Genomic DNA, 137,701 nt, shown 5'->3' on the forward strand with positions numbered 1-137,701 from the left:
TGGCAGCTAATTAGCCTGGGCTGCTAGTTCCTTCTGATGAGCTTGGCTTCTAGATCTTGTGTTCACCATAACTGCGGATTTTTAATTTCGTAAGAATGAATTGTCATTCCCACAAATGGCGCAAAACTGTTGGTAGAGTTTTAGATATGGTAGACCCAAGGGTAGATCGGTAATATTGAGCTGGTACTTTCTTTCAAAAAAAACGCGACAAAAGGCACCGTTCGAAGACCAATAAATTGGTTCTTCTACCCATTCTCATGAATATTGACTATATAGGCCTCAAGATCTGCAATCCGACGGTCTCACAACTCCAGCTGTCAATCTTTCCAGGCTATTTGATAGTCCTTTACTTCAATATCGACCATCAACTTCGCCACTTGATTGGAGCGATCCGCTAGGCACTGTTCCCATGCCTCCAGCAGCAAGTTTGGCGGCCTCGACCTTAGAAGCATGAGGAATACAAGAATAGAATCACTCAGCTTGTGAACAGGATGAGAAAACGGCATCCTCAAGAGGCGGACGGATGGCAAAAGCAGCAAACAACTCCGTTTCCACCAAACTCCCAGACAAAGAAGCAGAAGTCATGAAGAAAGAAATCAAAGCAAGAGAAAAATCAAAGTTAGTTGAGTGAAAATGCTCCACACCAAAGGGGATATTTATAGTACAAAAGCACTTGCAAAACGATAAGTCACTCTTAAATGTGAGAAGACGTCCCATGCAAAGCCGCCAGGAAAGTCAAACCGGTGCAGGCTGAAAATAAGAGCGACAATGCTCCACGTGTCCCACTGTCGAAAAATGTGAAAAGCAATAATGGCCACAGAAACCTAAAATGTCGAATGCCAAAAGACACATAAGGAACTAAATGACCAAGGTTCAAAAAATTACTTTTCAATCCTCAGTCATGGAGGGTAGTACAACTGACCATAGACCACATAATAAGGAAATCAAATGAAAGCATTCAAAAGCATTCGGAAATACCAAAGTTCAAAGCAATTCAAAAAATATAGAAAAATAGAAAACGAGAAAACAATCCTAATACAGACAAATTGGCACAAGGAAAAATAACAAAGTTCTAAGTCTTGGGAGCTACTCCAACAACATCAACATCATTGTCATCATCTATGATAATCTTGGGACCAAGAGGCTCGGGGGGTAAGTTCGCTTCTGGTCGAAACCCGTGCACATTGACCTCCGGAGCATCCGGAATTAGATTTTCGCCAGTATCAACCAACTCACCAATAGCACTAGCCGCGATGGACAAAAAGTCAAAGTTCATCGTCGTTGGATCAGTATCGAATCGCTCTCGGTTGATAGTCAAGTACCTGCAGTTCTCAAAACCCTAGTGAAAATTCCCTTGTCCTTTCGGAGCCAAGGAATGAAAGACAGTTATGCAAGATAACAAGTCACCTTAGCCATCCAATAAAGGTACTCTTGGCGGAACCGACTACACCTATCCCAAGAAGCCTTCAAGTCTGCTTCAACCTGCTCGCGAGCATCCTCCGAATGGGACAGCTGACCCTCAAGCATCTCAGAAAGCTTTCGAAAACCTTCTTCGGAAGTACGAGCCTGGTGAAGCTCTTCAACAACTTTAAAATGCTCCGCAGTGGCCTGATGAACATTGGCGGCCACTTCCTTGGCATGATCCACAAGCTCCTGATTCTTCCGAGTCACAGCATCTAGAAGCTCCTGAAGATGCATGTTAGTAGTCTCCAACTCAAAATGTTTCTGATTGCTTTAAAGAAGCTCTTGATATTTTGCTGCTAGCAAAAGACGTAAATTCTCCACTTCAGAATAGGGAATCAAACCTAGAATCGCCTGTGAGCTGGAAGCCTTCTGACGATTGCTCAGCTTTGGAACCAACTCTCGGAGCTCAACTCTCTTGTCGGCATATTTCCGCATACCCTCTTGCAACTCTTTATACTAGCTAACAATGAGAAGAGAAGACTGCACAAACAAGGTCCTGCCAGATATAGCAAAAAAAAAAGAAAGAATTAAAAAAAAAAAAAAAAAAAGGGGACAAGCACTACTTACCAAGTAATGATGGTGGACTAGTTTGTCCACAAGCATCTCCGGAGTAAGCCGACCTTCCCCTCAACTATAGTCAGCCGGCAGTATCTTGGTAATTGCAGTCAAAGGATGCCCACTCAAACCCTTGGCCAACAATCTGATTAAGGGCGAGTTTCTTCCATAATGCCCTCTCCATGACTGTCCTCGATATACGGGTTCTTGGTTGAAAGACTCAACCGGAGGATTCGGAGGATTAGTCTCGGGAGAAGGGACGTCCTAAGTTTCACTCTGAACAGTAGCTGGTTCCCCCGACTCTCGAGGTCGAACACACAGAGGAGTAACCTGCTAAGTTTCTATCTCCTTCGAAGGACACAAGTCAGGGATATTAGTCTCAAGGATGATATCATCAAACACGCCACCAAATGAGCGGGGGTCCCCAGAGGTCATTGAAGCAAAATCGGACCTGATCGAGGATTCCAGGCTCAACAGCTTTAAGGACTTGTGTGATGTCCCACATCACCTGGGTATGGAGATGATGATGTGCTTAAATGTATACTACACCCTTAATGACAACAACGCATTTTAAAGCCGTGATGGTCATGATCCCATCAGAACTCCACAGTTAAGCGTGCTTCTGCTGGAGTAGTACCAAGATGGGTGACCTCCTGGGAAGTCTAGTTTGGGGGAGCCAAATGCGGACAATATTGTCATTGGGGTGGGGTGTTACAACTTGTCGACTCTTGCCTTCTTGGAAGGTTCCCCCAGTGGAGTCTTACCTTTATCAACCTTCCTCTTTGGTGCAGGGGCATTAGACTTCGCAAAAGGAACAGATGAGACAGCATCCCGGGTTCCAAAAGCAGAACCAGAGCCTCCAAGAGCGAAAATCTTGACCCCACTCAATTTATCCGAAGACTGAACGACTCTCTACGCTCGGGTTTTCTTAGCTAGGGGACAAGCTGGAGATTTTTGACCCGCCTTCTCAGAAAGGAGAACCGGTTTCTTAGGATTCCCTTGTTGATCCCAAAGAACCTTACAAATAGGAATTTGATAACCTAAGTGCTCTCTGAGAGCGTACTCGGTAACAATGTTGTTGAAAACCATCCAGGCTTTGTTCTCGAGCAGCTAAGAAAATTCCAATACACCTAACCCCATTGGTCCGAGACCAATTTAGGACACCCATTCCCTGTCAAAAAGAAAAAGATAAAAAATGTGTGCCAAACAGAAGAAGAAAAGAGGAATCAAAGGTACTCACAACCTTCTTGAGAAGCTCCCCACTCTTGCGGAACAGTGTGCTTCAAAGGCAAAGCTCCTGATGCAGACACTTCCTAAGCCCCGGAAACATAGAAGAACTGTTCCACCCAATGTTTGTTGTTGGAATGAGTCTTGCCAGGCTCAATAAATTGGTTCTTCCTATAGACGGCACCAAACATATTGGTACAGTTTCCAGTATGGTGGACCCAAGGGTAGATCGGTAATATTGAGCTGGTACTTTCTTTCTTTCCTGCAAAATAACAACACTCGTTAAGAGGATGCATTGGGTAGTGGACGGGGCGTTCCTCCTCCAATGCTTAAGTTAGTGTCTGTATAAACTCAGTATAGAGCTTAGTTGAGTATGAATTATTATCTATACCTGTTGTTTATGAGCCTTTTATAGTTAGGTCTCACGAGGATGGTGATGATGACTAGTTAGAAGATCCGGGATCTGGGTGTAACGGATGGAGGAGTTAATATTCTGGTTCTTTGACTGTTATAGTTGATGAGAAACTATTCTTACTATTGATATCATTCCGAGAGTGGTGCACAGCGGTTACTGTGGTTGGCGTGATCCAAAGAATAGTGCATAACCGTTAATGATATTTAAGTGTGTGTCGTAACTACCCTGATGATTAAGCCATAATCAAGTTGTTAACACGTTCGGTGCATATCTTGCCCATAGTTGTCCTATCCATGTGGTGCTTATGTTGTTGATTCAATAAATGATGCAAACCGAGTGAACATGGTCTTCCGAGAGCGTTAGCTTGTTAAAGCGATGTTGTTTCCGTGCTTCCGAATTTGGGTACTTCCTAGTAGGCCCATATGAATGCACTAGGCTTTTACCTTGATCGACAGGCTATGGACTTTGCTGTCGGATAATAGGCCCAATGACCTTAGTGTAGATTTTGGTAAGAAAAAGTTTAATATTGTTTTAAGTGAGTTTGGAGATTTATTAAGAAAACAATCACATGCCCCCTCCATCTGAAAATTGCCCTCACTCTTTCATTTTTGGTTCATCCCTTGATGTTTTTCAATGGTTACAAGTCAAGGACTAAAGGCTTTATATCAAAAACCATCTCAGCAAATAGGACAAGAAGAGATTACATAAACTTATTCCATTGATATTGGTGGAGACAACTGATTGCTTCTAGAACAATCATACTATACAACACATTGCCCCTCCAAACTCTCAAAAGAAAAAGGAAAAGGAGACGCAACTTAGACATAGATTAATTTATTTAGTAGGAAATATCTTGCCTAACTAAATTTAATTTCTATGTCCCCTCCGATTCGCCCTTCTTGGTGTTGGTTTCCCAATTGCAAAAGTCTTCATAAGCCAATCATGCTTCTTTTTTATCATAATTTTCCAAAGAACAAGTCCAATCATGAATCCACATCCATATCCCATCGCAACTACTTTCCAGCTAAATTCAAATAGACTATGAACTTTGATTCCCTTCAAAGGTTAAAGGTGGAAGAGGTGCATCCTAAGAATTTCCACATTTCTTTGACAAAGGGCTTCCATATAATTCAGGATTATTACCGAATGAACTGTTAGGAAATTTGTCAAATTGATTCCCTTGTGGTAATAGGTCTTGTGAGATGATTATGGGAAACGTTAAAGGATTCAAGGAAAGTCAGTTGCGTGAGTTGCAAAGGAATCACACCAACTAGCTTGTTTTGAGAGAGGTCCAATGATTCTAGCTCCATTGACTTCCCCGAGCAAGATGATATATGACCTTTAAGAAAGTTGTTAGAAAGGTTGAGCACTTTAAGTCCTTTCAGATGCCCCACGACTTCTGGAATTTCTCCTTTGAATCTGTTGCTCGAGCGATCAATAGCCATAAAGAAAACTAGGATTCTTCCATATTGTATCTCCACACCTTTGTTGATAAATGTCATTGAGTAGACATCAGTCTAATACCAATTTGATTGCATGTACATTAAACTATTTACATCAACCTTTCACATGGCTTTCCAATTATGGAAGTATTGAGAGGGCAACTCACCAATTTTGGAAGTATTGGCTTTCCAATGATGCGTAAGTTTGGAAAATCAAAACTACTATTAGGATTTCCCATTGCGCCATAGATTCCATTAGATCGCAAAATGAGAGCCCTCAACTCTGGAAGAATGCCCAACCAAGAAGGGAAAGTATCATTCATCCGATTATGTCCCAGATTAAGAGATTCAAGCATGGTACAATTGGGCAATGATCTTGGTACACACCCCTGTAATTGATTTTGGCTAAAAGCAATCATCCCCAATTTGTTACCTTCTGCGAATATTTCGGAAATAGTTCTATGGAAGTTATTGTTGTGTAGATTTAGAACTGATAGAGAATTAGTCAAGTTGCCTAAACATTGTGGAAGCAAGCCACTCAAGCTATTGCTTGACAAATCAAGAATAATAATTGAACTAAGAATAATAACGCAAGGAGTGTTACGGCTTCTTTGTTCACTGAAGACAAAAATCAAAGTAAAGCCAATAGAAAACAAAGAAAAAAGCACTCACGAGAAAACAAAGAAAGAAGGCAATGCCTTTAAAGAAAGCTAGTGTTCAAATAGGTTTGAGTTTATGCAAAATTGACAACCCCAATAAGCGAATCCGATCCACACTTGTAACAGAATTCTTGTTGAATTCAGGTTACACAAGGACACTGAGCGGAGGACCCAAATGGGATTCGGCCCGGTCACTACAAATGCTTCTTCTTTTCTTTTCTTTTCTTTTTTTTTGACATGTCTGCAAGGGGGAAGAGAGATTTGAATTATATAGTGACATCTACTTCATAAGACGTCTCATGTGCTTCTCATATGTTGAAAAAATGTTTTGGATGCTACTTTTTTCTTATTATTATAATTTCTTTACAAACTTATATGATAGATCCGTAAATGACATATTATGTTACATTAATAAAATAATTAAGTAACAAAATTTAACAAGCAATGGTGACTCTAAGTGGTTTTGGTGGGGAGGCTCTATGTGTGTGGGTTGGGTGGTGATGGTGATGTTGCATCAATTCAAAATTTTGAAGGAGGGGATGTTCATATTTTGGAAGAGTTGGGATAATTTGACTTTCCACCGCCATGAGGTGTTTCTCTTGGGGGTTAGGCTACCACTTAGGCTGGCCGGAGGTATCTACCCCACCATCTTGGCCACTCGACTTTGTGTTTGGCATGAGGTCTTTGTCTCAAGGAACTAAAATTTAACGAAAAATTGTCAATCCCCACTGATAGAGCCAACAGTTGACACAATGACTGTCAAGGTTGTAATCGAGCAAAGTCAAGCTGAATATTGAATGTTTAAGCTTTGTTCATTTAATTTTATTTTGAACACGAGTCGAACTTGAACTTATCATCGAACTAGCTAATTTGTTCAAATGTGCTCATTTATTTTTTGAGCAAATTCAAGCTAGTTCATGAACTACTTAGTTAACTTATTCATTCCCTATATAAAGTAAATATCATAATTGTTTTATTATTATTATTATTAAATCTATATTAATTATTGTTAAGATTTTTTCATTTTAGTTAATTAAAGAAATTAACTTGAATCTTAAGTAAATCAATATCGAGTTTATATATATGTTTTATAGTATGTATATAAATTCCTTATGTGTGCAAGAACAGGCACATACATATTTACACTCATGTACACACAAAGATACATGTATCTATATCAAGATTCACAATAACAATAATTGAAGCTATATCTATTATATTAAGAAGAGAAACTCTCTTTACTTAAGATATTAAAACTACAAAATTAAAATAATACTATAAAAAAATAATAAAAATGAAGTTATGCATGTTTATACAAGTATATGAGTCTAGTAGAGTTTATACAAGTAGAGCTCGTTTAGTATAGCCTAATTTTGTGTTCACACATAACTCATTTATTAAACAAACAAAATTTGAGTCAAGTTTATGCGAGCGGATTGCCGAACGAACTTGTTCATTTATTGCTCTAGTGAATGGAGGCTTTTAATGATTAATGAGCAGAGTGTTGACTAAGAATTAGGCTCCTCTCCATTTCATTTGAACTGAAGAATATCCAATTAGTGAAGAGGTATTTTTGTCTACTTAAAAAGTAAAAAGACAAAAATTCCACTATAACTAACTAGAGAGGATTTTGTTCCGTTGGCTGAAGGGAAGAATAAGCATACGTGAGAAAGTTGCCTCTCCATTTATTGGCTACTGCTCCCGCCTATTTCTGGTTGGAGATTATGGGCTCCCGCCCATTTGTTGGTGGCCACCATGATAGATTCTTCCCAAGAATATTGGCAAGGTTACTCAGTGTAATCTCAGGTGGTATGTGACTTGGAATTTGGGTGATTTGGTACACTACACCTATGGGTGAAAAGACGGTTAGTAAAATTCACTAATCGTCTAGGCGATTAACCAGCAGTTAGTAGTTAATAACTCTAATAACAGCTAACCGCTTTTTAAAAGTTTTTTTTTTAAAAAAAAAAGAACAACAAAGCAACAAAACGGCGTTGTTTCTATAATAATACAATAATACCCTACTACATCGCCATCGTTTCTAGATTTTTTTTACATTTTTATATATATATTTAAACACAAAAACGACGTTATTTCATATATATATATATATATGCGGTTAACGATTTTTTCAAACCGCCTTCAAAAGCGGTTAACAGTTAATACAGTTAGTACGGTTAACGGTCAGTTAATAACCACCTGCATTTTCACTCCTAACTACACCTTATGACATTCCATGAGTTCACACTTTGGTTAAGGCATGACTCACATTGGGCTTCCAATCATGGGCCTCTCGTCGGCCTCATGTGATAAGGTGAGAAACTTAGGGCCCATTTGGTTTGCAAAATGGAATGGCTATTCCTATGAAAGAGTCATTTTTTTGTTTGGTAAGAGCATATTCCTAAGAATAGTTATTTCCGTAAGAATCACTAATCCCTTACACACAAGAATAACTATTCCTCTAAAAAATGAGAGGAATAACTATTCCTGAAAGAATTGACAACTTTTTACAAAAAAAAAAAAAAAAAAAAAAAAAAAAAAACCAAATTTTTTCAAAATGTTTATTTTAACCCTAAAATTTGAATTGGAGAAAACCTAGAATTGCTGACAACCCCATTGCCACCCACTGGCAGGACTTGGAACCCCAAGGTGCTCTGGGGATGGTGCGACCACTCCCAGTGGATTTGGAGTTGACCTTGAGGCTCATTAGGGGTAGCCTAGCCACCGCCGATGGCAACAGGGGAGGCCGCAGCCACGGCACTACGTTTAGGGGGTTGGTTGCGGCTTCCCCCGTCGCCATCGAGAGTGTCCTTGGCCACCCCCAAATCCACTGAGAGTGGTCGTGACCACTTCTAGGGTGCTCCGGGGGTCCGCCCCAAGGTGCTCCTGGGGTGGTGCGACCATCCCCAGGTCCTGCCAAGGGTTTTTCGGCCACTCCAATGGGGTTGCCAGCCACCCATACAATTCTAGGTTTTCCTCTTTTTCTTCTTCTTAAAAAAGGGTGGGGTTTTTGGTAATTTGGGGTTAACTCCAATTAGAATACATATGTTATTACCAAACTAAGGAATAATAATAACTATCCCATTGTCCCTAAGAGGTAGCTCAATCAGTTAGGACCACGTCTTATGAAGCGAAAGTCACTAGTTCAAATTCCCCTCTCCCTCTTGTGCAGGCATGTCCAAAAAAAAAAAAAGAATAATTATTTCATTCCACTTTTCTCTATTCCTAGTAATAGCTATTCCTTTTTCTAACAGAATACTCAATCTGCAAACCAAACGAGCCCTTACTCTCCTCATTAACCCCCTCTTTAGTCTCTTCATTCTCATAATCTCAGTAATGTGAAAGCCCGCCCGCCTCCTTCCCTTAACTAAACTCCACAACACTCCCTTCTTCCACTCAAATTCTTCTTCTCATTCCAAACTCTGAATTTTTATTTTTTTCTCTCTCCGACACACCAGGTTCAGTGAGACAAGAAAGCTGCAAGCTTCGTTTGCAAAGACAAGTATTTGAGTAACTGGAATTCTAAAAAGCAGAAAAAAATTAAAATTAAACCAAGATGAAACGCATCCTTAAATATCACAAGGAAATAAAATTCTAAAGAAAAATAATAATAATAATAATAATAATCACCTGACCCATTAAATTGAATCTGAGGGCACTGGTTGAAACCTCTGGCTGGGCTATACTACCAAAAATCATCTGCAGCGGCTAGTGCAGCAGTGCTCTGTTCAATGCATAATAATAATAATAATGATCACCTGACCCATTAAATTGAATCTGAGGGCACTGGTTGAAACCTCTGGCTGGGCTATACTACCAAAAAATCATCTGCAGCGGCTAGTGCAGCAGTGCTCTGTTCAATGCATATATGAACACACTCGACAGCAACTCTTAAGCCCTCAACAGCTGCTGAGGAGGCTAAAACATGCCTAACCAACCTTGACATCTAACCCTTCATCTCCCTACACACTTGCTCCAATTCTACTACCCTCCATTGCATCCGCTGTAGGTTTAGTGTCATATTTTGATTCTCTTTTGAGAAACTTCTAGGGCCACTGCCAGTGCAAAAACCATCGGGAACTGCTTCTGGTCAGACTCCCCATTAACCGAGCTTCTTTGCTGGTATTTCAGACTGTTAAGATATGAGCACTAGAACCGCGATCCCGGGAGGGATTCTAGGCTTCTTTGTGAGCTCTTTACACACTTCAAGGCTGAGCTTCTCATAGTTAAGGCATCTACGTAGTCTTGATCGTTCCTCAGATGGAAGGCTGCAGTGAGACTGTGGAGAGTAAGGTGTTGAAGGAGTCGTCAGTGGAAAGTAAGGCTGATCCTTAGAGAAGAAAAACAACATTGTAACAGGTAAAATAAAATTTTAGAAAAAGGTTTAGGACCCTTTTTCCAAACAACAATGTAAATTCAACCTTCTAAGCGTCCAACTAACTAGATAATAAAATTTTAAATGTTAGCTGCTAACTAGCTGGAAAGATCAAAACAAAAACCTTTACACTGGTGCACTCTACAATGCCTAGTTGAAGAATCACAATTCAATTTAAAAAAAAAAAAAAAAAAAAAAATGGAATTCAAGATTTTAAGCCGCCAAGTTTGGTATCCACTCAAATGCTCAAATGTTCTTCCCTAGGCAAGCTCTGAACAGTATCTGACCATCTTCCTGGTGAATGATCACTACTGTTGGATGACACTTGAGCCTCTGCCCTTGCATCTCTGATCATCTTTAAAATCTCTCTCATTGTAGGTCGGTTCTCTGGTGCAAGTGAGACACAAGTCATTGCAATGTTCAAGAGAGCCTGAAGTTTCTCCTCAGATGTCTCATTACTGGAAGCGGGCTCATCCCCAGACTCGGTCTCTTCTTCACGGACTGACCGGACCCACCTAGGAATATCTGAACCATGTTCTTGAACAAGGTCCTGGAAGGGTGTTTTGCCAGTTAGAAGTTCCAACAGAAGTACACCGAAGCTGTAGACATCCGCTTGTTGGGTAGACGGCACCCGAATGTCACGGCATTCAGGCGCTCTATAGAAAAGAGAAATTGCACTGGTTTCTTCAAATGCGTCAGGATCCCGGAATGAAGCAAGACCATAATCCGTAAGGCACGACTCAAAGTCCGAGCCTAACAACACGTTTGAGGATTTCAAGTTTCCATGGGTTAAGCCAGGGTTCTGGTGGATATAAAGTAGACCAGTTGCCAGGTCCTCAGCTATTTTAAGGCACGATGTCCAATGAAGAGGCTTTCCACCACCTGAAGTTCTTGATCCTGTAACAGTAGTCACAAATGTTAATACATGAAACAAGGCCATTCTTAATACGGCTTTTTTATATGCATTAGACGAATCAACAGGATGTTCCATTTTTACATCTGTATCTAGTTGAAGCCACTTCATTACATAGAGTTCCCATTTTGCAACATCAGCAGTAATTAATTTGTTATCAACAAATGATCCATGAATTCAATGTGAAACCGAGCAGGTTCTACCTCAAGACAAAACATAACCCTTTTTATTGGTGCATTTTTCACATGAAATAATGAAATCGGTTAAGTTTTTATCACATCTCCTAGTACTGCATAGAGTCCTTCCTAAGATGTAGTAAGGATATATTATTCTAATCCTTCCAGGACCTAATATCTCATGATTATGATGCGAACCAACAAGTAACAAAACATAGAAAATGATAAATTGGCTACTTAGAGGGAGCCGTGACTTTCAATGGCTACTTCGAGTGAGCCGAGAACTCCCAAATACAGAGACTGTATTATCATACTAATATTCAACTCACATCTCATTCATCAGCAAATGCCATTAAATAATACAAATAGTTCTAAGGTGATAGATGTCTATAATGAATACAACATTATCACTTAACTCCCAAGTATCCTAATAATATACCACTACTCACCGTCTCAGGTAGAGAGGGCTCTTATTGATAACTCCTACCGTTATCTATAGTTCTCTAGATAATATCTCTAATTATTAGGATCGTATCAGATTAACAAGTCAAACTTCCGTGCAGGCATGAAACAGAAATCTAGTATCTTTCGAATCAACAATTTCAGAACTCGTACCAGGGGAAGGCATGACATGAAAATGTGATAAGGTGGTGACAAACTAAATTCAAGGAAAACTTTCTGAACCCAATCTTAAATTGTTACACAACCATGTGACGCTGCATCAGTAGTTTTCTGTTTGTCAAGATAATTCTAAACTCCACATTCCTCGCTTAGAGGCGTTTTCTTTCACTTCAACATTTTATGTAAGCTAAGGAAATATCTTTATTTTTCTTTAAAGTATTTTTGTAAACATCACTGCCTTCTTGGAACTTTTGTTTTTTCAATTGATAAGTTAGAAATTAAGGTAAATGGCACCTATTTTCATTTGGGGAATTGTTAGAGACTTAACTCCTATTTTCAAAAATGACACCTTGCCCTCTACCTCTGCTATTTTTATTTGTATTTTCTGATTTTCTTTGTCATCTAACCAATCTAGTTAGTAACCTTTACTGTGATTACTTTGAAGTTAACTTAATTTGATTACAAACATTTTTAAACATTTTATCACAATCTGTAATGGCACATGAGTGTAGAAAGAGTGATCTATCTCTTATATATATCACAAATTCCAAGGGTGAAGTGTTATTTCTTGAAATAAGAGGCAGGTCCCTGACATTTTCTCCAAACCCGAAGAGAGATTGATATAATTCACCCTAGAAATTAATTTAAAAGGTGCTAAGGGACACACCCACGCAATAGGAAGTATACAATTGAAAAAGACAAAAGGGAAAAATACACTTTATCCCATAAAGTATCCACGCATTTGCGTTTTAACGCCCAATGTTTAAAAATTGACGAAACACTCCAACAATGTATATGACATTTGCAAAAAATACTATCCATCTATCTAGACGAAAACCAAGTCACGTGTGTTACACGTGACTTTTTTCAACCAAAACTTTCGAAAATGTCCTCGGGGAGTAAAGTGTAAACATAAATGACTTTGGTGAGGTAAAGTGTAAAAAAAAAACAAAATAAAAATAAATAAAAAGCTTATGTAAAAAATATAAATAAAAAAATTTTAAAAATAATAATAATAATAATAATAAAATGAAATAAAAAAACCAAAAACGAAACTAAACAAACCAAAAAAAAAAAAAAAAACTAAACCTAAAACTTAAAACAAAGCTTTTATATACAAACTAAATAAAATAAAATAAAAAACTCTCAATTCGTACTTAGGATTTGGGTTGAAGAATGTTCAAGAAAATCAAGTACAAGAAGGTCCATTTGCAAACTCGTCCACTAATGTCCAAACGAAATGCTCAGACAATGAGTTTCATCTGCAAGGTTTTCTCTTGATGTCTAGATGGTTCCCATTCAGATAGTATAGTCTACTAGTCTGTTCACTCATGCCCAGACAAATTGGAGAAACAAAAGTTTCACCTGTTAGGTTGTCCGCACATTTTTAGACGAATTTATCAGAAAAATTTTCATTTGCTATATCGCTCGTTGAGTTTGGACATGATGCTGAATAAGACGTGAAACCCTAAAGTTGTCTGGAAGCCTCATTAACATTTTCGGACGCCACCACAAAAAAACTTAAACCAACTTTAAGTTTCAAGGCCAATTTTCACAAGTCTATAAAAGGACTTCAAAGGCACATTTTTCAAAGGGCTAATCATTTTTCTTCCATGTTGATATAAAGTGCTTCCATACACTATGAGCACTTTATATCTAACTCATATAAATCACCTTCTAATTCTTATAACATGTACATTATTTTGGTATGCCCAACCAAAATGCTCTAACGAGAGATTGAGAATAAGCTTATCCATAAAATCTATCTTAAGGGAAAATTTCTTATCATTTTTAAGAAAAATGACTTGGATTCCTTCTTGAGAAAAGCTTTCTCACAATGCTACATGTGATTACCCAACACACCAGGAATATTAACTGCAGTAAAGGTCTCATCTATAGATGTATCAAAGTAATCTTCATTTTACATCTGAGTACACAATCTCTCAGAATTTAGAAACAATATCATAAGAAGTCTTTAGGAGTTATTGTCTTTTTTATTGACAGTATTTTGTGGAAATGCACTCCTTAGTCCATTCAATGCATAACACCTACAAATCAACATGAAGCCTCTACCTTTGCTTGATCAAGGTAGATCATCAAGATTCGATGTGTAACTATCTTTCGCAAATGGAAAGTCAAATTCCATTACCAACTGCGAACTACTCAAAGTTTAAGACTACAAGGTTTATAGACTAAGACCTTGTGTGATAACCCCGTTACTCATAGACCATATTCAATATAATTCAAGGACCTTTCACATGCACAACACATATACTTGTAATAAGCATGCAAAATACTATATGTCATATGCTCAAATAATTTAATTAGTGAATAACAACTTATATTCATAACAAACTTTGGGCTACTTGCGATTTTGGCTTCTTGTGGATACTAAGGTCACGTTGACTTGCGATTTGGCTTCTTTTGAAACCAAGGCTAAGTTGGTGATGCATTTTTCATTTTTCTATTTTAATCCAAGGTCGTGCTAGTGACTTGTTATTTCCAAACCATTGGTGGGGACATCCATAGAGAACTAATAGCAGCTGCGTCAATTCTACCACCACTTTTTTTCCTTCCACAATATGAATCCCGCTATCCCAAGCTAAATGCAATACTGCACCTTGCTTCTTCAACAGAAGTCCTTCTACTAACAGCCCCATCCAGGCCACAATCCTCACCATTCATGCGGTGTCCCACCAGTCAACACCAACATAGGGTGGTTCAAGAAAAAAACCACTGCTTACGTGGATTTTTCTCGAACCTAACGTCCAATCACAATGAAATTTTCGCACAATCGACAAGAAGAAGAGATGGACGAATGAGTGACCAATCTAGAACAAGTTGTGTGGTCTTTAACTAAGGGTCACAATCAAGTGATGGCCTGATTGGCAGAAATTTTTGAGTTTTCCACCCTACGGAAGTTCAGACGTGAAGAAGGTGAGACCTAGCGGGGGAAAAATCTGAGGGAGAAAACTCTCATGCCAACACTAGAGAATGGCCACCACCTTTCACTCAAAGACATGTCAAACCGGAATTTCCCGGGTTCAATTGAGCAGAGGACCCAACCGTTTGGGCTTGCCAAGCTGAACAATTATTTAGGTTCCACGGGACTAGAGTGGAAGAGAAGCATCACTAGCTTCTTTTCTTTTTTTGACATGTCCACACAAGAGGAGGAGGAGGGGGGGGGGGGGAGGAGGGGGGGGGGGGATATTCGAACTAGTGACCTCCGCTTCATGAGGCGTGGTCCCTAACCGATTGAGCTACCTCTTAGAAACATCACTAGCTTCTTTTCACCTAGACGAGAAGTTCAGTTATGGTACCAAATTTTACTGCAAGAAAGGCATGAGATAGTAACATAGTAGGGATCAGATAATCCTCAAGTCACTAATAAGGATAATACTGGTGACAAATCAGATAACCACCAACTCTAAAATCCTATACTCCCACTCAAATTTATTTTCTCTAATACCAATTGTTGGGGTTGTAGTGAAACAAAACAGAAGAAAATAATTAAGAACTAAGAACAAATACACCCTAGAACACAAGAAGTTAGGTACTTCACCCAAATTTCGGGCTTCGTATTCAAGGTTGTTGCAGTTTTCACCATGAAGGAGAAAAGAATATCACCATGAAGGAGAAAAGAATACAGGTTAAATTCAGGAGGTAAGAATATGATGATTTTATATGTGCCGCTCTATTCACCTATTACTTGGACTATATTCCTGCAAGTCAAATATCAAAATTTCCTTCTCTATAAAATTGTTGCAACCTTCCTTGAGCTTAAGTGCCTGTAGCACCCAAAGGTTGAGCAAGAATCAATGTTACAAGTTACAATCCTTTCCAAACTAAGAAGATATCCCTGATTTACCTGTCACGTTAAGTAGTCATAATAGGTATGTATTTCCATAAGAGTCGGTTGATTGATGACTCGGCCCTAATTTTCCTTAGGGACGTTGTAATAGCTCCTCTATTTAAAGGTTGTTATGTTATGAAATAAGTAGAGAAGAATTAAACTAAATCAGGGCTTACATTGTGAGGTTTAAGTTCCCTCTAAGAACCTAATTTATCCCGTTACAAACTTAGATTGGTAACATTCTATCTACTTCTTGCTCAAGCAGCCAAGCGACATTTCTGTGTTTGTCCATATCTCTTGCAAAATCCACATTGATCAGGCTCTACAAGCCCATCATAGAATCCTCATAACAAAGTTCAGAGAATGCTAGCAGCATAAACAAACTGTGGAAATGAGTTGAGATCTGATTAATTTTATTCCTATTAACTACTATTTTTTTAATTTACTTAGAAATTTGAATAAGAATTCAGATAAGTATTGAATTTACAGTAGATCACGTCCAATTAGAGCATTATTAGCAGCCTCACCAACACTATTTTTTAACTAGTTTAGTGAGCCAATTTAGTGAAAATGCTCTAAATGCTTCCCTAGCTGCCTCACTATTCTAGTAAAAAAAATTTACTGAGTGAACAATACTCACTATTAATAAAAAAAATAAAAAATGATAAAAATCTTTTTTTTTTTTCCTCCTCCCTTTTCACTCACTAAGAGAAAAAGCATATATTGAATAGAAAATAAACCTTGGTTGAGGTGAATGATAATTAGAGACGAAATTGTCTAATTTATAGTGAAAGCATTATGTCTTATTTTCAAAAATATGATTGCTAGAAAAAAATAAAAATAAAATAAACAAAAACAAAAAAAAAAATTTAAAAATATAACGGTTAAGAAAAGACAAAAATTTAAAAATATGACCATTAAAGATAGAACAAATATTTATAAATATGACTATTAGGGTAAGAAAAAAAATTAAAAAATATGACCCTTAGGAAAATATAAAATTTTAAAATATAACCATTAGAATAAGACAAATATTCAAAAATATGACCAATATGACCAATAGAAGAATACAAATATTCAAAAATATAAATGTTCAAGAAAAAATAAAAAATCTTTAAAAAATAATATTTAAATATAATAATAAAATACAATAGCTTCTTTTTTTTTTTTTTTTTTTTGGGGTAACAAAAAGACAATAGTTAAAATGAAGAAGTTGCCCGGTGCTTTAAAAAATTTAATAGATAATATATATATGAATTAGATATTTTAGTGAGTAAATTTGATTGGGCTCGTTTTCCCGTCCGAATCTGACCATCAAGTATGTCACAATATTGAGTGAGAAAGTGAAGAAGGAATTATCTGGACTTTGCAGAGCAAGTGGGAAATGACAACCCTAGAGTGTAGAGGTGAGTTGTCAATTGTCCCATAAATTTTTTTTTTAGAAAAAAAAAAAAAAAAGAAAGAGAGAGAGAGAGAGAGAGTCGTCAATTACTGCAATTAGGTTAACCAATTGACAGCGAAAGGAACAGATAGTGTCGGTATTCACCTAAATCTCAACAACAGTGACTGATTGAGGCCTAACATGAGGGGGCCCATACGACCAAAAAGATTCCACTTTTCAGATCCTTTCAAACGCATCATTATGGTATTCAAATTAATAATAATTGTGTTATTAATCACGAGGGAAGTGAATCCCACACGTGCGACAGCAGTGTGACCAGCCCACACGTGTGACGGCCCGACCTTTTCAACAGTTTTTCCCGTGGGGGGTGGGTAACCCACCTAGACACCTCCATGAACACCCTTTTAAAAGGCAAAACAAATTAATGTTTCCTTACACGCGCTTCAAACGGATAGGGAGATGGTGTACTATAAATGCATGCATTTCTTTTTTTTTTTTTAGAAACACAAATAAAAATATGGACCCATACATTGGGAGACCATAATTACATAATAATAAATAGGCTCTATTATTATAGGCTACCAGATGACAAAAAAAAAAAAAGATGCAGGTGAAATAAAAGAGGCAGGTGGAGGGAGCGATGTGCCCCCATTGCCCTTGCTTTAAGCTCAACAAGTAGAATAATTGTAACAAATCATTAATTAAACTTATTAACTTCAGGTGCTATAGCATGTTGATGATGTATTTAAGGTATGATTAGTGTGCTGGACCACCTAAAAATGAGTTTAATATTAAAAAACTCGTTTAAAATAATAAAATAATAAAAAATCTATAATTTTGTTACCACACATGTAAACAGTTTTCAGAAACTCTATATCAAAAACTCTATTAAACTCTAGTCGTCCAAAGTCCAAACCAAATCTAACCCAAACTGACCCACGCCACGTCAAGTAGTTTATGGTCAAAACATTTTTTTCTTTCATTAATGAACGATTTATTATAATTAATGACGAAAAAGTAATAAAAATAAAAATAAAAAAGGGAGGGGAGGGGGACGTACCGTGAATGAGAGAGAAGAGACTGCCATTGGGGAAGTAATCGTAGACGAGCAGGCGCTCCTCCTTGGCCTGGAAATATGCCCGGAGTGGGACCAGGTTAGGGTGGGAGAGGGTCCCAAGCACGTGCATGTGTCTCCTGAACTCCTCCAGCGTCGGATACCTTGCGTCCTTCAGCCTCTTCACCGTCACTATATACCCGGACTCCATTACAGCCTTGTACGTGCTCCCAATGCTACCCCTCCCCAGCGTCTCCGCCGACGCCTTCAACAAGTCCTCTAGCCCGTAGCTCATTTGCTGATCCCCTGCTCCGCAGAACACCAAGCTCCCCAGTCCCTCCCCTTCCCACGAAAACCCCCCCGGTTTCGCGCCGTTATTACCTCCCCTGCCACCCCCCGTCCCGGTACTCGCTCCTGCCCCGTCCTCCCTCACTGTCGGCGCTTCCACTACTCTCTTGTTCCTCGACGCATCCTCCTTCAGCCTCCTGCGCTTCCTGCAACCCATCCATAGCAGGAGCACGCAGACCAACAGCGCCACAGACCCTCCCAGGCTCCCTGCGATTATCTTCGTCAATTTCGCGCGGTTCGAAGAGGACGACGGCGGCGGCTTGGAGAACGGATAACTGTGAGGGCTCATTTCCGGTGGAAACCCAGACCCCGCCCCGGGCGTTCCGCAGGGATTATCCACCTGTTCACCGCACAGATTCAAATTCCCCGAAAACGACGACGCATTGAACCGGACCAGAGCCGGGGTCACCGGGATCTCTCCGGACAGCTGGTTATTGGACACGTTGAAGAATCGGAGACCGGTTTGGTTGAGAGGAGGGATGGTGCCTCTCAGCCTGTTGTCCTGCAAATGGAGCACGTACAGTCGCGTAAGCCTGACAAGAGAGACCGGAATCTGGCCGGAGATCTGGTTCCCGGAGAGGTCGACGACTTTGAGGCGGTGGAGGGTGGAGAGGGAGGCGGGAAAGTCACCGGAGAAGTTGTTGTCGTTGAGGAAGAGGGATTTGAGATTGAGAAGCCCGGAGAGGTCGGGGATTTGAGCGGAGAGAGAGTTGCCCTTGAAGCTGAGCACCCGGAGTTGGTCGAGCTGGTTGAGGACCTTGTGATCCAAAACTCCGGTCAAGTTGAGGTGCTCCAACACCAGCTTTGTCACCCTCCCCTTCATGCACTCTTTCACCCCTTTCCACTTGCACACACCGCCGCCGGCCCTCCATGGCAGCGAGTCCGACACGTCGATGCCGGATTTCAGCGTGAGGAGCGCTTCGGCGTCCCCCGATCTCACGGCACAGGGAAGCGAGAGCAGCGCGAGAAGCAACCACAAGAAGCGTCTTGAAACGGGGGGCTCCATGAGGACAGTAAAGTAATCAATGCAATGCAATGCTTATGCTGGAATCTTCAAAACAGATTCTTCAAATTCAAACCCTCCTTTTTCTTTTTCACTCTCAAGCACTTTTCAAGCCCCGCGCAGATCTGCTCCCACCATCAATAACGTCAACTCCAAAGACCAAACAAGGCGCCAAGGAGTCATTTTCAAGGCTTTTTCCCTTTTCTTTTATTCCCGATCTAAATGCGGCGAAGGCCACAACTGGGAACATAACTTTGGGAGGAACAGGAGACCCAGTAAAAAGTAAAGGAAGCTCAACTCTGCCCAACACAGCATTTAAGGTGGCGAGAGGAGCTCAGCTTTGGGAACTTACCGCATGGAGACAGCGGAGTGGGCATCGTTTCTCGCCAAACTCACCGACATTTACAGCGTATCCTTCACGTGAACTCATCTCAGAAGTTGCAGGCGAGATTTATAACCATTCTTTTCTCCTCTCCATGATTTCTATATTCTTTAAATGCAGCCATTATTGAAACAGAAAAACAAATCAAATTTTTTAAAAAAATAAAAAAGAAAGCAAGCAAACAAAACTGTTGTTACTCCTTATTTTAACAGTCGAACTTTCTTGGGTTGCTCAAACGGAACCTTTGTTTGAGCACCTTCCTTCCTTCCCAACTTCAAAGGCAATGCCGCGCACGGGATCCAGCACTGGCCCCCAACTGCAATTTCACCTTTCAGAAATCTCCCTCCAATGCATGAAATTAGAGAAGACCCAGGTGTTGAATTTGCAAACAACTTCAAATCTCCAAGCGAATCACATGGATTTCGAAGAAAGATCACAGTTTTCTTGGGAGTACAGCGGAGGTAAAAGAAGCATCAGTAAAAGAAGAAACTTCCGGGGGAGAGAGAAAGAAAGACGCTTATAATGAAATTCGATCAAGATTAAACAGTGTCGATGGATCCATTACCCATATGTGCTCAGCATTGTACTAATAATGCAAGAGAGAGAGAGAGAGAGAGAGTCGAGAGAGCAGAAAAGAACATGCACATCTCACTTTCGCTCAGAGGAAATCGGTGAACTAATTGAAGGCGAAAGGGATCAGTAATAAATGGGTCTTTCCTAGCGAGAGCCAGAAGAAAACAACCTGACACGTGTCGCCTTTTCAAGGCACTTATACGTGGCGGAAAAAGTGGTGCCATCCCATGTATGTACTAGTGTAGCTCACGTTATTTTATTTATTATTTTTTTTTTTTCAATTTTTTTTTTTTTTTTTTTTGTGGTAAGTATTGAGCTCACGCTATTATTAAAGAGCGAGGATCAAACTCATGCCAACTGCCCTACCAAATACTTGAATTAAGTTCTGGGCCACGAAAATCCTTCGTATCCATATATATACTTTCATAGATCATCACGGTCGCCGACTCACCCACACCAACCACAATGTCGGAAATTTAGTTTCTGAATTCCAGTCAATTTAATTGATAAAAAAAATTTATTTGTCATGAGTTTTTATTTAAATAGAAATAAAAAGTAATTTATATAATATAAATGTGAAATGATTTGAATTTCTTGTGAGAAAAAAAAAAAGTTTTTTTTTTTTTTTTTTGAGAGAAGTGAAAATAAAGTGGGAGTTATTTGTCAAACACACTCATGGTGTTGTTGATTGAGAAACAAATTGTCTATGTTGAGAATAATGATGTTAGATGTATATTGAATCACACTTAATATTGTATAGAAGGGGCTTATATAAAGAGGTCAATAATACAAACACGTGTATGCATAAATCATGTGGGACAAACACTACATATAATCTAACAGCCCCCCTCAAACTCAAGGTAGAGTGCGAGATACCAACTTGAGTTAGGAAACAAGATCGTGAAATCGCCTTGGAGGATGTGACTTAATAAAGAGATTAGTGAACTGATCATGGGATGTGACAAAATGAAGCTGTAACGAGCCTTGAAAAAGATGATGACGAACAAAATTACAATCAATCTCAATATGTTTGGTTCATTTATTAAATACATCATTATGAGCAATCTGAATAGTACTCATTATGGGAGAGATCTTACTTGGGTGGATTGGCGAAGGTCAAGTGGTGGAGTGTAAGCAAGATCCTCAGATGGAACATAATCTGAGGACGCAAGCGGAGCAACGTCAAGAGCATCAAATGAGTTTTGCTTGAGCGAGAGAGGCTCTGGCAAGATATCAACGGTGAGAGTAGGAGAAAGAGGAGTCTCAAGGAGTGTGGTAAAAGGAGGAAAAGATGCAATGCTGAATTTGCTGGCTTCATGGAATAATCAATGCTCCCAAAAGACTACATGATAGGATATGCGAAGACAGCAAGACACATGATCACCGACAGCCCTTTTGTTCCACTCCATACCCAAGAAAATAACACAACTAAGAACGAGGGTCGAGTTTGTTGTGAACATAAGGTTGGAATAAAACAAAACAGGCAGAACCAAAAAAGCGAAGATGGTGATATGAGGGGACAATGCCAAACAACCTCTCGTGATGAGTGCAATTATCGAGGATGGGGATAGCAACCTGTTGAACGTGTAAATAGTCGTGAGAGTGGCTTCACCCCAAAAAGGGGTAAGGACAAAAGAGGAAAGAAAGAGAGCACGAACAATATCTAGAATGTGCCTAAGTTTACGTTCAACTCTACCATTTTGTTATGAGGTGCCTAGACACAACAAGTGTGGAACAGTGCCATAGTGTTTTAGGATGGCATGAAAATCATGTTGAGTATATTCTAAAGAATTACTAGAACAAAAAGATTTGATGCACTTTGAAAATTGGGCTTCAACCATTTTGGAAATGTTGTAATAAATATCTAATAATTCAAAACGAGATTTCATTAAAAACATCCAGGTGTAACAGGAAAAGTCATCAACAAAAATGACAAAATAACTTGAGCCACTCATACAAGTAACAAAAGAAAGTCCCCAAACATCAAAATAAATTAAATCAAAAGAAGCAATCCCGTTAGACTCATTATTATTAAACGGCAAAGCTAGTTGTTTCCCAAGTTGACACAAAATACAATCAAAAGAACCATTCGACACTGATCCTAACAACCCCTTTGAAGCTAATAGTTGTACCCGAGACGCAGATACAAGATGCGAATGTCAAAGTGCAAGAGATGGTGATGACGCAAAGGCAACAGTAGAGACACTAGAGGTGGGGAGGTGTAAGGATGAGAGTTCAAACATGCAGCCAACTCTACGTCTGATCCCAAGGGCCTGGCTCTTATAAGGATCCTGCATATGCGCAACAGAGAAGTCAAAGACAAGTCTATATCAAAGTTCACACAGTTGTCCAACAGAAATGAGATTAAAGGATAATTCAAGCACATGAAAAACTTCAAGAACATAAAGGGAATGTGTATTGACAGTGCCTATATTTTTAAGAGTCATAGTTTAGCCATCAGCTATGCAAATTAATGAGGAATGGGGTGGAGGTGTATATGTGGTAAAAGAAGTGGGGTAAGGTGTCATGTAATTGCAACAAGCGGTCAAAAAGCCAAGAGGAAGATTTACCTGGGAAGATTGAGAGGACAACAGAAGATGCATTGCTAGAACGAGATAGGACCTAATTGACTATTGCCTCAAAGTCAACTGCATATAAGGTGAGAGTGGATCTTGATGACTCGCTAGAGGTAGCAACTAAAGAGAAAGTTCCTAGAAATTAATCAATTGAAGATGAATCACTCTCAGTATGGGCAACTGCTGCAGTAGGTGCATTATATTTTTCCTTACGTTAACACTTGTCAATAGCGTGTCCTCAACGTTGACAATAGTGAATGTAATTGTTGTTGCACAGCTTAGGAGGTGGTCGAGGAGTACCTGACTTGTTAGAGGGCTCTGCCTGAAAGGATGAAGAACCAAGTGATGGAGAAGCCAACACTGTTGACTGTGCTGAGAGTGCAAAGTCTACATTCTAGTCTCTTTGTGGACAAGTTCAAAGATGGCTTTGTCCACAGTGGGAAGGGAGAGCGATATAAAAGTTTCACACGAACATGCTCGAAATCATCATGCAGGGCCATTAGAAATTGATGGAGGCGATGTTGATCCGTACATTTAGCATACATTTGAGCATTGGTAGGATCCTTCCAAATAGGATCAAAAAGATCAATTTTTGTCCCATAAAAATTGCATGCAAGTAAGAAAAAAATTTATACTCTGACCAGGGTTCTTGCTTTAGATGAAAAAGCTCAAACAAAAGTTGGTACTCTCAAGCACCAGCAATAATGGAATAGAGAGAAGCAAGCATATCCCAAGCACCCTTAGCTTCATCAAAACTGCCAAATAGAGCGGAAATAGATGGAATAGTGGTGTTATGGAATCACATAAAAACCTGATGATTATTGCTATCTTAATCAATGAGACACGTGATGAAAGTGTCATCAGTTTCACTAGAACTTTTAATAGGCTTTCTGACAGCCTCAGTCACATAAAGCCAAAGCTTGTGACCTTTGAGAAAACTACGCGTAGATTGGCACCAAACAGTGTAGTTTGTGCCATCCAATACTGAACATGATGAAGAATCTCATTTTGTGCGATCTAGAGATGTCAAATGTAAAAATAGACCACAAATGTGAAATGAGGATAAGAAAATAAAAATAATAATAAAAAATAAAAAGTAGGAAAAACCTAGTCAACTTTGGCAGTAGTCAAAGTCAGCGGTCAATGGTCAAAGTCAACCTTGGTAAGTGGTCAAAGTCAATAGTCAACCCTAGTAAGTCAAGAGCTGACTAAGTGATGACATGGCACTTTTGCTAACATGGCAGTAGAGATGATGTGGCAGTAGGATTGACATAGCACTCTTGCTAGCGTGGCGATAGGGATTATGTGGCAATAGTGATGCCATGGCGCTAGGCCTGGATGCCACATGTCAACAGGATGCGTGTGTTAAAGAGGCAAAACTTGCAAGCAGGGCGTGGCAGCGCGTCCAACATCTGATGGAGGCGTGTTCGGCGGCTCTGGACTTGTTAGCGATGGATATGTGGTTTACAGCTAATATCGAGGCAATTTGACCACCGTGTAGGTGAGAGGCAACATGAGCAGATTCTTTGAGAGGTGCATGGCAGCCAGCAATTGAACCATCCAACCGCGCTTTGTTTCGCATATGTCTCTTATATTTACTAAGTGTCCTTTCCATTGGATACATCCTCCCCCAAGCTCAGCCTTTTGAGGTAAATGAACCACTAGATGGACCATAATATCAAAAAATGTAGGTAGAAATATTTGTTCCAATTTGCATAGAATCACGACAATGTCGGCCTTCATTTGCTTCAAGATATATACTTTCAATGTCTATGCACACAACTGCTTAAAAAAAGTACTCAACTCAGTCCATTTTGTTTGTATTTCAAGCATTAAATGTTCACATATTTCAACAAGAAGTAAGCATTGTAAGAAGACATGATACTCGTGGCTTTTCATTCCCAAAAGCTACTAGGAAGCTTGTTCACACACCTACTAATGTTAGACGCATACCTGTCTAAAAATTTCACACATTTCAGCCAATCACATAACCATTTTTTTTCATTTCTTGTCAAAGTGTACGTCATAAGTGGCATCATGGTGGTTGGATCATTTGTCTACTAGTGCAATTCTTTACGTATACCCATTTCACATAAATATTTTCGTGCATTGACTGTGTCCTTTACCTTCCCATCAATATTCATCAATGTACCCAAGACACTATTACATATGTTCTTCTCAATGTGCATGACATCTAAATTGTGCCGTAGTTTCAATGTTGACTAGTAAGGCAACTAAAAAAAAAAAAAAATACTCTTCTTCGTCCAATTCAACACTTGTGCGCTTTCTCTTTGGCTTACTTTCATTTCCAAACTGCACACCTTTAACATATATTAGTTGTTGTAACAGTTGATCTCTAGACATTTCTTTAGGTTCCAATTTACACTAATCTATACCATCGAACGATTATCTGTTTTTTGGTGCCACACATGGCTTCGAGGAAGCCACCTCCAATGACCCATGTAACACTATTTAGACCCATACTTCAACCACTTGAACATTGTATCTTTGTTACATATCGGACACACAAAATTTTCCTTCGTAGACCACCCAGACAAGTTTACATACATGAAAAAATTGTTTATAGTCCATAGTAATGCCGCATGCAACTAAAATGTCTCATTCATCAAAGCATCGTAAGTGCTTACACCTTCATTCCATAATTCATGCAAATCATCAACCAACGGCCACAAATACATATCAATTTCGTTTCCGAGTGTCATGGGCCCAAGGATAAGTAAGGACAAATCATATTTGCAGCCTTCATACACCTCCACGAAGGTAATTTGTACGACGTTACTACTATTGGCCATATGATACACGTTTTACTCATATTACCAAATTGGTTAAAACCATCACTTTCCAAACCATGTCGCACATTGCAGGAAGCACGGGCAAAACATTCATGTTCATTAAACCCTTTCCACACAATACCATCGGTTGGGTGTCCTAAAGTATTGTCATCATCTTTTCGTCCATATTTGTGCCACCTCATTTGTTTGGCTATATCTGTTGATATGAACAATCGTTACAACCTCGATTTTATTGAAAAATACTGTAAGACCTTTTGAAGAATTTTCTTGCCACTACCCTTAACACAACTCCATCTTGGAGTGTCGCATTTTGGGCATTTTACTTTATCAGCATGTTCCTTCCAGAAAAGCACACAGTCATTCCTGTATGCATGTATCGACTCATAACCAAAACTCAAATCTCAAATAAACCGCTTTGCTTCTCTGTATGAGCGTGCCAATGTCTCTCCATCAGGAAGGACCCCCTCTATCAAGTTAAGCATAATATTGAATGCCTTGTTACTGATATTGCAAATTGCCTTATATGAAGCATCTTCAAAATAAGAGCAATTTTTGATAATTTCTTACAGCCTAGATAAAAGTTCACACATGTCATCTTCCTATACTCAAACAAAAATGGGTTCTTTTTATCAAATTAAAAAATAAAATACACACCATAGCTTAAAGAGGAAACTCATCGAAAATCCCATACCCAAAACCAATCTGCTAACAATCTTTTTCTTTGATACTGGATCCTAGAGCCTAAAGCCTTTAACAACAGATTCCAAACCAAGACAAATACATTTTCTTGACTTTGAATCTAATTTAGACCGTTCTCCACTTTGCATATGAACGTACATCGGACAACGAAATATTCTCAACATAGAATAATCAACTGGTTTACCTAACCATACTTCCTCCGGAACCTTGAAGTCAATTCCTGCAGATGGAGATGGATTGGTAATGAAGCATGGATAAATGCCTCAGCCCAGAAACTCTTTGGCAATCTTACATTCAACCTCATACATCTTGCCTTTTCTAGCAGTGTTCTATTCATCATTTCGGCAACTCTGTTTTGTTGTGGAGTCCCTCTAACTGTGAAGTGACGAGTAATGCCTTATGTTTTGTAGAATTTCAAAAATACAATTTTTTTGTACTCTAATCCATTGTTGGATCTTAGATACTTCACTTTTCTTCCAGACTAATTTTTCACTTGCGCCTTCCACTACTCGAAGATGGTGAAAAGCATTGACTTGTGCCTCATAAAATAAACTTAAACCTTTCTTGAAAACTCATCGATAAAATTGACAAAATAATGTACACATCTGTTTTATGGCACCGCCACTGGTCCCTAAACATCTGAGTGAACATAGCCGAGAACACCTTTACTTGTATGAGACTCCACCTTAAAGCTGACTCTCCATTGCTTCTCATGGATACAGTACTTGTAGAAACACAATTTACATGACTTCACGCATTTCAACATATTCCTCTTGTGAAGCTCAAACATACTGCGCTCACCTAATGACCAAGTCTCATATGCCACAAAACTGTATTGTCATTATCTAGTTCTGTAGAGGTGGATGTTGTAACTCTACCTATAACTGTGTCCCCGAGTAACTTAAGAAATTACCAATTTTCTTACCATTCATTATCACCATAGCACATTTAGTTATTTTCATAACTCCATCTTTGGCTAAATAACCATACCCCAAAGAATCCAATGTGCCTAATGAGATCAAATTTTTTTTAAGATTTGGAACATATCTCACATTGGTGTGTATCCTGACAATCCCATCAAACATCCTAACTTTTATGGTACATAGTCCAATAGCCTTATACCTAGCATCATTGCCCATTAGCACTGTATCCGCATTACAAGATTTAAATGTGTCGAACCACTACCTATTCGGACACACATGATATGAACAAGCAGAATCCAAAATCCAAGAGTCTATGAGAGAATCTATACCTGAGGAAACTAAAAGAACATATGTGCTAACCTCATTATCATCAAACTAGCCATTAGCTACATTAACTGAATCTCCTGAACCTTTCCGATTTCTCTTATTTTCCAGGTCTTGTTTCATTAGCCTGCAAAATTTTTGGGGAAACTTCAGAAAACCCCCCTGAAGTTCCAGCCGATTTGAAATACCCCCCTTGAATTTTCAAAACTCTCATTTAAGCCCCATGAACTTCCATTTTCTCTCACTTTGGACCCCTTTAACATTAAACTACGTCGTTTTGAATGTTTTATACCCATTTTACCCTTCCCCAAAACTACATCGTTTTGTGTCCTAAAATTACCCAGCCTAAAACGACGTCGTTTTAGGCATTAATTTTTATTTTTTTTTAAAAAAAAAAGAAGAAAAAAGTAAAAAAAAAAAAAAGAAGCCACCCCCTTGGCCAAAATGGGGTGGTCGAACCACCCCATTTTTGGCCAAGGGGGTGGTAGAGCCACCCCTGGCCGGTCTGGGGGTGGCCGGACCACCCCCTTGGCCATGGGGGTGGTCCGGCCACCCCCAAAAGGGTAAAGTAAAAAAAAAAAAAAAAAAAAAAAAAAAAAAAAAACGGGCGCGGGGGGGGGGGGGGGGGTGCATATGGGGTGGCCGGACCACCCCCAAGGGGCTGGGGTGGTTTCGGCCACCCCATACCGGTGGTCCGGCCACCCCCAAAAACACCCCATCCCCCTTTCTTTTTTTTTTTTTGGCCAAGGGGGTGGCCGGACCACACCCTTGGCCATGGGGGTGGTTCGACCACCCCCAGATTGGCCAGGGGGTGGCTACAGCCACCCCCTTGGCCAAAAATGGGGTGGTCCGGCCACCCCATTTTGGCCAAGGGGTGGCTGAAGCCACCCCGTTTTTTTTTTTTTTTTAATTTTAATTTTTTTTAATATATATATTTTACATTTTTTTTTAATTTTTTTAAAAAAAAATTATGCTTAAAACGACGTCGTTTTGGGCTGGATATGTGTTGTGATTTTAGGACACAAAACGACATAGTTTTGGGGAAGGGTAAAATGGGTATAAAACATCCAAAACGACGTAGTTTAATGTTAAAGGGGTCCAAAGTGAGAGAAAACCAAAGTTCAGGGGGTCTAAGTGAGAGCTTTGGAAATTCAGGGGGGGTTTTTCAAATCGGCTGGAACTTCAGGGGGGTTTTCTGAAGTTTCCCCAAAATTTTTTGTAGTGCCATTTCTTGTGACAATAATAGCACTCCGCATCTTTTGCATCTGACCGAGATTCTTCATCCTATGCTGATTGTGACTTAAACCGATACTACTTGCTTCTGTCATTCCTCCCCTTAAACGTATCTCTTCCACACTTTGGCTCAAACCGTGTCGCAAGCCCATTTGCCTAATCATTGACAGGTTCCTTCGCGTCTCATGTCAAAAGAGAGATTTCGTCACCTCTTCAAACGCTAGAGTCTCTTTTCCATACAACAATGTCGTAACCAGGTGATCATAAGGAGGAGGAAGCAATGCCAACAAAAGTATCTGTAACGACCCCGATGGGCAAGTCAATTAACTAGTAATTGATCCCATGGTTTGTCTCTATAACGACCCCGATGGGCAAATCAAGTAATTAGTAATTGATCCCATGGTTCGTCTCCCAACCTTATCCCTCGCGGGACAAGACTCAGGGATTTCAACCTTTCTCGTCGAAACGAGAAAATCTCAACGGAAGACTTTCGAAAACTATAGAAATAGAGAGCAGTAAATTTAACATCCACACAACATGCACCAAAGTAAATATAAAACTTCATAATATATAGATAACCATGAAATATACCGGTCATCAGACCATCATCAAAATAAGAATTACAACCCAACATAACATCATAACATTGTTCTAACAAAAGATCATACAGATGAAACACTAAGCTAAAGAAGAACTAAAAAGATAGACTTCAACCATACTGAGTCCATGTCCTTAAAAATGACCCAAATTAGATTTTGCGCAATGACCCGAATTAGATTCTGCGCAACCATACGGTTTAACTAGGATAGTTAAACTGTGCAGATATTCGTAATGATATGGAAAAACATAAATAAAAAGGGGGATGAGTCTAAGACTTAGTGAATATTAACACAAATAATGTCCATGCTAGTTTAGTGATGAACTCTAATTTTTAGTAAAGCAATAGTTTCATCATGAAAGTTTTACATGGGTGTGATATAGATATATAATACATGCATATGATATAGAGTGACAGTCAAAGTTCAACAGTATGGTCTACTCGAGATATTACCCTTTCCCAGCAGGATTGGCGCTGTCCCGAGTGACCTGTAATACAACACCGGTGCCCTAGATATTGTATGCTACTGTACATAACACTGGCGACACGACCGAGTCTGACCTCGAGTGGCCCACACCACTAATGATATTCGTCTTGTAATGATCGCCTGTTAAGAGTACGTCGGCCATAAAACAACCATTGGATCCAAGCCCCATATAACACTCACATATTTGACCATAAAGTTAACATATGTAGTAAGTCCATGGCCGTTATCCCGCACGTACCGGTGTACCATGCCTTACGATGCAAAATTATCTTTTCTGTATTTTACATGCATGCTTTTACAAGTCTCACTTTCTTAACATATTTAGCACAACGTTTTTCTCAAAAATGCTAGAGTTCATGTGTAGCACATATAAATTGTGAGAGTTGCAAACATGCATGTTCTTGGTACACAAAATAGTCGTGCAGTGCATGGAAAAACAACGAGCATTATGTGAGTTAAAACTGACCTGAGTCATATAACATCTCCGAGTATTTAGGTCGATCGATATAGGTGCCATAATCCTATAGAGAAAAGCAACTCCATCTTAGTCAATTATTTCATTTTTCAAAATGGAAATAGGCATACTGTCCAAAGTATAACTTTGAAGAAAAGAGTCATACACAATCATTCAAACAAATGCGGATAACGACTCCGCATGTCTTGCTCTGCCTCCCATGATGCTTCCTCGACACCATGGTTACACCACAGTACCTTAATGATAGGGATCGTTTAGGTGCGTAGCACTTGCTCCCTTTTATCCATGATCTTCGCTGGTTCTACGACGTAGGTCAATCCCTCCTGGATTCCTAGCAGCTTGTATTCCACAATCGCATCAGGATTAGCGATGTACTTCCTCAACATCGACACGTGGAAAACGTCATGCATTCCGACCAAATCTAGGGGTAAGGTGACTCTATACGCCAATCTCCTAATCCACTAGGTGATCTCAAATGGTCCAATAAATCGAGGACTGCGCTTCCCCTTCTTTCCAAATCGCATCACTCCCCTCATGGGTGATATCTTGAGGAATACATGATCCCCATGTCAAATTCCAACAGTCGTCTCCGATTATCAGCATAACTCATCTACCGACTCTGAGTTGTACTCATCCTTTCCCTGATGATGAGTATCTTGTCATGAGTGTCCTGAATCAACTCCAGTCCCAACGTCTGCCTCTCACAAATGTTATCCCAATACAAGGACGATTGACACTTACGTCCATAAAGTGCTTCGTAAGGTGGCATTCCAATAGTTGCCTGGTAGCTGTTGTTGTAGGCAAACTCGATCAAAGGTAGGTACTGGACCCAACTACCTTTGAAATCCAACACGCAAGCTCGCAACATGTCTTCCAAAATCTAGTTAGTCTGCTCCAACTGCCTATATGTTTATGGATGGAAGGCGGTACTAAACTTCAACTCTATCCCCATCTCTTTCTGTAGACTTTGTCAAAACCTTGAAGTAAAGTGAGAATCTCTATCCAAAACAATCGCCAATGGCACTCCATGCAAACAGACTATATTTTGAACATATAGTCTGACCAACTTATCCATCGGATCTTCAACCTTCATGGGAATGAAGTGAGCACTCTTTGTAAGACGATCGACTACTATCGAAATGGAATCTTCTCCAGTGGGTGCTATGGGTAACCCCAAAATAAAATTCGTAGCAATCTCATCCCACTTCCACTTCGGTACAAGCAAGGGCTTGAGCTTTCCTGCCGGTCTCTGATGCTCTGCTTTCTCTTGTTGACAGGTTGAGCACTACTCCACAAACCTTGCAATATCTCGCTTCATATTGTTCCACCAATATGATCCCTTCCTGTCCCGGTACAACTTAGTACTATCAGGATGTACAGTGTACGAGGAATGATGAGCCTCACTCATTATCTTCTTCCTCAATCCTTCGCTCTCCAGTACACACACTTGCGTAAAATGGGTGAGCAACCCATCATCCTTGAGACAAAACTCCCTTGCCTCTCCTTCTTCAAGCAACTGCTTGATCTTGGCCCACTCAGGGTCCTCCAATTGAGCGGCTTTGATCCTTGCGACAAATTCTGACTGAACCATCAAGTTAGCCAAGTGTACAGGTGCACCTTCATCTACTACTTCCAATCCCATCCCAGCGAACTCCTTAATCAACTGGGGTTGAGAAATCCCAAGAGCGGCAAGCTCCATCGTTGATTTCCTGCTCAATGCATCTGCCACTACGTTAGCCTTGCTAGGATAATAATTGATGACACAATCATAATCCTTGATCAGCTCCAACCACCTTCTCTGCCTCATGTTAAGCTCCTTCTGGGTAAAGAAGTACTTCAAGCTCTTGTGGTACATGTAGATCTCACACTTCTCGCCATACAAGTAGTGTCTCCAAATCTTTAGAGAAAACACGACTGCCGCCAACTCCAAGTCGTGTGTAGGATAGTTCTACTCATAAGTCTTGATGTGCAAAATATCTACCTAAATTAATAGGTAAATAATTGTATGTTTTACCTGCAACTCTGCAAGTGCACAAGGTCAACATAGTAGTATATGTGCAAGTACAGGATCATTCCCATGAGGATCGCTGAATTTTTGTTTAAAAATAAATTCCTTAAGTGAAATAAAGATTGATTGTCTAAGTGATGATAATAAAAGGTAAGGCTTTGATATCCACCACTAATTATATTTAGCTAATATAACAATATGCCAATGTTTTGATCATATTATGCATATCTAATGTTTGTCAACCTAAGGGCATGGCGTATACTCCTAAGGCTATAGATTTTCCTAAGCAGAGAGTTAGGCATGGCGTATACTCTAACTCTTTTCTTTTCTAAGGGATTTAGCATGATGTATACTAAGTTGTTCAAGAGGAAAGCATATGTTCTATGGAAATTGACAAACACATGAGGCCTAGGGCATGGCATATATTTCGGGTTCCCCATGTTGATTACCCCAGAATTGTGATGTGGATTCTTTTGTTACTTATGTTAAACCCAGGACTCGGTTATCCAAATTGATTTAACTAACTAGTCCATACCACATGCATATGTTGATCAGGCACACACATATGAGGAATTCATGTAAGTAGGCATTAATCAAGTTAAATAGCACAACAAGATCATCACAAGGGCGCTAATATTGAAATATTAACTAAACATAACTAGGGCTTCAATCTAGCCCTACTAATTAAATTAGCTACACATAAAATTGATGTTAAACATCTTCATAAAGAAAAGAAAAGAAAGGAAAAGAATAAACCCGGGACTTGAACTTGAAGAGCTCCTCTTCTTCTCCTTACAAAGCATATTTATTCTAGAGGCTTAAGGGTCTATTTATAGGCTTTAGAAGTCCTTAACAAAGTAGTAGACCTAGGGATTTTGTAGGGTTTCAAAACCTAATTCAATTGGGAGTTGGAAAACCCTAATATGGAAAGAATGACAATCTGGCCGCCACTTGATATGTCTCCTGCGCACGGGTACGATCAATCGTAACCCGTGTGCGCTCGATCGCAAGTCTGCGATCGATCCTCTTCTGGCATGCACTCGATCGCTTCTAGCCAGAATTGTGCTTTGTCTTCTCGGGTACTGCGCTCGATCGTAGGTACCCTGTGATCAATCACAGAATGAGAGAGCTCCCAATTTTCCATCTTCTTTCTTTTGAGCCCAAATCATCTAGATTTATTTCATTTTCTTCCAAAAGCCTACAAAAGTATGAAAAACACAAAAATGAATTAAAATGACCTAATTAACCAAAACCAAAGGATTAAAACATGCAAATTAAGGGCTGAAAATATGAATATTTTAGCACTTATCACACTCCCAAACTTACATATTGCTAGTCCCTTAGTAATACAAAACTTAAAGCAAGAATGGAAAAACAGAAAACAAAAGATAAATCCATCTTTCATGAGATGTACGATTGCATTTAGCGTATGCAACAAGCTTTTTAAACCCCTAGGAATTCCCTAGTGGACGAGTGAAGTCTCGTAAGGGTTTTCCATAAATGTTACCCACAACATCATGCACAGTTCATGTTATTTCAAAAATTAAAGCATCACTTCAAGATTATGATTCTCATTCATAAGCAAGCTTAAAAAGATGAACTCTATCTTCACATTGAATTGGAATCTCAAAATTCGATTACTTACAAAGGATATACTAAATCATCACAAGTTTGAAATTTGTGTATAGTGAATTAGTACAAAATTATGAGGCTTCCAAATCTTTCCAATATGTAATGTCTCCTGATCTCAGAATTCACTAAAACTCCTATTAGAATGACACAATGGCATATTTCTTTTTCTCTCTCTTTTTTTTTTTTTGGTCAGGTTGTGCAATGTTGGTTCCCTTAAGCTTTCTAATTGACCCTTGTAGTGAGTGTTAAGTCAATGGCTCCCAAACCAGGTGGTTTTAGGGCTTTAGGTGTAAAGACACACCTAAGGACCTACTAACTCAAGTCAAAAAGGCTACAAAACCAACTAACCATGACATTGATCAATTCAACAATTTTCACCTTTTGACGTGAACACTCAATGCTTTGACGCAAGAGGTCCAGTTACTCAATGAAAAGTCATCAATGATCATTTATTTCATACTCTTTTTTTTTTCATTACTATATATGCCATAGTGTTATCTAATAAGTCATCCAATTTCATCCAAGATGCAAAAACACACATATCAGACCTCATGCCATACCTCACAGATTATGTGCTAATGTGCTTGTGTGATCAGATCAAACATGTGATTTTTCAACTATCCTCAACAAGTAATCAAACTAACAGATTCACTCATCATATCATGTGTTCAAAATTTTAAGCTCATTGATGAATTCAAGCCACAATTCTTTCTAGATCAACTTAAAATTTTATAGCAAACATGAACATGCATAAACTTTTTTTTTTTTTTTTCATTGACATAAACAAACAAACAAACAAAACAATTAACTTGAAATTGGGACAAAGTGTGTGTGAACATGTATGCCCATACCCCCAAACTTAAATGACACATTGTCCCCAATGTGTCTAAGTAAAAGAAAGAATGTACCCAGGAGATGGTCGATATGATCTTGGAAAGCATGGCTCATAGCACACCCCCAAACTTGAGTGAAGCATACTTGTTCCTGCAAAATAAGAAAACACACAAACAACTAAAGATAAATAAAAAGATTAACTTAAAACACACTAAACAAAACAAAATAAAAAGATAACTATGGGATGCTGCCCAAGTGCGCTCGATCGCACTTGCGCAAGGCTGTGAATGTGTGGGTGATGTGCGCTCGAGCGCACACAAGGTGCGTTCGATCGCACTAACAGAATGTACAACAACCAAAAGTCGGTTACTCCCATCGATTGTACTCAGAGTGCGCTCCATCGCAGTAACATAATGCAATGAAACCACAAGTGGAGACCTGCACTCGATCGCACACAGGTTGCGATCAATCGCAGTAACAGAATGTGAAAACATCACAAAAAAACTTGAAACACTAAAACACCAACGTAAAAAAAAACACAAAGGAAAACAAAAACAAAATATAAGTCAAATAAAATAAAATAAAACAAACAACAAAACAAAAAGGAAATGTTATGGGGGTGCCTCCCATGAGCGCTAAGTTTAACATCTTCAGCCAAACTGTGGCACTTTAAACTTGAAGCACGAGTCTTTTCTTCTCTTGCACCAAAGGGAATGAATCTTTTCTGCTGCAAGGTGATTCTGAGTGTTTCTAGATTGGGGAAGACCACTTTGAGTTTTCTCAAATAGTTGCTCATCCGGTGGGGAATCATGAACTGGAATAAAGTAAGAAGAAAACTCAGGGAGCTTCTCTATCTTGATGTCCTCAATTTGCTCATGTGGTAGCTCTAACAGACTTCTCTCTTGGCCTCTTAGTGTTTCAGGAATAAGAGCTGATGTTGAAGAAATCTCAGTGCTCTCTTCTTTTTCCTGATGTGGCTCCTGTGGAATTTCGGTTTGTTCCTCTTTCCCCTCTTCCACTTGATTTTCAGTCACCTCTTCACTCCTCAATGTGACCGCTTGCTCATGTTAGTAGGTGCACTCTTCCTCCACGTATTGTTCATTGGGGTGTTCCATCAACTGCCTTTGACATTCTTCTTCTTGGTACTGGTAAGGCCTATTGATGCGGAATGTACTCAGCTCCTTGGCAAATTGTTCCATTTGTACTTCCAGTCTTTGAATGGCTTGATCACGCCTTGTATTGATTTGTTCTTGCGCAATCACAAATTGCTATTGTGAAGTCACCAATTGTTGTACAAGATCCTTTAGGTCATCCTTCTCTGGCTTTTGAGCTGGTTGGATTGCTTGTTGTGGAGCTGATTGAGAGGAATATGCATGATCATAGAATTGCTGATATGAGGGATGTTACGGTCTAGGAGATTGTTGAGCATGAATTCTGGGAGCTTGAGCTTGCCATGAGAGATTTGACTATTGACTCCATGTTGGGTTACAGGAATCAAAATAGCTATCTTTCCCCAGTCTAGAGATCGATGTGTTCTTATGCCCAAAAATTTTGTTAGAAATTTGTCTTATTGAAGGACATTCTCTAATATGGTGATAAGGGTCGTGGCATAAAGAACATGGTCCATGGGGCATCGGAATGCCTCCCCACATATGTGAAAATAAAAGAAGTTAAAATTAAAAGGAAAATAAAAAGAATTAAAAATAAAAACTTACTAATTTGCAGACTCGACTGACCCTACATGAAACAAAAGAAAAAAAATCAAATCTATAATTATCGCAGTACTGTGCTGCTCTCTGGATGTGCAATCAATTGCACCGTGAGGTGCGCTCGATCGTACTGGTACGCTCGATCGTACTGGTGTGCTCGATCGCCCTGGTTGGGCGATCAATCGCACCTCTAGAGGCACAGACACTGCGGAAAAGACTATAAAAACAGAAAAATTTAAAACAAAAATAAACTAAGGAAAATAATTTCAAACAAAATCAAACAATCCCCGGCAACAGCGCCAAAAACTTGATGTGCAAAATATCTACCTAAATTAATAGGTAAATAATTGTACATTTTACCTACAAGTGCACAAGGTCAACATAGTAGTATATGATGCAAGTACAAGATCATTCCCACAAGGATTGCTGAATTTTTGTTTAAAAATAAATTCCTTACGTAAAACAAAGATTGATTGTCTAAGTGATGATAATAAAAGGTAGGGCTTTGATATCCACCACTAATTATATTTAGCTAATATAGCAATATGTCAATGTTTTGATCATGTTATGCATATCTATGTTTGTCAACCTAAGGGCATGGTGTATACTCCTAAGGCTATAGATTTCCCTAAGCAGCAAGTTAAGCATGGCGTATACTCTAACTCTTTTATTTTCTAAGGGATTTAGCATGATGTATACTAAGTTGTTCCTTAGAAAAGCATATGTTTTATGGAAATCGACAAACACATGAGGCCTAGGGCATGGCATATACTCCCGGTTCCCTATGTTGATTAACCCAAGAATCGCGGTGTGGATTCTTTTGTTACTTATGTTAAACCCAGGACTCAATCATCCAAATTTATTTAACTAACTAGTCCATACCACATGCATATGTTGATCAGGCACATACATATGAGGAATTCATGTAAGTAGGCATTAATCAAGTTAAATAGCACAACAAGATCATCACAAGGACTCCAATATTGAAATATTAACTAAACATAACTAGGGCTTCAATCTAGCCCTACTAATTAAATTAGCTACACATAAAATTGATGTTAAACATCTTCATAAAGAAAAGAAAAGAAAGGAAAAAAATAAACCCGAGACTTGAACTTGAACAGCTCGTCTTCTTCTCCTTACAAAGCATATCTATTCTAGAGGCTTAAGGGTCTATTTATAGGCTTTAGAAGTCCTTGACAAAGTAGTAAACCTAAGGATTTCGTAGGGTTTCAAAACCTATTACAATTGGGAGTTGGAAAACCCTAATATGGAAAGAATGACAATCTGGCCGCCACTTGATATGTCTCCTGCGCACGGGTGTTATTGATCGCAACCTGTGTGCGCTCGATCACAGGTGCGATCAATCCTCTTCTGGCATGCGCTCGATCGCTCTGGCCTGAATTGTGCTTTGTCTTCTTGGGTACTGCGCTCAATCGCAGGTACCCTGTGGTCAATCGCATTGTCGAAGAGCTCCTAATTTTCCATCTTCTTTCTTTTGAGCCCAAATCATGTAGCTTTACTTCATTATCTTCCGAAAGCCTACAAAAGTATGAAAAACCCAAAAAGGAATTAAAATAACCTAATTAACCAAAACCAAAAGATTAAAACATGCAAGTTAAGGGCTGAAAATATGAATATTTTAGCACTTATCAAGTCTTCAGCGAACGTGAAGCGTAGGCTATAACATTGCCATTCTGCATAAGCACGCTCCCTAAACCCTTCTTAGAGGCCTCGCTATACACTAAGAAATTGCCAGATCCCGTAGATAATGCCAACACGAGTAGTTATTAGGCGCTGCTTCAACTCTTGAAAACACTTCTCACACTCGTACGTCCAAACATTGCGAGCGTTCTTCTTAGCCAGAGCAGTAAGTGATGCCTATAGCTTTGAGAAACCCCTAATAAAGCATCGGTAGTAACTAGCGAGTCCTAAGAGACTTCGAATCTTGAACACGCTGATTGGCCTAGTCCACTCCACTACTACCTTTACCTTCTCCGGGTCAACCGCTACACCCTCTTCAAAAATCACGTGTACAAGGAAAGACACGCTATCCAGCCAAAACTCGCACTTCTTGAGTTTAGCATAGAGCTGCTCCCATTGAAGCCTTTCCAATGCTTTCCGTAGATGCTCCTTGTGCTCCTCCGGCGTCTTCGAGTATATCAGAATGTTGTCCATAAAGACCACAGTGAACTGATCCAGGTAGTCATGAAAGACTCTATTCATCGTGTCCATGAAGACAGCTGGTGCATTAGTTAGTCCGAAAGACATAACTAAGCACTCGTAATGTCCATAACGAGTTCTGAAGGCCATCTTTGGAATGTCCTCGTCCTTCACCCTCACTTAGTAATAGCCTGAGCGCAAATTGATCTTAGAAAACACACGCGCTCCTTCCAACTAATCCAACAGATCGTCAATCCTCGGTAAAGGATATTTGTTCTTGATCATCACCTTGTTCAACTCGCAGTAGTCAATGCACATCCTCATTGACCCGTCCTTCTTCACGAACAACACCAGCGCTCCCCACGGTGATGAACTAGGGCGGATAAATCTTTTATCCAAAAGCTCTTGGAGCTGTTCCTTTAGCTCTTTCAATTCTGACGGGGCTATCCTATACGGTGCCTTCGATATAAGATTAGTGCCTAGCATGCACTAAATCCCAAACTCCACCTCCCTCTGTGGTGGCAACCTAGAATAGTTTGTTGAAAAGACATCTGGATAATCTCGCACCAAAGAAATGTCTTGCATGTCTTTGATGTCCTTCTTCTCTTCCTTAACTGGGGCAACGACGAACGCCAAAAATGCATGTCCTCCTCCGAGAATAAGCTTCCTGGCCTGAACGGCCAAAATCGTCGGAGGTAAAGACCTCACTTGCGATCCAATGTACCTTACTTCTCCTTCTCCCCACAGCCTAAGCATAACTTGCTTCCGAGCGCAGTCGATAATCACCAAATGCTTCGCCAACCAATCCACTCCGAGAATAACGTTGTAACTAATCATAGGGAGAACAACTAAGTTTGCGAGAAGTACTCTTCCATAGATACTAACAGGGCATCCGCAAACTACACGCTTACAGACCACAGTTGCAAAAACTTTGCGACATACTCAATCACCAACATTCCTCCCTAAACCAACTCCAGAAACTCTCGTGCCTTCGCCTCCTACACGACTTGGGGAAAGAAATGACGATTGAACTCGTGCTAAGAGATGTCCCAAGTAATGGCAGTCTCTGATCCCAAATCGGTGGCAAGCACTACCTTCTTGTCTTGCCACTAGCGCTTGGCCTCCCCCGTTAGCTTATAAGCAGTATATGCCACATTCTACTCATTAGTACACCCAATTATAGCTAACAACTCCTCCACATCATTTAGCCAATTCCCAGCGCTGATGTGATTGCCTCTTCCATCGAAACTCTCTGAGTGATGACTACAGAAGTCCTTCAAAGAGCATCCAGTCCCTTCAACCGGCCACTTTGCAACCCTATCGCGATCTAAGACTAACACTAGCTGGCCAATGAAGTCCATCACTTGATTGCCAGGGGGTGCTGCTTCGTAGACTGGGAAGTCCATAGGCTCGGGGTGAACATTCCCTTCAGGGCTTCCAAGTTCTAGCGTGTTAGGTCCAGTTGCATGGTTCCTTCGAGGTGGCATTCTCTTCAACGAAAGGTAGAGTTAGAACCGACTCGTCTAGAACCGAGCAACCAAATCTAGAGGCTAAGCTCTAACAGCCCATCTAACCTAAACTCTGGTGTGATCATGGCCTAAGTTCTCTTTTCCTTTATCCTATAGTCTTTCAGAGCACAAGACTCTAATACTATTTGTAATGACCCCAATGGAAAAATCAATTAACTAGTAATTGATCCCATGGCTCGTCTCCCAGCCCTATGCCTCGTGGGACAAGACTCAGGGATTTCAACATTTCCCATCGAAACGAGAAAATCTCAGCTTAAAACTTTCGAAAACTATAGGAAATAGAGAACAGTAAATTTAACATCCACAGAACATGTACTAGAGTAAATATAAAGCCTCATAATATATAGATAACCATCAAATGTACAAGTCATCAGACCGTCATTAAAATAGGAATTACAACCCAACATAACATCATTCTAACAAAAGATCATACAGATCAAACACTAAGCTTAAGAAGAACTAAAGAGATTAAGATCTCTATCATATCAGCACGGGCGGTTTTTCCATCATCCCACATAGTCATCAACCATACCGGGTGCATGTCCTTAAAAATGACACGAATCAGATCCTGCGCAATCACCCAAGTCTGCTCTGTCGACATCCTCTTCTAGAATAGCTAAACCGCACAGATATTCGTAATGATAGGGGAAACCATAAATAAAACGGGGCTTAAGTCTAAGACTTAATGAATATTAATGCAAACAATGTCCATGCCAGTTCAGTGATGAACTCTAATTTTTAGTAAAGCAATAGTTCTATCATGACAGTTTTACATGGGTGTGATATATATATATATAATACATGCATATGATATAGAGTGACAGTCAAAGTTCAACAGTATGGTCTACTCGAGATATTACTAATTCCCAAGAGGGTTGGCGCTGTCCCGAGGGACCTATAGTACAGCACCGGTGCCCTTAATATTGTATGCTATCATACATAACACTAGCGACATGACTAAGTCCGACCTAGGGTGGCCTACACTGCTAATGATGTCCATTGAGGCTACACCGGCCATAAAACAACCATTGGATCCAAGGCCATATAACACACACACATTTGACCATAAAGTTAACATATATAGTAAGCTCATGGCCGTTATCCCGCACGTACCGGTGTACCATGTCATACGATGCAAAATTATCTTATTAGTATTTTACATGCATGTTTTTACAAGTCTCACTTTTTTAACATATTCAGCACAACGTTTTTCTTAAAAATGCTAGAGTTCATGTGCAGCAAGTATAAATTGTGAGAGTTGCAAACATGCATGTTTTTGGTACACAAAATAGTCGTGCAGTGCATGGAAAATAACAAGAAGCATTATGTGAGTTAAAACTCACCTGGGTTGTATAACGTCTCCGAGTATTCCAAATGATCCAAGATTCCCAAATCTGTGGAAAACCTTCTATTAGTCCTATTTCTATCAAAACAACTCTAAAACAAGAAAATAGGAGCTATCGAACCGCTGGTTAAAATAATGTCCCATGTCACACTCTAGACCGTACGTCGGGGCTCGGGACATTATGCCTGCTGTATTACTTCGGACTGTACGTCCGATCGCAAGATCATATGTTCGCTTCGAGGTTTTCAAGGAGAACCTCATTTTGTCCACTCCTATTCTCCAAAACCAAATTCTAAAGCTATCAATGGGCTTCCTAAGGTTTCCTAACTCAAAATGAAACCTCCATGCAAACACGATCATGCTAAGTCAAAACAAGGCTATTCTAAACAAGATTTAAAGCATAACTAAAGCTAAAGCTACAGCTAACAACACAAGACAACATTAGGGCAGCATAATAATGTAAAAACCGGCTAGGTAAAGCGACGTTACCTCTGTGAAGCAAAACTTCAAGAATCTCCTCATCGTTGGCACCAAAACTCACAAAACCTCACAACACGCACACAATGATGGATTTTCGCAGCTTAGGGGCATGAGAGAACGTGAGAATTCATGAGGGGTAGGGGGTATTTATAGCTAAGGGGCTCTACCAACTCTCTAGGAAAGCAGCGGACGTCCTCCAACCCTAGCGTACGCCCGGTACTATTTACACAACGGTCCAAAGGCTGCCTCGTACGTCAAGGTATTATCCAAAGGGTATTCCAAAAAGTAGCGTACATCTGGGTACTACTTGCAGAGCGTACGTACGGTGGTCCCCCTCGCGTACATCTGCACTACAAACAGGAGCATACATCTGCTAACCTTAGGGTACGTCCAGTCCAAAAGTCCAAATTATCCTTCTAGTATCCTTAGTGACCCAAAGCCCAAATTAACCCTCTAACTAAGCTACCTAAGCTTAGTTAATTATTTGGGTCACTACAATCTCCCAGCCCTATCCCTCACGGGACAAGACTCAGGGATTTCAACCTCTCATAGACTAGAGACCTCAGCAGAAGACTTTCTACACTATAGGAATAAAGAGCATTACATACACAACCACACATTCATATACCAGAGTAAACAAAATACCTCATAATATAAAGATAATCATCAAATGTACCGGTCATCAGACCATCCTCAAATAAGGTTACAACCCATAATATAATTGTCTTAACAAAAGAATAACAGATCAAATCCTAAGTTGAAGCAAAACTAACAAGATAACAATCTCGATCATGTCTACTTAGGTGGTTCCTCCATCAGTCCACATAGAATGTAACCAAATTGGATCCAAGTCCTCAAAAATTACTCGAATCAAATCCTGCTCAATCACCCACGTCTGCTCCAAGGGCATCTTCCTCTAAGCTAGCTAAACCGTGCAATTATTCGTAATGGAGGGGGGAAAAACATAAAATAAAGGGGTAATTCTAAAGATTTAGTAAATGTTAATGCATATAATGCCCATGCTAGTTTTTGTAATGAACTCTGGTTTTTATAAAGTATGCAACAATTTCATCATGATAATTTCCCATAGACTTGATATAGATATATGGTATATGCATATGATATAAGGTAACATTTGTAATTCAATAGTATGGTTTACCAGAGATATTACCCCTTCTCAGCAGGGCTAGTGCTGTCCCGAGGGACCTGTAATATAATGCCAATGCCCCAGCCATTGTACACTACCGTACATAACACTAGCGGCACGACCGAGTCTGACCTTGGGTGGGCCACACCGCTAATGAGGACCGCCCATTAAGGTTGTGTGGGCCATGAAACAACCATTGGATTCAAGGCCCATATAACACACACCGTTGACCATAAAGTTAACATGTATAGTAAGCCCATGGCCATTATACTGCACGTACCGATGTACCATGTCATACAATGCAGTTTATCTTGTTTGTATTTTACATGCATGCTTTCTTTACAAGTCTCACTTTGTTAACATATTTAGCACAAAGTTTTTCTCAAAAATGCTAGAGTTCATGTGCAACAAGTGTAAATCGTGAGAATTGCAAATATGCATGTTTTGGTACACAAAATAGACGTACAATCATGAAAAATAACAGCGAGCATTATGTGAGTTAAAAACTCACCTCGGTCGATTAAATCCTCCGAGAACTCCTTCAACAAGTTTAGGTCCTCCAAATATGTGGAAAACCTTCTATTAATCCTAGGTCTGACCAAAATAGCATTCCTTGTAACGCTTCTCAACGTATGTCCTGGCTCGATGTCATACGTCCACCCAGAACGTTTCAAGTAGAACCTTATTTTGTGCCTTCGTCCTCCTATCCTCTCACATCGATTTCTAAGGCTACCAAAAAGTCTCCTATGACTACCTATCTCAAAACAATGTCCCCATGCAATAGAAAACATCATGGAATGCTAAACCCAACTCTAAACATCATCGAAGGTATAATATGTCTAAGTTTCAAACCAACGTCTAAGCTACTCTAGAAAGCATTAAAAGAGTATAACGACTTAAAAAGAAAAGTTAGGCACATAGGGTTAGCTCCTAGAAGCAACCTTCAAGAAAACACCCCTCCTTCTCCACAAAATACACAATCTCACGATAACACACTCACAAGAGGTTTCTGGGAGCCTGGGGTGAGTTTGAACAAGAAAAGGGCCAGGGTAGGGTGAGTATTTATAGAGGAGAAAAGCTGGAGACATTCACCAACTCTCCTGAAAAGTAGCGGATGTCCGGTACTATTTACACAGCGGTCTAAAGGCTGTATGTACGTCCAAGTATTATTCAAAGGTTTTTCAAAAAGTAACGTACGTCCGGTGGTCCCCCATTGTATGTCCTTGTACTATTTGCAGGCGTACGTACAGTGGTCCCATCGCGTACGTCCTCTACTAACGACAGAAGCGTACGTCTGGCAACCTTAGTGTACGTCTCCAAAATACCCAAAGTGCCCTTTCAGCTATTCCTAGTGACCCAAAACTCAAATTAACCCTCTAACTAAGCTACCTAAGCTTAGTTAATTATTTGGGTTACCACAGTATCGCTTTATCTTCTTCTTCAAACTTCACTCCAAAATTCAACAACTGTGTATTCAACATGTTGAATTTGTTGGGGTGCTTTAACATATTTGTATTTTCCTCCATCTGTAAACCATATAGCTGCTTCTTCATGTACAACTTGTTCGTCAAATTCTTTGCTATATACAGACTCTCTAATTTCTACCAAATTGACTATGCTTTTTCCTCATCAATCACATTGTGAATGACTTCATCTGACAAATTCAGACGGATCGCACTAGCAGCCTTTGCATCCATCTCTTCCCAAACATCATTGTCCATCTTCTCGGGTTTCTTCGCCTTTCCCAATAACGCCTTGTGGACTCCTTGCCGAATCAACAAATCCTTCATCCTTCTTAGCCAAAGAGAGAAATTGTTCTTCTCATTGAACTTCTCAACTTCAAACTTGGTACTCACCATATTTTCCATTAATTTGATTCCTGAACCTGAACTCTGATACCAATTGTTGTGTAAAAAACAATCACAATTATGGTAAATAAGGCGAGAACAATCACACACAAAATAATACCAAAATTTAAGTAGTTCCTTAATGTGAAGTACGTCTATTGGCAAAGGAAATCATGAAGAAATTCACTATAAAAGATGGAGTACAAAAATATAGTAGAGAGAAAATCACTCAGACTCCAACACACCAAAATCTCACTATCACACAATAGAGATTATTCTCCAAAAGAGAATACAAAAGACATAAATACAAACTCTTCTTTTGCTTAGACAAGACAGCAGTTGCTCTCTATTTTTCTCTTTCCCATAGTAGCATCCTTTCTTTTTCTCTCTTGTTTGGCTCCTTCAAAACCAAGAAGAAAACAATTGACACCCATTTCTATCACACACAGTAGCCCACTCTTTCTCTTCTTCTTTTTTCTCTTGTGCGGCTATGTATGCTTGCTTGCACTAAAGGACACATGCCCTTATATATAGGTAAGAAAGTCAGCGCTGCATACTCCAAGCACAAGTCGGCTGTGAATAAATCCAAATACTAATAGAACTTGGAGAGAATTTCAAAACCTAAAAGGAATGGGACAAAGCAAGTGGGGCCCATAATTACTTGATGGGTGAAAGGCAGACCCACACGTCAACAGATGGAACTCATGTGTTAGTTACAATTTTCCCATAAAAACAAATACTATATATTGGTCGAAAATAAATTCTTACTCAAAATGTTATGTTTGTTTATGATTTTCATATGCCTTTCACCTTTGTTTGGGTTGGATGAAAAGGTATTGCACATGATATACGTATTTTTTTAGAAGTTATACAAAAGGAAGAATTGCGATTTTTACACCCACCTAGAGGTTTGTATTTAATAATAATTACATATTTGAAATATACAAAATAAATATATGTTTTTTCTACTTTTTTTTTGGGGAAAATTACAGTTTACCCCCCCCCCCCCCCAAAGTTGACAACGTTTTTCAATTTGAACATTAAAGTTTCAATTTTTGCAATCCACTCCCACAAGGTTTCAATTTTTTTTCAATTCGACCAATATTATCCTAAAATTCTCATACTGCCCCTGATTTTTTTTTTTGTGAAAAAAAAAATAAAAAATAAAAAATAAAATTTGGGGTGTAAAAATGGCCAGATGGCCAAAGGGGTAGCTACAGCCACCCCGATTTTTTTATAAAAAATAAAAATTATGGGCAATATGGAAAGTTTTGGATACAATTGGTCAAATTGCAAAAAATTGGAACTTTGGGGGGTGGATTGCAAAATTGAAAGTTTGGTGTTCAAAGTGAAAAACGCTGTCAACTTTAGGGCGGTAAACTGTAATTTTCCCTTCTTTTCTTTTCTTTTTTTTTTTTTTTTTTTTTTTTTGTGACCAATATTTTGTATATTTGTGCATGTGAATATTACTTAGTAGAAACATGATATCTTTATATTAAACGATACCATGGAGTCATATAAAGAAGAGATGTATCACCTACCAAACTTGCATCTCAGAAGCCAACTGAGGGGTATGCATGGAATATTAATCATGCACATTCATTAATCAGATGCATTATTGAAAGAACATTTTGAGTGCGAAAAAATAAATGGAAGATATTGCATAACATGCCTAGTTTTCCTTATGATAAACAAGTGAAAATCGTAATTGCGTCTATAGTTCTTCATAACTTCATTAGAAAGCATACAATAACAGATGTTGAGTTCTAACCATATATGATGATGATGATGATTTGCTACCCATTAAAAGAATAGGGAATGGTGAAATCTCTCATCTACTAGGCATGTCTTTTTGCTATTATTTATTTTATGTATTAAAAGTTTATATACATCAATTATTGGAGGCCATATACGAAAGAACTAACGTTATTGAATGTTATTTGAAGGCGCCCTTAAAGTAACTTTTTATTATGGTATGTTGGTTGGATGATATTTTGCTCTAACCCTAATTATTCCAACCCTAAGCGGAGTTACACTCTTATTTTCCATTGTTCTGTCAAACTAGTATTGTGTTGATTTTTTTTTTTTTTTGGCAATATATATATATATATATCATTAGCTTAATATAATGAGTGTATATCAAATACCCATCAAACATAACAAATTCTCTCCCTCCCATTAAAACACAAATATATGCAATCTTACACACTCTGTCAATAAGAGGTCATCATTATTCCAAGCTCCAAACTCCAAAAGGACGGATAAAAAGAAGAAAAATAAGATAAAATAAAAAGTAGAGTCTTATCACAAGTTAAACAAAAACCCATAAAAGAGTACAATTAGAAATAAGTGGAGAAAAGACCCAAAAAAGATAACATGTTGAACATTAACTACATATTTCAAGTTAAAAGTATGAAATTAAACCACTACAAACTAAAATAGATCACATTAGCCATTTTAATATATATATATATAAGGGTTGCTAGAAAATAAAAATATAAAAATTAAAAAAAAAAAAAAAAAAAAAAAAGAAAAGAAAAAAAAAAGCATTACATGTCCTTTTTCATCATTTTTACTACTAAAAGCATTTTTTGGTCTTATTACCAAACATTAGTAATAGTCAAAAAGCACTAGGACATGTAGTTACCAAATAACTCAACTACTTTTCCGTAATAAAGCTTTTTGACATGGTTGTACAAACAAAATGTCTATTGTCAAAAACTTTTTCTCCTAATGTAAATCCCAAATAGGATCGAAATGTAAGCCTAAATTAGTTCTAGTAAGATTAACTCAGGTATGTTGATTGAACTTGAGACAATCATGAATACTGGTTGCTTGATACCAAATTTTCGATTTTGTTACGTTGTTGGATTGACTGCATACCAACTTTTTTCTAACGTATATTGCTGGATTGTATATGAGTAGTGTGAACTTTCTTTGTTATTTTTTTTTTATTTTTTTTTTATTTTTTTTCTTTTGATGTATCAAATTGTAAGCTTGACAAAAACTGCTGTCCAACCATGTAATTATGATGCATATGACGTGTAACATATACTAATTGTCAATATTTTCCATAAATGGACTCAAATGTATCACCTATTGGTTCCATTCAATGGAAGAAAATGAAACATTTTCTCTCATTTGCGAAACACCTTGTACAAATATTGTCATGCCAGGTAATTCGATCGTCAATCCACTTGGTAAAAGAAAGTCATCTAAGAACAATCGAAAGAGTGATCATTTTGTGAAATTAGAGGGTTATGATTCCAAAGATCCTAAATCATGGTGTAAATAATATAGGAAGGTGTATATTTGTCATTTTAAAATGTTAAGTTTTGTGTAATTCACCCAAATATGCACACCCTCTATTACATTTTAGAGGTAAATACTTTTTCAGAGTACCTGTAGTTTGCACTAAAATCAAATAACCACTTGGGCTTTTAAAAATGTAAAAAATGATACCTATGATAAGCAAATAAACCCAGTTGGTACATCTGTCAAGATTCTGTTAGGTTTTTTAATGAAGTATCACGTCACCATTACACGTGGCGTGGTACTTGTGGTTTCAAGGCGTCACATGGCGTGGTACCTGAATTTTTGGGTGTCACGTCATATTAAAAATAAAAAAAATAAAAATGAAGGAGAGCTGGGGGTGGCCGAACCACCCCCAAGGGCCAAATTATATATATATATATATATATATATATATATATATATATATGAGGGTTTGGCCCATGGGGTGGCCAAACCATCCCCATGGCCCAAGGGGGTGGTTTAGACACCCTCAAGGCCCTTGGGGTGGTTCGGCCACCCCCAACGGCCAAACCCTCAATTTCTTTTTTTGAAGGTTTGGCCTTGGGGGTGGCTGAAGCACCCCCAAAGACCGTGGGAGTGGCTCAAGGGCCAAACCCTCAATTTTTATTTATTTATTTTTATTTGGCCATTGGGAGTGACTGAACCACCCCTAGGCCAAACGGGGTGGCTAGCCACCCCAGCTCTCTTTTTTCTTTTTCTTTTTCTTTTTTTTTTTCTTTTTTTTTTTTTTTTTGGTTTTTTGGTTTTTTTGTTATAAATATGACGTGGCACCCAAAAACCCAGGTACCATGCCATGTGCCGTTTTGAAACCACAAGTATCACGCCACATGTAACTATGTAAGGGTGATGTGGCGCTCCATTAAAAAACTAACAGAATTTTGATGGAAATACCAAGTGGGTTTATTTGCTTACCATATGTACCATTTGTGACTTTTTGAAAACCTAGGTGGCTATTTGATTCTAAACCAGTTGAAAAAGGCATGTATCAGCCGGAACACAACTAAAATCAGCCCAAAACGAACAAATCGGTTGGCACTAGCCAAAACAGTACTAGTAAATGGTCAATGTTACATTGCTGGAAAACTTCAGACCGGCCGGAAACACCGTTTGTTCTCCCTACATTATTATAGTATGAGAAATAAATGGTGTCAATTGTTTGCCTATATTTTTTTTATATCATCTTACAAATCAACAGTTAAATTTGTGAACTTATGCAAATTTCACATAAATAAATGGTGAAATCCACAAATTTAATGGTTAATCTATTAAATTTGTAGAAAAATACGAGCAAATTATTGATACTATTCATTTTTCTCTTATGGTATGTATATTAGTTTTATTTGAGTATTAAAGTCTCTTACGATGCTATGTGGTAGGAAAATAAAGATGATTGTGTAACCAAATTGTGGTTTTCTCAATTGGACTAATTTAGATTTGGTTTTTTCAAGGGAAAAATATAAAAAAGCCATCAAAACTAAAAGTCGTTTTTGAAAGAGCCCCACGATATTCAAAATGTGCTAAAGTAGCCCATCAAACTACCAAAGTGTGTCAAAAAGCCACATCTTTTTCTATATTTCTATAATACCCTTATTCTTTTAAAAACTAAAACTAAAATTTGAAAAAATTAAAAAAAATAATCATAATTTTTCAAAAAAAAAAAAACAAATTGAAAAGAGGTGGCCGCAAGTTGAGCCAACCACATGGTTTGATTTTGCATTTATCCATATTTTTTTACACCGCACGAGAGATTTGTAATTTAAGCCAATTATAGTGACTAATTTTTTATTTATTCCAAAAAAAACATTTTGCATTTATTTGTCTCAATTGGACTAATTTAGATTTGGTTTTTTCAAGGGAAAAATATAAAAAAGCCATCAAAACTAAAAGTCGTTTTTGAAAGAGCCCCACGATATTCAAAATGTGCTAAAGTAGCCCATCAAACTACCAAAGTGTGTCAAAAAGCCACATCTTTTTCTATATTTCTATAATACCCTTATTCTTTTAAAAACTAAAACTAAAATTTGAAAAAATTAAAAAAAATAATCATAATTTTTCAAAAAAAAAAAAACAAATTGAAAAGAGGTGGCCGCAAGTTGAGCCAACCACATGGTTTGATTTTGCATTTATCCATATTTTTTTACACCGCACGAGAGATTTGTAATTTAAGCCAATTATAGTGACTAATTTTTTATTTATTCCAAAAAAAACATTTTGCATTTATTTGTCTCAATTGGACTAATTTAGATTTGGTTTTTTCAAGGGAAAAATATAAAAAAGCCATCAAAACTAAAAGTCGTTTTTGAAAGAGCCCCACGATATTCAAAATGTGCTAAAGTAGCCCATCAAACTACCAAAGTGTGTCAAAAAGCCACATCTTTTTCTATATTTCTATAATACCCTTATTCTTTTAAAAACTAAAACTAAAATTTGAAAAAATTAAAAAAAATAATCATAATTTTTCAAAAAAAAAAAAACAAATTGAAAAGAGGTGGCCGCAAGTTGAGCCAACCACATGGTTTGATTTTGCATTTATCCATATTTTTTTACACCGCACGAGAGATTTGTAATTTAAGCCAATTATAGTGACTAATTTTTTATTTATTCCAAAAAAAACATTTTGCATTTATTTGTCCCTTGGTTTTTTTTTTTTTTTTTTTCTTTTGTGTTTAAAAAATACTTTTGTTTATTTTTTATTTTATTAATTTTTTATTTAGTTTTTAAAAGAATATGGGTATTATAGGAATATAAAAAAAGATGTGGCCTTTTTGACACACTTTGATAGTTTAATAACTATTTTAGTACATTTTGAACATTATGAGACTATTGCAAATAACCGTTAGTTTCAAAGGTTTTTTTTTTTTTTTTCCTCAATTACGCAGCAAGTTTAAGGCCTCATATTGTCAGTTGGGCTGCATTTCTGAGCTCTGATTTTTTCAACCGGGATGCATTTTCAAGGTCCAAAATTTCAATTGATCTCGAGCCGAATATGTCTGGTGTATTTAAAGGATTTTGATGGGTCCAAGAATAAAACTGGAAATTTTGGACTAATGAACATGATAGACCAAAACAAGCCGAGCACAAACTGAATAAATGGATTAGAAAGACAATGAGCCCAAAAGAGTCTATTCCTTTACTTTACGATTCCTTGGGAGGTGGAAGACAGCCTCCTCCTCGGGTCGTACAAACCAGACATGCGGTACAGGTTGAGTTCTTACATGCTTGTAACAAAAAGTGCACCACATTGAGAGGAGTTACAACTCACACTCTTTTTATAAGGTGCCCCTATGTACACTAAAAAGAAAAACGACGCACCCAAAGCCCTCATCACAAACACCCAACAGCCCTCAAAACCTACACGAAGTGCTACGACACCATAGTCTTGCCCTTCCTTCTCCGAGGAGACGCGCTAGCAAGGCTATAGTTAATGGAGCTTTCTAAATTCAACAGCTTCCTCTTCTCCTTAGTCTTAGGCTGCGCAACCTATATTTCCTGAATAAAATCCTATTTCACGTCAACCAACAACGCCGAAATCGGATCCTCCTCTTCATTGAAATCCAACACCCAATCAAGGGGATTGGGGGACAAATCCCCATCCCAATCATCGTCTTCTTGAACTTACCCTAACCTAAATGCATCATCCAAAACTGAGAGCGGCCCCCCACAACTCCGACATCCTTAATAATTGGAGACGACGAGGACTTTTCGAACTTGTGTTAAGAAACCATCGCCATAGAATTCCCCTCGTTGGATTTGAATTCTTAGAAGCAGGCTTCTTTAGAGCTGCAATGGGTGCAACCTCCAATGAAATCTGAGCAATAAACCCCGCAACAGGTTTAGATTGGCATTGTACTCGCGGAGGATTAAAAGATTCCACCACCTCAAGAAAAGAATCTTTCACCCGAACTCCTCTTTCTTTCTTTGCTCTTTGGTAGTAACTCAATGTCTGCTTGAATTTCGGAATACTACTCCCTGGAGACAAGCATAATCTCTCTCCCAAGGCTAGCAACCCTTCAGAGATTATAATAGAATTCTCCGGCACAAAGACCGATCCAGATAAAAGCGTAGAAGAGGGATGGACTGAGACAAGAGGGTCAGAAAAAGTCACATGGTCAGACCCCTTAGCCTCCAAAGACTCCAAACCATGACTAGAATCACGATCTGGGTCCAAAGCCGGTGCTGGAACCATGCTCCAAATCTGATCCAGGTTCCAAATCGGGCTCCAGAGAGGTGATTCGGCTGTAGAGGAAAGGACAAAACGAAAACACGTGAAGCGAGAGAAGGGAGCGTTTTTCTTTTGTCATCTTGCACTGGTAAAAAAAAAAAAAAAAAAAAAAAACACAACTCACAATTGAAATGGAGAGTTGCTTCATCATCAAGATTACTAAGATTACTATGAAAATTCACTTCTTCTGGGCTACATCCCCCCATCAATGGTGAAAACTGACAAAAATAAAACCATTTTACTACCAAAAGGTATTAAAAAAATTTCTGGAAAACATTGCCAGATATTCGTCGGTATTTTGTAATCTGAAACATGACTATTGGTCGTGCACCCTACCTGAAACTCCAACTCATTGGTTTTCATCAGGGAAGTACTGCATATCTCGGCAACTTCTGGCAGCCAGCAGCTGAGCTTCTTTCGGTGCAAGCTACTGCTGTGTCTTTAAACGCTTAGAATCTGCTTGCCTCATCCAATCAATGCATTCCTCCACAGTGCCCAAGGGATTGGCAAGCTGCCATGCAAGCAGTTTTTGTTGCTGCCATGTAATAAATGAATTAGAGTTTCTCGCAATTATAATAACAAACAAACAAAAGAGAGAGAAAACCAAACTCACTCATCCCAGAATTAAAAAGAAAAATAAAAGAAAAAGAAAGAAAACTGACTTACCCACTCCCTGATAAGTGGTCCTCCAGTTTTAAGCTGCAAGACACTCATAATATCCTTCCCATTGACCAATGGTTTTACATCCCACACTTTCTCAAGACCTGCATTTCAATAAATAAATAAATAGAGAGTATAAAAGGATTGCCAATTATTGACCAGCATGCGTGTTGGTTGGAAAATTCATGTTTCACAAGGATCACTTAAATAGTCCAATGGTACATATCAATTTCTAGCCCCCTTCTGGATTTTGTAACCAATGAAGATATTTGAACAAAAGCATACTAATGTATGGTCTTCACATGATCAGCGAATTAAAATACAGCGACTGGCGTTTGGAAATCAGGAACTCCACAAAAAGTTACTGTCAACCAATAGCAGGTTTTCCGGTATGACAAATTGAAGGCAATACTGGAAGACTTAAAGAACACAGGAGTTTAATTCTATGGCTCTGAAAGCAAAAGGTTTCACCAAGTGCAACAATCAGTCATGGCGTCTAAGGCCAAGGTATTAAACCCACACAAGTCACTTGTCACTAATAAAAGATGGAAATTCAGCATCTTTAGCAAGCAATCCTTCAAAAGGCTTCAATAAGTTTTAAATGGAGAACTTGACAGAATAGTGAAAAGACACACTGCCCATACCTAGCTTAATGACGGCACTTTCAACTGTCTTAAATAGGTCTTTTCGCTTCTCCAATTGAAAATGCTGATTTAAAAAATCTTGAGTACAATCAACATCAGTGGGATATAACAATGTAGACAACAACAACGCCACTCGCCAAAAATCTTTAATTTCTCGTAGAAGAAACCCTGAGCAGGCAAGAATGGAAGTTTAGTCATAACTCATAAACAACTTATGCAACTAAACACAATAACACTGTTAGATGATATTTAAACACCTAAAACAATTGTAAGAATTATTAAAAAACCAATAAAGGAGTACTCCTATTTAAACAAGTTATAAAGAGGTCCATGATGCAGAGCTAGAAAAAGAAAATAATTAAGGGTGGGATGTTATAGATGGAAAGAAGTGCAAAAGCACCTCCTTGGACATACTTTGGCTCAAAAGCTAATCCTATTGTTGAAGAATTAAACTTTTTCCATGAAAAAAAAATCAGAACGATTTCATTTCTTATCTTTAAAAGCATACCATGACACATACTCAACCGTAGAACATACAGAACTTCTCTTGCCAAGGACAGTAGAAAATTCAACTAGCCTTCTTGGTAAACAAAGGACTAGATTAATTCAGTGATTTGGTAACGCTACAAGACAGCTTAACACTGACAGACTTTGACTCATAAACTTTCACACTTCAAATTCTTCAGAAAATCTGTTGATTTATTAATTGCTTTTGTTATCTTGGAAAGTTGGAGTGATCAATTGGGTAATAGGCATGCTTTGCGTATGTGGAGGCTAGTCCCATTATGTGTGATGTGGTGTTTATGGCAAGAACGGAATGTACACAGCTTTGAGGATAATGAGAGCGGCATGATTGAGTTGAGGAAGTTGGCATTACATACTTTGTTCTCTTGGAGCGGGACTTGGTCGAACTCGCATGAGTCCACCTTTACTAATTTCTTAGAGCTCTGTAAATCTTTTTCTAATCAATAGGCCTTCCCTATATACCTCTTGTATACATAGGTTGTGCCCCTATGCGCGTTTTGATAATATACTTATTACTTATCAAAAAAAAAAATTAATTGCTTTTGTCCCCATTAACTCTTCCCAGCAAGAGAGAGTTCGGCACCGACAAGGGAAAGTGCCACATTGCTCAAAGAATTCTGGCTTTTTATACTGAAAATCTGAAGCAGAGTTCCATGTGCCAAAAACTCAACCTTGAGTTTTGAAGTTATAAAGTATCAGGATTCCAAATTTCTGAAATTGCATCTTTAGCTTGGGATAACTTCAACTTGAAATCTATTTCTCATCATGGTTGGAAACAGCAATTATATTAGTCAAATATCCAATCCTGCAATAGGACCACTGAATTTGTCAGGAATGACATACCCAATTCTAGGAGCGCTAGTGTAATATGACCCTGTTCTGATGTGCAAGATGAACTATTAGACTAACCTTTCCCCTCAACATGTACTTGTTTCACTGTTAACTTGAAGTCTCATAATCTCCTTGTTTTGCATAATTTCAACCTTAACAAAGGACATAGCGCTTATAGATTCTTCAGCAAACATATTGCTCTACTTGGCTTTAATGTGAACATTATGTAGGACCCTTCGGACAAATCCAACCAGCTTTGAAGAACTGGTAGAGGTGATTTCGAACAATTCCTTGAACAGTCTTAGAGAAGTTATTTAAGTAGCTTGACATATTGGGCACTACATTAGGCTGATGATTTCTCAAATTATTGACTTCCTTGATTATAAGCACACACTTGGCCTCTCCTTTGATCCCATGTTTAATAAGCTTTTTCAAGCAATTGAAGATAATTTGTCTCATCAGCAATTTGACTGTTGAGCTTCTGAGGAAGATGTTTTATCTTTAAAGGTTGCCCTCCAAGCTTCAATGCACTCAGTTTTGGGCTTTCGATTTGCAGTTTAGGCATTTTGATTATTGTATAGGTTAGTCTGCTTGTTGCTTTGGCTTTGAAACTTGCTTTTGAGGAACTTCTGGTTTCTGTTTAGGTTGCTCAACTTGTTTGAACAAATAGTGGTTATTGTTAGGCACTTTTCTGCTCATTTTTGGTGTTCTGCCTTTCCCAGATCTTGTTCTGGCCTTTTAGCTTGCTGTCTTAGAGCACTAGCAGCAAATGCTCTATATGCTATTCCCTTCCTTATGTTTAGGAAAAATTTCAAAAAAATCACAAAAACCTACTCACATCAGATTCCCTACATTTAACCAACCCTTAAGGGCTGGTATAGTGTTTCCCAATATATAGGGAACTAAAAGTGGTTCCCTATACATTATTTTAATATAAACATTTTTCTTTGCTCTCCTCTTTCATCTTTTTGTCTTTAATTGGGGGTTGTGTTGGGATTTTGTTAAAAAAATGAGAGTAGGTAGGGAACTTGTATTTTGTAAAGAAATAATATTTTAATGGTAAAGGGAAAGGTAAGAAAAGCTATTGTGAAATATATTCTGATACAGAAGCAAAAAGTAGTTGTGTTCCCTAAACTTAGGAAAAAACAAGTTTTGTTCCCTAAACTCGTGTTGCTGCTAGTGCTCTTAGAAGAACAGTTCTTTGTTTAGGCGTTATGAATTTCAGCCTCCTTCACTTGATTGTCAAATCTTAGAACCTTAATGAATTTTTCCAACATGATAGCCGTTTCAATGGCATCTTGGAGGTCATCCACTTGCGAAACAGTAATCATTTCACTTTCACCATTCCACACTTGACAGTTAGGCTCTTCAAACTTTCTAGCTTAATCAATCATAGATAGAGTACCTTGTCAAAACCCAATCATCTCATAATAAAGCCTATCTTGAAGAACCTTATGATTGAGAATCATCAACTCTTTCTGATAAATCATTCAAGGTGTGTAGGATCTCCTTCGATGAGAAAACATCATGGAGGAGAACCAGGAGGCTGATAGCAAACTTATGCAGACCAAGAAATAGAAAATAATTTTGGTCGTTTATAAGGGTCAGATATTATAGATGAAATGACGTGTGGCTCAAGTCTAATCCTATTGTCGAAGGAAACACAACTTCCCTTCAACAACTTTTTTTTTCTTTCTTTTATATGAAAAACAAAGATCAGAAACTTAAAATTTCATTTCTCATCTCTAAAAGCATACAATGACAAATATTTAGTCTTGGACATCCAATAAGTCTAGAACCAAATTCAACTTGACAACTAGAAAAACCAAGAGTTGAGCAATTTAATGATGAATCTTTCTAGGTACTTGTAGACTTTGACTCAAAAACTTTCAGAAGTAACATTATTCAAAAACATCTTCAGATTTATTAGTTTGTTTTTCTTCCTATCAGCTGATGCAGATCAGAAACACTTAAAATAATTTTGGTTGTTTAACAGCATGGGCTGTTATAGATGGAATGAAGTGTGGGAAGAGTCTACCTCCTTGGACAGACTTTGGCTCAAAAGCTATTGTTGAAGGAGAGTATTACTGGGTTTTTTTTTTTTTTTTCCCTTGAAAAACAAAGATATGAAACTGAATTTTCATTTCTCATCTCTAAAAACATAGACTAACACATTTATATCGTAGAACACCAAGACTTCTCCTGAAACGAAAGAGTAAAGATTCGAATTGGCTTATAGGAAACCTATGCAGCTAATTAAATGACTCCTCTTTGACTTGCTCTTTGGTAATGCTACGATACAGCTGCGCAATTGACTCAATGATTTTCAAAATTAGCACGATTCAGAAATATCTTTGCTTAGGGGTTGGAATGCAGATGTTGTTTGCCTTCAAGAAACCAAGATACGGAGTATGTCTAGAAACATTGTTCGCAGTTTATGGAGGCAAAATCATGTGGATTGGTGTTGTTTGGATTCGAGTGGAGCCTCAGGTGGAATTTTAATCATGTGGGATACTAGGGTGGTGGAGAAGATCGATGTCTGTATAGGGGAGTTTACCATGGCCATGTCTTTCAAGAATGTGGTAGATCTCTCGGTGTGGGCATTTGCAGGAGTGTATGGTCCAAATCTTGATAGGGATAGAAGGTTCCTTTGGGACGAGTTGGCTGGTGTTCTTAGTTGGTGGAACTTGCCATGGTGTATAGGGGGAGATTTCAATGTTACTCGATTCCCTAGTGAAAGATCAGGAGGAGCTAGTTTGGATTCTGCTATGATGAGCTTCTCTGATTTCATTTCTGAACAAGGGCTTATGGACTTGCCTCTTGCAGGGGGTGCTTGCACTTGGTCAGTTTCTCAAGATCCTCCGCTATGGTCTAGGATCGATCGGTTTCTTGTTTCTCCAGGATTGGAAGCCTGGTTTCCTGGGGTGAGGCAGAAGAGGCTTCCTCGTCTTTGCTCGGATCACTTTCCAATCATTCTTGAGTTGGGGGAGGTATCCCAGGGGAAAAGGCCGTTCAGGTTTGAGAATATGTGGCTTAAGGCGGATGGGTTTGTTGCCTTAGTGAAACAATGGTGGGATTCTTATGAGTTCCAAGGTACGCCGAGCTTTGTTTTCGCTTGCAAGCTCAAGGCCCTGAAGCTGAATCTGAAGACTTGGAATGAGGAAGTGTTTGGTAACATTGAGAGGAATAAGAGGTTGCTTCTTGAAGATCTTCGGGTGTTTGATGAGCACGAAGAAAGTAGGGCTTTGATCGAGGAGGAGTTAGCGAGGAAGGCCAAGGTTGTGAGAGAATTAGAGAAGTGTACTCTTATGGAGGAGATAAGTTGGAGACAGAAATCTAGGATGTGTAGGTTGAAGGAAGGGGACAAGTGCACCAAATTCTTTCATTCCATTGCCAACTCTAACAGAAGATTTAACTCGATAGAGACCTTGATGATTGGGGATAATCTTTCTTCGAATCAGGATGAGATTAGTGAGCATATTGTTGAATTCTATCAAAAGCTTTTTACTGAGCAACACAATTGGAGGGCCTTGGTCGATGGTATCTCTTTGGATTCCATTTCGGAGGAAGAGACTAGCTGGTTGGAGAGAGTTTTTGAAGAGGAAGAGGTTAAAAAGGTCGTGTTTAAGATGAATGGCAATAAGGCATCGGGCCCCGATGGGTTTTCTTTGGCTTTCTTCCAAGCTTGTTGGGATGTGGTGAGGGAGGACATTATGAGGGTGTTTAGTGCTTTCCATGCTGGAGGGATGTTTGTAAAGAGCCTCAACGCTTCTTTCATTTCGCTTATTCCAAAGATTCCTGGTGCCACCAATCTCAAAGATTTCCGCCCGATTAGCCTTGTGGGAGGTATGTATAAAATTATTGCCAAGGTTTTAGCAAACAGATTGAAGGTTGTGTTGGATAAGATCATTTCCAAGTCGCAAAATGCTTTCATCAAAGGTAGGCAGATTCTAGATCCCATCTTGATTGCTAATGAATGCCTTGGTAGTAGGCTGAGATCTGGGGAGCCAGGGGTCATTTGCAAAATAGATTTCGAAAAAGCTTATGATAATGTGAATTGGGGCTTCTTGATGTATGTGCTAAGGAGATGTGGTTTTGGAGGGGTATGGTGCTCTTGGATTCAACATTGCATTTCCTCGGTGCGGTTTTCGATTCTGGTAAATGGGTCTCCCAAAGGATTTTTTAGCAGCTCTGGGGGTTTGAGACAAGGGGATCCTCTCTCTCCTTTGCTGTTTGTGTTTGTGATGGAGATATTGAGTAGGATGATTTCGGCAGCGGTTCAGAGGGGGCTGTTAGAAGGCTTCAAAATCGGCAACACTACAATCTCTCACCTTTTATTTGCCGATGATACCTTGATTTTCTGCAATGCTAGGCCTGCCCAGTTATGTTACTTGCGGTGTTTGTTTCTGTGGTTTGAAGCTGCTTCAGGGTTGAAGGTTAATTTGGCTAAAACGATGCTTATTCCGGTGGGGACTATGGAGCACGTGGATTTGCTAGCCGGTATTTTAGGATGTGAGGCTGTTACTTTGCCAGTGAAGTATCTTGGTCTCCCGTTGGGAGGCTCTTATAAGTCCAAGCATATTTGGGATGGAGTTATCGAGAAGATTGAACACCGGTTAGCCAGCTGGAAAAGGTTGTATTTGTCGAAAGGGGGTAGGGTCACCCTTATCAAGAGCACTCTTGCTAATTTGCCCACTTATTACTTGTCTCTTTTCCATATTCCGATGAGTGTTGCTAGGCGCATTGAAAAGCTTCAACGCAATTTTCTTTGGGGAGGGATAGGAGAAGAGTTCAAATACCACTTGGTGAAGTGGTCGCAGATTTGCACTCCGATCAAGGAAGGAGGGTTGGGTATTAGGAACTTATTGGTCTTCAACCGCGCTCTTTTAGGGAAGTGGTTGTGGCGTTATAGGTCGGAAAGAGATGCTTGGTGGAGAGTTGTGGTAGATGCGAAGTATGGAAGTTTATGGGGTGGGTGGTGTTCTATTGAGCCTGGAGGGACGTGTGGGGTGGGGTTATGGAAGAATATTAGGAAAGGGTGGGAAACTTTCAAAGGCTTTACGAGATTCGAAGTGGGGGATGGGACTAGGATTAGCTTTTGGCATGATTGGTGGTATGGAGATTCAGCTCTCAAGATAGCCTTCCCGATCCTTTTTAGTATTGCATGTGCGAAGGATGCCTCAGTTGCGGATAACGTGGAGATGCTAGGTGGGTCCATTCAGTGGAATGTGAGTTTTTCCAGAGAGGCTCATGATTGGGAGGTGGAGGCCTTTGCCTCCTTTTTCCAGGTGTTACATTCTACTAGAGTAAGAAGAGGGTCGGAAGATAAATTATGGTGGAACTCCTCCAAAAGAGGTACTTTCAAGGTCAAATCTCTCTTTTTCTCCTTGGCATGTTCGGAAGGGAGGAGGTTTCCTTGGAAGAGCGTGTGGCGGACTCAGGCTCCCCCAAGGGCAGCGTTTTTTGTGTGGTCGGCAGCTTAGGGAAAAATTCTGACCTTAGATAATCTCAGAAAGCGTAATGTGATTGTGGTGAACAGATGTTGGATGTGCAAGAAGAGTGAGGAGACGGTGGATCATCTTCTTCTTCATTGTGAGGTGGCATCTGCTTTGTGGAGTGCCTTTTTTGGCCGTTTTGGGTTATCATGGGTGATTCCTAGTCGGGTTTTCGAGTTGCTAGCCTGTTGGTGGTCTGCAGGAAGGGGGGGGAGTGCTGCAGTCTGGAAGATGGTGCCTATTTGCTTTTTTTGGTGTATATGGAGAGAGAAATAATAGGTGTTTCAAAGATGTGGAGAGGTTTTTTGAGGACACTTTAGCCTATTGTTTCCATACTCTATCTCTGGACTGTAGCATATGTTTTTCCGGTTTCGATTAGCTATGATGATTTCCTTGTACGCTTTTCCCCTTCTAGTTAGGTGTTCCTAGTTGTATACTTCCAGTGTACTTTGGGGCGCCTCACGCTTTTAATAATATCAGTTACTTACCTATCAAAAAAAAAAAAAAATCTTTAAATTCACAATTGTTTTATTCCCATCAGTTCACTTATGGATCTAGAATGATTCAGTTTCTTAGCAGAAGCCACAACTTTGACTTCCATTATCGCAATGATTGAACACAAAACAGGAAAAAGAAAAATACTTCTTGTGCCCTATATTGTTGATCCTCTATTCTGTTTGGGATGTCCCTAAATATTATGCACTTAAAAGATAAAATTAAAAATTAAAAATTAAAAAAAAAAGGCACATTATTTTAATACATTTCCTAAAGTACCTTCTTTATTTGAAAAGTCAATAACCCATTTTCTTGTGCCTCCACAGCTTCACCCCTATATACGTACGCATACACGCGCGCGCACACAGTATCTAACACGTCCTCCCCATGTCAAGTCCAATACTTGAAAAATTATGTTGTGTCCACATCCGTGTCATGTCATAAATGTTTCCCATGTCAAACATCCATTCTCCATAGACCAAGAATAAGGACAAACAAACACAGTCCTCTATTTCAAATTATCTTCTTTTTTTTCACTTATCAATTTATACCAAGTCTAATTAACATGGATGGTACATAACGTATTGATCATGTTTACAAAAAATTGCAAGAAATCAAAGGATCTTGGACCTCTCGCACAAGTCAATCCGGAAGCAGATCAATTAGAAAAAATTTATAGTGAATCATTGATTCATTTGGAGTCTATATATATGTGTGTGTGTGTGTGTGTAAGAGAGAGAGAGAGAGAGGAGAGACACTTCTTAATACCAATTAGACATCGGTAGGATACACAAACCTCAAGAATGCGAAAGTCAATTTCAGATGATGAAAGGAGACTACTAGTTGTATCTATTATTGCTAACTCGCTAAAATACTGCAAAGTCTTTTGCTTCAATTCGAGGAAACTAAATACCAGTGAAACCTGGACTTGGGACATTCTTTTTTTGTTTACTGAATTAACTATGATCTGTGGATGCACGTCAATGAATGTCAGACACGTCAAATCCCGAAAAGCTAGACACAAGGTCACTGCTATATATTCAGGTTGCTGGGAATATATAACTAGTTATACAATGTACGAATGTACCAGAAGAACCACAGATAGCAAAACACTTGATAAAAGAAAAAGTATACATAAATCTTTTTAAAAGAGATGTTTAACACTCATTGTTATGCTCCTACTTTTGGTGAATGAAGGTGAATTCTTTTTTATGTCTCCAAACAAATGTTAAGACACAAATGAACATGGGTGTCATGTCTTCAAGGGTTGCATGCTCCCCTTATACAGATGTAACTGCAGATCATAGCTTAAGTGTTCATTTTGCTAATTTTAAAGCATATATGTTACGTCTTGCATTGCAAAACTCTGAGAATAAGGAAACCAATTATTAAGATTCCCATCAATTGCACCGTTAGAGAAGTACTACGCCATATTGAAGCTCAACTCTAAGAATATCAGTGGCACACCAAGGACCAATCCTCTTTAGTCCAAAAAGAAAAAGTGTCCAAGGTAAAGTATATGGTCATTAGTATTTCATTTTGATAGAATTAGCTTTAGTTCAAGCTGGTTGGGTTAAGGGGTTTCTCACACTTGCTATAAATGCTGAATGTGTGTTGTAGTCATATGCTATGAGCTTTGGTATGTGAGACACTTCAAATATTTGGGGGGCATTATGTGAGGCTTTTCTTTGCAATAGCTTCTGTTTTGCTATTTAGTATGAGTTGCACCATCCCCAAGCCCCTACAACCCTATCGTCCCCGTAGAACCTTTCTACATCTACCCACCACCTTTTCATTGCAAGACAGTCCATAAACTTTGAATTGCCTAACTGCAGTCCTGCATCATCATACCTTAAGAATGAGACATTAAGTAGATTTCATTTTCACTATGACCTTGACATTGACATTTTCACAACTCATTTGACAGCTTGGAGATGTCAAGACATCCCGTATCAGGGCTGTTAGCCACAGATCATACAAGATGAAGTTTTGTCTTTATGCATAAAACCCAAATGAGAACACAATTTCAAGTGCATTCTTAAGGAGGGATAGTGGAACTGACACAGGAAATTTCAAAAAGCGTCGACTGAAAACAGTCATTGCCAACAACTCATTCTGCAGGTAATCACAGTAAATATACCATGCAGCTAATAGAACCATACCTGTCAGTACCCGAAGTTTTGAAGTATGAGGGACATCATCCAATCCTCTTCCCCAGTCAACTTCAGTGAGTTGGATGTCCCCATTAGATGCAAGGAAAGGAATCAAAGACAAAAATTTGTCCAATGCACTGTGTACATTTATGACCTATAATAAAGAAAAATTTGTGACCAGACAGATCATATATCTGCAGATTAAGAAGTCCTGAAACAATTGACATTAGAACAAGTATTTTAATCAACATATCTGATTTTAGAAATTTAAAAGAGAGTAGATTTAAGCTCACTGTTTCAGCATCACTGGCTTTTCGCTTAAGAGACTCCCGAAAAATGTAGGAGATAATGGATATCTGTAGTTCACAAACAAGGTTTAGCTTTGAAGATAAGAAGAAAGTTTGGAAAATTATATCAAGATACGATCATGGTTATCAAGTACAACAGTTTATATATCAACCATAAAAGCATAGGCAACTAGTTGTCTAAAATTACAAATGTTAGATTTTGGCTCTTGAAAAGAAAAAAGTTACAAAAGGAATAAACTATGACTCTTTCTTCAGAGCTTTGTTCTCCTTAGACTTGAGAAAACCAATCGGTACATCTAACAATAGACGGGAACCAATCAAAGCATTTGCTTTAAAGTTTCAAGCTGAGAGAGAGAGAGTTGCTGCAGTGGCATCACAATAGATGACCAGCCTCTTCGGGGCCAGACAATATTCAGCTCCCTATACAGAAGACAATGTCATCATTTTGGCTACTTCACCCAAGAGAGGTAAAACTCTCCTTTTAGGCAGAAAAGATTTTTCTTACACTTCGAAAAATATTTGGTCATGTTCTCCTTAATAGCCTAGTCGCAGGCTCTAGCAAAGGATAGGGGGAAAAAGCACCAAAAGAATGAAAAGGTAGATGATTCTGTATAGTAAAAACAAAATAATTGCTAATACTAGCAGAACAATGCACTCTACTACATGTGCAATAATGCATAAGCGCCAATGCTATTATGATCATACCAGTCAACACGTAATATGGAAGCCACAAACAATAAGGAGATGGATGGTACCTCCTTAGCCTTGTTATCTTTATATATGGTCTTTCTAAATGGGAGAAACATTGCAGCATACAAGGAGAGCCTTCGTTGTTCATCCTAAGATAAGATTTCACATGTTACAGAAAATGATAATTCCAAGCCTATATAAGAAACTGAACATATCAGAATAGAGAATGGACATGTACAAAAATTGCTTCATAAATGCCAACAGAATGAGGGTAACGGAAGCAAATTGGGAAGATAAGTATAATGTTTATAAACTTGCCACTTACATTGAAAGTAGAGCCTCCAATTAATTGAACAAGGTTCCACGTAGCATCCAAGTAGGATATGCACAGCCTAAATAAGGTAAACAGAAAAAACTGAGCAAGAAACAGACTTACTTTTTCTTTTTCTTGGTAAGTATGACAGCCAAAAAGACAAGCTGAAAGAGCTGTTTCTGTGTGCTATGAAATTTGGTGTTTGATCACATGTGACGTTTAAAAAGCATATTTTATGAAACTTAAGTAGACATATAATTGTTCTATCCACTATGACGTTTATACAACAATTATAAAAAAAAAAAAAAGATCTTAAGGGTGGTCACTCTAGCATAAGTAAAGACAAGGGGAGGGCCTCTACTTGTTCATTATGAAGCCTAAGATTCTATCTGTGAATATGTACGATAGAGTGAAAAGATGCAGGGCACTCTAGCATAATTAAAGACAAGGGCAGGGGCTCTACTTGTTCATTATGAAGCCAAAGATTCTATCTTGGAATATGTGAGGATTGTATGATAAGAGTGAAAAGATGGAGGGTTAGGAATCTTCTTTATTTTTTTATTTTTTTTAGTAAACAAAATATCATTAAAAGGGCAAAAGGCGCAACTCAAGTGTACATGAAGTACATAGGAGAAACACCTAGCTAAAAAGAGAGAATAAGTCAAGAAAATCATGAAAACTAAGCAAATTAAAAATCTAAAGCAGCTGTTCGGTGGTAAAAAATTATTCTGAAAAAAGAATGGGGTTGTCTAGGGTCTGGTCAGTGGAGTCTAAGGAGTTTGCTGTGATAGTGAAGGGTGGAGACACGGTGTTGAAGCTACAAGAGCGTTGCAGGGGTAAGATGCATTCGATACGGCTGGAGTGGAATGAAGCGGTTTGGTTAGTGAATATCTTTGGTGAGCTGATGGCGGTGGAGGATTCAAGGGTCTTTAGGGATGAGTCTATTCGAAGTTTTCCACGTGCGTTAGTCCAGAAATGCTTCAATAGGCATGGGAGTTTTCTGGTTTTAAAGGAGTATGATGGCTCCAAGATAGGCGTGGAAGAGTTTTGGTGCTAGAAGGTAGGAATAGGAAGGGCTGGGACCGGCTTCAGTCAGAGCTTCGGATCCCTATTGATTTTATTCTGCCATTCGTTGGGGATGCAAGGAAGGCAGAGATAGGGAAACAGAGAATGAGCTTTTCAGAGGTCTTGCTTTCCACAACGAAATAGGTAAAGGAACCGTTTGGGTCTTACGCAGAACCGATTGCGAGGGTTCCCAAATGGTTGTTAGGAGGCAATGTTGGGATTAGCAAATCATCTGGGCCAAGCTATCTTGCTGACTGCCACGTTAAGGAAGTTAAAGCTGTTCTTAAGGTTCAGGAGGTTGCTCCAGCGAAGGGTCCGGTGATTAGGCCTGCGTTGAATAGTGGCGCCGGCTATGGGGTACTGCAGAAGAAGAGTTCAAGTTACGAGGAAAAAGTTTCTAATGAGTATGCTTCTAGAACGTCCTGTAATGGTTGCGTGTCTGCGGGGGAGAAGGAAAAGTTGAAGATTTCCCTGTTAAAGATACAGAAGGATATCAGGAACTGTCTCGAAGGATTAGATACGCGTTTGACTTGTAGATGTGGGACTGGTGCTATTGGGTCTGATAGTATTTTTGTTTTGGAGAGTTCCCAGGCGGCCCAATCCAAGGATTTGCCTCAAGCTCAGCCAATTGGCTAGCCTAAGAACCAACCCAAGGCCCAACCCAAGCTTACAGCAATCCAGATGAAGGACAATGCCTCTGTAGCGGGAGTTGGGCCCAATACGATGCTGAAATGTTACAGTAGGAAGGCAGCGGCGCCAAGCCTAGAGAAGTCTGTTGGGCTCGTGGGTAAGGTGGGGGATCTGGGCGCCTCAACCTCCAACACAGGGCTTCGTTCTCCTTCAGTTTTGATGATCTTAGCATCGCCGGTCTTTTTTGGGTCGCCGGCAAAGGCGCCGATGAAGCTAGTGCCGTCTGTGAAGGGATCGACGCAGGAGATCGCGGAAATGGAAGGCGCGCTGAGCACCGGCAAAGAAGCTGTGTATCCTCCGGTGATCAGACCTATCGTACAACCTCCGGCGTCAACGCGGTTGTACGAATCAGACCTAGGTATTCTGGGTAAGGCGCCGACAGCTCTTCCGGCAGGTGTTCGAAGGGAGGATTCGTTTAGTTTTGTTCTGTCGGCACCTTCTAGGTCTGCTGCCGATGCTCGTGAGAAGTCGAAGAAGCTAACAAAGCCAGGGCAGCCGGAAGTTTTGACGGCAAGGGGGAAGTTTGGGAGGGGGTTTGACAAGGGGGAGGAAGGAGGCCCAGGCCAGCTGATTATTGCCAAGCTGGGCCAGCCAACGCTGGTCTTTGGAAAGGAATGGAGCGTTTTTCAAGGAGAGCTTCCTTTGTGTCTTGAAAGATGGAATCTGCCGAACACGGGTTAGAAGATGACGAGGAAGGATTTGGGGGAGGGTGTAGGCAATGGGCAGAAGCTGCTCAATTTGCAGGGGGAGATCCCACCGGGTATGGAGAAGTGGGATTTGCCAGGTCCGGATCACTCTTTGAGGGGGAAGGGGACTATGGACAGCGTTTATGATGAGGGCTTATGTTCTTCGGGAGAAGCTTGTTCTGGAGATGAGGATCGTTGTTCGCAGGGTAAGTCGTTTGTTCCAGACTCCTTAGCCTTGGAACCATATGCGGATCAGGAGCCTATTACGGTGGAGTATGTAACTCAATTTAGCAAGCTTGTGGGTGTCTCTTGTGATGGAGAAGATGGGAAGTTGGCGGAGGCTTTTGGGATCATTATGGCGGATAATGAGGACATTGGTAAGGAGGTGGGAGAGGCGTTGAAAGAGGGAGTGGCCGTGGAAGCACATACGGGAAAAAAAGGTAAGAGAGAGCTCAATAACCTTAATTTCTCCGTCAATTATGAGGTGCATAGTGGAAGTTCATTGAGGGACAGCAAAAAGGGGAGGGCTTATCGAATTATTTAAAGAAGCCAAAGATTCTTTCTTGGAATGTGAGGGGTTTGAATGTAAGGGATAAAAGGTTGAAGGTTAGAAATCTACTTAGAAATTGGAAGGTAGATATAGTGTGTTTTCAAGAGACAAAGGTGGATTGTATCTCAAACAATTTTGTGAGGAGTTTGTGGGGGTGCCCTTATGCGGAGTGATGCTATGTCCCTTCTAGAGGGGCTTCGGGTGGTATTTTGGTTGTGGGATAGAAGAGTAGTCACGAAGGTTGAGGTTCCTCTAGGCAGTTTTGTGGCGGCTAGCTCTTTTAGAAACGTTGATGATGGTTTTGTTTGGGCTTTTGCGGGGGTGTATGGCCCTAATAGAGACAACATCAGGCGTCTTCTTTGGGAGGAGCTGACGGGCCTTATGAGTCGGTGGGATATGCCTTGGTGCATTGGTGGGGATTTCAACGCAACTCTTTTTCCTAGTGAAAGGTCGTGGGGGGCTTATTCTCGGTCCGTAATGAGGGAATTTGCATATTTTATATCGAAGCAGGGCCTTATGGATTTCCCGTTAGCTGGGGGGGTCTCTACTTGGTCTAACAACCATTCTTGGTCACGGCTAGATCGTTTCCTAGTCTCTCCAGAATGGGGAGCTCGTTACCCAAGTATGCGACAAAAGAGGATGCTTCGTGCGTGTTCGGATCATGCTCCTATTATTCTTGATTGTAATTGCTTCTTGAGAGGTAAAAGACCCTTCAAGTTCGAGAATAAGTGGCTTAAAGCAGAGGGTTTTGTGGACAAAGTAAGGAGCTGGTGGGAGTCTTACCATTTCCATGGCACTTCGAGTTTTATTCTGGCAAAAAAAATGCAAGCTCTCAAGGGGAACATTAAGAGATGGAATGTTCAGGAATTTGGCAATGTGGGAGGGTGCATTGAGGCCCTTATGGATGATATAAAGGCTCTTGATAGAGTGGAGGAAGAGAGAGGGTTATCCGCTGAAGAAATTGAGAGGAAGAGGTTGCTAGCCAAAGAGTTGGAGACTTCTCTCTTACATGAGGAAATCAATTGGAGGCCAAAATCTAGGTTCCGTTGGTTGAAAGAGGGAGATAAATGTACGAAATTTTTCCATCAGATTGTTAATGCAAACAGAAGACATAATTCTATTGAGTCTCTGATTGTGGGTAGCTCTACTACTTCAGATCAAGAGGTCATTAGCAACCATGTGACCAGTTTTTACGAGTCACTTTTTACAGAGAGCCTCAATTGGAGACCGAGGCTAGATGATCTTGATTTTGATATGTTGACTGTTGGTGAGGCCTCTAGGTTGGAAGATCCTTTTGAGGAAAGGGAGGTGTGGGAGGGGGTGAAAGGTATGAATAGGGACAAGGCTCCAGGCCCGGATGGCTTTTCTATGGCTTTTTTCCAGGATTGCTGGGATGTGATTAAGGTGGACATTATGGCGGTTTTTGCGGAGTTACGTGAGCGAGGTAATTTTGAAAAAAGCCTTAATGCTACGTTTATCTCTCTTATTCCGACGACACATGAAGCTTCCAATATTAAGGATTTTCGTCCGATTAGCCTTGTGGGAGGGACTTATAAGATTGTTATCAAGGTCTTAGCCAACAGAATGAAGAAAGTGATGGATAGGGTCATCTCTAAACCCCAGAATGCTTTTGTTAAACGTAGGCAAATCTTGGACTCAGTTCTCATCGCCAATGAATGTTTGGATAGTCGAATCAAATCAAAGGAATCTGGTTTGTTGTGCAAACTGGATATGGAAAAGGCATATGAATTGGAAGTTTCTACTTTACTTACTGAGAAGGTGCAGTTTTGGAGAGAAATGGTGTTCCTGGATTGAACATTGCATCTCGTCTATGCAATTCTCGGTTTTGATCAATGGATCCTCTTCCGGTTTCTTTGATAGCTCGCGGGGAGTGAGGCAAGGAGACCTTCTCTCTCCCTTCTTGTTTGTAATAGTCATGGAGGCGTTTAGTAGGTTGATCAATGCCTCGATTAACAGGGGACTCATCTCTGGTTTCTCTGTGGGAAGTAGAGAGTCGGATAGGGTTATTGTCTCTCACCTTCTCTTCGTTGATGACACTTTGGTTTTTTGTGGGGCAGATCCTAATCAAATAAGAAATATTGGCGTCTTACTTGTTTGCTTCGAACCCGTTTCTGGGTTAAAGGTGAATCTGGCTAAATTTGTCTTGGTCCCTATTGGTAGTATGGATAATGTGGGCATTCTGGCTGGCATTCTGGGTTGCGGTTCAGCTTTTATGCCTTTGAAGTACTTGGGTCTCTCGTTGGGGGCACCGTTCAAGGTCAAGGCAAGTTGGGAGGACATCTTGGAGAAGTACGCCAGAAGGCTAGCCCTGTGGAAACGCTTGTATTTGTCTAAGGGGGGGAGGATTACTCTCATTAAGAACACCTTATCCAATCTTCCCACTTATTTTTTGTCTTTGTTTCCTATCCCTGCATCCATGGCGAAGCGTATGGAGAAGATTCAACGTAATTTCTTATGGGGTGGGATTAATGATGAGTTTAAGTTCCATCTAGTCAGTTGGAACAAGGTATGTTCTCCGATCTCTGAGGGAGGTTTAGGGATCCGGAATTTGCGTTTGATGAATCAAGCTTTATTGGGAAAATGGTTGTGGAGATTTGCTCATGAGAAAGAGGCTTAGTGGAGGAAGATCCTGGTGGCTAAGTATGGTGCGGTTTGGGGTGGTTGGTGTTCTAGGGATCCCAGTGGTTCGGATGGGGTGGGGTTATGGAAGCGCATTTGCAGGGAGTGGAGGTCGTTCCAATGTCACATTAGATTTGTCCCTGGACTTGGGTCCAATATCAGGTTTTGGGAGGATATCTGCTCCGGTGACATGTCTCTCAAGGATGCTTTTCCTAGACTCTTCAATATTGCCACCAATAAGGATGCGTCTATTGCAGATAACAGGGAGTGTCTAAATGGCTCTGTGCAGTAGAATGTTTCCTTCCTTCGCAGGGTTCATGATTGGAAAGTGGAGGTCTTGGCCTCTTTTTACTCACTCTTGTATTCGCATTTGATGAGTGGGGTAAGGGAGGATAGGATGTGGTGGATCTCTTCTCATAAAGGAAAATTTGAGGTAAGATCTTTTTACAGGATCCTTGCTTCTAAAGATCCTATCCCTTTCCCTTGGAAAAGTATTTGGCGCACTAAGGTTCCTTCGAGAGTGGCTTTTTTTGCTTGGACGGCCGCACTTGGGAAGACTCTAACCTTGGATAATGTTCGGAAGAGAGGTATTGTTGTGATAAACCGTTGTTGCATGTGTGAATCGGATGGGGAGTCAGTTGATCATCTCTTTCTTCATTGTGGGATTGCGCATATTTTGTGGAATGCCGTTTTCTCTCAGTTTGGTTTGTGTTGGGTGATGCCTGGTACTGTCAAGGAGTTGTATGCTTCTTGGTGGATGGGTGGCAAATCTCGTAGTGCTGTTGTGTGGAAAATGGTTCCTCTTTGCCTTATGTGGTGTATCTGGATTGAGAGAAATGCTAGATGTTTCGAGGACTCGTCCAGGAACATTGAAGCCTTATCCACTTCTTCTTGTACACCCTTTTCACTTGGACTACTGGCTGGCTAGCGCTCTTAGTGATCAGCTTCCCTGACTTTCTTTTTATTTTATTTTTTTGATAAGTAATGATGATATAAAAAAGCGCAGAGGGGCGCAACCCATATACACGGGAAGTATAAACAGAGAGCGCCTAGGAGGGGGAGAAATGAAAAAGAAAATCAGATAAGCTAATCACTAAAGGAGCTAGCCAAGCGGCCGTCCAAGAGTAAAGCGTAAATAAGAAGAAATGAGTCAATTCCTCTATGATCCTAGTGGAATTATCAAAACATCTAGCATTTCTTTCATTCCAAATACACCACATAAGACACAGAGGGATCATCTTCCACACAACCGCGCTTCGAGAACGTCCTCCCGACCACCAGCTAGCAAACAAAGCCCTCACCCTGCACGGCATGACCCAATGCAACCCAAATCGCTGAAAAATCATGTGCCAAAGAGCACTCGCAAGCTCACAGTGGAGAAGAAGGTGATCGACTGACTCTCCGGTCTTCTTGCACATACAACACCACTCCATAACCACTATGTTTCTCTTACGCAGCATATCATGAGTCAAAGTTTTGCCTAAGGCCGCAGTCCATCCGAAAAAAGTCACCCGCTGAGGCGCCTTAGTACGCCAGATGCTCTTCCAAGGAAACTCCTCTTGAGTAGAAGTGGACAAGGCCTTATAGAACGACTTAACCTCGAACTTGCCTTTCTTGGAAGAAGACCAACAAATACGATCTGCATTGCCTAGGGAAACCTTGCAAGAATACAACCGATCAAAAAAAGGAGAAATCAAATCCATCTCCCAATCTTGAACCGATCGTACGAAAATGACATTCCACTCAACAACCCCATTCCTCCCAATAAAATTATCCTTCACCCAAGCTTCTTTGTGTCTAGCGATACTGTATAAGGACGGAAAAGCTTGCTTCAAAGAGTTGTCCCCACACCAAATATCATGCCAGAATCGGACTTTCGAACCCTCCCCCACCTCAAACCGAATACCTTTGGCAAAGAAATTCCATCCTTTACGAATATGCTTCCATAGACCCACACCATGAGAGCCCGAAGCCTCCTTCGTGCACCACCCACCTTCTTGATCTTCATACTTAGCTTTGATCAAATTACACCAAAGAGCCCCGTTTTCATTTGCGTATCTCCAAAGCCATTTCTCCAAAAGAGCTTGATTAAACTGGTGCAACTTCCGAATGCCAAGACCACCATAACGAAGAGGGCTGCAAACTTGGTTCCAACTTACAAGATGCAACTTGGGCTCATCTCCCATTCCTCCCCACAAAAAATCTCTTTGGACTTTCTCGATCCTTTTAGCTACACTTACAGGAATCGAAAACAGAGACAAAAAGTAAGTCGGAAGATTAGCCAAAGTGCTCTTGATGAGGGTTAAGCGACCTCCTTTAGAAAGATACATTCTCTTCCAACCTGCCATCTGACGCTCAATCTTTTCAATCACTTCATTCCACATGGCCGTATCCTTGAACGAAGCCCCAAGAGGGAGACCCAGATACTTCATAGGCAACTCGGCAACACTACACCCAAGGATGTTAGCTAAACCCCCAATGTTCTCCACCCCACCAATGGCCACAATCTTTGATTTTCCAAGATTCACTCTCAAACCCGAAACAGCTTCAAAACATAAGAGGATGAGACGAACATACCGGATTTGCTCAATAGAATCTTCACAAAAGATCAAAGTGTCATCCGCAAATAAGGAATGAGAGATCATCAACTCCGACAAGACCCTATTTCCCACCGAAAACCCAGTCAAAAGGCCTTGGTCAACCGTCGCATTCACCATCTTACTCAAAGCCTCCATAACAAGCACAAACAATAACGGTGAGAGAGGATCTCCTTGCCGGATTCCCCTCGAGCTGCTAAAGAAACCTTCCGGAGAACCATTCACTAGGATGGAAAATTTTACCGTCTTAATACACCACTCTATCCAAGCCCTCCACCTCCCACCAAACCCACATCTATGCAGCAAATACAAAACCAAGTCCCAATTTACATGGTCGTAGGCCTTTTCCAAATCCAACTTACAAAGAACACCTGGGACCCCTGATTTCATGCGACTATCCACACATTCATTTGCAATAAGAACGGAATCTAGGATTTGCCGACCCCCAATAAAAGCATTTTGAGAAAAGGAAATGACCTTACCCAAAACAGTTTTCATCCTATTGGCAAGAACCTTAGACACAATTTTATACACCCCTCCCACCAGGCTAATGGGCCGAAAGTCCATCTCCACCGCATCCGCCTTCTTTGGAATCAAAGAAATAAAAGTTGCATTCAAGCTCTTCACCATTTGACGTCTACTATGGAACTCTGCAAAAACCGCCATAATGTCTTGTTTGATAACTCCCCAGCAAGCTTGAAAGAAAGCCATGGAAAAGCCATCTGGACCCGGAGCTTTATCACCATTCAAGCCTTTTACCACCTCCCAAACCTCCTTCTCCTCAAACTCTCTTTCTAACCAACTATTATCCTCCTCATCTATGGACAAGAACTGCTGGTTATCCATTCTAGGGCGCCAAGAGCTTTGTTCCGAATAAAGAGATTGGTAATACTGCACTATGTGTTCTTTTACCTCAACTGGATCATCGGATAAAGCGCCATTAATACGAAGCACTTCCACCCGATTGTACCTCCGGTGAGAATTAGCCATCTTGTGGAAGAAGCGAGTATTTCGATCCCCCTCCTTGAGCCACAAAGCTTTCGATTTTTGACGCCAATGAATCTCTTCACACAACAAAGTATTCTCCAACTCTTTCAACTTGTCCACCTTCCGGATTTTCTCCTCTTGATCTAAGCCTCTCGATTCTGCCAACTCATCCAACTCCTGGATACCTCCCAATAACTCCTTCTTTTTCCTCCCAATATCCCCAAAGACCTCCTCATTCCACTTTTTCAAGTCCACTTTAAGTGATTTTAATTTACTAGCAAGCATAAAACTAGGCAAACCCTCAAACAAATACGACCCCCACCAAGAAGCAACCTTATCAACAAAACCCTCTGCCTTAAGCCACATATTTTCAAATTTGAAACCCTTCTTACCTCCACAAGGAGTCCCGCAATCCAACAATAATGGGAAGTGATCCGAGAGCAGGCGTTGAAGTCTCCTTTGTACAACTGCTGGGTAGTAATCTTCCCAATCCGAAGAAAACAAGAACCGGTCAATCCTCGACCAACTCTCATTTTCTTGATTATTGGACCAAGTAAATTGACCCCCCATCATCGGAATATCTACCAGATTATTCTCTGATATGAAGTCCGAAAAATCCATCATGCCCGATGAATAATAAGAAACATTGGAGCGCTCACTAGGAAATCGTACAATATTAAAATCCCCGCCCAAACACCAAGGAACCTCCCAAATCCTCATCAAACCAGCCAACTCATCCCAAAGCGCCCTTCTCTCCACTTCCTCATTCGGACCATACACTCCCCCAAACGCCCACACCCATCTATCCTCTACATTTTGAAACGAGCAAGCCAAAGTGAAAAGTCCCACACACTCCTCCTTACACTCCACAACCCTCCTATCCCACATCATTAGCATCCCTCCCGACAAACCATTAGAACCTTTATACTTCCACCCCACATGTTGACCTCCCCAAAGACTATGAATCACCTCTCGAGAGATAACCTCCATCTTCGTCTCAATCAAGCACACTACATCTACTTTCCATTCTTTCAAAAGACCCCTAATGCGCAACCTTTTCTTGAGGGCATTCAACCCTCTCACATTCCATACTACAATATTAAGCTTCATGATCCACCAAAGCGCCCCTCTCACTTTCCTCAATCTCTTCAAGGCCTTCGAGTGCAGGAACACATGCAGAAGCACCTCCCAAGTCCGAATCGTACTGCTGCCTAGAAGCTTCGATAGCCTTGAAAAGAGCCTCCAATTCCTCCTTTTTCCCCTCATCAGAAACTCCAATTTTTGGGCAAAAATTGAGACAGTTAGCAACTACCCAGCTGGATGAAATCGTGTCTGATACTAAATCCTCCAAACCCACTGTTTCGACAATTTTATCCCCCTCCATACCTGAATCAGACTCAGACAGCTGCAATGCCAAAGTTCGATCCACCCTATTCTGTCCAAAATTGCTCAACGTAGCCAAACTCCATTCCTCCCCCTGACGAACCTGCTGAGCCCACTCCCCCACGGCCAAATCACAACTCCGACGAGATGGGCTCCCCCTCAGAATCTTCCGAGTGGCCAAGGATGCACTCTTTCCAGCCTGGCCGGACTCCATAGGCTTCTCCGGCGCCGTCTGTTGCTTCTCCGATGACAAGAATGTCTCCGGCACCCTCTGCGAGAAGTCCGGCGATGGTCCCAGAATCCCCTTCGACTGCCCAGACATCGACGATGAGGCTTCTGACACATCCCTATTCTTCGGCCCAGTCTTTCTCCTCATATAGGTCAGAAAAGTTAATTCTTTACCAGTGGGCTGAAGTTCCGTCACCAGGCTTGCGGGGATTTTTGGACTTAAATTCCTTCCGGCCCCGAAAGCGCTAGCATCCCCCACAGACATGCCGACAACCACCCTGGGAATCCTTTCTGCCACTGACCCAACCCCCTCTTCCCCTATTCGCTCTCTGCCGGCCAACGTCGAACACTCGGGTGAAGGCGTGAGAGCTTGCGACTCAGTCACGAGTTTTCCAAAAACCGCCAATGTAGCCAACCCACCTTTATCTTGTAATGGGCTTGGACTATAGCCCACACTTGAGCCCACAGCCCCTCTTGGCTTAAACATCACCTTCTTCTTCAACTTCAACCTGCTGCTGATCTTTTTAGTATTTCCTCCCGGCCCAGCCTTCACCTTCTCCTTCCATACAGCCTTTCCCTGAACTGCAACTTCCTTCTCTCCCAGCCCAAGCCCACTAAGCTTCATCTGATTAATCACCCTGTCAATCTTAAACATCCCCACGTCACATTCTCTCTTCAGAACTCTCAACGTCTCCTTCACGTTGAGGAGCTCAATACCTACCTCAGAGTAGGTCTGCCCAGCATGGTACCCCATCCCCTCCCGTCCCTTCATGCGTCCAGAGACTGACAACTGCTCAGACTGCGCTGCCGGCTTTGCTGACCCACTCGCCGGAATTCTTGTCACACGCTCTACGCAACCTCCAGCTTTCGTATCATTCACGCGAGGCACTACCGGGCCTCTATCAGAATTCACCGGCCAGATTGACTTCGTCGGAGCCATACCATACTCCACCGGAAGCCCCCCCGAAACTCCCTGAACCATCGCTGGACCCTGGGTCTTCGTCGGTCTTAGGCTCCTCTTGTCAAACGTATAGTTTCGTCGACCTGGTTCTGTCCATTCTTCACTATCTTCCTGGGTTGCCTTCAATGACAGTCTCACTGTCTCCGCATAGCTTTTCTGCTTCATTACCTCCTTTTCACCCTTTTCTCCTCTAAACTCTCTGCACTCCTTGATCACACGGTGACCACGAAGAAAAAAGTTAGCTGCTTGCATTTCTTTAATGAAGCGATTCCACCCAAACCCACGACGTCCTTCGGGGATGATGATCGAGCCACATCTTTTTCTGCCATCGAATTCCTCCACTGTCAGGAAGTATCCATGCCTATTTGAGCACTTCTGAGCAATAATTCTGGGATATCCAGCTCTGGATTGATCCCAGAATACCTCAGAACTGTCCTCTGCCACCAACACACCCGCTACTCTCACCATCCAGGCTAACTCATCCTTTTTAAGAAATATGGACCTTTTGAGTCTATAGCTCCTCTCAAAAATTCTCACTCCTGATGCCCTTTCCTTAATCAAAACCTCAAACTCCTTGGACTCCACCGTCCACCTCCTCGGACCAGCCATGACACAAACTAAAACTAGCTCCAAACACCTTGCACGCGTCCTCACGCGCCGACACAGCTCACACCTCTCAGCTCACACCTCTCAGCTGACTTTCTTTTTATGTTCTCTTCTTCTTTGTCTCATTCTTAGTCGCTCTCTTGTATACTCCACGTGTTCTAGGGTTGCGCCCCTCTGCAATTTTGATTAATACATCTTTACTTATCAAAAAAAAGTACAGGAAAAAAAAAACACTTAAGTTCCGACACCGTCCTCTCACGGTCGTCAAAACTTCTATCATTTCTTTCTCTCCAAAGACAACATAAATTAGGAATCTTCTTAGAGAATGGAAGGCTCTGTACAAGAACCAAAACTGGAGTTTGAATCTAGGCTGTTGTTGTGAGCAATTTATGGGGCTGTCAGCAAGTAGATTGGTGTTTTTTGGGTTTAGGAGAGTCTGTGGGGATCTTATTAATGTGGTATAGGAGAGTGGTGGAATAAATAGAGAAGTGGGGGGTGGGGGGGAATATTCAGTTGCTTGCGCTTTCAAGTGTGTTCACCGATAATTTTGAGTATCCCTTTGGGGGTATTTATGGTTCTAATGATGAAAATGACAAAAGGGTGCTCTAGGATTAATTGGCAGGATTGCTTAGTTAGTGGGATCCTCTATGGTGTATAGAGGGTGACTTCAATATTATCCACTACCCAAGTGACACACGTTCTTCCCCAGCTATGTTGATTTTTCTGAATTCATCTTGGAGCAAAGCCTTAAGGATACCCCTCTTGTTGGTGGTAACTTCACGTGGTCTACTATTTGGGATCGGCTGTCGTGGTCCAAAATCAATGGGTTCCTTCTCTCACCTAACTCGGAAGCAGAGTTTCCTAACGTTTTTCAAAGGAGGCTTCTGAGGTTGTTATCGGATAACTTTCCCTTAATGCTTGATTGTGGTGATGTTGTTAGGAGTAGAAGATATTTCCAGTTTGAGAATATGTGGTTAAAATCAGATGGTTCTATGGATAAGGTAAAACATTGGTGGGCGTCTTATAGATTTCAAGGCTCTCCAAGTTTTGTCTAAGCACGCAAACTGAAAGCCTTGAAAATCAACTTGAAAAAATGGAATGAAGAGGCGTTTGACAATGTTAAGAAGTGGGAAAAGGTTCTTCTGGACGAACTATGGCTTCTTGATGTTAATGCAAAGGAAAGACCCTTATATGATGCGGAAAAGGTGAGAAAGGATGTGATTGCTAGTGACCTGGAGAGTGTATTACCCTCTTTTGGAAGAAGCTCAGGACAGAAATTTTTTGATAAGTAAAAGAAATTCATTGAAAGTGCAAGGAATGCAGCCCAAGCTGGAGACAAAAATTGAGGGCTCTTTGGTTGAGGGACAAGAATATAAAATTTTCCCTTCGTGTGATTAATTCAAATCGAAGGAACACCAATGTGGAATTGCTAGTTGTTAATGGCTTTGTATCTTCTGATTCTTCATAAATTAGTGAGCATATTCTGCAATTTTAGAATTTTACACCCATTCATATTCAAAACAATTCAGTTGGCAATCTAAATTGGACGATCTTTCTTTTAATGCTATCAGCATTGAGGAGGTGGGAGGGGTTGGTGAATGTGGATTGGTATTAGGGATCAAACACATCCAAGGCGAATCAAGGAGAGCCCCTGCAACCGTTTAAGACTTACTTTAGGAGAAAGAAGTTTCGGCCCAACTCGGGTTTTGGCCTCTATAAGGTCCCGGCTAGCTTGGCCCGGTCTTTGCAAGACAAAGTGGACAAGGAGTCTGGGGCGAGGACTTTGGAGAGAGGGGAGGGGTCGCGAGCAGGGAAGGAGCCAGTAAGTACGCCAGACTTCTCACCGGACTCCTCGGTGGGCGGCTCCATAGCTCTGGCGGGCGTCCCCAGCACTGCTGAGTTGCCTGTTTTCAGGCCGCTACACACTGATAGGGAGATCTACGCTGCCTCCCGCATGTCGATCGTCCCCACGGCAACGACATAGGCACCGACGAGGGCAAATTCGCTTGAAATGGGTCTGGTGAGGAAGAATCAGGAGAGGGGGGTTGGTTTGGGTGATGGTGCGACGGTGGGTCCTTCTGTTCAGGCTAAGTTGACGATGGGTTCTGCCTCGGGTCCTCTGGGTAAGCCACAGGTTGTCTTTCTTTCTGACAACTCTCATTCTCTGATTCTCGGCCTCGATGATCAATGCTTTCCAAAGAGTGGATCGAGTGTCTCTGGTTGGGGGATTCTGGGGGAGAAGCCTGGCAGTTGGAAGCCATCGGAGCGCTCTAGGGTTGCTGCCGGAGTTTGTGAGGAGTCTGGGAGGGTAGAACTCTTGGGGAGTGGCCTTGTGGATCAGTCTTCGGGTGGTTCTGAGATGGGCATTCTGGGCACAGCGCCGATGGTAAATTTGGACGGAGACTGCCCTGTGGTAGAGGTATCCTTGTCCCAGGAGTCCTGTGTTCCAAATTCTTTGGATGCGAATCTGTTGGCGGGTCAGGAGAACTTCCTTAATGCTTTTTTCAAATTCTTTGAAAAAAGCCTTAATGCTACTTTATGGCTCTTATTCCGAAGTCTCATGAGGCATCCGATCTAAAGAACTTCCGTCCAATTAGCCTTGTGGGGGGGGGGGGATCTACAAGATTATTGCTAAGGTCTTAGCTAATAGAATGAGAAGAGTTATGGATCGGGTCATCTCCAATTCGCAGAATGCTTTCGTCAAAGGCAAGCATATTTTGGATTCGGTTCTTATAGCCAATGAATGCCTTGATAGCCGAATCAGATCCGGGGACCCCGGCCTCTTGTGTAAGTTGGATATGGAAAAGGCTTATGACCATATGAACTAGAAGTTTTTACTCAACTTGTTAAGGTGCGGCTTTGGCGAGAAATGGTACTTATGGATTGAACATTGTATATCGTCTGTACGGTTTTCGGTTTTGATCAATGGTTCTCCTTCTGGCTTCTTTGAGAGTTCGCGTGGGATGAGACAAGGCGATCCCCTCTCGCCTTTTTTGTTCATCTTGGTTATGGAGGTATTCAGCAGGATGATTAATGTTTCTATCAATAGGGGTTTCATCAATGGTTTTTATGTGGGTGCCAGAGAGTCTGAGCGGGTTGTTTCTCACCTTCTTTTCGCTGATGATACGGTGGTTTTTTGTGGGGCTGCTCCTGACCAAATTAGATTCCTTAAAGCCCTTCTTATTGGCTTTGAGGCTGTTTCTGGGTTAAAAGTAAATTGGGCCAAATCTGTTTTAGTCCCTGTCGGAGGTGCGGGTGAGGCGGGTGAGTTGGCTGGCATTCTGGGTTGTGGCCCAGTTCTTTGCTTTTGAAGTATCTGGGTCTTCCTCTAGGGGCTTCTTTCAAGCTTTTGGCTATTTGGGAAGACATGATGGAGAAGATTGCTAGAAGGCTGGCCCCTTGGAAACGTTCGTATTTGTCCAAGGGGGCTAGGCTCACCCTCATCAAGAGCACTTTATCCAACCTTCCAACTTACTTTTTGTCCCTCTTTCCTATCCCTATCTCTGTGGCGAATCCCATTGAGAAGATTCAACGAGATTTTCTATGGGGGGGGCTCAACGACGAGCCCAAGATCCACTTGGTCAGCTGGCACAAGGTTTGTAGTCCGATTTCGGAGGGCGGTTTAGGGATTCAGAGTTTGAGGTTTTTTAATCAAGATCTTTGGGGGAAATGGTTGTGGAGATTTGCCAATGAGGAAGAGGCTTGGTGGAGAAGGATTTTAGTGGCAAAGTATGGGGTGTTTTGGGGTGGTTGGCGCTCTAAAGTTCCCCGCGGTTCGCATGGGGTGGGGCTATGGAAACACATTTGCAAGGGTTGGAGTTCGTTTCACTGTCACTTCAGATTGGATCCTGGCTTGGGGCTAAAAGTCAATTTTTGGGAGGATATTTGGTGCGGCGAAATGTCCCTCAAGGAAGCTTTTCCCGGCCTTTTCAATATAGCTAGCAACAAGGCTGCCTCCATTGCGGATATCAGGGAAAGTATAAATGGTATGGTTCATTGGAATGTTACCTTTATTCGAAGAATTCATGATTGGGAGGAGACGGCCTTAGCCTCCCTTCTCTCGCTCTTGTATTCGCTCTCGTTGCGTGGGGAAGGAGAGGATCGGATGTGGTGGATCCCTTCTAGAAAAGGGAAGTTTGAGGTTCGCTCCTATTATAGGAAGCTTGTTCTTAAAGAGCCCAACCATTTTCCCTAGAAAAGTATTTGGCGCACTAAGGTTACTTCGAGAGTGGCGTTTTTTGCTTGGTCGGCCGCCCTTGGGAAATCCCTTACTTTGGATAATGTTCAGAAGAGAGGTATTGTTGTGATTAATCGATGTTGTATGTGTGAATCGGAAGGGGAGTCGGTAGATCATCTCTTTCTTCATTGTGGGGTTGTGCGCTTTTTGTGGGATGTAATCTTCTCTCGATTCAACATGTGTTGGGTTATGCCTAGAAGCATCAAGGAGATGTTAGCTAGTTGGTGGTCGGGTGGTAAATCCCGAAGCGCAATGGTGTGGAAGATGGCTCCCTTGTGTCTTATGTGGTGCTTATGGAAGGAAAGGAATACTAGATGCTTTGAGGATTCGTCGAGAAACCTTGAGGACATTGTTCATTTGTTTTTGTATACGCTCTTTATGCGAACTGCAGGATGGCTTGCTCCCCTAGAGATCAATTTCCCTAATTTTCTTTTTATGTTCTCTTCTTCTTTCTCCTCTACTTAGTCGCTCTCTTGTATACTTCTTGTGTACTTGGGTTGCGCCCCTCTGCGCTCTTTAATGCATCATTACTTATCAAAAAAAAAAAAAAAAAGCATTAAAGAGGCTATGTAGATGGAAAGAGCTTTTGAGGAGAGCGACATCTTTGAGGTGATGAAAGCTCTGAATAGAGATAAGGCATTGGGCCTGATGGTTTTTCTTTTCAATCTTGTTGGGAGATCCTTAAAGAAGATATTATGAATGCCTTTCTTGAGTTTCACGCTAAAGGGAAGTTTGAGAGGAGCCTCAATGCTATTTTTATCCCCCTTATTCCCAAGAAAGCTAGGGCAGTGGATATCAAGAACTTTCGCCCTATCAGTCTTGTGGGCGGGGCTGAAAGCGGTATTGGAGAAAGTAATCTCTAGGTCTCAAAACGCTTTTATCCGGGAGAGACAGATTCTAGATTTAGTCCTTATTGCAAATGAATGCGTTGACAACAAAATTAGATCATGAGATCCAGGTGTACTCTGCAAATTGAACCTTGAGAAGGCATATGTCATGTTAATTCGGGCTTCTTGTTGTATCTATTGAGGAGATGTGGTTTTGAGGAGAAATTGTACAAATGGCTAGCTCATTGTAGTTCTACGGTGCTCAGTTTTGATTAATGGAACTCCTTCCAACTTCTTTAATAGCTCTCACAGCCAGAGGCAGGGGGGATCCTTTATCCCTTTTGCTTGTTGTTGTTGTTATGGAAGTGTTGAGTAGAATGTTGCCCGCCACTATGGATAGGGGGCTGTTATCAGGTTTTTCAGTGGGATCCAGGAATAATTACGAGTTCCTAGTGTCTCATCTATTATTTGTAGATGATACCTTGACTCTTTGAGAGACAAACCCAGAACATCTCCATCATTTGCGTTGCCTTTCTTTATGCTTTGAAGCAATCTTGGGATTCAAAACTAACATGGTTAAATTAGAGTTAGTTCCCACTAGTGTCATGGATGATATTGGTGGAATTGCTAGTATCTAGGGTTGTAGGGTGTCCCCTTTGCCCATGTAAGTACATGGGTCTCCCGTTGGGGGCTTCATTTAAGGCAAAATCAATTTGGGATGGGCTTATTCAAAAGATGGAATGTCGCCTGGCTACTTGGAAGAGGTTGTATTTGTCTAAGGGTGGCAGGCTCACTTTGATTAAAAGCTCTCTTTCTAATTTGCCTAATTTTTTATCCCTCTTCCCCATCCTTATTGGAGTTGCAAACCGTATTTAGAAACTTCAACAGGATAGAGTTGGTGAGGAGTTCAAATTCCATCTAGCCAGTAGGTCTAAGATTTGTACCTCAATTTCCTCAAGTAGTTTGGGGGTTTGAAACCTGCTTTTGTTTAACCGAGCTCTATTGAGTAAGTGGTTATGGCGCTATGACACAAAGAGGGAGGCTTTGTAGAGATCGGTTGTGGAAGTTAAATATGGCAACTTGGGGAGCGGGTGGTGCTCTAGTGCAGTATATGGGTCCTATGGTGTCGGGGGTATGGAAAGACATTAAGAGGGGATGGTGGGGGCGAGTTCTCCAGATTTGTGAGGTGGGAGATGGGTCTAGGATCACGTTTTAGCATGGTGTATTGTTTGGAGATCGAACCTTGAAGGAAGCTTTCCCAGTGTTGTTTTCAATTGCTCACTATAAGGAGGTCTCAATAGTGGATCATGTGCAGTTTCTAACGACTTGTTACAGTTGAATGTCACCTTTATCATATCAGTGTATGACTAGGAGGTGGAGTTGGTAACTTCATTTGTTAATCTTTTGTACTCTTTCAGGTTGAGCCAAGGTGGCAAGAATAGTGTGTTGGACCCTTTGCAAAAGGTGGAGGTTCAAGGTCAAATTTTTTTATCAGGTGTTTACCCACCCTACACCCCCTCCCTTTCCTAGGAAGAGCATTTGGAAAAATAAGGCTTCTATGAGAATGGCGTTCTTTGTTTGGATGACTGCATTAGGAAAGATAGTAACTTAGGATAACCTAAAGAAGAGGCATGACATTGTGATGGATTGGTGTTGTATGTGCAAGAAGAGCAGAGAATCCATTGACCACCTTATGCTCCACTATGAGGTGGCTAGAATGGGTTTTGGTTTTCCTTTTTTGGGGATAGACTCCAATAGGTGGTGAAGCTATTGGCCGGTTGGAGAGGTTAGTTTGGAAGCCACTATAATATAGAAGTCTGGAGAATGGTTTCCATGTGAGAGCTCGATGATAAAGTTAAAAACCATTATGTTCAAATCCCTCAATGTTTGGATGGCTACTCCTAATAGTCCTCTATTTTCTAATTCCTAGAGTTTGTGAATTCGAGTTGTCTTCTTCTCCTTAGTTGGGTGTATACTTTGATTGCGCCCATTTGCGCTTTCTAATAAAATTAAATTACTTATAAAAAAATAAACAGGTAGAATGCATGGAGCTATTTACCAAATTAGAATCCTAAGGACTTATTTAATCAAGCCTCAAACTCAAGAAAATAAATTGAAATTTTCTTCTAAATAAACTATACTATTGCTTAGGAAAAAAAAAAAAAACTTTACTACAACTAAAAAATCAAGTAGTACATCAATAATAAAAAATGCATAGGACTTGTATGATGCAATTATATTTGGGAGGAAGGCTAGTTTCCACACTTCTATTTATTTCTCCATCTACACTCGAGTCTCAAACTTAGAAGCATTATCTAAACTTATATTCGTCCTCGTACCTAAAGAAGTTCAAAGGTATTCTTTCATCATTATTAATGTTGCAAGCATAGAAAAAATTAAGTGGTAATTTATTGTAAAATAGACAATTATTCGAGCTACAAGTCTATTAAATTTTACTTCATCCGAGACAAGGTTATCTGCCAAGAAAATTACCAAAAATAGACCTGAAAATATATAGAATAAACAAATACCTGTCACAGCCTTCTGATTTCACAGGTTCAAACTTGGGAGGAAGACTAAAGACAATCCAAAATAACATTAAATCACAAATGTAGGTCATTGCTTTAACTGGTTGATTTCCAGAGATCATGAGATCAATCTGCATAAAGAAGAAATTATTGGAAGTGATGAACAATGTCGTTTATGGTACATTCAGAAAATATGACTTCCCTCATAAAAAAGCACAAATTGTACTCCCAGAGACGTATAAATATTCAAAAGCTACTTGAGTATGCAAGATAATACACATACTTCAACTCCAATACGTTCTCTGCTAATTTTAGCAGCAAGAGCATCTTTCACTTCATCACAGGAAGCAGCTTCCTTTAGTTTTTCATCTAATACGAATCCAAATCTTGCACCTAAATGACCACAAATGAAAAAATAAACAATGTTGCAGAAAGCAGGCATAGAAAGAACATAAATTTGGAGTCTCTTGATGTCAAATGTACACCCAGGGCATTGACTAGGGGCATCATGAAGCAGGCCTGTTCAGGGAGGCACTTCTTGCTTTTCTCAGTATGCACCTAACTCAACTTCCAATTGAGCCATTGCCCCAGATGTAGGTGTCAATTGAGAAATTTATCAAAAAGCTTATACACTTCAAACATTTGCTACAAAACAAACTTACATGTATACTGGGTACAAAAATGAAAGGAGAAAAAAAGGCATTCAACCAAAAAGATTTTTGTATAGTCATGAATGTGCAACAATGTAGGAGAAAACAAAAGGAATATAGGTCAAGCCCATGCGAAAAGATAACATTAAAAAAGGCACATAAGTTAACCTGCAACTGCAAGGACGCCAGGATAACAGGTAAGGAAGTGGTAGCAGCGTTGAGATATGTTGTAGTTTGCATGAAAAATTTAGAGAAGAGGTGGAAGCTCTTTACTATTATATAGGTTTTGAAAGATATAACAATGAGCAAAATACCCATAACCCTAATAACTCTCACAAACCCTAATAACTCTTCTAACAAGATAAAAGAAAAGCAATTACCATAATTAATCAGAAAAATTGTTCCAATGGAGAAAGCTGAGTGGTTTAACAATAGGATTTCTTGGAAGTGTTGATACTAGCTTGTAAGTTGAGCGACAAAAACTGTATGCATTTTTGAAAAGCTAATGGAACTTGACGGAGGATTTTTTTTTTAACCAAAAAAAAAAAAGGAGAAAAAATTTGCCTCCAAGAAATAAATAGGAAAAGACAATAATAGAAAATACAAGCGCTCAGGGAAAAAAAAAGGGGCGGGGGGAGGAGGGGGAATAAAGACAAGTACCAAAACGAATAGCTCGAAGAACTCGTAATGGATCATCCAAAAAAGTATCCTTTGGAGGTAAAGGGGTCACTATCCTCCCAGATTTTAGATCTGCAATGCCTGCAGTGACATAACAAATGCCATAACACAAAAGTTACACGTAACATTGTGGGCAGGGTAGTTTAGGAAAAGAAAGGCAGAAGCAAATAAAATTTATACTAACCTCTTTTAGTAAAATCTTCAACTGAATCAGTGTTGATATTGTAGAACAAGCTGTGGATTGAAGTAATATCACCCACTAAGAACACAATTTTCTTAATCAACCATATAAAATTACTGTAAAAAATTGAGTGCTGAGAAAGAACTAGGATAAAGAAGTCAAGATACCTATTGATGGTTAAATCCCTTCTGTATGCATCCTCCTCTGCCGTGCCAAATTTTTGCTGTGAGTCAAAAGTAAACTTTATTTTAAAAAAAATAAAAAAATAAAAATAAAAATAAAAATAAAAAAGAGGATAATTTGATGCCCTAGAGAAGCAGACAATGCTCATTTCGAGTACACTTATACATCCTTTTTTTTTTATAAGTAATCGAAATTTTATTAGGAAACGAAGAGACGCAACCTTAATACACTGGATGTATACAAGAAAGACACCTAGCTAGAAGGGGAAAAAAGATCAAGAAAAACATGAAAATTAATTACATTAGGAAAGTCTAAAGCAGCTGTCCAAAGGTAAAGAATACTGAAGAAGAAAGACTTTAGTTCCACAATCATCCTCTCGCGGTCTTCAAAGCTTCTATCATTTCTTTCCCTCCAAAGACACCACAAAATCAAGATGGCACTATTTTCCACATTGCTGTACTGTAAGGGCTGCCACATAACCCTCTCCAACAAGTAAAAAGGTCTACCACTTGCCTAGGCATAACCCAAGACAACCCAAAACTATTGAAAATAACACTCGATAAAGCACTAGCGACCTCACAGTGGAAACAAAGATAATCCAAAGACTCCCTGTTCCTCTTACGCATACAAAACCAATCAACCACCAAGACATGACACTTCCTAAGATTATCCAAAGAAGGATCTTTCCTAAGGCAATCGACCACGCAAATAATGTCGCTCTTAAGAGAACCTTATTAAGCCAAATACACTTCTAAGGGAAAGCAGACCCATCATGAGGGACAAGGATGTTGTAGAACGAGCTAACGTCAAACACACCCGTCTAGGAGGGGACCTAGCAAAGCTTGTCTTCAACTCCCCGACCCAATCTAAAGGAGTAACAATAAATTAAAAAATAAAGCAAAGACATCCACCTCCCAAACATAAGCCACACTGGTAAAGCTTACGTTCTATTGATGAAAACTCCATATGATTTGCCACAGAAACACCTTAACACGAGCAATACTTAAAAAATCTGGATAAGCTTCCTTGAGGGCCTGATCCCCACACCACAGGTTATGCCAGAATCTAATCTTGAAGTCGTCTCCCACCTCAAATTTGGTATGACAAGAGAACTCGCCCCAACCCCTCCTGATATTTTCCCCAAACCCCGCTACATATGACCCATGAACCTCATTAGTACACCACCCACTCCACGAGCTGCCATATTTAGACACAACTACGATTCTCCACAAAGCCTCTCTCTCAAGCATATAGCACCATAGCCACTTCCTCAAAAGAACACAGTTGAACAAAAGCAAGTTTTGGACCTTTAACCCTCCCTCAGAAATCTGAGAACAAACATTAGACTAACTCACCAAGTGAATTTGAACTCTTCACCTAGCCCACCCCATAAAAGATCCCCATGCAACTTCTCTATGTGATTGGCAACGCACATCATAAGAAAAAATTTCCTTATATTCATGCTCTTGAATATGTAATCAACAAATCTTTCAACAATTTCAACAGAAAGGGCTCCAAAAATATGTTTGTGGGTGTGCACACAATCACACATATAGGGGGTAGTGGGGAGAGAGAGAGATAAGGAAGAAAATAACAGTACACAAGAAACACTAGCCAAGCAAATGGATATTTTACTCAAGCACCATTCCAAAGAATCCATCTCATACAGAAAACAGCAAAGCATGTTAGCCTTTTTCTTCTTCCAGATAACTAACTCCCACAAGCATGAATTTGGACTATTCTCTCAAATGATCTTTTACAATACTAGTGTTTTCAAAGGGACAGCCAACAATGGAATTGACATTAAAAAAGGAAAAGTTCGACACAATATCCATTTTCTAATAATAGGTGTATGATTGCGTTGCCATCAATTTAAAAAATTTTAAAAATAAATAAATAAATAAATAATAAAATAAAAGGCTAAAAGGCTAAAAGGCTAAAAGAAGTTCCCAACAGGAGAATGCACAAAAAGAAGAAGAAAAAAAGGAGGGGGTGCGGTGAATAAAAGACTTCAGATATCAAACAACCCAATGTGGTGTTTGGCAAGGCTTTATAAACAGCAGAAACCCTTTTCACTCACAGAAAGACATCACATACCAGACTTTGATTGTTGATGAAGTAAAAGATGCTAGCAAGGATGCACCCCCAACAAAGCATACTGAAAAAATGGAGGAGAAAGGCACAATTTTGCTTCTGAAAATACTTAAGTTGGAAGCAACAACTTACTCAAGCAGTACTTTAAATATGAATCACCAAGTCCTCTACCTTTTTGTAACGATAGATAGCATCCATAAGTCATCCCTCCAGGAACGCCTAATAACATCTATCTATTAATCTATAAGGTTCAACTTCTTTTCTGAAATTTGTCTGAAACTTAAACAGAAATAGTTTGAGGTGGGTAGCAACCCAAGAAATGAGAACTAAAACTATAAAAGTGTAGAAAAAAGAGAAGAATAAGAACATATGCTGACCCTACCTTCGTACCACACTTTCTTTCTTTCTTTCTTATGGGTAATTGGGAGGCCTTCACAAGCAAGTTCTACAAAGTAAGAAAGCGCTTGGCCAGCCTATCACCCCTCCATAAATTATTGCACACGTTATCATGGGCGCTGCAAGCGGCTCCCACCGTGCGCTTTGTTTTCCTTACTCATTAGTTTAAGGCACCTTCGTACCAAAATTAAAAGAAATAGAAGTACAAAAGCAAGATAACACAAAATCAATAAAGCATAAAATTGCCAGTGAAAGTCTCCCAAATAAGGCCCCATCTAAGGCCAAGAAATTAGCAAAATGGATCTCTTCATTACGCAAATGATGAACCCATTAAAACTTTTTATTGCAAACTTCCAAAAGATTTTTCTAAAACATGGTAAAAGCTGCCCATCATGGGCAAACTGACTAAAGAAATACCATATCAAACAATATCCAAAAAAAAACAATTCATGCACCTTTGACCTATTTGACAGATGGTTTGTTTAGTACTATCCATAAAGTGCCTAAAACCTATAAAACCATTATGACAAAGCAAGAGGAAAATTCATCACTCTCCTTAGTCTGGGATAAAAAAATATTCAGAATGTATACCAACTCTTGGTTATAATCCAATATCCACTTATCCATAAGCTTAAGCCTTTAGACACAAAAATGAATGCACAAGGTTACTAATTGCTGAGGCAACCATATACCTTTGAAGGAATGCGGCTATTATCACTATACTCTTCACACCGTAAGTTTACAAAATCAATCCATGTATCAAAGAGGCGCATCCTTGCTGTTTCTAAATGCTTGGACTGCTCAGGATTGCTGAAAATCAAGGTTAGAAGGTATAAATAAAGACCACTAATTTGATAGCACAAAACACAAATTTCAAAAGTTTAACTTGTAAGGTTAAGGATATAGTTATTCTACAATGGAGTCCATAACCCAGCACATAAAGTTGAGCGTTCATGGATATACAATAGCAAAGTACATATCAGAGAACTGGGATCTCTTCTGAGTTATAATAAAATAAAACAATAACAATAAAAATAATTGAAGGACATTTGTTTGGTGGTGGGGTTCTTGTGTGAGGGGTTTGAGGATCAGAACTTGGCTCTCCTAACAGCCATTGGTGGATCATTTTTCAGAGGAAAAGGGTGCCTACTCTAAGTCCAGAAGCAAAAGGGAGCTTTTAAACTTAGAATGCTCCATGAATTATGATAATACAAGCGCATCCTCTAGCGAGTGAAAGGAAAGGTTCATGTTTTTTAACGGCGAGTGTTCTATGGGTTTCAAGTTTTAGGGTCTTCGGGCTTTTGGGTATCAATTTGGTGTTGGGTTGTTTGGGTCTTTCTTTTGCTTGTACTTGTTAGGTGTTCTTATTGTATATTGCCTGTGTATGTAGGGGCGCATTTACACCTTTTTATAAATTTTTCTATTACTTATCGAACAAAAAAATCTAGAAAGCCATTATACCATGCACCATCAAAAATTATAGAGAACAAAGTGAAAATTTAAGTATACCAGATCTAATATACGCTCAATTGTGTGAAGGGAATGATATATCGTCAATGTTCAATGTGCAACAAGCAGGAATTTATCTCAAGAGCCAGCATTTGCAGCAACACCTCAACTATAGTCTATGAGTGTTAGGGTGGGATTGCTTACTTCAACTGTGACATGTTTTCTTTGTATTTGAACAGACGCTTTCATTATTGGAAAAGTTAGGGTACATTTGTACACAGAATAGAACATGTAATGCAAGAGCTTCAGTTGTCTGATTGCACTCAGTGCAATAACTATTCCTGCGGTTTGAGGAATAGGGATTCTTACCTGAGAGATGGAAACAGCTGTTCTTGATAACAGGAAATCGCTTATATTGGTAAAATGAACATTTTTATATAAACACTTACTGTTATTAATTAGAGCATGTAATACATAAAAGAATATTTAAATTACATATTACTTATTAATTTAAACAAATCATAACAATATAATTTCAAGTTTTATATATATATATATATGTATGTGGATTCGGCTTACATGCTGTTATTTTAATAACAGCATGTATGTTGTAGTTTAATCAACGGTCAATATTGAATTTTTTAAAACATCTCTTCATTTTCTCTCTCCTATTAAAAGCTTCTTAAAGTTGACTTCTAAAAGTAAGTCAACTTTAAGATTCAATCTAAACCGTTGATTAAACTACGGCATACATGTTGTTATTAAAATAACATGTATGTGTGTATATGTATATGCATATGTATATATATACATACTGACTAATCTTGAGTTCCACTCCACTGTTGAAATTATACAAATGGATAGAAATAATACTTATACTCAATTATGCAATTCATATTACTGCTCTGTTTTTAGAGTATGAGAATGGAGAATTAAATTGCTTTCCATTGTATGATTGTAGAGGGATATAAAAAAGAAAAATATATTTTGTAAAGTATCGTTTACAACACAAAGCAGTGAAAAATTGAAAAGCAATTAGAATTTGTAGGTACCATGGAATAACCGCAACCCCTTGCACTTCTTCCCCAGTAGACAGCAAGTACTCCGTGACCTTCTCAACAAATTCACTCCCCATCATATTGTCCAAGGCGATGTCAATGTCGTAACAGTCTTTCCCTAAAAGCTGCAAACAAATTCAAAACCCAAACACCGAAACTTCAAAAAATATTCACAAGGTTCTTCTAGTCTTCCATTTCCAGCTTTAAAACTAAAACAAATAGAGCCAAAGAGCTCGACCTTGTCGCGAACCCAGCCGCCAGCGACCCGGAGCTGATTGGTTAGACCGAAGTGGCAAAGAGAGCTGAGAAGCCTATCAAAGATCTTCCTCTCGGTCTCAGTCAGTTCAATCCTCTCCTTCACCGTCGCCATCACTCTGCAATGCAAGAGACCTAGGGCTTGAGTTTGGGTTTTGGGGGGAGTGTAAAAGTTTGGGAAGTTGGAGGGGTTGGGGATTCGGAAATTTGGGAAAGGGAGAAGAAGAATGGGCTGCAATCGTAAGGCAATTTTCATCCTTTTCTACTGCTCTTGGAACGGAGGAATGCTTCAAGTTTTGAATCCAAAATGCACCGACGTGTCCGGGTCATGTCGGTGCATTTTTTTCCCTAACCAAATGTCACTTATTAGACCACAATTTCTACTTTTATCTAAAATAAATAAGAAAAACACTAAAAAATTCTTTGCATCATCGAGCATAACGAGAATTTCTCTGCAAAACCTTCATCTTAGATTCTTCGGTGCTCAAATTTCTCTCACTCAGGTTCTCTTGATCAATTTGTTCCATTGTTCAATTGACAAATCAGGTTCTATTGTTCTATTTTTATAATCCATAAATATTTTCTCCATTCATCAATCTCATACAATCTTATACATATCTCATAATACATATCTAATCCATATATACAATCTCATATCTCATAAGACATCTAAATCCAAAATGATGATATCATAAACACAAAGTGTATAACATCTTAAAGAGTTAACAAAAATTGTACCATACATATGAAATAAAATATCCAAAACGATATCATAAACACAAAGTGTACCACCTCTTAAAAGAGTTTACAAAAATTGTATATTGCACATGAAATAAAATATATCAACGGGTTCGCTTAGCATTTGGCATCAAATACGTACCCAACCTAACAGGTCAAGTATACGTACGTCACTTAACGATTCAGATTCATATGGCATCAAAGAAGGTATTAAATTTGTATTAAATTAGGATGGCATCAGAGAAGGTATTAAACACTGATATGGAATTCTACATTACTAGGATACTAAATTTTAATGAGAAATGATAGATCGAGGTATTAAATTTGTTTCATTAGGATGATCAATTAATGCTGAAAAATGCTCAGTGAATGATGCAAGATAGGAACACAATAAAGAAAATATGTCATTCCACACATTTCCAAGTGGCATTCCAGGGTAAGCTAAAGCTAAAGATAAAGCTACAGATTTCTTTCATGTCATTATGTCAAATTAATGTATATGGATATGAGTCAATGTTTTCATGCCTCCTCATCCAAAGTCCAAAGGATTCGATTTGAGTGTTCCACTTGGGAATCATATATAGGGGCACCTACTCACCTACCCCTACAAGGCTACAACACCCCCCCCCCCCCCCCCAAGATTTCTTTCATGTCATTGTGTCAAATTAAAAGGTGACACGAGAAAGGTCATGAACATGGCGGTTGACAAGTCAAAAGCAATAAAAATATATTTATATGAAATATTGATTTCTCACAGGTATGGAAAATAAAGGCCCAAGCTGAAATTTGTTGTGTTAACGTAGAGACATATCCCATATAGTATTTTCAATAATAGGTATGGTGTAGATTTTTCATCTACAAGACATAGTACAAGTATGAACAACAATTATACTTGCATATTAAATTGAAAGCATAAAAGAAATCAACAAGGGTGAATTAAATAATTTACCTCAAGTGGGAGATGAAAATTGGAGAAGATGACAAAATGTTTTGAGAACCTTGTGTAGAATGTGGCGTTGGAGAGAGAGGTAGAGAAAGATATGTAAATTTCCTTGAGGAATAATGGTTATTTATAGGTTTTGGTATTTCTTGAATAATGAAAGAATGAGAAAGAGAGAGACAGTCGTAGATTTTCTTTGAAGAAGAATGGGTAGTGCTAAGTTCTGGTGCTCTTGAAAAGATAAAATGATAAAATAGGAGGGAGATAGAGAGACGGCTGCGTGCAGTGTTTAGAATGCTAGGGTTCTTGAGAGAAAAATGAGGGAAGGTAAAAGTTTTGAGAAAATAAGAGAATAAAGAGATGGGCGGCAATTTGGTACTCTTTGTTTAGGGTTTCTTGTTTTTGGTTTTATAAAATCTTCTTTAGAATAGATATATATTTATATGTATATATATCACTCCATTCATGCGTTCACAAACTCAAGTTAGTTTTAAAGGAAAGTTTTTGAAAATAAATGCCTAGTTGACATGGGGTACATAGCTAGGTTTTGGGAAAACCTTTGTCTAATAAAAAATCTATCTTAACCGTATAGGCATATGGCCACTTGGTTCAATTGTATTAGAATCCCATGAAACAATGAATATGGACATGAAAGGAGTCTTATGAGAGGAGTCCTATATATTGATCAAAACATTCAACGATTCGTCACTTGGGAATCCGGCAAAGTATTTGTTTAATACATTACTATACGACTGTTGTATGGTAATTGACGTCGTAGAGCATTCACTTCTAATTTCAATTAAATATTCTAAGTAAGTTAAAATACAACTTTTTTGGATAAAGTTTTTCTAATATATGCATATCTCTCCTTGATCCTACACAGCTCTCTTTCGATGTGGGAATTCTTTCTATCTTCGGTCAGTTGGAAGGAAAATATAGAGAAAAGTTGAAGGAGAATTACTGCATGGTAGATAAGGGTTACAATTATTTTCCAACCAACCTACCTGGCACTGCATATTCTAAGGCACTCTTGGTAATAATTAAGCAGCATATATTCTTATTTCTTAATATAATCTGACTTCTCTTTCCCCCTACTGATCAATCATGAATTCTTGATTGAAGGCAAGGAAAAGGCTAAGTGAGATTGTGAGTGAGATTTTGTGGAAGGGAGCAGCAAATAGAACAAGCAGGTAATCAAACACAATTACACAACCCAGAAAACCAGTAATCCAACAAAACAACCCAACACTTTCGAAACGTCTAATCCAACTCTTTTCAATACAATAACGAGAACATAGAACAAGCAGGTAATTAAACACAATTGCACAACCCAGAAATCCAACAAAACAGTGAAAACTTTAGAATCGTCTAATACGTATTAAAATCCTAATTTAGGAGTATACTCCTAAAAGCAGAGACAACTTTGCTGAATTTAAAATCCCTAATTCTCCTAAAAATCATAATACATCAAAAATCTGACTATTACAATCCCAAATCGACAACTTAAAGGGACAGCAGAGACAGAGAGAGACTCACTAGTACAGGAACAGTAACGGCGGATTAATCGCCAGCCGGAGAGAGAGAGCACTATCTGGGCACCGTAGAGAGAGGATACGTACGCGTCGATCGATCGGGGAGATGGAGAGGGAGATGGCCGGCCGGTTTCGACTGGAGAAGATGGCCAGTGGGTTGGCCAACCGCGCGGGTCACTTGGCGCGGGAGAGAGAGAGATAGGGATATGGAGATGGAGAGAAGGGGGGACTGGCGCCGTAGAGAGAGGCTGGCCGGTTTCGACTGGAGAAGATGGCCGGTGGGTTGGCCAACCGCGCGGGTCACTGGGCGCCGGAGAGAGAGATAGGGATATGGAGATGAAGAGAGGGGGGACTGGCGGGCCGCGCGGGTCACTGCATGGGCGCCGGAGAGAGAGATAGGGATCGATATATGGATCGGAGTTGCAGAGATGGGGACTGGCGGGCCGCGCGGGGAGAGGCTAGGGAAAATATATAATGAGGGATATATTACGTATAAGGAGATATATACTTAATTTCTAGGGCGGGAGATGAGGAATCAGAGGGAAAATTAAGTTCCCTCTCGCAAAAACAAAAAATATAAATATATTAAAAAAAAAACACTTATAAATTTATTTATAAAAATAAAAAGTAAATACTAAAAACTAAAAAACATTTAAAAGAGCCTTAAACTACAAAATATATAAATGCAAACTCAGTTAATGTGATTGTCTAGATTAAAAATTCATCTATGTGATATAAAAAAAATAATAATACTAATTCAGAAATTATCGAAATAGGCCACAATAATAATTTAATTCCTGTAATCAAATTTCATCAAAATAATTAACAGATTCCATTAGTGTATCACGTCATCATCAATAGAATGATGATATCATTCTTATTTAAAAGTAAATAAATATATTAAATATATAAATTATTTTTAAAAAAAAAAATTCTTTTAAAAAAAATGAGGGCGGGGGAGGGGGTAGCCAACAAGCCACCCCCAGAAATAGCCGGGGGGGGGGGGGGGGGGGGGGACCGGGGTAGGCCATGGTACCCACCCAAAATAAGAGGAAAAAAAATTATAAGTAAAAATAAAAAATAAAAAAAATAAAGTAAAGTTTTAAATTTAGTCATTTAGGCCCCTCCAAAAAATAATTTGGCCCTATTTTTAGATATTTTGATCATATCCAATAAAAACTTTTGGCTCTATTCTTAGTTTTTTTGGACTATACCCATTAAGTTTTTTTATTTTGGGTCCTTACTTTCAAATGTCCATTTTTTTACCCTTACTTTCAAATGCTCACTTTTCTTGGCTCTTATAGTAGTATTTATTTCATAAAAAACAATTAAAATAACTTTTTTTTTTAATAAAAAAAATTCTAAAGAACTGCAAAAAAAAAAAAAAAAATTGGCTAGCCCCCTCCCATAAAATTTTCTGACTCCGTCCCTGCGCACGGCCACCCCCAGCCACCATGGGGTGGCCCGCGTGCTACCCCTTAGGTGGGGGTGGCCGCGCGCCCACCCTAGATGTGGCTGGGGGTGGTGCACGGCCACCTCCATGGCATAGGGGTGGCACACGGGCCACCCCCAGTCAAACCTGGGAGTGGCCCGACAGCCACCCCACTTACAGGGTGGCATGCGGGCCTCCCCAGGGTGGCTAGGGGTGGCCGTGCGCCACCCCAGTGGGTCTACCAACCGGCAACCAATCCATATATATATATATTTTTTTTAAAAAAAAAAATTAATTTGTAAATTTTAGGGGTAATCCCCCCAATGATCTACAACCACTTGATTACCATATACTCCCATCAACTTCCAACTTTATATTACGACTCCGTCAAATTAAACTACCTTCTTCGTTACCAAAACCGACATTCCATCAATCAAGGTTGTTTAGTCAAACGGGATCAACCGGCCATCATGTACGTGCAACTAGTTCATAGGTAGGGATTGGGTGGTGAGTGGGTGAACGTTGGGTTAGAATTAATGAAAAATTTCGTAAGATTTTTTTGAATTAAAGATGGAGAGGGAAAATATTGAGGGGGAAAGTACTAGGTGAGAGCTGAGGAATCATAGGAAAAATTAAGCTCACGCGCTAACAAAAATAATTTCGATGCACCTGCTATCTAGATGCCCTTATGTAAGGGCGCTTGCTAGCCAGATGCCCTTAATTAGGGGCGCTTGCCAGCCAAACACACTTAATTAAGGGCACCTAGCTAGCAGACACCCCTAATTAAGGGTGTCTCAATAGCGAGTGTCCCATATTAAGGGTGCTTGCTAGCCAGATGCACTTAATTAAAGACGCTTGGTTGGCAGGCACTCCTAATTAAGGGCGCCTGGATAGTGAGTGTCCCAAATTAAGGGCACTTGTCAGCCAGGCGCACTTAATTAAGGACGCTTAGCTGGCAGGCTCCCCCTAATTAGGTCAGCTTTTTTTTTTTTTCTCACCTCAATTTAAAAATATTATTTTTTATTAATTTAATTTTAAAAGTAAATTTCAAAACTTAGAGGTGGAAAAAAAATTAAATTACTTTTTTTTTTTGGTTAAGATTTAATTTTAAAATTAAATTAATAAAAAAATAATATTTTAAAGCGAGCAAGCGCCCCTAATTAGGTCAGCTTTTTTTTTTTTCACCTCACTTTAAAATATTATTTTGATTAATTTAATTTTAAAATTAAATTTCAAAATTTTTTTTGTTAAGATTTAATTTTTTAAAATTAAATTAATAAAAAAAAATATTTTAAAGTGAGGTGAAAAAAAGTTGACATGGCAAAATTGAAAACAGTGAGTTTTGAGATTTAATGACGGACGTTAGACAATTTAAAGAAAATGTAACAAAATGACTTATGACATCTTTTCAATTGACCCGGTGAGTAAACATTCAAAAAAAAGTAAAAAGTTGAGAGACCTTTTTGTTTTCACGCATTAACTCATGGATTTATTATACATTTACCATTTTTTCTATAATAAAAGTGCTGAACATATTCTAATCAAATTATTACTATAACATAGCAAGTGCTAAAACAAGGAAAATATATTTTGAACTCAAATTTCTTTATTTTTTTATTTTTTATTTTTTATTATAGTTAATTTTGATAATTTAAGTTCCGAAATCTACACCATAGGAGATCCTCATCCGATTTATACTAGAAGACGAAAAGAAAATTGATAAAATAGACATCTTCTGAATGAAACAAATTGCGATATGCCAAGAAACAAAGTTAAAGCTAAGGTTGACAGCCATGGAAATAATAAAGCATTAATTGCAGGATGGAAGGAAAATTTAAAAGCAGACTGAAGAAATGAGTCAAGCCACTTGGAATGAACGTGCCCGAGATGCAGCTCTCTCCAGGGCCTTCAACCTGTTTGATTCCATACGAGCTTTCTGTTCTTCAGAGACCTGAATTCCGCTAGAGATGGTGCCTCCATTATTTGGCAATTCTTTGATGGACATACTAGCACTTTCTATGTTACCGGCAACAGTCTCACCCTGCAAGTTCTGTATATAATTACAAAGCCAGAGAAAGTCCATTAAATATTTGCTTAAATAACGAATTGCAGATAAGAATGAAGAGAAAAGATATTGAGTCTAAGAGTCTAACCAAGAAAAAGCACCCAAAAATAAGAACCAGAACACCAAAATGCAGCACAAAACAACTGCAAGAGCTGCGATAATGTTCACACGACTGTCGACAAAATAAATTTCTTTTATTTTGGTTGGTGGCATTTCAATTAACTTTTTAATTGACACAAATCTCCACCTGTCTCAGAGAGTCACAAATACAAAGATTGGCGATAAAAGACATGCAAAAAACAAAAATAGCACAACTTTATTACAAGCACTTGGACATAAGGATACAACTATGGCTCAAGTATTTTATACACAACCACCTTCACTAACAAAATCAATTGGACACACATCTTTTTGGCTTTGACATGGACAACAAGACAACATTAACTCAAGTCAATCATGGTACTACTCTTATCAAAACTTACAAAATTGTTTATTGTTCACACTTCTACTCACTCTTCACACTCACAAGACACCACACACGCACTAGAGCTCATATTCTTACTCTAGTTTGCTACGTGGAATAAGCCCAAGGCTCCTTTATATAACCAATGAGTCGACTTAGCTGACTGCCATCTTAACTTCCAACCACTAGTTTAAGTTGGCATGAGAGAGTTGGCTGGCAATGTATCGCAAACCAAAGGAGAAGCAAATGGAAAATATCCACGTAAAAGGGGCAGTTGGGTTGGTGCGAGAGAGAGAGAGGTGGTGGCGACTAGGCAGTAGTGACATTCAATACTTCACGTCAACACAAGCTCTATTGGAGTTTGTAATCATAATAAACTGCTTTTCAAACTTTACGAATTTGACAGGCTCTTTTATGTTATTTACCTCAACATAGGCATAGTTAACATGTTTTGAATTCAGTCACTTTAGTTGTTGGATCTTAGAAGTTAGGGTTCTATAACCTCTTGTAGTTCTTCATGTTGGGCAAGACAAAACTCTTCTAAAGTTTCTTGATGTATACATGTTCTCTAGGAACAAATGAATCAATCTCAAAAGAACTTGGTTCTAGCACATCTCCAACTGTAAGAACTTTTTGTTAGTTTACCATAGCTTGTCTTGATTGTGCTTCCAGCTTCTCTTGTAGTTTGATGTCCAATTCATTAGAATCTAATAGCATCACTTCTTGTGAAGATCACCAAGAGAAAACCTCATCAAACACAGGTCGTAATGTGTAACAATGACCAATGGCGGGATTACAGCATCTCAATCTTTTTTCTTTAATTATCATAATCAACAAAGATACATAGGTAAGCCTTCTTACCAAATTTTCTATGTAGGTGGTTGATATAAATACGTAACAAATACATCCACATACTCTAAGGTGACACACTGGTGGCTTAGTGTTCCAAAAATTTTGAGATAATGACACATTCTAACCTTGGCTATGACAATGTTAGTCACATATACCACTGTCTTCATGTATTCTGCCCAAATTTAACTTGATACGTAGTAGCATGTAACATGCTTTGACAAATCTCTCCAAGGTTTTTATTCTTTCCCTATGCCACACCATTCTTTTATGGAGTGTTAAGACATGCCAAATTTTACATTTTCTCAAATAATCTGAAAACTCATCTAATGTGTATACCCCCCTTGTTGTCGATGTGCACACACTTAATCTTCTTACCAACTTCACTTTCAATCTTCACTCAAAGATTCAGTTCTGAGTGGTATGGGTGGTGCTCCATCAATCCACCAATGCCACATGGGGTGGGGCTTTGGAAGTATATTAGACGGGGGTGGAGGCTGTTTTCTAGCCATACCAAATTTGGTCCAAGAGATGGGTCCAAATTAGATTTTGAGATAATGTGTGGTGTGGAGACTCGAGTCTCAAGGAAGCTTTCCCATGTTTATATAACATGGCTAGTGTGAAGGATGTCCTTGTTGCTGTTAAAATGGATTATTTGAGTGGTTCCCTTCAGTGGAATGTTAACTTTATTCGTTTGGCTTATGATTGGGAAGTAAATGTTCTGGCTTTCTTCTATACCTTGTTGTATTCCCACAAAATGAGAAGGGAAGAAGAGGACAAGCTTTGGTGCGTTTCATCTCTCAAAGGGAAATTTGACATTAGATCTTTCTACAAAATCCTTGCTTTTAAAGAGGCTAATCGTTTCCCTTGAAAGAGTATTTGACAGACCAAAGCTCCCTCGAGAGTCGCTTTTTTTGCCTGGTCAGCAGTTCTAGGGAAGGCTCCCTCGATTTGTTTGCCTGTTGGTGGACGGGTGGTTGTTCTCGAAGTGCTGTCATGTGGAAAATGGTTTCCCTTTGCCTTATATGGTGCTCGTGGAGGGAAAGAAATGAGAGAAATTTTGAAAACCAAGAGAGGACTTTGAAGGAGCTCAAGTCCTTTTTTTTTTTCTTTTTTTTTTTTTTTTCTCTCTTTTTACTTGGACAACTGCTTGTTTAGCTTCTTTAGTGATTAGCTTTCCTGATTTTCTTGTTCTATCTTCTTCTACATAGGCGTTCTCTTGTATACTACCTGTGTACTAAGGTTGCACCCGTCTATGCTTTTTGATATATATAACATTACTTATCAAAAAAAAAAAAAATCTTCTCTCAAAAGTTTTAAAATTCATCAAGCAATTCTAATTTTTTATTTAGAAGTTAAATTTATATGTATCTTGAGAAAATTGCATATAAAGGTCATCATATATTTATAACGCTAATAGATGGTTATTTCACTAGTCCAAACACATCTAAGTGGACAAGCTCTAAGGATTCTGTCCCCCTTTAGTTTGATTCTTCGTATAATATGTGATGGGTTATGCCATACAGATTATGCCTCCAAGAATCTCCAATTGGGGGAGCCTTCAAGCATCAATTGTTGCATCACTATTTTCAGTTGGGATACCTAGCATGCCCAAGCTGTGCGTGCCACAAGTCTATAGCTTCATCCATTCACATTTTTGTTCACATATTTCTCACTTTGTTGACATCATGTACATAGACTCTAGAGTCTAACCTACGTCCTTTTAAAATCATAGTACCTAAGATCCTTTACACCATCACATCTTCTGGACCAAATATCACATAAGCACTTGAGGTTGTTAGCTGTGATATTGTTCCTCATCCTAGGTAACAACTGTACCTGATTAGGATGAAGTGTGGCACAATCATTGTGTTGCTGATATGGGTGATAGAGTCTTAAATTATTGGCTATACATGGACATACTAAGTTAATTATCCAATTTTTATCATAATTAACAGCCTTAGGGTCAGTCACTACCAGTGCTCTTTTATCTAGCTCAACTGCAATAGAACTTTTAGCAAATTCATTGATGGTTGAGAAGGGTTACTCTTCAACTGCTCTCTCGTGGAAATCTACCTCTTCTTTTGAACAAGCTTCATCATAAAGATTTGCTCTGATAGAAAACACTTAAAAATCCCACTTGCCTTCTATATCATATTCGTCTTGGTTATCGTTCAATGTCACCAAGTTTCCCTCTATTGGCTTTCTCTTAAGCCGACAATCTCAAGCGTAATGTCCTCTTTGACCAAAATTATAGCATTCAATATTCTGACAACTATAATCCTTTGAATGTCACTCATCTCTTTGCCAACTATCTAACTATCTTGAACTCTCCCTGCTTGAAAACTAGGCCCCTGCTAAGTCTATTTTTCCCTCACCCACCTTCTTTTGCCTCACAATAGCCACTCAGTCTTCTTCTATTACTAAAAAGTGTTTTTCTTCATCTCCAGATGAAGTCCCAGCTCCGTATTTACCCAATGTTTCTTGGCTGGCCAACTCTACAGGGCACACAACTTAAGATGCTTCCCAGGGTGCTATTAACCACTAAATGGTGAAGACTCCATTTTAGATGCTTACGGGTGCGGTAACCCACTATATTCAGATCTGAAGCCATGGAGGATTTTTTTTTTTTTTTTAATCCTTTTCTCACTAACATTAGATTCAAAATCTAATTTTAAAATTTCATAGTAAAAGAACTTTATCTTTATAAAATATTGATTGATCCAAATCATATCATGCAGCAAGATTGACATTAATTTATTATGAAATATTTGAAACTGCACATCATTTGTCCTTGAAAAAAGAGCAACATAGGTATCCCATGTAGCTTTTGGTGTATCTGTAGAAAAAGAGTCATTGGAGCAAATGAAAAAAATTGTATGGGAAGTTTAGTTGGGGAGAGAAAGAGAGAAAGTGGCATGATAGTGGGCAGCGATAGTTCAGGGAGATAAACCGGCAAGTTTTGGAAGAGAAATAAACTGAAAGACAGAAAAGGCGATGGTGTCGTTCAATACCAATCATGTTTTGAGTACATTCTCATCCCTATTGCTTTTTAAACCATTAAATTATCATCCCCCATTGCTTTTAATCGTTACATTATTCCCATTAGCATCTATGTAATTGTAGATGATGTATCAAACTGCAAAGAACCCTATTTGAAGAAGGCAACAACCTTTACCAGTAAGATCACAACAAATTTTCTAAATCATTTTTTTTAAAGAAAAAAAATGTGTCATCCATTCTTTAAATAATTAGTTATACCCAAAAAAAAAAAAAAAAGCAAACAAGAGTCTCAAGGATAAGAAATTATCGGCAAACGAAAAGGGTATTTGATCACTTATGAAAGCATTTCAAATGATGTTAACAATTTAAGCAAGCCAACCTTGAACTTATTTAATAATTTTTTTTTCTTAAAAAAAAGAAAATCAATTTGAATTAACCTATGGTGCTAGGGGAGGGAGAAACTCCTCAAATCTTAGAAATTCATGAGGAAACCATATTCCATTCTGAATTTTAACTATCTAACATTTTGAACATGAGTATATGTAGCAACATATAATAGACCAAAAAAAATTGAAACGTTTACACATTTAGCTGCATTCACTGAACTTTCCGATATAACTTTCATATGTAAATAGTTTTATCCAAATCAAGCCTATAGCCTGTTTAGACAATAATTGATTATAGTGATCAGATTTCAGTATAATCAAACCATCAAGTTTTCCTAATCTTTTTTGATAAGTGATTTTGAACTGCGACATAGCCTAAATAAATGAAAAGCAAGAAAACTTACTTCATTAGCTTTCTCATAAACATCATACAGCATGTCTTGTACATCATCAGCATCATTGTTCCTCAAGGATGGATCTCCCTGATGATTACTTACGGCCTCAGAGTTCATGGCTTCTGCAGGCGTGAAGAGACAAGTCAAGATTAGAAAAAGATCACTATGAATGGAAAAGAAAAATACTTCAACTAAGTTAGTACCAAGCAAATAATATTCTATCAAATTGTTTAGTGTAAACATTTTTTAGCAAATTTATTCACACATCAATATTATTCTCCCTTTGTTTTCAGAAAGCACCTAATCTCTAGTGACATCTTGGAATGGAGGGCAGGTTTTTCTGGAGTCCTGTACCACCATAGACCTAACTGCAAGGGTTTGGAAATTATGTTAAGTCTAAAACACGTGTTGGGTGCCTCCCTAGCTCTCCTGCTTTGTATTGATTAGAAATATATATATGTTGGGTGGTATGGTATTACAGTCAGTGACCCATCTCGAGTACATCTTGGTACGGAGGGCAGGTTTTTCTGGAGTCCTGTACCACCATAGCCCTAACTGCAAGGGTTTGGAAATTATGTAAAGTCTAAAGCAAGTGTTGGGTACCTCCCTAGCTCTCTTCCTTTGTATTGATTAGAAATATATATATGTTGGGTGGTATGGTATTACAGTCAGTGAACTATCTCGGGTTCGTGGAAAGATGAGGAATGAACTGGTCCCCAGCCCACCTGCCTTGATATTCTTACAACACACAAAAATTAATGTCGAAGTTGCACACCTTTGCTCCTTAAGATGAAAGAGTACAACTATGTGATATGGGAAACATTGAAAGAACTTGAAACAAGCAAAATGGATGCCTAAATATAGAAAGTTTAATCCCACATCTTGCAGAACAAAAGAGGTGGGCCCTCAGCTTCGATTTGAATATTCAGAATATCTAATTACCCATAATTAGTTTGAGCAAATGGTGATACTTCGTCAAGCATTGTGGTCACAGATGACTATGAATAAGTAAAGATACTCTGCCTTCTCCATACACAGAGGGGATCATGCTGCCATGCCAAGTACAAAAGCATCCTTCGTACTCCAAGCAGCCAATCCATCAAGTAACAACATTTCTACAATACTCTCATCTTTGTCCAGATTGATTCGTCAAAAAATTGAAACCCACATTAATTACAAGGGTTTATCCCTAATTCCTTATATCTGAACCATTGATAATTAATAAAAGCTGAGTATCACTATGTTCTTTCCAAAAAAAAAAAAAGAAATGCCTTGCTTGGAATATTTTAGGATATGCTGGTGTTTATTGTTTGTGTAAGAATACATTGGTTGTATTTCTCTTAAATTTTCAATCTTGTCTACAGACTACAGTGTGAATTTTAGGTGCACGCTCCCTAATGTCCAATATAGTAAAACTTAACGGAAAAGTTGTAGAAAAATGCAAAAGCCTTTCTTTCATCAGGTTTCAGGCCGAAGAAAGGGGGGACTGTCACTTAAGATGGTTATTTCAATCTTCATTGAAGCTGGATCAGACACATTCAATTTAAGATTGGAAAGAAGCTACCATTGTGAAACATTCGTAGTACTAGACAATTGCATTTGACTAAATTAGACTTATGAGCTGTTTCCAGAAAAGAAAAATAAATGGACTTCATACCTACTACAGATTGTATTGTGCATTAAGAAATACTTATACTTTTGGACACTCCATGCCTGCATTTGACTGGAAGTCAAGCAACACATCTTACAGGTATGTTGATGACAATTTTTCAATGTTCTTGCTGCAGGTAATAGAAGGCAGAAGGGAAAGAACTTGACTAATAACATTTTACAGTCATGGTTAATGTCCTGAATGTGAGAGACCATATTTTATTTCAGATCAAGAGCACCTCCTACAGGTTGTCATTGGTCAGTTGGAAAGGACACTTTCTTGAGATGCCTCCAAGAAGAGGGAAGTCTTATAAGAAAATCAGCAATTGGCAGAAACTAGGTTTACAAGGAAAACTAATGCCTCTTGCTACTTGAATTTCAACATATGGAGATAAGGGAAATAAAGTTACTACTGTTGATATAACCAGTATTCAGCTGATATGTAAGAAGTTTTAGCAAATTCAATATATGGGATGTGTACCCTTACTCATAGGAACATAATTTTTATGTCTAATATAATTGTTAAAGGGGAGGAAAAGTTAATTAACTCTAGTTCAGAAAAAAACAAATATACATAAAAGGATGAGATAATGGCATCCAAGAGTCTCACTGTGGCCAGTGCAGGAAACATACCACTTGTGCCAGCTGGGATGGAGTATGGATGCTGGCAGCTAGCATTTATAGGAATTCGAGGGCTAGTTCCAATTCACAAGAATTGATTTGGCACATGCCAGATTACGCCAAGCCACTTGGACCTTCAAAGGGGTTGTTTAATTGATAGTATATATATCCTATTTTTAAGTTTGTATTATGTTTTTTTTTAACCTTATTTTAGTTTTTTTATTTTTTTTCAAATTGTTAGAGTTGAAGGTATCTTTGTAGATCTATATATACTAGACATGGGCTATAGTGATGGATCAGGAATCTAATTACAGAAAAGTAAGTGCAGTTTTATCTTTCGTTTTGCCTTCTTGCATAACTTTTGAAGTCGATTTCATGCCATAACTAAACTCAAGTAAGCCGTATAAATGCCTACAGTTGCTATTATAAAATCCAATCACAACAGCTTCAACAAGCTTCCAAAAGCACTTAAAAGTCTAAAATCAGTACTCTTGGGCACTGTCCACAGCACCTGGAACAGCGACTTGAAAACTTAATTTGCTTGCCTGTTTCAATCCCAAACCATAACCCTTTTTGTTAAACCTTTCGAAGTTCTCGTCCTACATCTTTCCCCACCATTTGACCCTACCCTATAACCCTCAGATCCTCGATACATTTGCAGAACAAATTTCCCGCATCTACTTGCCAAATTTCCCACAACTTTTTAAGGCCATAAACAACACCCACCCCGCACCCCCCCCCAACCCCCCCCCACCCCCCCCCCCCCCCCCCCCCCCCCCCCCCCCCAATCTGACTGAAAGCCCAATATCCTCTCTTTCATTTGTTTTAGAATGTCAACATCTCAAGCTTCTTGCCAAGCTTTGCCACCAAGTTACCCTAGAGGCTCTCTTTTGCTTCTATCCTAAGACATTGGCATAGCATGTCTTTGCTTGGCTAAAAATTATTCCCTTTCTTTCCATATCTTGTCTTCAATAACATTATTGTCGTGCATTATGCTTCAAGCAATAACAGCAGTAACAATGCATGAAACTGACAAACATTTCCATTGCATCATAATTGGAAAAATAGCTAAAATACCTTGTTCAACATTTGAATCGTCATGTTGTACTGGGTCCTCATGCAACTTTGTTGGATCCCCCCCTTTGGCAACCCTCTCTCGTAATTCTCTAATACACATCTGTTCAGAATGTGCAGAAAATTGAATAAGAGACACATTCACTTTATGGTGTTTGTGCAAGTGTACTGACAAACAAACAGAGAGAGAGACTCATGATACATATTAAAACTCTACAACTTGATTTATGCGGAGGGAGCGCTTTGCACAGTATCCTGGAGATCTAGTTGGGATGAAGACCTAGATACCCAGTTATATATATATACATGTGTGTGTGTGCGGATCCTGATGGCAATCTAAGCACTCTGAGTAGTTACTATCATGCTACTAAAATATTCAGTTGCAACATTTTGGTAATAGATCTATGAGACACAATGCCACAGTAGCCTTGTGCCATCTAAGGGAAACATCTAGATCTACTTCAAAATTCATTTATTATTATTAATTTCAGCCTAATTCTCTTTGTTTCCGTTCTGACTGAATTAAATCGACGCACATGGTCAAACTAAAATTCAAATTACATAATCAGTATATGATCTGAGCTTATAATTATTTGCTGAAGATATATCCAAAAAGTAAACTAAAAAATCAAACTTACATTTTATCAATATATTTTGGGATGTATTTTCATAATTGATCTTTATAAAACAGTTTTTAGAATTTATTTCGAAGAAAGGGCCCAAGAACACTTACAATGTTCTGTTGGCCTCAATAGGGGTCTTCGCGGGTGAACAACACTTATGTGAACTACAAGGAATAATAGATTGATCCCTTTCTTTGCAAACACCCCCCCCCCCCTCTCTCTCTCTCCCACCTTTATATCTGTTTCATTATTTTATTCTCTCCCTTAGCTAACTCTCCCCGAACTTTTCAAACTTTGGTACAACACTGGCATCATTAAGCATGATTCCATAGAGAAATTAATAAATTATAGATCCCACTGGAAAGAATTGGGTTGTAACTATGCAATCCAGTACCACTTTCATACTAATTGCATTGCTTACATACCTTTATCTTTTTCAGCATTATGATCAGAAATAAACCAATCCTGTTAGTCATGATTGAAGAAAATGATAAACACATTCACTCTACGTTTGGTAAGTTATTATTTCAGTAAGCTTTTTCGATATGCATAATCTCCACTTAAAAACCCCTACTTTTGCATTTTGACGTATTATTTCAAAATAAGTAATATACAAAGTGGAGGAAGGTGAAGATGGCTATTTAAAATCCTTTGGAGCATTCAACCAACATGACCATAAAATATAATAAGTTAAATGCAACAACATCTCACCTTGACGCGTCTTGTAGTAGCAACTTGTTCCACTTTATGTACAAACTGATCAAATGAGTAATAAGGGAGCAAACGAGAGTGCCATTCACCATATAACCCAATTAGATTTCCCAAATCGCTAACCTACAAAGTACAACTAATTTACTTTAAGAAAGAAAAGCAAAAAATGCTGTAACAATAAAACGTCAATGATGCATTAAGAAAACTGAAAAAGTTAAGGACAACAAATAGAATAAAGAAACAGGCATTCTTCTTTCAGACAGTGTAAATCATAAGCACGAAATAGACATGGTACAATGCAATCAATGTATGATCAGCACGCTTCGACTGTGTTATTCTATTCCACCTCTTAGAAAGAAAAGAACTTAAACCAATAAAATTTATACAAAAAATTCTGTCCCGAGCACATGCAACGGAGCAGTAGACAATCCAGTGAAATCCAATCCACAAATAATTTGATCTTTTGTTTTTGATATGTAATTGAAATGTCCTTAGAAAACACAACCTAGGTACATAGAAAGTATAAAAGAGATATGTCAAGAAAATCATGAAAACTAAGAAAATAATGATAGTCTAAAACAATTGTCAAGTGGTAAAGAGTATTGAAGAAGATAGATTTTAGATCCACCACCATCCTCTAGCAGTCTTCAAAATTTCTATAATTTCTCCCTCCAAAATCACCACAAAAGACAGGATGGTACCATCTTCCACATTGCTGCATCTCTAAGGACTACCACTCAACCCTCTCAAACAATCGAAAAGGTCTACCACTTGTCTAGACATAACCCAAGTTAGCCCAGCACAACTAAAAATAGCACTCCATAAAGCACTAGCAATCTCACAGTAGAGAAAAAAATGATTCACAGACTCTCCACTCTTCTTACACAACACCAATCAACCACAATGACATGTTACTTCTTTAGGTTATCCATGGTGAGGATCTTCCTTAGCGCAAACAACCAAGCAAAAAAAACCACTCTCATGGGGATCTTATTCCGTCAAATACTCTTCCAAGGAAAGAGAGTACCATCATAAAGGAAAATGATGTTATAGAATGATCTAACATTAAGCAAACCTCTTTTGGAAGGGCCAAGCAAAGATATTTCCTGAGTGTTTTACATTGGCATAACATGTTGTATGAGTGACTGAGTGTGTTGCATTGCATTGTCGGAACTAAACATTAAGATTTGGTTGCTGCAGAATTTTCTGCAGCACTACAGTCACCAAGAAAGGTGGTTGTAGGGCCTTTCTCAAAAAGATATTTCACGATAATTAAACCCTAGAATAAATTCTGAGTTGTTTATCTAAAGGTCCAAACCATGTGATCATTGGACACTTATAGGGTGTACAACGAAGTAATCTTCACTGACACGTTGCTGGTATTACAGCACACACACACAAACATACTAATTGAACCTTGAGGCCCTAAAAAACTCTCTTTTTGGCCCAAGACCAGATTTGTCTAGGAAACCTTATGGTGACCTAAGAACCCTATAAAGAGTAGATGTATGTGGTGTTGAGACCTACAATCTACAAATGAGAAGTAAAAAATTATAATAATTTGATCTATGGGCAGCATCATTGAGGTAAAGGTCTTATTGGCCAATTTTCTTTGACTTCTATGTTGAAGCGTACCAGAGTTGTAGCTTTCATTTGGATACTACTTGGGAAAAATGTACTCTGAAGAAGATCCAGATAATCCACAACCTTTTACCTCATCCCTAAAGGAGGAAGGGGATGTTCACTACTGTCTCAAGGCAATGACCGGATAACAAGTATCTGTACAGAAGAAGATGTGTCACAATCATAAATAACCATATAAGATCCGTACCATGAGTGGACTTGCTTGTGCAAATAAGAAGAGTTTCTAGAGGAGTATGATTGGCTAATGACATTTCTGTCAAAGTCCTTGTTCCGTAGCCCAGATATTCAAGTCAACAGTTTCGGCCCATTTTAGCAAAAGGACCATATTGACATATTAATATGTTCCTCTTTCCAAGACTCCGGCTTCCTGAGGGCTTCAGACCTTGATCCAGTTAAGTGAATGAACTTTTGGATGGTTATTACTTTGTTTCTAACCATGCTTTTGAAGCATGGTTAGAAACATTTTTGTAGTCTCTAGGCAAATAAGTTGACTACAAGGTGAATGAAGGAAAGTATGTATGAAAGTATGCATGTTGCTCAAACAAGGAAGTCAAACTTCCATAGCGCTCTGACTTAACAAATGGATATGAGCAAATTGAGATTGATTTTCCATTTATAGACAAAGAAGAGAGGAATTAGGACGAGAGAACATATGGTGCTTTTCTCTTTGTAGCGCAGTTTGTAGATTTTGTAATTCTCAGGTATGATTTCTATGTGGGCACAGAGGCTTATATATCTTGCATATGAAAAGTAGCAAATGTCTTTCTATTTTGTCAGTCAGGAATCTTGAAGCACCGAGTCAACAGCAGAAAGAGATATAATACATGGCAGCCGCCAATGGTCTCAATATTATGGATGATTGAATGCAGAAATGAATAATCAAAGAGCGAAAGAAAAATCCTTATGCATATTGTGCGGGTTGAGTTGCTCAAACAATTTATCATCCATATAACATTAAATGTGCAGATTTGATATCTGGAATTGGTAAAACGGAATCTCAACTGTTAGGGTAAATTCAGAAAAGGGCGAAAGTGTAGAGTACCTCATGGCCGCGGCCGCGGCACTTGAAGGAGCGAGGAAAGTGGCGAAGAACGTAGCCGAGGCCATCATCGGAGAGGAGGAGGTCCGGCGTGAGCTTTGGCACGGATCTCGATCTCGCTGCCTTCTTCGGCTTCTCGGCGCTTGTGGCACCGGAAGGGGAGGGTCTTGTAGCACCCTGTGGGATCGGAGCAGAGGAAGGGACATGGGCAGAGGCGGAGGTGGAGGACGAGGGGCAGTCACGTGACCAGTGGCCTGGGCGGCCGCACTTGTAGCACCCTGTGGGTGCTGCTGCTGCTTCTTTTGCATTCTCCATTCCTTCTCACTCGTTCTTTCGCTTTGCTATTTCATCGGGGTTTCGTTATTTTGTGATTTTTCTTTTATTTACGTCCTTGGCGGGAAAACATGGAGGGAAATAAATAACTGGGCCCGAGTATGGTTTTTGAGGGATGAAACTTGAAAGCCCATCCTAAATGCTCTTAGGGCGACGAATAGTGATTTCCCGCTGGGATGAGGCACCGAGCGTCAGACAATTTACCTTTTTTTTTTTAAAAAAAAAAGAAAATTAAAGAAAAGCGATATTAAAGGAGAATTTGAATTTGAAATATTAGCACCAAATTTAAGGTATTAGCACTACATTTGAGCAATTAGCACCAAATTTAGGATGATCAAATCCATTTTGGGTGATACCATCTCTAAAGGGTTAACCTTTCACCCTTAAATTTTAGTTTTGAATCCAAAAACAAATTTTGAGGCATTAAAAACTAAATATTAACTCATAGAAATTTAACTAAAAAAAAAAATTCTTATTTTTTTAATATATGTCAGACGCGCGGCTGCAAAAATTTGGTAGCCGCATAGCAGGACTATAGGGCTTTTTTTTTTTTAAAAAAAATAATAATAATTTAGGCTCGTTTGGCTTGCAGAATGTATATTCTATTAGGAAAAAGAATATGTATTAGTAGGAATAGAAGATGTTGGAATGAAATAATTATTACAATTCTATAGTTTAGTAGCAACACATATTTATAATTGGAATTGAACTAAAATTACTAAAAAACCTTTTTGATTTCTAATTTTTCAAAACTCAAATTTAAAAAGAAAAGAAAAAACAAATTGGTTAAACATGTGGTAGCCGACAACCCCAATGGGTGGCCGACCACCCACAGAATGCACTGGGAGTGGCGCGGCCACCCCCATAGGACCTTGTCATGGCCCTCTACCACCCCCGGTGCCATAGGGGGTGGCGCGACCACCCCCGGTAAGATTGGAGAGTGGCCTAGCCACTTCAGAATCTCACCGGGGGTGGTCTTGGCCACCTAATGCCGCCTTGACAGTCCACCACGAGGCCACCCTACGGCTTTTCTATGGGTAGCTAGCCACCCACATGATATATATATATATATATATATATATATAAGTTTGAGAGAAAGAAAGAAAAAAGGTTTTTTTGGAAAACATTGTCCTTTCCCTCAGGATGAATACTTATTCCTGTATGTAAGGGATTCGTGATTCCCACAGAAATAATATTCCTAGGAATAAACTCTTACCAAACAAAAAAATAACTATTTCATAGTAATAGTCATTCAATTCCAGGGTTTATTTATTATTTATTATTTTTTTATTGCTTTTAAAATAATAAATATCGAGATTAAAAAAAATTAAAATTATGTTTGGTTGGATTAAAAAATAAAATAAAATTGAGATATATGTTTGAAAAAATCAATTAAATTGAATGCAACTGTTAGAGATTGATGTGTTTTGTTTTTTATTATTATAAAAATTAATGCATGGTAATGATTGGGGTTTGTCCAAAAATCAATGTAGTGGATTTTTTGAGTAATTCTAAAAGTCACTTTTGTGTCCCTCTTGTGTCACTATCTTTGTGGCTTTTAAATTTACAATTTGATTAAAATTTAATAATGATCAATTACAAGTATAATAATGATTTTATGAGCCACATCATTCTTAGAGTGATACAAAAGGGATATAAGAGTGAGTTCTAGCATTACTCGAATTTTTGTCTTTGTTAAATTCATGCGTTACGTAAACAAAATCAAAGAAAAATTGCAAAAGAGGTTCTCAACTTTGCACACCAGCAACAGTTTAAAAATAAATAAATAAATAAAAACTATAACTAAAATCCAACGTAGACACGTATAATGTATAAAGAAGATGTTGTTGCTTATCATCAAGAGCCTCTGAGTGTTTAGAATTACGTTTGAAACAGTGGCAGATCTAGAAATTTGTCTTTGTAGGGATGGAACTCAACTAACAAAACAAAATGATAATATATTTTTTTTCTCTTTATATATTGTTTTATTATAACATAAAAATACGATAATCACAATTAAAAATAGAAATTATAATACAATATATGTATAACAAAAAATATATTTATCAGACTTCAAATGTATATGTCATAATTGATATATCAATAAGTTAATATGTAAGAACTAGTACAAAAATATAAAATATAAGGTGTCTAAAATTGCAATGCTCTTTAGTGTGCACTACCAAGAGCATATTTGTGATTGCATTTGGAAATAGAGTTTTTATCTATAAAAAAAGCTTGAAAGAACTTTTAGAGCCTGTTTGGGATTGCGGTGGAAAATAGAGCTTTTGAATATAGAGCTTTTGCCTATGAGCTTTTGTCAAAAGTGCTATTACTGAAAAGCTGTTTACATGTTTGGTAACCACATGTCTTAAGTGCTTTTTTTTTTTTTTTTTTTTTTTTTTTAATGTTATTGATGTTTGGTAACAAAACAAAAAAAAAGTGTTTTTAGTTGAAAAAATGACAATAAAGGACATGTAATGATTTTTTTTTTTAATATAGGCCACAAAAAAAAAAAAAATTATGTGACACCAAATATATGTCATTTTACGTAAAATCATTACATGTTTTTCAATAAAGGCCTAAGGTTGGTAATGATTTTTTTTTTTTTTTCCATTTTATACCAACCTTTTTATATAAAAATGGTTAACGTTAGCTTTCACAAGTAAAAATTATTTTGTAATGGTTTATGTAACAAAACGTCAACATATTCTTTTTTTTTTGTTAAAAAAATATATATTTAAATTATTTAACACACTTTTTAACACCACAACACTTAAAAGTATTTAACACATAAAAAAGAACAACATTCAAGGAAATCCTTACAACATTTTAAGTAGTTTATAAAAATAAAATAAAATAAATAAAAATAAAAATAAATCATTAACGGGTCATAAGTAGATTAGCAATATGATCACGCTCAATGTTCATAGAATTTTCATATCATGTCTCTGATTGTTGTATGCTTGACTCATCTTGTGCTTCGTCATCGCCTATACTGTCAGTAGGTAATAAATCCTCATCATCATTATATGGTTGGAACTCAGCATCCTTTATTGCATGCTTCCTAATGAAGTTATGAAGAGCCATAGACGCTACCATGATTTTCACTTGTTTATCATAAGGAAAACTCGGCATGCAATGCAATAACTTCCACTTATTTTTCCAAACTCCAAATGTTCTTTCAATAGTGCATCTAAGTGATAAATGTCCATGATTAAAAATTTCATGCATACCCCTTGGTTGGCTTCCGCGACGAAAGTCTGGTAGATGATATCGTTCTCCTTTGTATGGCCCCATGTATCCCTTCATATGAGGATATCCTGCGTCTACCAAGTAATACTTTCCTACAAAAAATATACGAATAACAATCATAATTTTTTTTTTTTTGTTCATGTATAATTCATAATTGTTATTTTTATTAAATACAAACCTCTAGGTGGGTGTGGAAATCGCAATTCTTCCTTTCGAATAGCTTCCCAAAAAATGCGTGTATCATGTGCAGTACCTTCCCATCCAGCCCAAACAAAGGTGAAACACATACGCAAATCACAAACAGCCATAACATTCTGAGTAGGAGTCCCTTTTCGACCAATATATGGTATTTGGTTTGATGGAGAAATTTTAACTGGCACATGGGTTCCATCAATGGCTCCAATACAATCTTTGAAGTATGGCCAATACCGCTCATCATCACGAATTTTTCTTGGAACATCCATAAACTCCCTATCAATAGGATTAATAATGTCAACCGCCATTCTTGAAACAGCCATTAAAACATGAGAAAAATGTCTACTAACTGTTTCTCCTGAATGTTGAAACCTTTCTTGCACTATCCTATTCCCAAACCCATGGCCTAAAGTAATAAAAAACATAGCTACCAACTCTTCAACAGTTAATTTCCTAGTATCTCTTAAATGATATTTTTCCTTCAACTCTTTACACAAGTAAAGGAATACGTGTATTTCCATTCTGAAATTTTGTTTGCACCTATCAGGATTACCTTGTACAATTTCCATAACCCATTTATAACCTGTTTGAGAAGAGGTCCTACAAGGTTCCTTTGCAATATATGGCATATAATAGTTCTCAACAAATTCTACTGCTGCAGCTGCTAGAATAAAAACATCATTTTCATTTTCATTTTCCTCTTCACCATAATCACTATCACTTGTATCATCTTGAATGCTATAATCACTATTATCCATGTCTGTAAGGAAAACAAATAAAGAAATAAATACAAAATAAATATATAAGCACCCATAAAAATAAAAAAAACATCATCCAAGCATAGTTATGAAATATTATAATATACTCATCTTAGTACACAAATCAACACATCAAAAAATAAAAAATAACACTCAAACAAATCCTTATAGCTTCTCAAATAGTTCATAACAAAACAACTTTAAAAAATAACAACATTAATCCATGCTACGACGGTTAATTTCTCTATTTCCCATTCGCTTGATAAAGTCAATCTGCAACCATGGCTCTTTAATAGTCACAAACATCTCTCTATGTGATCTCTTAAGAAATACCTCTGTTGCAAATTTAAGGATATCAATGTCATTTTCTCTTTCAGCAATCCCCCAAACAACATCCATTACCTCTTCAATATTACATCCAGGCTTATCGTAGCTTTTGGATGTCACTGTATTCTTACTTTCTATTACATCACAAATACGACTCAAATGTTCACTAACAATTTGAACTCCTTTCTTTCTTTTCTTACATTGAACCGCAAGACCAAACTTCTTATTTCCTTTATCCCGCGTATCTAAATCAGCAGGAATATCATCAATGCCATGTGTATTGAGATTTGGTTCATCATCCAAAACATCTAAACCTTCTACAACATTGTCATCTTCATTAAGCATTACTTTTGCACTATCTATGGATCCAATATCATTAGGAACCAACCCTATGGATGGTGCCCAAGATCCCTCCCTAGTGGCAGTTATATCTCTAAACAATATCTCCACCTTCATAGCATAAGCCAAACCTGTCGTGCGAAACTTGGTTGCATCTGGAACTTCCTGTATTTAGGTATATGTAAAAATCAATAATAAACATTTGTACAAATCATTTAAACAAAAAACAAACAAGTACAAATATAATACCTGTAATTTTTTTTCCCACCAATCATCGGGTGCATCAATTGTCTTTTTCACCGGATCTCATCCAAGGCCAGTTTCCTTCCCTATCAATCTCTTCCAAATGTTCCACTCTTTTTTCAAACTATCCCACTTGTTCTTTAGTTGTTTATAGCAATATTGTTTTCCAGTTTTTTCATTAAATTTATCTATCACATTTTTCCATCCTGTCCTATTGAAATGTGTTCCTGGGCGGTTACCAGCATGAATCTCAGTAATACATATGTCAAGATAATCTTCTAGCATTTTTTCAATCCAAACTACTTTCTTTATCTGAGTATCTGCCGTAGCAGCAACGTTGCTTTGACCTTTTTTACTCATTTTGTCACACAATAAATAATATGATAAAATTATAAATAAAAAGTGTGTTAAACACTATTAACAATTAAAAATTTGTTTAAATTGATCAATTGATAGAATGAAAAAAATAATATTTACATAAGTAATATGCATGTCCATCAAACAAAAGGGCAATATCAAAAAATAATGGAATCAAGTTTTAGAAAGCAAAAAAAAAAACATGTTCAATATATATATATATATTGCACACTCAGTATCCTTTCCCTGTCATATGGCGCATATTATTATTTCTGTTTTACAAAGAATAATTTTAACGTTATTCTGCATTTATTTTATAAAGGTTTTCACCTTTTTGATTTTAATTATCTTCCTTTTGAATTTTTGCAGTGTCACCATGGCCAGCAAAAAAGATAAAGAGAAAATTGTTTCAAAAGCCCTGACTATAAAGTCAGAATCCTCCCCCCTTGCTTCTTCCTTGCCAATTTCATCTGTTGCCATAACCAACAGATTTGCTCCCTTTGCTCCCTCTTATGATTCTCAAATGTCGTACTCCAGTACTCTTGCTTCTTCTTATGATCCTTTTGCTGATAAGCCCAGACCCCCCTTCATAAGACACGATAAAACGTCTGTCTTTAAGTCTGAGTACATAATTCTCCCTTACTACCAGAACCTGTTCTTTGTCGAACTAAATCATTCTGCTTCTTCTTCTAAATCTCTCGGAGATATTGCCGTCTCCTATTTTCCTCCAAATTTTCACTGGATTCTTGAACATCCACAGAAAAATTTGGCCTTCTATTCAGCTGTCTTAAAACAGACTGATTCTATCTCTTTCAAGTCTATTCTTGACAGGCTTAATCCTAATAAGATACTTTATCATAGTGTCTATTTCAAACGAATTATTTCTGAAAAGGAATGGGGTTCCCATCCCTCTGTCACGAGATCCCTTAATGGATTCTCGATTCCCTGTACCTATTATGATTATGTCGATGCCTGGTTTAAATTCTTACTCTATCAAACCTCTATTTTTGATCATTCTTGGTTTGTTAATTTTGATAAGAATTTTACCGGTATCCTTCCTCTTTGGTTTGCCAGATGGTGGAACCAATTTGGTTTGATTCCTGATATCCTCCCCCTCCAACTAGTTGAAGCTTTCCAACTATTTAAGAACATCTACAAAGTTGATTCTTATGGTGCCAAGTTTCCAACTATTCTTTATTTTGTCAACAAATACAAGATCCCTTGGATTCTGAAATGGCAATATCACCTTTCAGATGATAAGATTCAACGACAATGGTTTATCAAATGGTGGGATAAATGCTCACTAACTGATGACATTGTCCTTGCTGTCAAAAGCATGTCTCAGGCCCTCAAGGCCCAGCCACTAACGGCAAAACCCCCTCTTCTTGTTACCCCCAGTGTATTTTCTTCTCCAAAAGAAGAAAAAGAAACTTCTCCTGTTTCTTCCCCTTCCTCTACATCCAGCTCCTCCAAGAAGATATCTTTTTCCAAGAAAGAGAAGTTGAAAGCCCTTCTTGCTGCTCTTGGTGAACCTTCTGACGAAGAAGACGAAAAGTCTGCAAAGCCAGTCCAAAAGCCTGTCCAGAGTCCTCTCCTGAATCCCCTCCAGAATCCCTACTATGAGGATACTCAAGAGTATTATCCTTATCTAGGGATTGAAGATATGTGAAGATGCCCCTAACGGCTGTTTTGATTGGTCCCTAACGACCACCCAAGAAAAAGAACTGATGCAATTCCACTGACGGTTTGATCTCAGTTCACTGTCCCTAACGACAGCAAAAGAAAAATGTGATCTCAAACGGGTCACTGTTCAGATTGTCTTCGAAGTTACTGTGCAAAATCAATGTTCACTTTTACTGTTCATTGTCCGGACGACACTGCGCAGGATTACTGTTCAGACGCACTGTTCAACTTCACTGTCCATGTTTTGTCTGCCGACACTACAGTGCCGACAGCACACTGTTCAATCAGGTGACTTTCACTGTTCAAGATTGGCATTAAATGTGCCTTTACTGTTCACATGTGACCGCCCTGACGCGGCGCCTGCTTTTTACTGTTTTGTAATTAATTGTAATTTGTCTTTATGCTTTATGCTCAGCCTATATAACGGGCTCCCCTCTCCCATTGTAAGGCAGAGTTCATTTCAGAGTTTCTCAGAGTCTAACCTCAGAGCTCGAAATCCTCTTGCTTCCCCTGTCTTTGCTCCCTTACTTCAGTAAGCACTAACGCTTTCTTTTGTAAGACTGTCTTTAATCTGTAACGATTTTGAACTCTTTAACGAGTTTTATGCATATAGATGCAAGGGATAGGGGAGAGTGATGTACATGCAGTATAGATATAGATCAAAGCAAGTAAAACCGTCCAATAAGGCGGTATGACAGTTGATAAATCAAAGATATAAAGACAGATAGAAGATAAGCAAATCTTGATAAAAAAACTCGTTAAAGAGTTTAAAATCGTTACAGATTAAAGACAGTCTTACAAAAGAAAGCGTTAGTGCTTACTGAAGTAAGGGAGCAAAGACAGGGGAAGCAAGAGGATTTCGAGCTCTGAGGTTAGACTCTGAGAAACTCTGAAATGAACTCTGCCTTACAATGGGAGAGGGGAGCCCGTTATATAGGCTGAGCATAAAGCATAAAGCATAAAACAAATTACAATCAATTACAAAACAGTAAAAAGCAGGCGCCGCGTCAGGGCGGTCACATGTGAACAGTAAAGGCACGTTCGATGCCAATCTTGAACAGTGAAAGTCGCCTGATTGAACAGTGTGCTGTCGGCACTGTAGTGTCGGCAGACAAAACATGAACAGTGAAGTTGAACAGTGCGTCTGAACAGTAATCCTGCGCAGTGTCGTTCGGACAAAGAACAGTAAAAGTGAACAGTGATTTTGCACAGTAACTTTGAGAACAATCTGAACAGTGACCCGTTTGAGATCACCAAAATCTTCTGCTGTCGTTAGGGACAGTGAACTGAGAACCATCCGTCAGTGGAGTAGTACCAGTTCTTTTGAACAATCATAGTGGTCGTTAGGGACCAAACAGAAGCCTTTTAAGGGCTTGCAAAGAGCACTCCAAGCTAACCGTCAGTGGTTATTTGGAAGAAGCTGTGTTTCCAAAAGATTCTTCGTTATCATCAAGAGGACCAATAGAGTCAAGGTAGGTCTGAATCCATTGCTTCTTTTTGGAACAATATTTGGGGACAGGAGGAAGAGGGGAAGGCGCAGAGTATGGCACAATGGCATCATATCTGCAGGTCATATATTCAACTTTTTTGACAATGGGATCAATTTTTGGAGACATTGTCCAAGTTTTGCATTGAAACCAGTGTCTTTCAATCTTTTCTTGATTTCTGACATATTTCCATTTAAGGAACCAAGGAATTCTGAATTCTCTGGCAAAATAAAGCATAGGGGTAAAAATAGGGTTGAAATGAGCAACAAAGCCTTTACAGGCAACATGAGAGGAGAACAGATGAAAGGCATAGACAAGAGGAGAAGGGAGAACATCAATAGTTAGGCCAAAATGGTCCCACCATTGTTTGAACCATGGGGGAAAGAGACAATTGAAGTCCTCAATAAAAGTGATGTACCAAAAGTGTTTAGACTCTGGGTTCTGATAAAGCATAAAACGAAACCAGGCATTGACATAGTCATAATATGAATAGGGAATTGGAGAATTGGAAGAGGGGAGAAGTTGAGAAGGGTGAGAACCCCATTCTTCAACTCTGATAAATTTGACAATGTAGGCAATAGTCCCAACAGCCGTTTTGGGGTTGTCTTTTTTGGGGATAGTCCTAAATTTGACAGATTTGGTTTGGATCAAAATATCAGTAAAAAATGACAAGTCTTTCAAAGGATGTTCAGGAATCCAATGAAATTGAGCAGGAAAATAATTATGGGCCAGTTGCCCAGGAGTTCTGGAAAGATCTTCAGAAGAGAATAGGTATTGAGCAAAAGGTAGAGTAATCCAAGGGAAAGATAAGATAATAGGATTAGAATTTGGTTCCGTTTGAGAACCAGAGTGGGAACTAGGATCCGTTTGGGAATCCAAAGGGGAAGGAATATATTGACAAAAGGCAAAAGATTCTGACTGAACAATTTGTGGAGATTTCCCAAAAACACATGAAGTATGAGTCCAAGGTTCACCAGGGAAATCAAGGGGAATGGAAGGACAAGGCTTCAAAACAAGGTTAACCTTTTCCTTTCCCTTGTTGCTGGCCATTGTGGCTCTGCAAGAATTCAAGGGTAAGAAAATCAGGTATTGAATTGTTTGAGCCTTTGATGTATTCGATATCAAAATCAAAAACACTCAAAATAGCTTGCCATCTGGCAAAAATCTGTTTTGATGCAATATTTTCAACATCTTTTTTCAAAATATATTTGGCAGATTTACAATCAATACGCAAAAGAAATTTTTGATTGAGCAAATCAGACTGAAATTTAGTAATGCATAAAACAACAGAAAGAATTTCTTTCTTGATAGTACTATAGTTAATCTGCAAAGAATTCCAGGATCCAGAATGGAATCGAACAATTTGTTCAGAAGATTCTGGGTTAGATCCTGGGGAAACAACTTGTTTCAGAATACCACCAAAGCCAATTTCAGAGGCGTCAGTATCAACAATTTTGAAAGAATTATCAGAAGGAATGCCTAGACAAGGGAGAGTCTTGACATGGAGTTTGATTTCTTTGACAAGAGCAGTATGGACATCAGACCAAGGGGGAGGATTGCCTTGCAACCTTTCAAATAAAGGCTTACAATGTTTTCGCAAATCCTTGTAGAAATCAGCAATGTAATTCAAGGAACCAAGAAATCTTTGAAGTTGTGATTTCTCAGTAATGACATCAAGAAATTTGTCAGCAAATTGAATCGCCCTGTCAATAGGACGAATCTGGCCTTTAGAAATATCAAACCCAAGAAATCTGATTTTGACTTGGAAAAGTTTGATCTTCTTGGTAGAAACAACAAGCCCGTTATATCGGATGGTTTCTAGAAACGATTTCAAATGTTTCCAGTGTTCATCGATGGACTTTGAGAAGACAAGGACATCATCAATATAGACAATGGTGAAATGACTGAATGGGTTGAAAATATCGTTCATGATATTCTGGAACTCACTCGGGGCATTTTTTAAACCAAAAGGCATGACATTCCACTCATAGTGACCAAAAGGGGTAGTAAAGGCCGTTTTGTACCTATCACTATCCTTAATCTGGACTTGCCAAAATCCTGACTTCATATCAAACTTAGAGAAGACAACATCGTCGTTTAGACGACTGACCAAATCCTTCCTATTGGGGATAGGATACCTAATCCACTCTAACACATCATTGAGGGGCTTATAGTTAATGACTAACCTTGGAGCACCTCGTTCTAACTCAGCATTTTTCATGACATAGAAAGCAGCACAGAACCAAGGAGATTTACTCTTTCGAATAATACCCTTAGCAAGCAAATCAGCAATTTCTTTTTGACAAAATTCTAAAGTTTCAGCATTCATTTGAATAGGCCTAGCTGTAGTTGGGATTTTGTTTTAAGAGAAATCTTTAACATAAGGTAAAGAAACAATATGCTTTTTCCTATGCCAAAAAGCATTAGGAAGTTCAGAACAAACAAAATCAACAATCAAGGTATTGAAAACAGAAATTTTTGATTGCAAAAGCTCGTCAGAGAGTTGTTCAGCAATCTTTTAATACCTTAATTCTTGTTTGAGGAAATTGAGTTGTTTATGCTTAGCAGAAACTAAATTTAAACAACCGTTATCAATTTCAGACTCAGGAGCAAAAGGGAATTTTACTTCAAATCCCATCTTAACAGTTGAGACACCAGTGTCATCAATTGTTATGGGGTAAAGCATGGCAATGAAGGGCAAACCAAAAATGACTTTATTAGTCATGTTCTTGACCAAAATAGCAGGAATATGAAAACAGACATTGTTTTGACAAACATGAACATTGTTCAATTCATACTTGATATTCAACTTTTCTCCACTGGCTGAATGCAACCGTTCTGTGGATTTTTCAAAATATTTGCTGGGAATTAATCCTTCTTGGATACAATTCAAATCAGCACCAGAATCAATCAAAGCAATAACATCAAGGGTAAAATCAGGAGAAACAATGATATGCATGTTAGAATGCCATTTGGGAGGAACAACTTTGTTGATTAAATTAACAAAATGAACATTATCAGAGACAGAGACAGGGAGATGCTTATTCCTTTTTAAATCAACCATGTCTTTCCTGATATTACGAATCTCGTATTTTAAATCTGAGACTGTAACTGCTTTGGATTTTTGTTTTGAAATTTTTTCCAAAATATTTTCAGGAGATGTTTTAGTATTGCTTTGTTCTTCATGTTTGGTCAGAACAGAACAAGTACCAATACGATCATGGTTAATCCCATTAGGAGGAGCAGGTTTAAAATCTTTCGCCGGATTGATGGATCCGTTAGAGATCTTTTGGAGTTTTGGCTCCATTTCAATCTTACAAAAGTTTTGTTCAAGAATTCTGACGTCAGAATCAGTGGATTCTTGAGAAGAAGTTTCAGAATCAGAAGAGGAAGCTTTTTTGATACCAAAATTTTCTCCAGAAGAACTGGCACGAGTATGAGTAAGTTCAGAAAGCAATTTGTTGACTTTCTCAAGGTTCATTTGAGAAGTCGTTTTTAAACCAGAAGGTTTTGACAAATCAGGGAGAGAGATCAGGGGTTTTTCAATCTTTGGAGGAGCAGAGGAAACCTTTGAATCAGAAGAGAGAGAGGGAAGTTTCTCTTCGATACGATCTAACTGTTGTCCTAAAATATGCAAAGATTGGGCACAAAAATTGTTTTGTTCGATAATTCTCCTATCGTTAGTGACAGGATCTTTATCATGAGTTTTGAAAGGGGAACATTTGACAACCATTTTGTTGACATCAAGAAGAGTGTTTTCAAGAGGGGGATGAGAATGTTTGACAATTGTCTTATCTTCTTTGACAAAATTCTTTTTGACGACGTTCAAGACATTGTCGACAGGAAAGTATTTTTGAGGATAATCAAAAAACAAAATATGTTTTTGGGACTCAATCATCATCTCAGTCCATTTGACCTTGATGAGATCTTGTTCCTTGGAAGAATATTTCTTTTGAAAAGCATGCCGAAGAGCACGATTTTCTTTCGACAAAAAATCTTTTGACAAAGCAGGCCAATCAATGACAGAAAAGAAATCTTTGATTGGGGAGGTAGAGGTGATGACATTACACTGATGGGGAACAGTGGGAAGAGGAGCATCAAAATCATAAGCAGAGGGAGAAGTAGATCTACCTTTGTCATCCATTAGGGGATGATTTCTAGTAGAGTAAAAAGCAGAAGAAACTTGGGAATCGGTAGAAATTCCTTTGAGTTTCAAATCAGGGTTAACATGACAAAGAGGAGGAGAGGCGTTAAGTGACTCGTCCACATCTTTATCTCGACGACGAAATCCTTCTGAGGTCGTTGAACCCGCAAAAGAATTCCTTCGTTCGTTAACCAACAGAGGCCTTTCAAACAGCGGACGTTCGATCCGGCTGGAAAGTCCTAAATCAAAAAAATTGATTTTGACAGATCCATCCATGTATTGTTGGATGTAATCAAGATTAGAGACATCGTTAACTACTCGAGAAGGTTTTGCAATACCTTCCAAAAGCCACTCGTTGGGGAGGTCAATCTCTTCCCAGCGAATCATTTTTGGAGTTTTAATATGAGCATTCTGAGTAGAACTTTGAATCAACAGAGTCGATTCACCTGGATTCTTGACCACAGCTTGTGGATTTAGATTTGTCTTCATCAATTTATAATAAACACGATAGATGATAGCAAGGGGTTTGCTACCTTCTTCCATGTTATAACCAGATGACAAAACATTAAGCGTTAAAGCTTTTAAAACATGCATATCAGACAAAGAAAGAGAGAGATTGGGAAAGACATCAAAATGCACAGGGCCAACAAACAAGGAAGATTGAATCATTCCGAGTATGCTGGTTTTGAAATCAAGAAATCTTGCGTCACGCAAGCAAAGCAAAACAGAAGCATTAATACCAAGTCGAGTCAATGGCTTGACTGCAACTTGAACACAACCAACATGCAAAAACTTATAACCTTTAGCAAGAGAGTCATTAATGAACCTCTTGTTAAACAGGGTTATAGTTTGATCTTTGCCGGTAATAACAAAGGTTTGTTCGACAGTTTTGACAGAAAATTGGGATTTAAAAGAAGATTTAAACCAAGAAGTAGTGTAAACATCCTTAGCGTCCAGCTTAGGAATGTTCCACTTATCAACAAATAAATCATTATCAGAATCAACAGAAAAATTTTCATAGTTAACCACGTCCGGTGGCAAACTGGAATTAGAGCTGACAGAAGAATTAGATCTCCACATTTTGACACACAAACTAAACTCAAAATGGCACACTCAGTAGAGTCTTAAAGGATCTCATCCTAGGTACTCACTCACTGGGTAAACTCTCTAAGGATCTCCTTCCTAGACACTAGACTATCCACACATACCCTTGGACGCGAACACTGTCACACATACCCTTGGCTAACGTTCAATCCACAGTCTCTTCTTCACGCCCTAAACGCCAACCCAGGCTCAAGCGGGACTTACAGATACCTCGACGACACGTGGTAGCGGGGTGGTGGCAGACTGAACTGACGGGGTGGTGGACTACCGTCTAACAGCTAGGATCTTGACACAGAGAAAGGTTAACAGGGGGTAAGCAAAGAGGATAAGAGCAAGACAATACTCAGGGGCAAAAAGGAGAGCAGGGTGTACATCAAGCAGCAAAGAGATCGAAACTCTTATGGCTCTGATACCAAGGAGGGGGAGGGGGGTGGAAGCCCAGTATGCATATAGATGCAAGGGATAGGGGAGAGTGATGTACATGCAAGGGATAGGGGATTCAGGAGAGGACTCTGGACAGGCTTCTGGACGGGCTTTGCAGACTTTTCGTCTTCTTCGTCAGAAGGTTCATCAAGAGCAGCAAGAAGGGCTTTCAACTTCTTTTTCTTGGAAGAAGATATCTTCTTGGAGGAGCTGGAAGTAGAGGAAGGGGAAGAAACAGGAGAAGTTTCTTTTTCTTCTTTTGGAGAAGAAAATACACTGGGGGTAACAAGAAGAGGGGGTTTTGCCGTTAGTGGCTGGGCCTTGAGGGCCTGAGACATGCTTTTGACAGCAAGGACAATGTCATCAGTTAGTGAGCATTTATTCCACCATTTGATAAACCATTGTCGTTGAATCTTACCAGAAAAACCAGTAGGAAGTAAATCCACAATATCAGCTTGGCTTTTATTGTGATTCGTGAGATAGGCATTAGCAACCATGGACATATGATTCATCTTATTGAGCAGTTCTTGTTCAGACAAACCGTCAATATTCCATTCATACAATTTATCGGCAGACACAGAGAATTGGGATTGGAGAAACCTTTCCTCGAATTGCAAATCAGGAGGAGTAGGTTTGGAATAAAAATTCTTTGTAAGATTGAAGGGTTTGGACCCGTCATAGATCCTTTGGAGTTTTGGCTCCATTTCAATCTTTCTAAAGTTTTGTTCAAGAATTCTGACGTCAGAATGAGTGGATTCTTGAGAAGAAGTTTCAGAATCAGAAGAGGAAACTTTTTTGATAACAAAATTTTGTCCAGAAGAACTGGCACGACTATGAGTAAGTTCAGAAAGCAATTTGTTGACTTTCTCAAGGTTCATTTGAGAAGTCGTTTTTAAACCAGAAGGTTTTGACAAATTAGGGAGAGAGATCAGGGGTTTTTCAATCTTTGGAGGAGCAGAGGAAACCTTTGAATCAGAAGAGAGAGAGGGAAGTTTCTCTTCGATACGATCCAACTGTTGTCCTAAAATATGCAAAGATTGGGCACAAAAATTGTTTTGTTCGAGAATTCTCCTATCGTTAGTGACAGGATCTTTATCATGAGTTTTGAAAGGGGAACATTTGACAACCATTTTGTTGACATCAAGAAGAGTGTTTTCAAGAGGGGGATGAGAATGTTTGACAATTGTATATATATATTGAGTATGTTTCAGAATCAAGTGTTGCAAAGGACAAAAACATGAGTTGGTGGTAAAAGAGAGATTATATATGTAAAATGAAGTTGCTGAAATCAAGTTTTGCAGGACTGTTTTTGCTTAGAAAAAAATAATAATAATAATAATTGCAAAGATAAAGGCCTGATTCGGTGGTGTGTGTGAGAGAGAAAGAGGTTTACAAAATATATATATACATATAAAGCGTTTCAGAAGTAAGTGTTGCAATTTGCAAAGGACAAAAAGGTGGTGAGAGAGAGATTATATATTTATATATATAAAATGAAGTTGCAGGAGTGTTTTTGCTTTAAAAAAAATAAAAAATTAATTAGTTGCAAAGAAGAAGGCATACTAGGTGGTGTGAGAGAGAAGGAGATTATAAAATATCTCTGCCAAATCCATGTGGTTCACATAAAAGAAAAGAAAAAAAATTAATTAATTGCAAAGAAGAAGGCATGAGTCGGTGGTGTGAGAGAGAGAGAAAAAAAATTGCAAAATATCTTTGTCAAATATGTTGACCCACATCCTTGTCCTTTTCCTTTCTGTTGACAGAAGGGCAAGGCTTTGAGACGAGTGCGACGTGCGAGAGAGAAAGAAACAGTGAGATAATTCAAATGGGGCACGTGAAGATGCAGAAAAAGTAAGCGGAAAAAGGGGCAGCATCAGAAACAATGCAAAAAAGAGTGTTCAGAAAGAAAAAAAAACATCTAGAAGCCAGCAGAGTGATAAAGCCATCGTCTCTCTCACTCTGCTACTCCTCAAAGTATCTCTCTCTCCCTCAATATTTTCTTCCATCTCTCACTCAGTAAAACCATACACTCAAAAAACAAGCCAAAATACAGAAATCTCGTCTCTCTGTCACTTTGCTCAAAAAACTATACTGCTCACCATGATTTTTCTCGTTCTATATAAACACCTTTCTCTTGGTTATGTTTTTTTGTAGCCAAGAACGTCAAAGTTTCGTCTCTCTCTCTCTTTGACCCTCGAAAGAACAGAGTATATAGAAATCAAAAGAAAAATAAGACATACCACAATATGTAGCTCTCAAAGATGGGCGACGGGACTCAGCAGCTCTCAAATTCACAGAAGGGTTTGCAGTTCTCAAATTCGCGGAGGAGGCGCAAGGCATGAAAAAAATTTGTATATATATTGGTAATGTTGTAAATATGTGAAATATTTTGGATATTTTTGGCACTATGTTATTTTCATTAAACAAAAACTGCGGCGCGCCTTTTCCATTTAAAGTGCGTTTGGTCAAAAGCCCCAAATTGGAGCTTGTGGCTAAACGCTCGGTTTAACGTTTGGGAGGACGAAAAGCTCTTTATTAAAAGAAACCCAAACGACCAATTTTTTTCTTGAAAGTGCTTTTTGGAACCTAAAAGCCCTTTTGGTGCTGTAAATCGCAATCCCAAACATGCACTTAGAAAATACATTATTTTTCAGCTTTTCTTAAAGTGTAGTTTTGAAATTTTTTGGAAAGAAAAAAAAAGTGCTTTCCTTAATAAAGCCATGTAGATTGCTAACCAACTTGACATTACCCCTAACAATTTTCAACCCAACAGCTAGCCCAACTAATTACTCCAGCTGCTTAACTGATTGTCCAAGTCACTTCTGTTGCTACCCATAAAACGCACTGTATGACTTCCTTCTAAAACTAACCATTTTGAATAAGGTTATCTTACCTATGTGATGTCCCTTTAATTCAGGCATTCTCTTTTCAAGATTTCTCCCTTCTCAAGATTGCTACCTTGGTTACTGTTGCAGCCTTCATCTTCAACTTTCAACCCAATAGCTAGCCCAACTAATTACTCTAGCTGCTTAACTGATTGTCCAAGTCACTTGTGCTGCTACCCATAAAACGCACCACATGACTTCCTTCTAAAACTAATCATTTTGAATAAGGTTTATCTTACCTATGTGATGTTCCTTCAATTTAAGCATTCCCTTCTCAAGATTTCTCCCTTCTCAAGATTGCTGCCTTGGTTACCGTTGCAGCCTTCTCCTTCCTTTCTTCTTTAATATATATATATCATTGTCTACCGATACATGAACATCTCTTCAAAATTTGAGCTACATGTGTGTTATCGCTCACTTCATAGATAGTGATTGGAAAATGCATAAAAAAAATAATCAAGTTTTGCCTAATTCCCGATCATAAGGGTGAATCTATTGGAAGAAAGTTAGAGACTACATTGTTAGAATGAGGGTTGATAGTGTTTTCACCAGTACAATTGATAATGCCTCAGACAATGGTGTGGGGATTGAGCATATAAAGATTAAGAAGCAAAATAAGTGTTCTGCTATTTTAGGAGGTGAATTTATTCACATGTGGTGTGCTGCCCATATTTTAAATCTTATTGTAAAGGATGACATAAATGACTTGGGTGATTGTATTGGCAATATAAGAAATACGATGAGATTTGTAAGGTCTTCACCGACAAAGATGGTGAAGTTTAAAGGTTGTATAAAGCAGGAAAATATTCAATGTGCGAAGATGGTGTGCCTATATGTTGAAACTAGATGGAATTTTACATACTTAATGTTGAGCATCGCTGAGAAGTACGAAAAAGCTTTTGACCTACTAGGTGGGGATGATGGTCATTTGTTTGTTGTTCCTTCCATTACTGATTGGGAAAATGCTAGGGCACTTGTGAAGTTTTTGAAGACTTTTATGATGCAACATTGAAGTTTTCAGCTAAATGTTGATAAATTAGTTATTTGCAAATTCAATTTACTTTTCATTACTTATTAATTCATTTTAGTTATTTATTACTTTTTAGGTTCAACTCATGTCACCTCCAATTCATATTTCATGCAACTTTGTATTATTCAATATACATTGAATGATGAGTGTCTTAGTCATGATCCTATCTTGAGTGCTGTGAGTTTAAGTATGAAAAGTATTGAGGGAATATGGATAACATCAACTTTATGATGTATGTTGAGAAGTGCCAAATATTCCATATTTGGACCCCCCCCTTTAATTATATTAGTTAATCCTTTAGTTGTGTTGTTATTTAATGTAGGTAATTGAAAAAAAACTACAGCTTTAAAGGAAAAAATGCAAAGTTTGAAAGAAAGCATACTTTGAGAAGACCTAGATGATGTGGTTAAGTTTAACCCAATCCAAGAAAATGTTAAATCGGATTAAAGATCAGATTGGATTAAAGTTTAGATTAGATAAAATTTCGGATTAGATTCAAATTCAGATTCTGCACATGTCTCAGTATTTTGACCATAACTTTCCGCTAAAATATCGGATTGAAGTGATTCAAGCGGCGTTAGAAAGCTAACTCAAAATAATATAGTTCATTGTGAAATAGGTTTCCTAATTCGGATAGTTACTATGCCAAAATCACCCTGCAATAAAAGGACAGAAATCTGGACGAATCCTATTTTGATCTCAGACTTCTATTTGGACTGGGGGACAGACCTCCGAATTATCTAGGTTTAATAGGGTTTCTAGGACTTCTCTAACCCTATAAATAGACTTCTTTGTATTCAAGAAAAGATACACAATTTCAGAGACTAGTTTTGTGATACAATTTTGGAGACAGAATGTAATTCACAGCTTTTCTTTTAGTTTAATTTTTCTTTAGGTTTAGGTTTTAGTTTCATAGTCATGTAGAGCTAAATTCTCAACTAAGGTTGGGGATGAAGCCTTATCGATGAGGAACAACGTTACTTTTCTGTAAGTTTTTATTATTATGATTTTATTGAGTTTATTATTTCAATTATTTTACTTCTAATTAATTGTGCGGATATCTCTTGTGATTCAAGGATACTTGTGATGATTTGAGATAATTTCATATGATTGATTGCTTGGTTTTTAACTCATAAAGATTGGATATCCCTTGTGATTTGTTCTACAGATACATCTGATGTTTCGATTGAATTTGGATTCCTTTTGTGATTTGGTCAATGAATGGATACAAGAGATGATTTTGATTAATTATTTGAAGCATAGTAAAACATACATAAGATTTAAATTGTGAGAATTTCGGATTAATATTGATGAACATAAAGTATGTTGTTATGATTTGGTGAGTGTGGATTCCGCATCCTTAGTACCTTTATCTATTGATTTACTTAGTTTATTTGTTTTATGTTTAGTCTTTTAATTTTCAAAATCAAATTCAAAACCCTTTTGGAACTAGGTGAAGATTTAATTAGTTTAGATTTAAATTGTTCTTTAAAAAATACAATTCTCTGTAGGTTTGACCTCGCACTTTTAATCCATTAAATTATAAACGATTCGTGCACTTGTGAGTTAAATAAATTTGCACAACATATGTTGCTTTTATTCTTGATCCGCGCTCTAAGACGAGTGCATTGGTGTTTTGGTTGAAAAAATGCAATGAGCCTAAGTGGGCAAAAAACATAGAGCAAAGGGTGAGAGATCTTCTAAAACGTTTGATGGACTAATACAATAAGTTTCATGTGGGGGAGTCGTTTGTTGATGTGAATACCAAAAGTTCAGATGATGCTTATTTTAATGTTGGTGGTAATGACTCGGAAGATAGCGAGATGCAATATAGAAAGGTGTTCTCCCAACATCTTGAGGAAGATAATGATTTGCAGTGTAGGTCCAAGTTGAATCAGTATTTATTGGATGGGTGTGAAGCAACAACAAATGATTTTGATATTTTAGCTTGGTGGAAGATTAATGCACCCAAATACCCTATCCTCGCAGAGATAGCTTGTAATGTATTGGCCATCCATATTTCCACTGTTACCTCTGAGTCTGCATTTAGCATCGGTGGATGTGTATTGTTCATTTTCTCCAATTACCATTGAGGCCTTGATTCGCAAACAAATTTGTTATTGGACCGTTTAAGCCATGAGGAGTTGGAGGAGTTTATGGAAAGCTTTGATGATCTAGGTAAATGTTTTAAAATTAGTTATTTGTAAATTCATGTACTTTTCATTACTTATTAATTCATTTAACTTTTTCTATTGTAGACGTGTCTCGACCTTCAAGTTGAATGACTGAATCATCTTTTTGACTAGAGGTTTGTTAGTAAAAAGGTTATCATTTTTTGAATTTTCATAGTAATTAAGGTTATCTTATTTTTGCTAGTTGCTAATGTTCTCATTTCAGCACACAAATGGGGATTGGCATGAATTTCTTTGGTTTGAATCCGCTTAGAGTGGAAATGAGACCAAATGGTGATACAAGTAGAAATGAATATGTTTATGTTTGTCTTGGGTTTTTTTGGTTGATTGAATTTTGATTTATATGCTGAATGTAAGTTTATGGATTTATATAGTGAATGTGTTTATGGATTATGGTTATTATGTTCGATTATGAACTCTTTTATGTGCTTTATTTGTATGTTGTGTACAAGTGAAGTGATGATTTACAAGAATTGTTGTAATCTTATTTGTATTTATGTTGTGTTGCTTTGTAGAAGGTGACCGACAAGGATTTTGGAAATTTTATTTGTATGTTGTGTTTAATTACTTGTTTAAACATTGGTAAATGTTGCATTCTTAACAAGTTATGAAATGCATTTAAGGACTTTTGTTTTTGTACGAGTAAATGTAAACTAATGTAAATTTGCGGTCTAATATTTTAGATTTTTTTATTTATTATTAATTACTTTTTGGCTCCTTCAATATGGGCTCCTTTTGTAGCAATTCAGCCTAATTTGTAGTATATAGCAAATTTTGATGCTAAAATGGCCCTGAAAATGCACAAAAAAAAACAAAAAACAAAACATTTAAAGTGAGCCAAAAAAAAAAAAAAAAAAGAAGGCCAAATTCTCAAAATTGGCTCAAAAGGCCCAACTTGTAAAAAGCGGTTAGCGGATGCAGAGCGGTTAATCACCTAGCGATTAGTGAATGCGGTTACGGTGAGCAGTTTTTGCCACTAACCGCAACCGTCTTTTTACCCCTAAATTCCACTATATTTCAAAGTAGTTATTTTGCAATAATAACAACAAATAGTACAAGTACTATAAACAATAGAAAACCTACAATAATAGTTCAACCGCAACAGCCAGCAAGTACCCAACATGACCCGATATTCAATCCTTTTCGTCGAGGTTGCATTACAACTCTCTCCACCATATGGGCCTCTTCGGGGTTGTAGTATTCAATCCATATGAGGCTGCTGATAAGTTCCAAATATTGCATAGTTGGGCCGCTTAATTTGCACTTGTTAAGCCTTTAGCTTTATTATATTATGATGTTTGTGTTAGTTTTGGTGTCTTAGTGTTTTGCAGGTTGTTTACAGAAAATTGTAGTCCTAATGTTGCAAAGAAGCGGAAAAAAGTAAAATTCTGAGAGTTGGGATCGAGCGCACGTCACTACGCTCGAGCCCAGCAAGGGCATGCTCGACTGCTCGAGCGCACCCCAATCTAAGCCCAAGCAAGCAGCGCCCAAGAGCCGCACCGTAAGAGACCTGATGTATGCCTGAGTACGCTCGAGTGCACCCAGTGTGCAATCGAGGGCACTCATCCGACCTGGCAGCGCTGAAACTCTAAATTAACGGTATAAATACCATTCTTTCTTTGTAAACGCACCAAGGGGCGCTGTTCATACTGTATTTTTGAGTTTTGAGTGTTTTGTAGCGCTGAATTCGATTTTCCTTTATAAGTTTTTAGTTTTCATGAATTTATTTATCAATAACATGATTTTTGTAGTCATGAGAGGTTAAAACCTTCAACTAAGTTTGAAGAAGAAGCCTCACCATTGATTAACAATTACATTCTCATTGTATCGTTCATACAATTCTACTATTTAATATAGTTGATGTTCTATTTCAATTCAATTATTTGATTAAATTTTTGTGATTGATTGTAAAGTTTATCACTTGTGCAAATATTGGATATTCGATGTGTTTCACTCGACGGATACATCGAATCATTCAATTTAAATTGGATATCCATTGTGATTCGTAAATCAAACAGATACGTTGGATGACTTCATTTAAATTGGGTATTCGTTGTGATTTGTACAATGGATGGATTCGTTAAATGTTTGAATAGATTATTTTTATAAAACATAGAACATGCATAGGTGTTATCATTATTTGGATGTATGAACAAAACATGAGAGTGTGTTGTTTTAATTTGGTGAGGTAAATTCTGAAACCTTAGTATTTTACTATTTGATTAAAATTACTTTGGGGAAACTTCACTTTAGCCCCTTAAGCTTTCAGCCGATCTTACAAACCCTATGAACTTTCAAATCTCTCACTTTGGACCTATGAACTTTCAATTTCTATCACTTTGGACCCCTTCGTTAGTTTTCAACGTTAAACTCAAACGGTTTGACTTTTTATGCCCATTATACCCCCCACGTTAAAACCACACCGTTTTGGGCCCCAAAACTACAACACCCACCCAGCCCAAAACGACGTTGTTTTGGGCATTAAAATTATTATTTTTTTTTTAAAAAAAAAGAAAAGAAAAAGAAAAAGCGAAATATAAAAAAATAATAATAATAAATAAAATCGGGGTGGCTCCAGCCACCCCATTTTTGGCCAAAGGGGTGACTCCAGCCACCCCCATGGCCAGTCTGGGGGTGGTCGAACCACCCCCATGCCCTTGAGAGTGGTCCGGCCGCCGGACCTCCCCCAAGGGCCTGGGGGTAGTTCGCCCACCCACATACCTGCTCTTGGGGGAGCTCCGGCCACTCCCAAAAGGCAAAAAAAAAAAAGGTGATTGGGTAGTTTTGGGCTTTTGGGAGTCGAAACCACCCCCAGGCCCTTGGGTGGTCTGGTCACCCCGAAAAGCCAAAACCACCCAATCCCTTTTTTTGGTTTTTTGGCCTTTTGGCGGTGGCCGAACCACCCCAACCACCCCCAGACTAGCCATGGGGGTGGCTGGAGCCACCCCAGTTTTTTTTTTTTTTAATTTTTTTCCCCTTTTTTTTAAAAGAAAAGAAAAAAAAAACAATTTTAATGCCCAAAACGACATCGTTTTGGGCATTTTTTTTTTTTTTTTTTTTTTTTTTTCATTTTTTTTTCTTTTTTGAAAAAAAAAAAATTAATGCCCAAAACAGTGTCGTTTTGGACTGGGGATGGGTGCTGTAGTTTTGGGCCTTTTCCAAAATTTCAAGTACATTGGGGGGGTATAATGGGCATAAAAAGTCAAACCGTTTGAGTTTAACGTTGAAAACTAACAAAGGGGTCCAAAATGAGAGCAAATAAAAGTTCAGGGGTCAAAAGTGAGAGATTTGAAAGTTCAGAGGGGGTTTGTAAAATCGGCTGGAAGTTGAGGGGGTCAAAGTAAAGTTTCCCCAATCACTTTCATCTAGTTTATCTTTTTGCATGAAAATCACACAAAATTTGGAACTAAGTTAAAATACGATTGGTTTAGATAGAAATTTATTTTCATGACACAATTCCCTGTGGATTCGACCTCGCACTTGCAAAAGCTTTATTGCAAACGACTCATGTACTTGCGAGTACTTTTAAAACTCACAACAGCTGCGTTGGTGGTCTTGTTAATAATAAATAACTTACTATTAAAACATCATTTATATAGTCCCTAAGAGGTAGCTCAATCGACTGGGACCATGCCTAATAGTCACTAGTTCGAATCCCTATCTCCCTTTTTGTGCAGACATGTCAAAAAAAAAAAAAAAAAATCATTTTTATAAATATGTATAGTCAAACTCATGAACATATAGGAGACATTAATGATAACTTATCATAGCGGACATCGATAAAACCAACGGCCCACCACCGCAACTACAATACAGTGTGCCTATCATCTAACGCTTAAAAGAGTACAAGCACATGATGACAACTTACAACATATATATAAGGGTGTAGATACATTCATAAGTTAATATATTACGCCAAAATAATAATATACAATAAGCAACCCATTAATTATGCATCGCGTCATTAACAATACAAACAAACATATATTCCACAAATAAAGACACCCACAATACATATTTTAAAGTTCAAACATGGAATGAAAATATCTTAGTCCAGTGTAATATATACACACACACACACACACATAAATTTTGATATAATTTATACCTCTTGTTTTTACTTGTGGATTTTAAGAAAGAATTACACGGACACACAATTTTTAGATTGAAAACATTGGTGCCAAATGTTCACACCCACAAAGGGTTGGGTGACCTTAGAGGTTTTCATTATTGAAGTGGGGCTTGAGCTTTACTTTCTCACCTTCTAGCTCTGGTTCAACTACAAATCCTTGCAATCTCTTTTGAGTTCTCTTCTTTCTTTTGATTTTTGATTTTTGATTTTTATTTTTTAAATTGTGGTTTTGTTTTGTTAGGGTGGGGTGGGGGAGTTTTGTGTGTAATATTTGGGTTTGACAGACCCCAAGAGATCTACCGTGTGAAAAAGAGAGAAGATATAGATAAGAGGAGTTGATGTGGATTGCAGTTTTTGAACTTTTTTGTTTCACAAAAGATGCTTAATGCTTTTTGTTGGAAAATTTTTATTAGCAAATAATTTAGTTGTACATATTAAAAACGAAGTCGTTAATAGTTTCAATTCAAATTCTATGTTTAATGCTTATATTTCTCTAAAAGAATGTAGACTATAGTTTTAGACTATTTTTGTATTTTTGTCTTTTTGCACCAATACCGACAAAAGAAAATATTTGATGGGTAGCAGAGAAAATATTTGAGTGATAAGCTCTTACGGAAGTACTATTGACATCTTTTTGTTGATTGTGAATTGTAATCCACAACTTCTCTTTTTCTCTCCCTGTGCGACATCTATATCCTTTACAAAAAAGTTAGTGATTCCTTTTACATAGCACCCAAATGTAGTGGAGATTCTCCACTGCAATCCCTTCCTTTTTAACTCTCAAAGTAGGAATATTAGAAAGGCTTGCTCCAAGTTCTCACAAAACCCAAACCCCAAGTCTATCTCTCTCTCTCTCTCTATCTCAAAGACAGTCAGAAGAAATCTCTTCTTATTTGCTATCTGAATGAATACAAAGAGCATCAGTGCCATTATATATATATATATATATATATTAATTGGTTTTTTTGTTTTCCTTTGCCGATTGGGATTAGTGAGCAAAACCCAAAAGCTTTCATGAATCACTAAGTGAAAATATGATTAATAATTTGGAAACTGACCTTAATATGATTAATGATTAATATTTACATGCAAGGATTGGTCTTTGATTATATAAAAATCTACTACAAATGTTGCAAGTTTTCACTAATTATGTTATCTTTATATGTTTCACGATTATATATATCTATAGTTAGATAAAAAAATGTTGAGGCTCTTGTGGCACTTGCAATTATGGATTTGCATACAAATGAAGGTAATTAAGCTATGTCGTAGCCTCCTTTTACTGAGATACTGATCATGGGACCACATACATTAGTATGCATTAACTTTTAGCAACTCTTTTTGACTCTATGTCCCTTTGCTAAAAAGGGTCTCTTGGTCATTTTACTCAAAGAAAGGAATTGACCTCGTCAATGTACTACTCTGTCTCGAAGTTATCAACCCCGAAGTGAGTCAGACAAGCCTCTAAGAGGTCCTTAGTCAAAAGGTAGGGAAGTGAGTCTTCAACAGATCCCTTTACGATGTCTAGGAAGAAACACTCATTCTCATTCTTATTTGATGAGTGTTGCACGGCATTGAAGATGTTTAGCCTTACTTTCATGTTCCCAAATGATATATTCATCACCCCGGTTGTATAGTTTATGCACACGTTAACTATGGCTAAGAAACGACGTCCAAGAATCATTGAGAATGAGCTTTTTGGGACTTAGGATATGTTTCGTATCAAGAACTAAGAAGTTTACTGGAGAGTAAAACTTGTCCACCTTGATGGTAACATCTTCAATG

The 137,701-nt window shown here is 38.6% G+C and overlaps 5 protein-coding genes, 1 non-coding gene and 2 pseudogenes across 7 annotated transcripts; 1 reads left to right on the plus strand and 7 right to left on the minus strand.

The window, feature by feature from the left end:
- Positions 1-4,528: 4,528 nt before the first annotated feature.
- LOC148587593 (receptor-like protein 6) lies at positions 4,529-8,562 on the minus strand (annotated as a pseudogene).
- An 829-nt stretch (positions 8,563-9,391) lies between these two features.
- LOC132164725 (inactive leucine-rich repeat receptor-like serine/threonine-protein kinase At1g60630) lies at positions 9,392-20,108 on the minus strand. Its single transcript, XM_059575284.2, has 2 exons — positions 18,163-20,108; positions 9,392-11,034 (listed from the first exon to the last, which is right to left on the minus strand). Exons 1-2 carry the CDS (start codon positions 19,508-19,510, stop codon positions 10,376-10,378), a joined length of 2,007 nt encoding a protein of 668 aa, XP_059431267.2. The 5' UTR covers positions 19,511-20,108; the 3' UTR covers positions 9,392-10,375.
- Positions 20,109-51,706: 31,598 nt separating this feature from the next.
- Positions 51,707-53,029, minus strand: LOC148587594 (uncharacterized). Its single transcript, XM_088513452.1, has 2 exons — positions 52,946-53,029; positions 51,707-52,835 (listed from the first exon to the last, which is right to left on the minus strand). Exons 1-2 carry the CDS (start codon positions 53,025-53,027, stop codon positions 52,234-52,236), a joined length of 684 nt encoding a protein of 227 aa, XP_088369578.1. The 5' UTR covers positions 53,028-53,029; the 3' UTR covers positions 51,707-52,233.
- On the minus strand, positions 52,965-95,532 carry LOC132183444 (Polynucleotide adenylyltransferase family protein). 2 transcript variants are annotated; one of them, XM_059596884.2, is made up of 16 exons: positions 95,079-95,532; positions 91,848-91,983; positions 91,604-91,734; positions 89,795-89,912; positions 86,597-86,652; positions 86,433-86,482; positions 86,231-86,329; positions 85,204-85,313; positions 84,924-85,051; positions 64,948-65,014; positions 64,688-64,771; positions 63,918-63,980; positions 63,634-63,778; positions 54,126-54,293; positions 53,488-53,585; positions 52,965-53,356 (listed from the first exon to the last, which is right to left on the minus strand). In XM_059596884.2, the coding sequence occupies exons 2-16, from the start codon at positions 91,977-91,979 to the stop codon at positions 53,249-53,251; spliced, it is 1,557 nt and encodes a 518-aa protein (XP_059452867.2). In that variant the 5' UTR covers positions 91,980-91,983; positions 95,079-95,532; the 3' UTR covers positions 52,965-53,248. The 2 variants fall into 2 exon arrangements, with proteins under 2 accessions (XP_059452867.2, XP_059452866.2); XM_059596883.2 differs by having other exon boundaries at positions 91,848-92,212.
- LOC132168266 (U12 minor spliceosomal RNA) lies at positions 89,130-89,276 on the minus strand. The gene has a single exon (XR_009438787.1). It is a non-coding gene; the product is annotated as a U12 minor spliceosomal RNA (small nuclear RNA).
- A 2,638-nt stretch (positions 95,533-98,170) lies between the features above and the next one.
- LOC132165985 (zinc knuckle (CCHC-type) family protein) lies at positions 98,171-111,393 on the minus strand. The gene is made up of 5 exons (XM_059576715.2): positions 111,033-111,393; positions 108,347-108,469; positions 107,016-107,115; positions 103,677-103,789; positions 98,171-98,556 (listed from the first exon to the last, which is right to left on the minus strand). The coding sequence occupies exons 1-5, from the start codon at positions 111,342-111,344 to the stop codon at positions 98,365-98,367; spliced, it is 840 nt and encodes a 279-aa protein (XP_059432698.2). The 5' UTR covers positions 111,345-111,393; the 3' UTR covers positions 98,171-98,364.
- A 4,393-nt stretch (positions 111,394-115,786) lies between these two features.
- On the minus strand, positions 115,787-116,839 carry LOC132178105 (L10-interacting MYB domain-containing protein-like; annotated as a pseudogene).
- A 12,249-nt stretch (positions 116,840-129,088) lies between these two features.
- Positions 129,089-129,574, plus strand: LOC148587595 (zinc finger BED domain-containing protein RICESLEEPER 2-like). Its single transcript, XM_088512712.1, has one exon. It carries the CDS (start codon positions 129,089-129,091, stop codon positions 129,572-129,574), a length of 486 nt encoding a protein of 161 aa, XP_088368838.1.
- The last annotated feature ends 8,127 nt before the right edge of the window (positions 129,575-137,701 follow it).

Source organism: Corylus avellana, chromosome 2 (genome assembly GCF_965113065.1).
Source record: "Corylus avellana chromosome 2, dhCorAvel1.hap1.2, whole genome shotgun sequence".
In the NCBI taxonomy this organism is placed as follows: domain Eukaryota; kingdom Viridiplantae; phylum Streptophyta; class Magnoliopsida; order Fagales; family Betulaceae; genus Corylus; species Corylus avellana.

Excerpts from the sequence above, each read along its gene's own strand:
- LOC132165985 (XM_059576715.2), bottom strand. The coding sequence starts at position 111,344 with ATGGAGAATGCAAAAGAAGCAGCAGCAGCACCCACAGGGTGCTACAAG. Across the intron at positions 107,116-108,346 it reads CTACTACAAGACGCGTCAAG|ATGTGTATTAGAGAATTACG; the intron begins GTGAGATGTTGT and ends CATTCTGAACAG. Across the intron at positions 98,557-103,676 it reads TTTATGAGAAAGCTAATGAA|AACTTGCAGGGTGAGACTGT; the intron begins GTAAGTTTTCTT and ends AATTATATACAG.
- LOC148587595 (XM_088512712.1), top strand. The coding sequence starts at position 129,089 with ATGAGGGTTGATAGTGTTTTCACCAGTACAATTGATAATGCCTCAGAC.
- LOC132183444 (XM_059596883.2), bottom strand. The coding sequence starts at position 92,120 with ATGAAAATTGCCTTACGATTGCAGCCCATTCTTCTTCTCCCTTTCCCA. Across the intron at positions 63,981-64,687 it reads AAGATAACAAGGCTAAGGAG|ATATCCATTATCTCCTACAT; the intron begins GTACCATCCATC and ends TGTGAACTACAG. Across the intron at positions 63,779-63,917 it reads AAGCCAGTGATGCTGAAACA|GTCATAAATGTACACAGTGC; the intron begins GTGAGCTTAAAT and ends TCTTTATTATAG.
- LOC148587594 (XM_088513452.1), bottom strand. The coding sequence starts at position 53,027 with ATGGGGGGATGTAGCCCAGAAGAAGTGAATTTTCATAGTAATCTTAGT. Across the intron at positions 52,836-52,945 it reads AGCAACTCTCCATTTCAATT|CCGAATCACCTCTCTGGAGC; the intron begins GTGAGTTGTGTT and ends TTTCCTCTACAG.
- LOC132164725 (XM_059575284.2), bottom strand. The coding sequence starts at position 19,510 with ATGGAGCCCCCCGTTTCAAGACGCTTCTTGTGGTTGCTTCTCGCGCTG. Across the intron at positions 11,035-18,162 it reads TCTCTTCTCTCTCATTCACG|GATCAAGAACTTCAGGTGGT; the intron begins GTACGTCCCCCT and ends CTACTGTTACAG.